The sequence below is a fragment of the Eupeodes corollae genome, chromosome 1 (assembly GCF_945859685.1).
Source record: "Eupeodes corollae chromosome 1, idEupCoro1.1, whole genome shotgun sequence".
Classification (NCBI taxonomy): Eukaryota; Metazoa; Arthropoda; class Insecta; order Diptera; family Syrphidae; genus Eupeodes; species Eupeodes corollae.
The window spans coordinates 263,365,271-263,492,546 of NC_079147.1; the positions used below are offsets into that span (position 1 = coordinate 263,365,271).

General features: G+C 32.0%; 1 protein-coding gene across 1 annotated transcript; it reads left to right on the forward strand.

The window, feature by feature from the left end:
- Nucleotides 1-66,908: 66,908 nt before the first annotated feature.
- Nucleotides 66,909-112,753, forward strand: LOC129950290 (uncharacterized). Its single transcript, XM_056062187.1, has 2 exons — nucleotides 66,909-69,999; nucleotides 112,344-112,753. Exons 1-2 carry the CDS (start codon nucleotides 66,909-66,911, stop codon nucleotides 112,751-112,753), a joined length of 3,501 nt encoding a protein of 1,166 aa, XP_055918162.1.
- The last annotated feature ends 14,523 nt before the right edge of the window (nucleotides 112,754-127,276 follow it).

Consider the following 127,276-nt stretch of genomic DNA (forward strand, 5'->3'; position numbering starts at 1 on the left):
TTTGTTTTTAAAGTGAACTAAAAAAGATTGATGGATTGTTGTAAAAAAATTTATAAGGGAAAGTAACTATAGGAGGAACAAAGTTTTTGATTGTTTCGAAATGCGACATCTGCCGCGCCGCGCCGTCTCTGCATCATCTTCAACTCCTCTTCACCACCTCACAACCCACACACCATCATTGACGCATGCCGCTGACCTTCAACACTTTGGATGAACATATAAAACAAAAAAGTTTGGTAAAAACTTCGTTTAGAAAAGTTTTAATGTTCAGATTTAATATTATATGTAAGGACATGTGTTTGAAAATGTATCTTACAGATTTAAAGCTAGATTACATTTAAGTAAGTGTTGCAGGAGTTTCCTTGCAGAAATATGTCGTATTGGACGGGTAGAGATGGAGGCTATGTAGAGATCCAAGCAGATTGGTTTTGAAGTTTTGTAACTTTCTGCATTTGAATTACAATAATTTTTTGAAAAACTTTAAATTAAATAAACAAAATTTTGTGTGGCTTCTTTTTTTTTACATTTTATGCGCTTAATTATCATCCAAAACATATTTGATTATTGACTTAGTAAAGAAGTAAAAATTAAATTAAATAAAGTGAAGTGAAATACTTGCAAGTGAAAGTGAAAGGAAACGAAGTCAAATGTAGTGAAGAGAAGTGACAAGATGTGATTAATCGTAAGTGAAGCGAATAATTGGAACTTGATTGAAAATTATTTAAGTGGAGTAAATAAAAAAAGATATGAATTACTAAGAAGTGGAGTGAATAAATAGCAATGAGGAAGATAAATAGAAGTGAAGAGAAAAATTTAAGTGAAGTCGATAACTGGATATGATATGAATATATGGAAGTGAAGCGGAAAATGTTTATGAACAGAATTTAAGTTAAGGAACAAATTCATGTGAAAAGAAAAATTAAGTTGAAGTGAATAAATGTCAGTAATATAATTAAATATAAGTGAAGCGAAAAGTGAGAGTTAAATAGAAGAAAAAAGAACGAAGAGTGAAAAGTGAAGAGTGACGTAAGGTGGAGCGGATGAGATGAAGTGAAATAAAGTGAATTGAAGTAAAGTGAAATAAAGTGAAGTTAAGTGTACTGAAGTAGATTGAAGTGAAGTGAAGTGAAGTGAAGCGAAGCAAATAAAAGTGAAGTTAAGAGTAGTGCAGTGAAGTGAAGAGTAGTGAAGTGAAGTGAAGTGAAGTGAAGTGAATTGAAGTGAAGTGAAGTGAAGTGAAGTGAAGTAAAGTGAAGTGAAGTGAAGTGAAGTGAAGTAAAGTAAAGTGAAATAAAGTGAAGTGAAGTGAAGTGAACAGCAGCAAAGTGAATAGCAGTAAAGTGAACTAAAGTAAAGTAAAATGAATTGAAGTGGAGTGAAGTGAACTCAAGTGAATTGAAGTGAAGTGAACTTAAGTGAAGTGAAAAGCAGTATAGTGAACTAAAGTAAAGTAAAATGAATTGAAGGGAAGTGAAGTTAAGTGAAGTGAAGTGAAGTGAAGTGAAGTGAAGTGAAGTGAAGTGAAGTGAAGTGAAGTGAAGTGAAGTGAAGTGAAGTAATGCGAAGTGAAATGAAGTGAAGTGAAATGAAGTAAAGTAAAATAAAGTAAAGTTAAAGTGAATAGAAGTGAAGTAAAGTGAAGTGAAGTGAAGTGAAGTGGAGTGAAGTGAAGTGAAGTGATGAGAATTGAAGTGAAGTGAAGTGGAGTGAAGTGAAGTGAAAAGCAGTAAAGTGAACTAAAGTAAAGTGAATTGAAGGGAAGTGAAGTTAAGTGAAGTGAAGTGAAGTAAAGTGAAGTGAAGTGAAGTGAAATGAACTGTAATAAAATGAAGTGAAATGAAGTTGTGTGAAGTGGAGTGAAGTGAAATGAAATGAAGGGAAGTGAAATCAAACAAAGTAAAGTGAAATGAAATAAAGGAATGTTTGAGTGAAGTGAAGTGTAGTGAAGTGTAGTGAAGTGATTTGAAGTGAAGTGAAGTAAAGTGTGATGAAGTTAATTAAAGTGTAAGAGTAAGTAGTAGTAAATGGGGAAAGCTGTAATACAAAAATGTATATCGTAATGTCAAAATTCAACAACTGGCAAAAGAAACTACTTGCTTTTATGGTTTGAAATAATGAGTTTAAAGTAATTCCAATTTTATTAAATAAAGTACGATAAAGTTTTAGAAAATGTTTAAATATACATTATGGAAGTCTTAAAATTACTTCAATTCAATCTGACATCAATTAAAGTCTGCATTATCTGCTCTGTTAATTTTAATTGAAGTGCATAACATACTCGTACCATTTAATCTATATTTCATAAATTAAAAATAAAAAAATAATCAGCTCAATTGTGATTATGTCCTCGTTCAAAAAAATTCTTCATTAAATTTCAAAAGTTGAAGAATACTCATTTTGGTATTAAACATCCCTTATGAAACTTCTTTGAACCAATCGTAAAGCGTTTTTCACAGAGAACATTTAATCAAAAGCACTTATTTCTTTTAAGCAATTCATATTTTGCTTTAAGTTAAAATAAAAAAAAAAAACAGAAGCTGCTCAATGTTTTCATAATTCCAAAAATTCACTTTCCTTACTAAACTCTCTTTATACATTTCTTACATCTTTTGAGTAAAAAAGATGAAAGAGCTCATGAATTTTACACCTTAATTTTTTCACAGAATTGCATATTCATACGTTTGTATGTATGTAAATTTTCAGGAGTTCTTATACCATTCTGAATCTACATACATTTACTCACTTATGGATACGTCTGGCACGTAACTGTGCAACACCTTATCCTGAAGGTCTACATATTTACTGATATACACATGTTATGGCGCAACATACGTATGTATATATTTATATGTTATAAATTTCTTTAAAAACTTATAACGAAGTACATAAGTTCCTTTTATACAAATTTTCACATTAAAAATGTATGCTCAGATTTTCCGTCAAATTAACGCTGTACTTTTAGTCTTTTTTTCAGCTGTTCTTTTTTATTTCTTAAAAAGACGGCTTTCGAGATACGACTGAATACTGAAATGGAAGTCTGGAAATTGATGTTATATCTTTCTGTTCCTCCAGTACACCAATGTCAATGTATCCCTGTAGTATTATTAATGTTTTGCTTGTGACACAAAATTATATATACACTCGAGTATATCTTTTAGGAAAAACTCCATATCTCAGGATTATTTAATTCCCTTTGAAGCTGTTTACAGTATAACGCTGTTTTTTTTTGTCTGTATTTTAAATGAATATTTGGTACACAGGAAAAAATCGTCAATATAAAAAAATTATCATTCTAAAAATATTTCGAAAAAAGAACAGTTATAAAAAAAACTTGAACACTGTTAAAGTATTGCAATTTCGTATACGAAACACCACGTCATCCTTAGTTTCAACGCTCGTCCACAATGACACTTCCGATGTAAGCTAGATTGATAAAGCCAATTTGCTTGAAGCACAGTTTGCTAGCGACGGTACCGGAAAGTGTCATGAGTCCTCCTCTTCTTGAGAGCGTAAATGATTCTATGGGACGAATCTTCTTTCGCACTCGTGCAGTCTCAAAATTACTGAAAAACCTTGACATTCACTCCAGTTTTTCTGAAGATGTGTTCTTTAACGCTGGCAAAACCACTGCGTAAACTTTACTATCTTTTCTACTCTACAGATCTCTTTCCGAGTGGATGGAAAATAGCATTTATCTAGTCCGCCCCTAAAAACCCGAATCCTCATTTTCCTATCGCCCAATAGCAATCAAGTCCCTTCTTTCCAAGGTCATGGAAATGCTGATAGATTATCAGCTAAAGAACTATCTTGAAGAACGGAAGCTTCGTAATGACAAACAGAATGGCTTTCGTTTGCAATAGATCCACTGGTGAACTCATGATTTATCTCACCGAACAAATATTTACATAGTTTCAGAGAAAGTAAGATTATTGCACTTGATATTTCAAAAACATATGATAGAGTGTGGCATCAAGCTCTCTTATCGTGCTTTTAGTATTGACGAATCCCTTTTTCGTTGGATTAGAGTTTACATTTCTACCCGTTCAATACAAGTTGGATTGGATGTTTTCAAGTCAGAAATTCATAAAATAAATGCTGGTGTCAACCAGGGCTCTGTTTTATGTCCGACTCTCTTCCTTATATTTAAAAATTTACTTTCGTCTATCACTTTTAATCCATTGAACTGTTTCGCTGACGACAGTACCCTCAGCTTTTGATATTCGTTGAAGTTCATTCAATTCTGATGTTGACGGCATTGTCCAATGGGGAATCAAAAACCGTGATCACATATTCGATATTGCACAAATTGTTGCCAGGTGCTTAAGATATCTCCAACGATGCAAGATATTTGTCACCCCTTCTAATCTGATTTACAAAGCCTGTATAAAAATACATACTTGCATTTCACACCTTAAAAGATTCCGCCGATTCGGTCGTACTGTCAAGTATAGAGATTCTTTCTTGAATCGCAAATCGAGAATTTGGAATGCTTTGGCCAACTCTATTTTTCCCTGCCATTTTGAAGTTCAGAACTTTAAGACCAATGTGCACCGGTATCTTCTCTTAACTCCGTTCCTATTTTCGTAATACTCGCACTGTGTTTAAATATAAACATATGAAGGGTACTAATAACCCCTTAAGTGCCTGTAAATTATAAAACAAAAATATCACTAGACTGGGAGAGTTTTAAGTTAAAATGAATAATCTGAAATCGTTTTCCCCTGTTGTAAAATGACTAAGACCACTTTAAGAGGTCTTAAAACTCAATTTTCTATTATTTTTTTTCAGTGTAGTTCGGCAAGTTCTTACAGAAGCATCAATCATTATCTACATGCTTTTTATTTAAATTTTAATAAATTCTTGTTAGAAGTTTTCTTTTTTTTAATCGCGTTCATGTTTGTGATCATCGCAGTTTGGGAATACTTTTACAATTGCGTGTCAAGTTTAGAATTGTCACAATATAATTTAAATCATTTTGCTTTCATACCAATCCTTGTCTAAAACTTTGCTGAGAAGAAAGTTATAAGAAGAAGCTCATAGCTATATGACTCTATTTATATGTTATATTTTGTATGTCTGAAAAGAGTTTTTTAACAATGTATAATTCAGTATTTCATCATATTTTTAACAAGGGACTTGGTGTCTAATGTCTTAGCTGACAAGTCCCTAAAATAATAAAATGTACTAAGAAACTAATATTGAACTTTGACTTTAGCTACTCAATTTCTAATGGTGAAGTTATGATCTCTAAATATATACTTAATTTATTTAAACTTTGTGACCCAAAATCCGAAAGCAAAATTAGATTAACATTTGAAAAAACCAAATAACCACTTATACGCCCGAGATCACTGCTTTAACATTGTTATTTAAATTTTATAAAATTACTCACCAGTTCTTAAACGAAGAATACACTTAATGATTTTGAACACAATTTTAAAAATTAAAGTGTAGTGTATTATATTGAAACTAATTTTATCCTTTAATAACTATTGTTTTCATCATTCAGTAAAATTTTGAGAAAAATCGAATCGTTAGTTTTTTTGTTACTAAAACTTGGTAAAAATTTAGTTTCAGCTTGAATATATTTTCCAAAAATTTTAAATTTTTGCTTTAAACTAATTTTATCTTACAGAAAATGATGTTTTCGACATTCGGTAAATTTCTTATAAAAATTAAACAGTCCATTTTTTTCATAAACAAATAAAATTTACAAAAAAAAACGAAAATTTGGTAAAAATTGATGTTCGGTTTTCGATATCTCTTGAACAATAATAATAATAATAACTATCTTTCATCTAATTTGTATTTGTTTATATAAGAAATACAAATTTTAAGAAAACGCCATTAAAATTGGTAAAAGTTGGTTTTCGACCAAAGCTCTCGTTAACAAAAATAGATTTTTAAATAAAACTATTACTTCATATCCAAAATATTGTTGGTAATTTAAAAATTTGTTTAAGATAATTCAACTTTCACATTTGGGTCGCATCCCAGCATTTTTTTTTTAAATTTAAGTAGGAATAATATGAATATAATAATATAATTCGGAAATCCAGCCCTTTCCAATCGCACAGTATAAATTCATGAACTTTTGACTAATGGATCTAGTGGGGGTCAAATGCGCCATGAAGCTTATACAGTTAATTTGTAAAAGAAGAAAGAACAAATATTCAAGGTCTTAAGAATAAACCTGGAAAGAACTTTAAAGAGATCTCCAATATATATATATATATATTTAGGCCTTTTTAATTCCCTGAAACACGTCTTTAATTCCATCTAATTGTTTTTGACGAATATAAATAATGTAAGGCTTTGTTTAAAGTTTTTTTTTCTTTTAAAATTGGTTTTCTATTAAATACAAAATCTCTTGATCTGAAAGAGATCTACTTTTTAAAGTGAATTTGCTTTGGATACTATAAAATTGATATTTAAACACGAGTTTCAATAATATTAACGTCCCAAAAACGCAAAATTGACACTTTCGATAAACTAATGTCTAATTGAAAAACATAATAAACGTTTCATATCTATTAATTGATTATAAAAGTTTTAAATCTCTCGAGAACTGAAGTGAAAAGAAATAATGCAAAGTGTAATTTTTTAGAGTGTCACTCTAAAATTTCTTCCTAACTCATTTCTCTGTCATAATTTGTTTTTATTTAATTTAAAAAAATTGCCTACTTAAATGCACCTATTTCCTTTAATTCAAGAACCAAAATTTTTGTCTCTACAATTTTTAAGTTTCATTGACTTCTTTAAATATTTTCAAAAGGTTCAAGCAATAATTTGCCCTCTAGCATCAGCTCCATTCTACGAGTAAGCAGACTGACAATGAAAGTAAATTATATGGTCCCGAAAATTTAATCCAAAAACAACAGTGTAAAAAAGCCGGAAAATTCGTTATATCAGATTCCGTTGTATTTTCTTATGAAAAAATATCACATTTTTCTTTAAAATTTTGTCATTTTCTGTTTTTTGCCTCTATATATCTGTAGCGTTTTTCGCATATATATAAATGCCAGAAAAAACGGAACATATTATTTTTGGAAAAAAAAACTAAACTATGTTACACGATTATAACGATTGAAATATTTGGTTCATTTTTTTTTTTGAGGTATGCTAACACATTATCTTAGGTCCATATTTTCAATGTCTTAATCAGGAGGTTTATATGCTATTCTTTTATCTGTAGCTCTTCTTGATATAAGGTTTATTATAGGTAAGTTCTTTGAGTCCGATAAATAGCCATGTGCGGAAACAAGAAAGCCTCGGGAGGTATAAATCGATTCGTAAGTGTGTTTTTGAAGTATTCGGGGTTAAAATAGAATTACCCAGAAACAACGTTTGCCGAATTCTCAAAATGATTCCTAACAAGGTTCAGAATGACGTTGGAAATTCCGCTTGCATCGGAAGCATCCAATAGTTACCAATAGAAAGATTGCAGCTAATCAAGTTTTCTTTGCAATTCAGTTTGAATATCCGCAATTCTTAATCTACTTGCCTAAAAACTGCTATTGTCAGCAATCGCTATCGAGTCATTGATTTCTCTCAATACGTCAAAAGCATATAACCTAAACAAGTGAGGTGCCAAAACAGTGTCCTGTGGCAAACCATTAGCGATATTAAAAACCGTAGTTGTAGTGTTTTAACTATCGGTTACAACCAATTTCTTATGTGAGACAACGATAGATGAAATTACTTTAACAAGATGAAGTGGAAATTTGTATCGTATTAGTTTGAGTACAAGCCCATTGATCCAAACCGTGTGTAAGGTTTTTCGATATCTACTAGGCAAGCAGCAGTACATCTTTTTTTGTGTTCAGATTCCAGTTTACATCTGAAATGAGTTTCGTTACTGCGTGCACTGTGATTTTTCAAATTGGTTTGGCGGTATTAACCCTTTTTCTTGCTAACTTGCTAAGAAGTATGAGAATGATCATTTTCTCTTATTTACTATTGGAAGTACTTTCAAAGTTTTCCAACAACTAAGGAATTAACAGTTATTTAGCAAGTTATTGAATATTGGAGTATAATTTCAATAGGAATGCATTTTAAGACAATCAGCCTTATCGGGAATTCCTTGGGAAATATTTTTCCATAGGAATGTTTCCCTTCCCGGGAACAAGTTCCTACTATCGGGAATTCCCCACGGAATTCGTTTTCCTTGGGAACAAATTTTGAAAACATGAAAATAATCAATTAATTTTCGAACATAGTTTTGGAATGATTTGACAGTCGGTTCTTAGTGAAAAAAATGTTTTGTTTTCGTCCTAGACCTAATCGTTAATTAAAATTGCAAAGAATATCCTATTTATTATTAATCTATGAAATACAACGAGAACAACGAAGAGAACAAAGGTCCATAAGACGAAGTTTAAGAGATCATTCAAATCCATTAGAATTGCCAAGAAACCAATAGCAATTCCTCCTATAGTCAAGCTAAGTGCATGCTTACGCTTTTTTGCCGAAGGTGGATACCAGACGATCGTAGGAAAAGATCATGAGGTTGGGCTGGCTCAATCTTCTTTTTCGGAAGTCCTGACAAATGTCTTGGGTTTTTTTGAGACCACAATTTGCCCCATATTTATCAAAACTGAAATGAGCGACGAAGAAAAGAGGCGAACAAAATTGAACTTTTACGAAAAACATAAAATACCTGGGGTAGTGGGCTGCATAGACGGCACTTACGTTAAAAAAATTGCAAACGAACAAACACTTATATTACAACAGGAAAGGATATTTTAGTTTGAACGTCTTACTGGTAAGATTTCTTTTTTGTTAGTTTTTCTCAATTTAATTTAATCTATGTTAAGGTTTGCGATGACGAAATGAAAATTAGATTTGTAGATGCTTCACACTCTGGAGCATCACACGGTTCATTTATTTGGAGAGTAAGAGAACTGCGATGGCTGGAAGAAATATATTTAAATGGTGACAGAAATTCTTGGCTATTGGGTAATAATCTTTTTAATAAAACAATTATTGTATTTGTTCAATAAAATTTTTAACAGGTGAAGCTGGATATCCCTTGGAACCCTGGTTACTGAAACCCCATCGAACAGTACAAGGTTCATCGGAAGATAATTTCAATGAAGCCCATACTCGATGCCGAAATATAATTAAAAGGACGAATGGGGTCCTTAAAGGAAGATGGAGGTCTCTGCTAGTTGCAAGAGAGCTTTACTAAATTCCAAAAAAAGCAATTAAAATAGTGAATGCTTGCTGCGCCTTACACAACATGTGCATCCATTTAAAAGCGATTTTCCAGTTAGTGTGAGTACTGAATACAAATAGGAAATAGACTTTAAACACATTTATTTTTGGTATTCATTTACTTATGGGTGTATTTCGTACTCAAGTGATAATAAAAACAAATAATATATATGACTTCATAAATAAAACTTAGCATAAAAAATAAGTCCAAAACAAAAAACAAAAAAACAAAAATAAAAATTCATCACAAGAAAAGGCACTTTTAAAATTAAAAAAATAAAATTATGTTCAACTTATAACTTCTTTAGTTTTTCTTCCTCGATTTCAAGTAATCGTTTCTGGAACTCGAGCTTTGCTTTAATTTCCTGCATTCTTATTGCTTCCATTTCAAGGTTGTGCCTTGAGGTTTCATCCAACATCTTCTTCTGAAACTCACTAATTTTGTCAATGGACCTGCATATTTTCTTGGAATGGTATTCCATTTCTTTTTGGTGTCGCTTCATAGCCTCATCTGCCTCTTCAACCTTATTCCAGAGTTGTTTTTGAATTTCGATTTCTCGTTTCAAAGCGACGTGAGAAGTTATTCTGTGTTCACTGTTCATATGGGAACCATTTGTTTTAATGTTCCGCTCCTCCGGTTCAGTTGCATTCGTTATCATAGCAAACATAACATTCTCGTCGAAGGATTTGTCCTTTAACACTTCAACAGAACGGGTGACTGATGATGAATTTGGACAATTTTCACTATCGACGATTTGATTTCGATTACCGTCTGTCTTTCTCTTTTTGCTACATGAAGGGAGACCAAAAGTAAGAAGAATCTGGGCAACCTTCCACCGATTCCTCTAAGGCAAAAATTCTAATTATTGTTTCCTCCAACGCACTGAATTTATACTCCTTGTTTGGGCCTCCACCGGTTTCTTTTTGTTGTCTCTTGTTTTCAGACATTTTATTCCTCACGTATTTTTTTTAATCAAGTCATACCTTAAATTATTTTTGTTATTAAGAAAAAAACCATGGTTATCAACTTATCACCTACTTTTTTCCATTCAGAAATAGATTTTGTTGGTGGGCCCAAACTGTTAAGTACTTTTTCAACTTCTTTCCAAAATGTTAATAGATCTTCCTTAGACCGATTTGTTGTAAATCCATTAGCAATATCTCGGTTTTTTTCCAATAAAACCGATTAAATCTTGAGCTTGGTGACTATTTGTTGAATTCGAGCTTAAAAAGATAAATTTTTATTAAAATTTTCATTTTTTTTGTTGAAAATTGCTTACATTGTTTGCTCCGCTTTAAATTCCGACAATTAAATAACGGGGAAATATTCAGACAGAAAAAACACAAGATTTCCTATGAAAAAATATTTGCCGATGGGTATTTTTCCATAGGAATTTTTTTCCCATTTTCGAAAAGTTCCCGATACCAATTTTTTGAATATGGGAACAAATCCATGGGAAAAGAAGTTCCCGATACCCCAAATATTGGGAATGTTATCTAAACCGCTTAAATTTGAATTCACAAGCTTACGGAATATTTGGTCACTTCGTCTTGAGTTATGAAGTAGTACATGGTCCATTCTAATGTAAGTTCATTGATGCTTTGATGCTAGAAAGTTAACTAGCATGAATTGACTTAATGAATGTTGAAGTCGAAGACTAGCATAGCAGCGTTGCAGTGACGAAGAATTCTGGACATTGGTTCAAAGTGCCTGTAATTAGTGCTGTGATGAGGGATATAGGGAGAGAAATTGCAAATAAAAGATTCATCGGTGTTTGGGCATTGTTGGCTATAAATTTCACTTTGAGATTATGTGTTTAAACATTATTTGATTGTTTGTAAATCAGTTTTATTTTCGGAAACGTGTCTCTTGATTCAGATTTCACAATACATTCAGTACGTTGCTTAAAATAATTGTTCATGCTATTCGAACTGTTGGCGTAACAAAACTTTTACATTTCCGAAGAGGGATTTTGATCTTACTAGCCCTGCACTTTGGACATTCTCTTGAAACTTGCGACGCATTCTATATACTGGAGTAACTTAAAAACTTTTAAGTTTTTGTAGTGTATTTGTAAGAAATTCTTCCATATGTAGCGACTCGTCTAAATTAAAAAAAATTGTAACTAAAGCTGTCACTTTAGCACATAAAATAATGTTAACATGTATTATGTAAGGTTAACGTACACATTACATTATTTTAATTTTGTCAGCCTCCTTTACAACTCATTAGAGAACATTTCTTAGTGCTGCCCAAAAAAATCGTCTTTATATTAAATGTGTGACCAATTGTGATAACATCGTTAAGAAAGAACAATGCTAATATATTTTTCTTCTTAAGTTGATATTGTTACGTTGTTTGAAAAGCACTTACTTCCGTTTTGTTGAAAATAAACCTCGTTCATAATTTCTTATTTCAGTAATCAATTTTTTTGATATTTAAAGGAAGAGCTATGGGAGCAATTTGTTTTTGAATGGCTCACACTGTTTTAATTCTTGACTTCACTGTCGTGTCCCAACAGCCCATAAATTGTCTGCCGGTTTAACTTTTACTGATCAAAATTGTGCTTTACAACGACCGAAAAGTGTTTTTCATTAGAAGTAAGGTTTTTCACATTGGGCGCCATTTTTAAGAAACAAAAAAGAACGAAAAGATCTTCCAATAGTGATTTTTTAACTTAGACAGATGATATCGGCAGTATTTTTAAAGCTTGATTACTTTATGAATATTGGTGATAGAAATCCGATTTAGTGGATTTCGCGTCGACCACGCATAAACTTCGACTTTTACCCAACCATTATTGTAGAACAAAACTGGCATTGCATTGAAATTTTTTTTGTGGGATTCCCTGAAGTCACAAGTTTAAGTTAATTAGCCATTAACCATATATGTAGCTCTCAATGCCACCATAGATAGAATCATAGACATTTCTCATGCGAACCACACTATAAGCACCGGTGCACAACGGATAGAACTTTCCAACAAAAAAGAAATGTCGATGATACCTGACAACCACTTTGTTTTATTTATATTTAAAAATAGAAATCGATTAATGAAAGACCTTGCAACAATAATCCAATTATCTGACAAAGAAATTAATTTAAATCCTTGGTATAAAAATTACGCCAAACAAATCAACCTTAAACAATAAAAGTTCATTTAATAGCCTTTCTCCAATTGGAATTTTTATACCTTCATTTCTTCAAAAAAACAATAAATAACCTCATAGCCATCAATAATGATTAATAAATCGATAAGATTCGAACTTGAATTCCCTAAAATTTCTTAATGTCTATTAGCCAGACAAATAAATAGCTACATATTAATCGATTGGTTATCGGACAAAGTATACAATTTAGTTTGAGTGATACTGATGAAATGATGACATTAGCACTGTGAGGACCGCTTTAAGCTTCGTGTTATGGACATGTATCTAATTAAGGTTGTTAACAAGTACCTTTAGGGTTGAATTCACGCTACATTTATGGTAGATCATGATTTGAATATAGCGATTAATACACTTGAGTAAAAACTAATTCGATGGATTGGCAATATTCATACTAATTTGTCTGGAGGTCGTAAATTAGATTCTCTTAGAACTATGACTATGAGAAATTATAATAAGGGTAATTGAATTTCCTAAATCTAAATTGTAAATTTGATATAAGGAAAGTTTTCCTATCAAAACAATTTTAAAATATGTCACCCTTTTTTTACAATAATCTTCACGATAAGATCATCATCAATAACCTTTGGTATGGATAGAATAGGCCTTCATTTGGTATATATCAGCCTAAGAAGGTTCTCATAAAAATTGTGTGGTCTTAGGAAACTCGTATGTGTGCTATAATCTATGATGGATAATAAAATGAAACCACCTGTAAAAAAAGGAAATTCTTAACCGGGTGTAAACATAATCAATGATGACGGTAACGGTGGCTCTGGCATCGTATGGCAAAATGGTGGTTAGGTGTGTAGGTAGGAGCTAGCTAGGACTTTCCCTTCTATTTTTTGCCATCATTATAATAAACATACATTTTTCTTTTTGTATTTTTATTATATTTGTTCATCCCTTTTGCCTTGGTTAAACAATCTCCATGATTTTATTTCACATTATGCAAATTTTTATTCATCATCATCACTATGTTTATACATATATTGAGAAAGATACAAGGATCTATACATGATACACTACACTATACAGTATACACACATCACACACCAACCAAAGACACGTCCGATGCCATTTTGAAGCCCATTCACGAAGCTTCTTCCGGCAGATGAAAGACCAAAGATTGCGCAGACATTTCCTAGGATTTGCGACATCTTTTCTATTTATACAGCTATGGCGAAAATAATAGGCACAAAACTTAATTTTGGTTATTATATATTTAACACTAGTGTGAGGCAACATATCTAAAATTCAAACCTTCAATTTTATTTGGATATATTTCGTTAATTTGTCTTAATTTGTGATTTGTCGAATGTTACAACATTTCATGTGAAGATTTTTGATTGAAAATAATTTGGACAACTTTATTTGAACTTAAAAAAGAAGCTGGATGCGACAAATTCTGATAACTTCCCATACAACATTTTTGTGTAAGACACAAAAGTTTGAAGTTAATAGTTTTATTTGTTTTAAGGTACTTGAATTAAATGGCAAATCTCCAGTAACTTTGAGTTTCTGTTTAATAAATTGTATTTATTTTATTATATCATACATTCCACCTGATTTGAATATAAGTATTTATCAGATGCATATTGACAATATTCGTAATGTTTTTAGTTTGCTTAAGCCTAATTCTAATATTGTTATTTTGGGGATTTTAATCTTCCTCATATAAAATGGATTTACTCTGAAACAGATCAATTTTTACTTCCTTTTAATGTCTCAAATGAACTTGAGTCGAGTTTTATTGATAATATGGTATCCTTTAATTTTAACCAACTTAATTATGTTGTAAACTTGTTAGGTCGAATCCTTGACTTAGGCTTTATTAACACTGAACTAGAAGCCAATTTAGTTAAGTCAGAAGCTCCTATTTTTAAAAATAGTATGCATCATTATGCTTTGCAATTGGATTCAAAGATCTTGAATTTTGATAAGTTAAATTTTGATAAGCGTGAGTTGAACTCAGTTCGCGATTTCAGTAAAGCTATTTATAATGGTATGAACTATTTCTTTAAAGCGATAGATTGGGACGAAGTTCTTTTCTCTCGTCACTTAAAGGAGTGTTACGATTTTTTTTATTGCTATAAGGTTGAGGAAGCATATAATATGTTTGTACCATTAAAGGAGAAAAAGCACATAAGCATATTAATAATAGTTTATGTAATCTTAAAAACAAACTTTCCAAAGTGCATACAAATTACAGACAGGATCCTAGCTTACGACTTCGTCTGTATATAATAGCTATATGCGCTCTATTGAGAGTAATATAAAAAATGACTCTCGCACCTTTTGGAAGTTCGTCAATTCTAAACGTAAGTCATATGGTATTCCAGCAAGTATGAATTAGCATAATCAATCGTCAAATAATGAGGACGTTGTATGCGATATGTTTACGTCTTATTTCCAATCTAACTATGTTCTTGATTCTCTTACGGCTTCACATGAAATTCAATGTTGTGAAACGATCACCTATTTAGGAAGCTTAAGTTTGTCAGTGGATCAGGTTTTACTTCAGCTTTCATCCTTGAAATCCGATTTTAAGCTTACCTCTGATAAATTTTGTTCAGCTTTACTTTAAATGTGTGCTCATAGTCTTGCAGTTCTACTTACTAAACTTTTCAACTTATCACTTTCTACGGCTGACTTTTTGGATGAGTGGAAACTATCGATGATTAGTCCAATATATAATTCAGGCTCAAAACAAGAGGTTATTAATTAAGACCCATTTCAAAACTGAAATTAATACCGAAAGTTTTTGAAGCGATAGTGAAGAAATGCATTTATGACGACGTTAGCTCGAGTATATCCGTAGATCAACATGGTTTCGTTAGTGGTAGATCGACGGTAACAAATCTAGCCTTGTTTGCGAATTTCTGTATTAAAAGTATTGCACGTGGAAACCAGGTGGATGCTATTTATACAGACTTCTCTAAAGCATTCGATAGAGTTCAACATGATAATCTGCTAATGAAATTGAAATGCTAAGTTTTTCACTCTAGCCTTCTTAAGTTGTTTGAAAATTACCTGACTAATCGGAACAGTGGTATCGAAGTAGATTCTTAATCATTCAATCGTTCCTCAGGGCAGCCATTTATGACCTCTCCTCTTCATACTATTTATCAATGATCTACCACCTATAATTCGGAATTCTGACTGTTCGCTTTTTGCAGATGATCTTAAGCTTTTTAAGAAAATTAAGTGTGAACTGGATTTACATAGAATTCAATATGATTTAGATGAAGTATCAGCTTGGTGTAGTGAAAATCGTGTGTTCTTGAATATAGCTAAATGTAAAAACATTATATTTACTAGGTCGCCTAATTTTATTAAACATTCTTACGTTATTTCTGACACACCGCTTGAGTCAGTGCATAGCCAAAAAGACTTAGGCGTTATATTCGATTCGAAATTATCCTTTGATTTGCGATTGAACTATATAATTTCTAAAGCAAATAAATTACTTGGATTCATAATTCGTAGCTCGAAACAGTGTTCGGATCCGTACACGATTAAATCTTTGTACATTTCACGTATTGAATCTGTTCAGAAAAAATCCTCAAGGTATTCGTTGCGTAAACTTAATTGGGTTGACAATATCTTGCCTAGGTATAGTGATAGATGGTTGTTAATTGGCTTAAAGTCTCTTGAAGCTAGAAGAAGGTATTATTTAATAATGCTTGCCAGAGATACTTTTTGTAATCGTATTGATTGTCCAAAATTTCTTTCTCTTTTTCCTTTGTATGCTCCCTCGAGGCAGTTAAGGATAGGCAGACACTCTTTTTTGTTCCCCGTTCTTTTACAAACTACGGTAGATCCGATTTGTAAATATGGTTTAGTCTAAGAGAGATTTTTTGTACTCGATAGATGATAATAAATAAATAAATAAATAAATATTATCAGTTGTTTTCAACAAGGTGTCGAACCAAACCTTTCGACGTTGGACCAAATGTTTGCCTTAACTACAGTGGCAAGGTATCTTTTAGACACAAAAAAATCCTTTATTTGAAGTTTTCATTGATTATAAGGCGGCACTTGACACTATAAACAGAGGGTCTTTATTATATAAACTCGCAGTAATCAGGGTGTTAACAAAGTTTATTAGGGTCTATGAGTATCTTGAAGTGGTATGTGATGGTAAAAATCAGTCAAATTCATTTTGCTAAGAAACTGGTGTCCCACAGGAATGTATTTTGAGTCCCTTAATGTTTGCCTTGTTGATTATTTGTAAAAATGTTAATATATGCTGATGATTTTGTGATTTTTGTTGATAACCTGGTGACACTTCAGCTTCAAATAAACAAGATCAAGGTGTTTTGTGGTTTATGGGGTCTACAAAATTTAAAATAATGACATTTAGTTAAAAAACTCTGACTGGCAGCAACTTGAGCAACCGGACATTAAAAGGCACCAGCATCGAAGTTGTCAATGAATTTAAATATCTAGGTTTCGTTATTTCAAGTAATTTGAGTATCAGTGCTCATATAAAAGAAAAACTGAGTGTAGCCAAGTCAGAATTTAATTCAATGAATTACAAATTATTACCAAAGTCTTTTGTAGACGAAATTTATAAATTCAAACAACAACAACTATGTTTTCAAACCACTATAGTTAACAAACCACCGACTAAGTATTTTTGAAAGTCCTTACTTCATCTTTTGATAATGATGATCTGTTAAAATAGATAGGCGCACAAATCCAGTGAAAAAAGTCACTCAAAATATGACAAAGTCTGTTTTTAGAAATAAAAAAGGGCTGGGATGCGTCCACACTGATAACTTTCTAACCCGTCTATCAATTTGTCTTGCTTAAAAGTTCGTAGATTTTTGTGTTTTGCTAAAAAAAAAATCCGTTGAATTATTCTTAAAAATTACCAACAATATTTTGCATGTAATGCAATTGTTTAATTTCAAAGTCTATTTTTGTTAAAGAGATCTTTAGTCGAAAACCAATTTTTACCAATTTAAGTAGCATTTCTTAAAAGTTTTTATTTCTTAAATACACAAATACAAATTGGATGAATGAAATTAATTTGAAGTCTACGTCTTCTATTGTTCAAGAGATATCGAGAACCGAACATCGATTTTACCAAAATTGAGTACTATTTGTTTTAGGTTTTTTTTTTTACAAAAAAACGGACTGTTGGATTTTTATAAAAAATTTACTGGATGTCAAAAACAATATTTACTTTGAGATAAAATAATTTTGAAGCTAATGGCTTTAATTTCTGAAGAGCTATTTGAGTAAGCTTTTTTTTAGGTTTTTATTTTTTGTTAAAAACTGTTAATTTGTTTTTTCTCAAAATTCTACCAAACATTGAAAACAAGATTTCTTATTTTTCGATAATTGAGTCGAAAATCAATTTTTAAAAACTTTGCGTAGTGGTGTTATTAGGTTTTTATTTTTTATAAAATAAATTGTCAATTCCATTTTTCTCAAAATTTGACCAGATCAAAAACATTTTTCTTCGTTACACACAATTATTTTCTAGATACAATCATTTTTCGTTCATAAAATTTTCAATTTCCGTAAATTGATTTTTTTTTCCAAAAATATGTTAGTTTTATCACGTTACAATATACTCCTATAATTTAAGATTTAATTCAATTTTGGGTAGCCAAAATGTTCACCTTTTTACTTGCGACGGTAAATAAGTCTAAAGAAGTGGGTCCGGCGATTCCGTCCGGTCTGTTTTGTCTGTCTGTCCACGCTCCTACAGCTTAAGCCATTGGGTCGATTGAGGTCAAACTTGGAAGTTAAGGTTTTGAGCAGATTTGTGTTAGGCATTTTTTTTAAAGATCAAAACTAACAGTAGCCCAGATACAATTTTTTTGGTCAAAAAACGAAAATTCGAATTTCTCAAAAACAAACCCATAGATTTTTTTAAGTTTTCTCTAAAATTTTATTTTTTATAACTCTGCTCAGCAACTTATGAACTGATTTCAATATTTTTTTTTCGACTAAGCTCTTATATTGCCTTAACAATATTTGATTATCAAAAGTGCAATTTTGTATTACTTGGATTCTTATAAAAATATTGAATTTTTATAAAACGGGTCAACATTTTCTAACTAAAGCCAAATGTAGAGCGTATATTTAAAATCACTTAACAATTCCATACCAAAAATTGTTTAGAACAGAATTGAAAAAATTTATATAAAAAAATTAATTTAAAAAAAACGCTCTAACGATTTTCGAAAAAAAAGTAAAAAAATCAAGGGTTTTTTGATTTATAAAATGACATTTAAATTTTTGAAGGAAAACTTATTTTTTAGGTAAAATTTTGAATCTTAAATAAGTGTACCCCCTCTTATCTCACTGTGCATGAGCCCGAAAAAGCGCATTATTTTGACAAAATTTTAATTATATTACTATCTTTTATCCAAACTTATGCATTTGGTACATTTTAATGCATTTTTATAACTATAAATATTGTACATACCAACGATGGCCGTGTGATGTGTAGCACCAATGCATTGGATAACCGAATATGATATGTTTAATCAACAATCTATTTTAAAGTGTCTATCAAATATTGTTCTTTAAGAATAAGATTGTTTCACACACATTTTACTTGCCTTTGCCTACACAACCAATAGGCGATTGCTTTACAATTTAAACAAACATGTTCTTTCTCTTTCTTATCTTCAGATAATTCATTTTCCATCCTGGTTCTTTTGATATGAAATTAAAATAAAGTTTTCCAAAGGAAAAAGCTTTAAACGAACTAGTTGAATACACAAACAATTGTTTTCGTTAAGTAGGCTTACAAGTATTTTTCATTTCCGGTTTGAATTGTCATAGGATGAGTTGTGTCTTGGGATGAAACTAGCTTACCGACAAAAAATGGTGTGCATTCGATAAGTTCATTCAAATACTAGAACCACTTCCCTTAATATAATATTTTCCGAGTATTTAATGTTTTTATTATAATAAAAAGTTAAGTTCTTTCAACTAATTATAAATTAATATTAAATAAAATACAATTTGCATAATCTACGAAAAATTTTCTTTGTTTTGACACCTTATTTGTTAAAATTAATTAAGTATGAGAGCCGAAATAGGAAGACATGCTTACAAAATATAGTACCGCTCATAGAACCGTAATTTTCTTTGTATAATTCTCAGGAACTAATGAACCGATTTCAATGATCAAAAGTGTATATATTTGGATTTTTGAAAAAAATATTGATTTTTTTTTAATCCGATATCTCGTAAAACGGTCCACATTTTTTTACGAAATTAAATCTTAAACGTATATTTACAATATTTTAAAGAAAAAATGAAAATTTTGTATACATAAACAAAATTATTTAAATAAAACCGGTCTGATGAATTTCAAAAAAAAATTTAAAAATGGAGGTTTTTGTGACAAATCAAATGGCAATTATTTCTTTGAAGACAAACTTATTTTACAGATATATTTTTAAATCTTATATAGGTACTTTTTTAAAGAGACTCTTTGAATAAAGGAGCAAGTTCGTGAGTTCCAGTCGTGCATTTTATTTAAATTGCTGTAGTAAAAAAAACCACTCACACAATATTTTTGAGAGTTCTTTCTACATCTTTCTGATTGTTATCTGTACTGGTTCTTGAGCTATGGAGGACTAAAACACGCACAGTCATCTCTCTAAAACAAATTTTATTTCGACTCTAGGGACCTTGAAACGTCGAGAAATGTCAATATTTCCAATTCGACAAATCGTACCGATTACAATAACTTCCTTTCGAAAGTATGTAAACCTACGCAGGTATTTAATAAAACTTATTTTTTCGGCTAATTTTAAGAAAAGACAAATTAAACGTTATTCTAAAACTATTTTTATTAAATTTTTTTTGTTGATTTTTGCAAGTTTAAATGTTGAAGTTCAAATAACCTACAGCTAATGCATCCAAATCAATATCATGTGTACCTGGGCTCATCGACATCATTAATTTAACATTGAGTGGGTATGATATGTTTTTAAACAGTTGACAAAAAAAATTACGTATACGCCAATGTGTTCCAATACTATTAAATGATTTTAGAATTTATAAAAGCCAAAAATGGTGCACCAACATCTTAAAACAACATTTTCTATGTAATTTAAAATCACTTCACCACAATACTAGAACGTAAACCCATGCCGCATGACAACAGTATTGATTTGAGTAATTGATTTATGACAGACTTTATATTTTTGGTATTTTTTAATTTTCATCTATGAATTGTAAAGAACCCTTAGAACTCGAATGCACTGCTTTTAACAAACCATTTAACTGACGATGACGCTGTTGTTAAAATAAAAGAGATATTGCTGCTTAAGATCTTCCCGACGGGGAATTGAACCCCGGTCTCCCGCGTGACAGGCGGGGATACTGACCACTATTTTTTTTTTTTTTTTTTTTAATTCATTTTTATTTATTCAATCTTAAACCTATCTTAAAGCTAGACAAAAATTCATAAAACTAGCCTAATTATCCATAACTTACAACTAACTTAATGGTCCCATACGGACACTCTAAGTTAAACTATAACACTTAAAACTAATGCCTTTCGGCCCTAAGATCTATTTTACTTTATTTAAATTTCATTTCATTTATTTTTGTATTTATTAGAAAATTTGAACAAAAAACTAATATCAATATCCTCTTTTTATTTATTTTTACTTACAAACTACTTAAAGTTAGGTCCTTAAATAAAACTTAAAGCTAACTTAAACTACCTATCCTACCTATAAACTACTTAAAACTAGAACAACCACAGCAGCAAATCTAACGTGTTTTGTTTTTATATTTTACTGTCTTTATTGTATGTTTTTTTTTTATTCCATGTTTTTTTTTTCCTTTGATTTTTTTTGTTTTTAATTTTTTTTTTTTTTTTTTTTTTCTTATTATTTTTTAATTTTTTTTTTGTATTTTTTTTTTTTGTGCCACCATGCCTATTCTACTTAAAACTAAACCCTAAAACTATAAAACAAGTATGTAAGCCGGCCAAGGCTTAAACCCCATCCCGACCTACCCATTATCAAGTGCCGATTGAAGCCACCAAAACTGGTTCTCCTGCTTCACCCTATCAGTTCGGTCCCGTTCGGACACAGCCCTACTGAACCGAAGGAGCTCCGCTCCACCTTGTGCCAAGACGTCCCGATTGTACGGGAGTCGCCTATCTACGGTTCTTCGTCTGACGTGGTAGATTAACGGGACTGCCAATCTATCCTGTATCAGACCGCATTTGTCTAAAAAGAGGAATGCCTCTGGTGGAATGAACCCGCTCAAGCGTGCACTTTCAAAATACTCGTCGTTCGGATAGAACGCCCCGAAAATTAAATTGTTGGTCGAAGACATAGCTCTTGCAATGTGACCTCGAACGAGTTTTATCACGAAATTGTCAATTCTGTTGATTCGAGCCCCGTTGTATAGGACCTCGTTGGAAAAATAATGCACATAAGAAGACTCGGCTGCTCGATATAAGCCGGTACAGCGTCTTAAACACTGCCGGTCGAACACCCGAAACTTCTCCATCTGGGAAGGGGCAACGTTGAACCACACAGGACAACCATAAACGATCATTGGCCGTATGAGGGCCATGTAGCAAATTACCTTCACTCTGGGGTCAAGCCGACTGCTAAAAAACAGCCGTTTCGTCAGAGCGAAGGCCCCTCTGGGCCTGGTCAGAGCAGCATTTATATGTCTGTCGAAATATAAATACTGATCTAACCAGATACCGAGGTACTTTACTACACTTTTGCTCGCTAATGGCTGCCCGTGAAGATCAACGATGACCATCTTGCGCCAATTTTTACACGTATCCCTCGTGGCCCCAGCCAACGGAGTCCGGAACAGAATTGTCTCTGACTTCTGGACATTTATTTTCAGTTTCCAGTCGTCGCAATATCGCAATTAGATCATCGGCGTACGCAATTGCCTTTGTAAGACTACCTATCAGATCGCTGGTGTAAATGCTGAAGAGAATCGGCGAATTCACCGCTCCCTGTTGAAGACCATTTTTAATTGAGAATGTTGTGGTAGAAGTTACATTGCCACTTTTGACAACAAACTTTCTACCGTTAAGCATATCATAAAGTATGTACAACAATGGCTTGCTTATGCCAAGCCTGCTCAGTTTTAGGTAAAGACCCTCTAACCATACGGTGTCAAAGGCCTTTTCCAAATCAACCAGAACAGCACCTGTGCATTGTTGTTTTGATTTATTCCATTGGATATCAGAAACGAGTTTAGACGCAGCATGAATTGTGTCATGACCCGCCTTGAACCCGAACTGTGTATCCGGAATTATTTTGTTGTCCGCAGCCCACTTAGTCAGAGCCCTATTAATGATCTTTTCGAAAACTTTGCTGATGCTCGGAAGAAGACTTATGGACCGAAGATTTGACGGGTTGGAGTTGTCCTTTCCCTTTTTCGGGAGAGGATGAACCACAGCGGTTTTCCAATGCACTGGATAATATGCATTATTCAGTGCATTATTAAAGAGCGTGGTGTATATGTCAATTGCTTCCATCGGTAAATGTCTTAGTACAACGTTGGATATACCATCGACACCTGCTGACTTTTTGTTTTTTATTGAATTGAAGATGAGCTGAAGCTCAACCTTCGTCACTAACAAGGGACTTGGTCCCGTTTGCTCGGCGATTATGGCATTTGCCAAGGAATCGTCATTGAACCGCATGAAACCGCGGTTCTCAGATCGCCATTGTGTCATATCATTTCGAAGGTAAAAGTGATTAAGTAGGGCTTTGTTTTCCAGGTCGTGGTTGGGGCGAATGCTAACATTCACCTTGTACACTTGCTGGAAAGCAGCTCCCACCGCCTCCACTTTTTCCTTCGGATCTTCAATTATATAAAAGTCATCGTCAAAGATGGCTTCTTCTGGATCTATTTGCGCTGTCATGAGTACGTCTCTGTTTTCTTCGGTTCTTTGGAGTTTCAGACTCGGAAGGTCATTGTCGTTCTTTTTTCTGAATATCTTGTTGATTTTAGGGAACATACTAGGGTCGCTCGAATTAACTGACCGGATCTTGCGGTCCCAGTACTTGTTAATTGATAGCCTGTAGTTCTCCTTAATCAACAGATTGACATTTTTTATTGACGACTTCAGTGTCCTAACCTCCAAGTCGTGTGGGTCTGTAAGTCGTCTGTACAAGTTTTTGAGTCTTGTCAGTAAGCCACTCTTGTGCTTTCGCAGTGCGTCAATTGTCGCGTTTCTGTAAGCGTCCATTTGGTCCCGTTCTCTGTACTTTGGAATTGTCCGTTCCATCGTTCGTTTTATTGTTTCGTCCATACTGACCACTATACTATCGAGGATGTTGAAAATTAAGTAATAATTTTTGCATTCAATTTTTCATAAATGTTCCTATTTTTTGACCATAGCTGTAGATAAAAATGTTAATATATTTCTACTTCCTTAGTATGTTTGTACATCTAGGAGATATCTATGCACACATTAAGTATGTAAAGGGAAAGCTGTAGTACGTAATCAATGTGCCATTTAAAGAAACGAAGAAGCCAAAAGAGCCTGCATTTTAGATCATGATATTTATAAATGTGTCTTAACTCTTCTTAAGGTATGAATCTAAGGAAAGCTTAAAAGATATTTAAATAAAGTACATAAATTTAAATGTTAAACAGAAAAAAACCAACAGACAACAGGAAAAATAACTTCACATAAAAATGTACATGTAAGTATTTTTAGATATAAACCAAAATAAAAACATCAGCATAAAATTGAAACAAATCCACTCCGAACTTTGCAATGGTATCAGAGTAGGAAGTACCCGTAGACTCGTAGAAGAAGACGTGAAATTCAAAAAGAAACAATTTTGATTTGTCTGAGAAATGCTTGTAAATCAGTTTTACGTAAAACGTAAATTAAATTACCGGAATTTGTATACCTCCGGAACGTAGGTAGTAGTCTTTTATAACGTCTAACCAAAAAGCCAGCCATCAACACGTGTGTGCTTTTTTAGATACAACCATTTTACCTAACCTAGGTAAATATCCTAAACAAGATCAAAGGTTATACACACAGGTATACTTATACCTATAGTCCTTGCTGAATTTTGATGAAATTCTTTACTTTTTTCGGTTGTTGTTGTTGTTGTTGTTGCTTTGGGAGGAAGCAACAGCAAGTGAGTTAATTAAATTTTGATATATCTACCTTACGTACGTATTTACATTAAAAACGAAAACGAAGCAGAAAATCGATTTTCAAAGAAAATCGTAATTTCCGTTTTATTTTATTTTTCAGCATGACTAAAAGAGCCCAAAATATTAATTCTTGTTCTTTTAAGAGGAATTCAATTAAATTAAAATGAAAATATTATTAGGAACGACAACAACAATAATAATGTATGGGAACATAAAATTGAGTAAGATATTTTAGCCTTAGGCCATTTTCATTCAAGAATTCTCATTATAGACTCGTATTACAATTGTTTGTAGCATTTAAGAATATTTTAAGAAGCTGTAAGCCTTCGAATGGCAAAATATTTAAAATTACTCATTTAATGTATATTTAAGTTATTGTTTAGTATATTTTATCGTACAAAATTAGAAAACTCTGCTTCAAAATAAAATACATGCTTTTTAATGTCGATTTGTTGTGAAGTGAAAAACCAAACTTTCTAAAAATATAAAGGTTAATTTGGGACTAGTAGAGAAATGCAAATAAAAAGTTTACTCCAAGCAATCAAGTCGAACTGCATTTCATTGAATTTGAAGCCTAAAACAGCACATTCTATCTAAACTAAAATTATAAAGAGGAAAGATTTGTATTTTTTGTATGTAACGAATAAACTCAAAAAGTACTGGACCGATTTTAACAATTCTTTTTAAAGTACGATTATCCAGAAGAAAAGCACTTGCAGTGGCATTGACAGGAATTGCTGCTTGATGGGTCCACTTTGCGAAAGCTCTTACAGGACACGCCGCTGATTATTAGAGATGAGTACAGCATGAGCCATAGAGCTCATGCAGAAGCAGTGGACTGCACATTCAAAGATATAAGAAACTCATGCAATATGATGGGTGACGTAACTTTTGTTTTCGCTGGAGACTTTCGTCAAACTCTACCAGTTGCAACAAAAGGTACACGTGCCGACGTTACTAAAGCGTGCCTCAAATCATCACCTTTGTGGCTCCCACGTACTGTTGGATAAATGAATTGGCTCAAACTGTTCACAGCCTATAAATTCATATAGACACAATCTATCCCGAGATCAACAATCTTCCATTAAGAAATTTCCATTGGCTCTGTTCGAGAGCGATATTGTGACCGAGAAACGACTCAGTTAATGAGATAAACAGAAGTATTATTGAAAAAGTACCAAGTGTTTTTAAATATTACAAAGCTCTTGACACTGTGAGCAACACAATATGTGTAATGGTACAAGACTTTTGATCAAAGAATTAAGAGATAATTTGATTCTATCAACTATCATTACGGGTCCCCCCGCCGGTCAGCTTGTACATGTTCCCCGGATTCTTATAATACCAACTGATTTGCCCATATCTTTTCAAAGGTAACAGCATCCTTTAAAAATATCCTTTGTTTTAACAATAAATAAATCCCAGAGACAAACTTTTTCCATAGTTGGTATCGACTTAAGGAAAGAGTGCTTTTCCTAAGGCCAAATTTGTCAAATTGAAAATGTTGACATTTCTCGACATTTCAAGGTCGAAAAATAAAGTTTTTTACACATGGTAAAATTTGGGAAAAATCGAATTGACAGTTTTTTATAAAAAAAACCTAAAAAAATATTACTTAAAGTTGGTAAAAAATGATTTTCGACTCTATCTTTTCAAAATATTGACATTATGACTTCCAACTAATTTTAACTTACAAGAAATATTATTGTCAAACCTCAGTAAAATTTTAAGGAAAATCTAATTGACAGCTTTTTTTACAAAAAATAAAAACCTAACAAAAAACAATATTAAAAGTTGGTAAGAACGTACTTTTGACTTTTCAAAAATTGAAAATATTGTCTTCAAACATTTTATTTCACAGAAAATATTGTTTTCGATATTCAGTCGTTTTTTTATAAAAATCCAACAGTTCGTTTTTTCAAAAAAAAAAAATTACAAGAAATAGTCGACAAAGCAAGACAAATAGACAGACGGGATGGGAAGTTATCAGTGTGCGTCGCATCCCACCCTCTTTTTTCCTATTTAATGATTAATGGTCGTTTTAATTAGTATGCTTATAACTTAAATATCTGTACTTTTTTATGTCTACAAGTGTGAAGCCGGGACGGGCCGCTAGTATTTTTTAAAAATAAGCACGAAAACAAGCGAGTTTATTAGAAGTCTTAAGCTGAAAGTACATTTTTCGAATAAGTTATGTAACGTATACAGCGTCTGGTTCTTAAAGCTTTCATTTAGAAGAAAGATAACACTTTGATCGTCCGTAGACTATTTTTTATGGTATTAAGATATTATCTTAAACTTCTCATTGAAGTTTTTGTAATCAGTCTAATGAATATTTTGACATTTCTCGATGGTCCCTAAAATCGAAATCAAAGGTTCCTAAAGAGACGTCTGTACTTTCGTAAGTCTGTACGTTTGCGACGTTTTTTTCGCCGTCCATAGCTCAAGAACTAGAAGAGATATCAACGAAGAGGCTCTGAAAGGGCTGTCAAGAAAATTGCGTGCTGTTTTTTTACCATAGCAGTTTAAAATAAAAGTGAGAATTTAGGTTAACAACAAATATCTCACGAACCAATGACGCTAGGGACTTGAATTAAATTTTATATTCTATATTTTAACGTGATACCAAACCAATATATTTTTGGAAAAAAAAATCGATTAACATTTTTTTTAAATCACAAAAACTGAAAAAGAACTTGTCACCTCGAAAATTTAACAAATAAAAATTATTTCATCTCCAAAAAACATTGTGTGCAACGAAAAATGAGTTTTTAACATCTGGTAAAATTTTAAGAAAATCGAATTGACAGCTTTTTAGAAAAAATAAAACCTAAACAAAACATTTGGTAAAAGTTGGTAAAAATTGATTTTCGACTCAAATATCTTTTCAAAACTTTTAGATATTGGCTTTAAACTAAACAGTAATTTTTTTTATAAAAATACAACAGTCCATTTTTTTCATAAAACTAATAGTACGCAAATTTGGTAAAAATTGATGTTCGCTTCTTGATTTCATTCATCCAATTTGTAAAAATGTATGAAATGCTACTAAGTCTCAAGGCCAAGCAATGTCTATTCGTGGTTTAGATTTGGAAAATCCATATATGTGTGCTGCAAGGTAACATGTTGGAAAACCTCATTGATTTGTATTGATTTAAGCTTTACATAAAAAGTACGAAAATGTTGGTCAACTGTGATCAAAGTCCTGACCTTCAAATCTCAAACCAGCAAAATTTAGAATATCAGTCATGAATTTCGTCATGTTTTTCCCAAATGGCATCTATGTTGAAAAGCATGATGGTGTCCATTTCGAATGTTCTCCTACCGTTCCCCACAGTTTACAACAATGTAATATAAAAAAAGCCATAGAAACGAGGGGCCGGGTCAGGTAGTGTTTTATATAAAATGAAATAATTTTAAAGTCAACTAGGGATTTTATCAGATTTTAAAAACGTCATTATGAGTTAATACTTTGTGTGATCCGGAAAATATTCCAGGTGACAAGTATTTGTTTTCACTTTTTTTTTAATTTCTATAGAAGAAGCTTTTGTTAATTGATTCGAGAGATATTTTAAGTCAATACTTTTGTCGGTGAATTTTCAAAGCATGTATGTCTTACTTACCTATTTATAAGAAAGAGTAAAACCGAAAACAATAATTACGTTGAATTTGCAACGTTTCCTGCAATGTTTTCATATAAATTGACATTTTGATCGGTCAATAGAATAGGTTCACCTGTATTCATTGGGAAAATGCAGAAAAATTGAATTAAAAATTAAAACAAAAACAATTCTTTTTAATATTTGTATTCATTTAGTAATGACTCGACCCTCCTTTATTCAGCGTTACCTCAAAAATTCTTTTTGGCATGGAATCATACATTTTTTTTAAATAATGTAATGAAATGTTTGTCCAAGCTTGTTTTACTGCTGTTGTTAGTGATTTGTGTTTTAAATTATTGCCCATACTTGTAGACTTCACGGACTACCCGTTCCCAAACATTCTCAATAATATTTATGTCTGGTGGGAAGGGAGGCCATTCCAACAATCTAACATTTTGTTGGTTTACCTAGGCTTTTACAGCTCTGGCGGTATGGATGGGGGCGTTATTCTGCTGAAAAGTCCATTTAATGGGTCGAAACATTTCACTGAATTTCGGAAAAGCCCTTTCAAGAACTTTTTTGTATAAGTTTGCCGTAATTCGTGATGATGGAAATTCCAGCTCAATAATTCTTAAATACGATATTGCACCCCAAACCATAATAACATCTTAACGGCTATGATGACGCAGCAAAAACTCGTAGATCATGGTAATAATAATTAAATCCGTCCGGGCCATCGAGATTAAATTTGTTTTCATCCGTGAAAACAACAAACTGCCCCTACTTTTTAATGACATGTTGCGCCTGCAGAATGTAAGCCAGTTTACATTTCTTTGTGGGTAAAGTGGAGGCTTCTTCTTCAGTTTCATGCGCTTGATGTTTGGGGCACTCTTAATCACTCTCTTAACCGTGGAAATGCTTGCTGTTGCTCCAGATGATGTCTTTATTTAAGGAGCTGACTGACAAGAATTGGATACCAGTCGAGCAATCAATCTTCTTTCAGCAGATGACGTAATTTTTGGGCGTCCTTTCATATTCTTCAGATAGTTTTCTTTATTTTTCTAAAACTGCTCAAAACATTTTGCGATCTTCCATTTTTTTTTCAATTAAACTCGAACTTAAACCTTGTTCTGCATACAGTTTTATTTTAATTTTTTTTCCGAATTAAGGCACTATACTTGTCCCATTTTTGCCTAAATTGTATTTTGAATAATTTAACTTCAGTTTATAAAAATTTCACGCACTGATCTTTACAAATTCTGAATCAGAACTAACTTTAAAGCAGATAAACCTATTCTATTGACCGATGGTAAATGCTCTTTTTTTAATTGCATTTCATAGTGTGCTTGCAATTTACCGTTAGGGCATATTTTAATTTGTCTCTTTCTTTTAAATAGATCGATAATGAGACATGATTTCAGAATACAAAAGAAAAAAGCTTTTTCAAAACTCTTTTCTGGAGAAAAAAGCCTTTCCCTTGTAGAAACTTTGAACTTATTCTATTGGCCGGCAGGGTTCTTAAAAAAAATGTTCATAAGAACTCATATCCTTCCCTTACTTTTTTTAATTTTGCTCTACCACTTAAGACTTATGTATTAGCTTTAGAATGTTCATAACATATTTTCTATGGAAAAAATCTAGAAAATGTAGTCTAGATATTCTGGTTTTAATCTTTTTTAAAAATAATCTGTTGTAGGTGTTGTTAACATTATGAAAATCAAACAAAAAACATGTATAGAAATTTGTATAGTTCATTATACAAAAATACCTGATTCATAGAATATGGATTCTTTTGGGTTCTATTATTTTGAATTCAGAGAAAATTACTGATACTACCAGGTATTTCATAATAGTATAATGTTGAATTTCCAGTAGGTATTATAAAATCATCATCTTTTTCAAGTTAAAACCAAAGTATTTAAAGATATTTTAATAACTCGGGTGGCGCGGCGGCCGGCCGGCCGGAAGCGGGCGTACAAACCGAGAGTAAACAAATTGCATATTTATTTAAACAAAACAAATATGAATTCTTGTTTAAGAGAAATCTACTCATTCATCCATTTATTTCCAAATAAACGTAAACGCATTTAGTACCTACACAGAATAAAAGCTCTGGATCTATATCTGAAAGAAAGTTATCGGATTGGGAAATATTAATTAGAAACATTCTCTGAATTATTATTCGGAATTATGCCTCCAATATCTCGATGCCAATTATTATTTTAGTTCGAGCTCTGAGTTGAGTAAAAGTATTGATGATATTCAAAATTATATTGAAGGTACCTACACTTTTATTTACTCCATGGTTGCCTTGGTCAATTGTATACCCACCCTCAGATAATAAGACTATATGAAGTACAAGGTTTCCTGCTGCAAAAACTCCTCTACTTCATTTGCTTGCTGCGTTTTCGAAGGGACGCGGATGAAAGACACAGGACGTATGTAGAATCCTTTTTCACAGGAAAAATAAATAAATGCTTCGGTAAATTGAATTGCAAAAACAAAACTAATTTCCTTGAAAAATAATCAAAAAAAATGAAAATTTGAGTCGTAGAGTCGCACGCTGTACTGGGTGTTTTCAAAAATTTCCCAGAAAAAGTTTTACAATCAAAAAGCAGTTTCTAGAATTTCAATTTGCTTCATTTTTGTAAATAAATAAAGATATGTATGAATGGATAAAAAATCAATTGGAAATTCGGTCCGTCTGCAATTTGCGGAAAAATTGATGAATTCAACCAATTTTAATGCAACTTTTAAAAACCTGATACATCAATGAAAGCTGTGTAAATGTTTCATTTAGCAAGTCATTTGAGTTTGGTTCGTACTCCACATAAAGTAAATTATGTGAAAATGAGTAGAATAGAATAGTTTTAAATTAAAATTCTTCAATTAACAACAAAAACAAAGAAAATTTTCTCGAAATTTTAAATTTTGAGGAAAATAAAGTAGACCATTATAAATTTGACAGTATTATAGTCACATTCAGGCATCAACTTCAAACTAGTTAGAAAAGTGACTGTTGCATATTTTTATTGTGACAGCTGTCATGTTACAAAACTATCGCTTCCAATTGGAATTGGTTTATTGCGAATGTCATTTATTGAAATTCGGTTAATTATCACATCCGACAAAAGTTTTTCATAGATTTTTCATATAATTGTACACAACTTACAGAGAACAATAATCTTTTGGATCGTATGCAAATTTTGACAGTTTTGTTTTTTTGTTGTTGATTTTAATGTCAGTTAATTATTCGGATAACTTCAGAACACGGTCATCATGCCATCATTTCAATGTATGTCATAAATAAATATAAAAAGGATTCAATGTGATTTCAAATAAAATTTGAAAGTACTAAGTTGTCTGTGTATTTACCTGTTAACTATACAAATTCTAGTTAATTCGAAAAAGGCACCGAATTAGCTGATTCATTTCAGTCCACCACTTCCTGTTTCTATCATACACAATTATTTGCATCGTTGAACAGCTCGTTTCGGTTTGAGTGATTATCGAGTAATAATATTGTTGCCAACTTTGATCACAATAGTCCAGTTAATAAAGGTTTTCACCTCAAACAAAAATCTAACAAATTTGAAACTTGGCACACTTACTAAGGGATGTCTGGACCCAAAAAAAAGTCCCCAAGAATCTGACGAAAGCTCTAGCGGCAGTTAAGAGAAACATGGAGATTGTTTCAGATTTTCATTTTTATCTCGAAAACTATTTATCATTGAATTTTATAAAAAGAAAGATTTCGTAATTTTGTTCGTATCGAATATCGTTTATAAAATTACTCTAGCGGCAGTAAAGAGTAACATAAGGTTTATCTTAAAAGCTATTTGTCGTATTAGATTCCATAAATGTAACTTTTAAAACAGTACAAATATCAAAAGTGTATTTATCATATAAAATAGAAGCTTATTAATCATTCATACTTATGTCTATCTACTTTTTCTGTAGGAAAAAACAAGATTATAATATTCAATTAACAATGAAGGAAGAGCTTAGTGGCGTTACAAACTGCTAATTCAGAGTTTTAATCAACTTAAATTGTACAAGGTTATAAAATAAAAGGTTCCAATTTGGTATTTAAACAACTATATTTTGTTTGAAGAAAATGCGGACCTCTAATTGATAGTTACTAACAATTGAAAATAATATTCAAATAAACACAAAACCTATGGTGGGAGCACCAAATTTTCTCTATAAATTATTTTCAATACAAACTTGTCGAATCGAATGAAAAAGATAAGTATATTCAATGCTTTCACGAGGCCCTAAAAAAAAGGTCTAAGGGTGTTAAATAACAAGAATTTAATTGGCAGCTATGAAAACCTCATGGAGAAATAATACGGTCAGGAAACTTTGATTCTTTGATTGCAATATTTAACCAAACAGTAACTAGTCAAGGTTGGGAGTCTTCTTAACGATTATTCAAAGGTTTTTAGATAATTTGGTGCATTCCAAAAGGTTAACTAGTCTTGATACGATTGAGATCATCCATTAATTGAATTTTAAAATATCTGAGTCATTATGGAAAATATGGCGTAACGTTGTTTTTGAAATACCTAATTCCAAAGATTGGCGAGAAGTCAACAAACCTGGATTTTCCTAGTTTCTCTTAAACGACGCACACGGTTTCGATTCTTTATTTCACTAAATTGTACCAACAGCTTAATTTTTTACAGAAGTATCACTATACTGACTTCTACTATGTGAGAGACATAGGTTATAGACGGAATGGAGCCGATGATAAATAGGCGTTAGTGCTATTGCAAAGTCTGAAACCTATTAGTTAATTTATCAAAGTCGAAAATAATGATATTTGGTAGCGGCGGGATATACTCTAAAAAGTAAAAATGGACTACTCAAGAAGAAGCCGTAAAAATAGTTGAGGAGTACAAGTATCTGGGCGTATTGATTACTTGGAACCTGAATCTCCATAGGGATACATGTCGTTCGATGCAGCATATAAGTTCTTCTGTTTTTTCATCAAAAGCACCTTTAGGCTGTCGAAAACGACACACAATTATATGCTGCACCAAGAAAAAGAAACAGGCCGCAATTTTTTTGGATACACTCAAATTACACTATAACTATGTGGCAAGAATTATTGAGATGGGAGAAAACAAGATTCCGAGGCTTGTGCTAAGTCACATTATAATTCTAGAGGACCATGCATATGTGAGTGGTATAAAATGGAGAACGATTGCTTAACAACTTTTTCAATACCAACTGGAGATAACCTTTCTTTGCTTAATTCGAAATTTGTTGATGAAAATCTTAACTTACTGTAGTAAAGTTAACCACTTTTTAGAAAAAAAACCTACTTTTATGGCCGATCACACCAAACACAAAATCAGTACAATCTTTAAAGTCAGAGGTAAATTTCTTACTTTAAAATATATTCCTCACCACCAAGATCGTCCTCTATGGTGTGGTCTATTCCATCGAAGAAAACGTCAAGAAGTGTTCCATTTTTTAAGAGTTTAGAGGAAACCATAAAACTGATGAATGGAGAACGAGGGTGGAAAGTCTTATACTAATATTGTTTGAGTGCTTTACGATACAGACAATTTTTATAATCAATGAAAGTTCTTAATGTTTACAAAATTATTTGCAAAATTGTTAAATTCTATTAAAAACTTAATATTGGATTTTCCTTCCCTTAAAACGTAAATATCAGTCTGGTAGATAGTCATCAGCCAAGCCATTTATAGACAAACTTACAAAAAAATTGTAAACGGTATTAAAATTTTGAAACCAATAAAACTAGAACTTAACTAAAATACTGACTTCACGAAGACTACCTAATAGGACTCTAGTTTTGCAAGTTACGATTTCAAATTGTTAACAATTTCAAAACTTTTTTTTTCAATTTCAAAGGGAGCATCGTTATTTTTTGGAAATACGTTCGCGAAATATTTTTCATCCTCCATAGCTCAAGAACCAGAAGAAATATCGACTTCAAACAAATTTTGTCATACAGATAATACTGCAAAAAGATGCAGATGCTCTCAGGAAAATTGAGTGGAGGGTTATTTAACCATATCAATTCAAGAAACTGGTGAAAATTTTGGTTTATACAAAATATCACATAGAAGATGTAATTCTAGCAACTTGGATTGAATTTTATATTATTTTTAACATCTGGTAAAATTTTGGGAAAATCGAATCGACAGTTTTTTTTATAAAAAATAAAAACCTAGAATATTTAATATAAGACAAAATTATTTTGAAGCCAATCTCAATTTTTTAAAAAGATATTCGAGTCGAAAATCAATTTTTACGTACTTTTAGTAATTTTTGTTTAAGATTTTTATTTTTTGTAAGAAAAATTCGATTTTTCTCAAAATGTTAATGAATCTTGAAAACAATTTTTCTTGTAACACAAAATTATTTTAAAGCCAAAATCTGAAATTTTTGAAAAAATAATTGAGTCGACAATCAATTTTGACCAATTTTTTGAGCAAAATCGAATTATTGAAAGTTTTCTTACAAAAAAATAAAAACCTAAAAAAAAACAATACGAAAACTTGGTAAAACTTAACTTTCAACTCAAATACCTTTTAAAAAATTAAAAATATTGGCTTCAAACTAATTCCATCTCATAGTTTTCGGCATTCAATAAATTTGTTATAAAAATTCAGCAGTCCGTTCTTTCATAAAAAAAGAGGCTTTGATGCGACCCACACTGATAACTTCCCATCCCGTTTGTCGATTTGTCTTGCTTAAAGGTTTGAATATATGTACTCGTATCAATTTTTACCAAATTTGCGTACTATTTTTTGTACATTTTATTTTTTATGAAAAAACGGACTGTTGGATTTTTATATAAAAACTACAGAATATCGAAAACAATATTTTCTGTGAAATGAAATAAGTTTGAAGCCAATATTTTTAATTTTTGAAAAGCTATTTGAGTCGAAAGTAAATTTTTACCAAGTTTTGGTATTGTTTTTGTTTTTGAGTTTTATTTTTTGTAAAAAAAACTGTAAATTCGATTTTTTTCAAAATTTTATCGAATGTTCAAAACAATATTTCTTATAAGATAAAATAAGTTCGAAGCCTAAATTTTAAGTTTTTGAAAAGATATTTGAATCGATATTCAATTTTTACCAACTTTGAGTAATGTTTTTTTTAGGTTTTTATTTTTTGTAAAAAAACTGTCAATTCGATTGTTCTCAAAATTTTATTAGATGTCAAAAACATTATTCTTCGTTGCACAAAATTATTTTAGAGATGAAATCATATTTCAGTCGTAAAATTTTAGAGGTGAACATTTTTTTTTTCAGTTCTATTCATTTATAACAAAACCGTTATATTGATTTTTTCAAAAAATATACCTGTTTGGTATCACGTTACAATATATTATATAATATTTAATTCAAGTCTCAAGCGTTTTTGGTTCGTAAGATATTTAGAGTTTTTTTAGAGCCCTTTCTGCATCTTTCTGCCTTATTGTCTGTATAACAAAATTAATTTGAAGTCGATATCTCTTCTGGTTCTTGAGCTATGGATGACGAAAAAAACGTCGCGAACGTACGGACGTACAAACGTACGTACACACGCACGCACAGACATCTTTCTAAAAATCTTTTATTTCAACTCTAGGGACCTTGAAACGTCGAGAAATACCAAAATTTTCAATTTGACAAATCGGACCCATTACAATAACTTCCTATGGGAAGTAAAAAATGGACTACTCTAGAAGAAGCCGTAAAAATTGATAACTTCGAACCTGAATCTCGATAAACACCTCCGAGATAAATCTCGATAAACACCTCCGCGAGAAAGTACTTGAAGCTAAGCGTTCAATATGTAACGTATGGAGAAGCTGTTTTTGGAAAAATGACATTTCACAGTGTTTCGAGCAACTGCAACTCTTTTTACGGAGCGCAAGTGTGGGGATACATTTCGTTTGATGCAGTGGATAAGTTCCTCCGTTTTGTCATCCAAAGCACCTTAAGTCTATCGAGTACGACACTCGACTATATGCTGTACCTAGAAACAAGAACAGGCCCCTTTCTTGGATACTCTCAAAATACACTTTAATTATGTGGCAAGAATTATGGAGATGGAAGAAAAAACTATATGAATTATGAACAGTATTACAATTTTGAAGTCAATAAAACTTAAACTAAACTAAACTACTGACTTCACGAAGACTACCTCTAGTTTTGCGAGTTGCGATTTCAAAATTTTCACAATTTCAAAACTTATTTTTTTTTTCAATTTCGAGTACAGTATCGTTATTTTTTGAAAATAACATAGCTTTTCCTTGTCAGTAAAAAAAACTGCACCTCCAAAAGTGACAGCTACCAAAAAACTAGTTACTTACTTTCCCATAGGAAGTTATTGTAATTGGTCCGATTTGTCGAATTGAATATGTTGACATATCTCGACGTTTCAAAGTCCCTAAAGTAAAAATAAAAAAAATTTGAGAGACATGTCTGTGCGTGCGTTTGTACGTTACGTACATTCCTACGTACGTCATCTGAACGATCCAGACTTTTTTTGCCACCCATAGCTCAAGAACCAGTAGAGATATGAACTTCAAACTAATTTTGTTATACAGATAATAAGGCAGAAAGGGCTCTCAAAAAAATTGCGTGGGTGGTGTTTTTTACCATAGCAGTTAAAAAAAAAGGTGAAAATTTTGGTTAACCTTAAATATGTCATGAACCAATGACGCTAGAGACGTGAATTAAATTTTATATTATATATTGTAATGTAATACAAAACAGGTATATTTTTGAAAAAAAATCCAATTAACGGTTTTTTTATAAATCGAAAAAAACTGAAAAAATATTGTCACCTCGAAAATTTTACCACCAAAATATAATTTCATCTCCAAAACAATTTTGTGCAACGAAAATCTGATAAAAATCTAATTAACAGTTTTAAACTAAAATTGGTAAAAATTTACTTCGACTCAAATAGCTTTTCAAAAACTAAAAATATTGCTCTCAAACTTATTTTATTTCACAGAAAATATTGTTTTCGATATTCAGTAATTTTTATATAAAAATCCAACAGTCCGTTTTTTAATAAAAAATAAAATCTACAAGAAATAGTTCGCAAGTTTTGTAAAAGTTAATTTTCGGTTCTCGATATCTAGTGAATAATAACAGATATTGACTTTAATCTGATCTGTATTTGTTTATATAAGGAATAAAAACTTTTAAGCAATGATACTAAAATTGGTAAAAATTTAAAAATAATTTCTAAACTCGTTAACAAAAATAGTTTTTGAAATCAAACTGTTTTATCATATACAAAATATTGTTACTAATTTTTAAATTTTTTAGAATAATTCAACTGACAACTTTTTCACAAAACACGAAAAATTTCAAGCCTTTTAAGCAAGAAACAATTTACCGACGGGATGGGAAGTTACCAATTTTAGTCTCATCTCAGCCTCTTTTTTAAAATTAATCTTATCATTGAAATACCCTTTATAAGATCTATCTGGCAGCATTTTTAAGAATTGAACTAAAAAGGTACCAAATGCGTATCAATACTTTTCAACACATGAGTATCTTTGATGTGGAAGGTTGTAGGCTATTTTATTGGAAAACTCTCTTATCGGCCGGCTTTCTAGAAAAATTACAACATAAACGACACTTAAAACCTAACACTGCTAAAAACTGCTTTGGTTGAATTTCTAATGAAAACACTTACCATAACGAAACAAAAAATGACCATATTTTGTTCATTCTGGTGTTTCTAGAGAACTGAGCCTTATTTGGTTCACCGTCCTTACAACTATGATTTTCAGTCAAAAAACCAAAGTTGGCAATGTTGGATATTTAAGTTTTTATCTATTGCAAAATTCCGCAACGGAAATTGCTGCCTTCGCAATTAGCTATGCTTCTCTGGAACAGGAATCGAAACACTCACCCTCACCTATTTATGCAACACAACACGAATCCTTCGATCCTTAAATATCTTCCCATCATATAGTTACCTATAAAGTTCATTGTTACCGATGGAATTTGCACGAGCTCACGATATAATGTGCCAATATAGCAAAGTGAGGTGAAGTGTGTACGATACGATTTCAGTTGGCTACGTAACTTATGGTACGGCCACCGCCGCCGGCCCGTGGCTTCGACTACGATATGGCTGTTGCGCTGCGCATTGAAATAAATTAATTGGCTGAGGTATTGTAAAACCTTTAATAGTTCCAAATTTGCTGCGAGTGAACTAATAGTAGATGATTACAAAGTTTGATTACTTTAACATGAAAACGCAACGACTTTTTGATGAATCCCAAAATTCCACCATACTACCTACCCCACCAACTGATTGTGCTGTGCCATTCCTTCCTCCATGATGTAGATAGATAGAGAAACCTTGTAGGGGGGTTTATAATAATAGCTCTGATGAGCTTCGTGTACCAACCTACACACATATGTATGTATAAATAGGTTCTCTGGAGTTGAAACTTTGTTCTGCTAATTGGTCAAATCGGTCGATGTAATTATACAATCAGCAAGGTAATCTGCCAAAAGCTTGGAATTGCGGCGTGCCAAGTAATGATGGATTGGTATTGGATTGAAGAGCGTTTCGTTTTTCGTTTCGCTACGTAAAAAGAGTGTAAAGTAATTAACTATTGCTATGTACACAAGTACGCAATGCAACATGACCTAAAGGAGTAAAATCCTGATGAAGAACCATCATTTTAGCCAGAAAATTGCAAATTGCAAAACACACATTTGTTTCACTGGAATAAAGCAGAGTTTATATTAATTTATACTTTAATCAATATTTTACGAATGTTTTTTTATTCCACGCAAACAAATTTAGATGAATTAAAAGATATGTCAAATATTTTTGTTTAGAGAATGAAAAAACAAAATTCTTTTAGAAGTTATAAAGTTCCAATATTATCAATAGTCATCAATAATGTCACTGATTGTTTTTGAAATAAAAACTTGTTATTTATGTAAGTTATTGAATGAAATTTCCAAAAATTATCATTTCTATGGAAATATTTTAATTCAAAGGTAAACTTTTCAAATTTGTTTTTTTTTTATAACTACACAAACCAATAAAGCAGAGGTCACATCTGCACTTTGATTTTGCAATCGACAGTCGTCGTCCCTCATCGTCATAGTTGACCTCACATCAAAATAAATTTCGAAAACAGATACAACCTAAATTAACTTTTAATGCTTTGTTTTTTGTTTGTTTTTGTCCAATGATGTCGATTAATTAAACTCTCCAGTAATCAAAGTTTTTTGATTATGTTTTTAAAAATAATTTCTATCATAACAAAAATCCAAACGAGCGAATAAAATATAAAGTAGATTTGTTGATATGGAAATAATTTAAAGCGACAAAAATAAAAAAAACATCAAGTTTAATATCAAAGTGATGATTTATTTTGATGTAAAATTATAATCCTACAGGGTGGATCATAAATATGTTTAAAGCAGGGACAAAATTAAGTCTTCTTTAACATTTTACGAAAAAAAGCAAAATGTACAAGGAATAAGGTTTTTAACAATTTTTTGTATAAAAAAATATAACTAAAAGTTTTCCGAAAAATAAAAACCTACAAAAGCTGAAACAAATCTATTCTTCACTCGAATATCTTGAAATGAAATAGAAATATCGTATTTCAAAATCTTTCAAAAATATTGTTGTTTCCATTTGTTTTTCCAATTCAATTCTTCTAAATTGGTTAAATGTTTTGAAGAATCAACTTAAGCATGTATCATTCTGTATTCAAAAGCTAAAATCTCGTTTTTGCGAGTTTTTGGTTGAACAAAATTAAGAAGGATTTTATTATTCAGTTTTCTAATAATTTTGGATTTATATAAATATATATGTAGTTATTTAAATAGTAAAATTGAATATTCATAAGTGGAGTATTTAAAACATTTTTTGACTTACTAAGTATTCTAAGATGTTCTTTGGTTTTTTAAACGTTATTGTGTTTTTATTTTAATTCTTTTTATTCTTTACCAAATAAAGTAAAATATTTTAAGTCAATATAAGAAATGCAGAAAAAGTTTTGCGGTAAAATATCTTAAGTTAAGATATATCTTGAAAACGAATCTCCAATACTTCGAGTATCGTGATTTTCGTAACATAAATGTCGAATCTTTATTAAGTGATTGCTCATCTATTGACTTGTACTCAATTTTTGCAACATCAAACGTTGATTATCAAATTGAATGTCTTACTGTTGCAATTACTTATCTTTTTAATAAACACGTCAAATTAGATCGTGTAGCTGTCCCTGGCTTTCTCTTGAGATCATTAATGTTATAAAAACAAGAGACGTTTCATACCGACGTTGGAAACGATTTGGTTGCCTTTAAATGCTTCGGCAATTCAAAACATCTCGGAACCTTGTAACTAAATTAATAAAATCAGCTAAATACAATTTTTATAACAACAGGTTCAACTCAAATCGTTATTCCAAGTATTTTTTTCCACCCATTTACTTGAAGTCAAGAGTATTGGTTTAAGAGGAGATTCTTCTATTTCCGATGACAACATTGATTTAGAGGAGTTGAATCGAAAGTTCTCCACTCCCCCAACCCAACTCGAAACTGGGCAATCTGGCGTTTCGGAAAACGATAGAGTCGATGCTTTTTCTGTTTATTCAGTAGATGAATATCAAGTAGGTAAAGCAATATTTTCTATTAAATCCAAAATCGACTGGACTTGACAACATACACCTAGACTTTTTAAAACCTTCTTCCTTTCATACTTCCTAAACATAACCCACACTTTCAACACCATCATAATCATCTCCATCTATCCCACCTCCTGGAAAAAATCTAAAGTTAAACCCATCCCTAAACGATTAAAGAAAATGGAATACAGACCAATAGCTATCCTTCCTTTTTTATCTAAGGCTTTTGAAACTATCTTAAATAACCAGATCAAAAATTATATTGAAGATACACGTCTTCTTAATCTTCTCCAATCGGGATTTAGATCTGGATACAGCTGCATCTCAGCCCTTTTAAAAATTTCTGAAGATATAAGACAAGATTTAGACTATAATTATACAACTGTGATAACCCTACTTGACTCTTAAAAAGCATTCGATTGCGTTAACTCTAGCTTTCTCTGTGACAAACTGACGACTTATTTCAATATTTCTGACACAACCAAAAATCTTATTTATTCGTACTCGACTAATCACATGCAAGCCGTATCGTGTAACGGTAAAATGTCTTCGTTTCTTCCTGTCAATACAGGTGTTCCTCAGGAGTCTATCCTTGGTCCTTTACTGTTCTCCATGTTTATTAATGATTTGTCATCTTTTTTATCTTACTGCCAGTTTCACATCCACGCTGATGATGTATAATTATATATAAGCTTTCCTATCGGTAAGATTGAAGATGCGATAGAAAAAATGAGCATTGATTTATGCTCAATATTCGATTGGTCAACTCGGAATAAACTTATACTTAATCCAGAAAAAACAAAACCTATTCCAATATGTAAAAATAAACACCACCTTGAAAATGTTCCACCCCTTTACTTGAACGCCTGCCAAATCGAATATGTCACAAATGCAAAATACCTAGGTATAACTTTCAACAGTAGGCTAACGTGGGAGACCCATATTGATACTGTTATCCCCAAAATGTATGCTTCACTCCGAGGACTATCTTCTTCCTCAAGTTAAATTAAAGCTGGTTAAATCACTTATCATACCAACAGAAACGTACGGGTTTGAGATATTTTTGCAGATCCTGACTTCTACTCGCTTCGTAAGCTAAAGGTAGCATTCAATGTCATTGCTCGGTTTGTTTTCAACCTCCGAAGATACGATCACGTTTCGTCAACTTTAAGATTGCAACTTGGAAGCTTTTTTTAAATAGCGGTGTTGTTTGCTTCTCTTCAAACTAATTTTTAACACAACTCCAAATTATTTGTTTAATAAGCTCGATGTTTGCTCTTCAAATCGTTTTACCTTGTTGCGCATCCCCAGGTTTACCTGTTTGACATCACGGAGGCAATTTTTCGTTTATGCTGTCAGACTTTGGAATAATCTTCCCAGTCACATGTGGTCTGGAATCGAACATACAAGGTTTCATCAACTTTGTTTTGAATTTTTCTCAAATTTGAACTGAGGTAACTTTTTTGTAATTAGGTAACTTATTTGTAATTATTGTAATTTCTTCTTCTTGCGACGTTAGTTTTTAATTTTGTTCTAAATTGATTGTTATCTAATACTTGCATTATCCTAAATAATTATTGTATTATATCCTGTACTATTTATAAGTCAATCTTGATATACAGCTGTTTTTTTAATCAATAAATATCAAAAAATATCATATTTAAAATAAGCGTTTTTGCTATTTCGATTAATATCCAACATAAAAACAACTTAAGATATTTTACCAAAATCATTTCTCTACTTAAGTTGTTTTACCTTTTACTAATAGCTACAAATTGAACGAAAGCTATTTTACAAAAGTTCACACTTTTCTTGGTTTTAAGAGATTTATCAGTAAAATGTTAGAATTGCGTGTGGAAAGAATATTTTCAAAAATAGGATAAATAGCTAAAACCACTTAAGTCGAAATAAGAGCATTTTTATTTATTAAGAGGACCAACGTTACACAAAAAAACATTCACTGAATTATTAAAGTGAACTTTCTTCATATTTAGATGTTTTTATTTGTAAAGGAGAATTTATTTAAAGTATACCTATACATATTTCTGCCCGTTCTTGAGATAAGCTTGGTCCTCAAACATCCCTTTTTAAAACGATCTACTTAGAATCTAGATCCTTTAAAACGTTTATTTCACAATAATTGTTAACATTTTGTTGATAAAAGAATTGTTAAGCTTGACACAAATTTTGCCCTCTGCCTACTTGACTTTTTTCGAGTTTTTAATAAAAGAAAGAAAAGGTTGAAGTTATAAATACATATAAAAAAATAGTACATTAACAAAAATATATAAGTATTATATTATTATATCAGATTTAAAAAATTTCAAATAAATAAAAAAAAAAAATGAAGAACATATTTTAACAGAAAAGAAATTTATTTTATTTACTCATCATTTAAATTAGTTTAAAATTCAATCGATAAAACTGTTACGGTAACCTAAGGCATGATTCATATAGAGACCAAGAATGTTCCAACTTGAGCAACCATTTAAAAGATCCTTTGTATCTTCAAGTGTAAGGGCACACAGCTAGAAAATGATAGAAGTACTGGGCTTCATTGCTATTGCACAAAATACATATTGGGTGGAGGTCAGTTCTATAAGGTCTATAATTTAAACAAAGCATTTCAGTCCTTGCTTTAAGGATAACACTCATATGATTAAGAGTGAGTTTTTGGCTACAATAATTTCGAATTAAAAGTGTATGTGGTTTAAGTCTTTATATATAAGCCTAGTTGAAGTTGTTTTCGCTCTATTCAGACATTGCAAATACAAGTAATCATCTATTTTAGCTATGCAGCTGTCGAATAAATCCTGCCAATTGAAATGGGCTGTATTATTGAGGTCGAAGTCTACGCAGTGTCTAAAAGCTAGATCATTCCATTCTTTGAAAGGCGATATTTGACGTCTAAGTGCATATTTTAATATATGTTTTTGAAGATTTGAGTCAGGCCTTTTCATAACTTTTACTATCAGCATTTGATTTAGATTCCTTAAAAATACTTGTGGCATACTGGATTCAGTATGGATTACATATGTAGATGTTGAGTTATCCAATTTAAAGATGCGCTGGAAAAATAAGCGTTGAATTACTTCAAACTCTGTTGATAGCCAACAACTTGATTTGCATAGCACAGGTATGTTATAATGGTTGCATCAAACACTCTAAATTTAGCCGTTGCATCCACATACTAGTTGCAGAAGAAATTACTCCACATATGATTTATCGTCGTTTTGGCTGCAGTGCATTTTCCTTTTACATGTGTGTGAAGTTGTTCTTCGATGAGTATTTTCAAAAACCATGATTTTCTACTTTGCAACATTTATACTTAAACCCCATAAATCACAAAAACACTTGAGCTTGTTCATTTGTCCCTGCAAAGCTATGGGATTATCAGCCAATAGTACAATGTCATCCGCGAATTAATTTATGTAACACTTAATTATGATAAAAAAAACTTTATTTAATTTATTCAAACTTAATCTTGTTATATAAATGGTCACAACGTCTTAAGGTTCTAAATTGACTTAAAAAATAGGTATGTGTTGTGAACTTATTCACTAACTTAAAAGAAGTGTCCTTTGGTTTGCTATGATATTCCTATTTATACTATTTGTCAAATAAAAACATCTTATCCAAGGATGTGTTCTTACTAATTGATATTTGATCGTTTGGCTTGTCTGGTATTTTTCCATTGGGGTATATTATATTTTGGAATATAAGTCACTTTCTAGGGCGTTGGTTCATTTTGATGATCTTAACGATTCTGGATTCTATTTTTATACGTTGAAAGTGATTCGGTATTAACTCGCGTATAGGAGCATTTTTATTAATGTTTGACCAACCTTTATACCACCAGGGAAATCTTTGGATACACCATCAATATATAGTGCAAACATTAACAGACTTAATCCACAACCTGGAACACCAGCACTTGTATTGAAGAAATTAGACATTCTACTTCCATTCCATACAGCAACAAAAGTATCGGTTAAAAGAAGCTTATATAAGTTGAGAAATTTTGTCTATAAGCCTAGGGTAGAAATTTTACAAATTATAAAACTCCTGTTAACCGTATCAAAAGCCGCTTTTAAATCGAGAAAACAAACTCACCTATCTTCTATGGTATAGAAGATGGGTGAATATTTTCCGTAGGCACGGTAAAATCGATATGCCCCTGTAGTTGTCTAGGCGCTGGGGATGACCTTCTTAAATATTGTGCAAATCCATGCTCTTAAAAATGATTTCGGAATCGGTTCTTCCCCAAGAAGCCTGTTAAAGAATAAATTAATATGAACAAGCAAATTTGTTTCTGATGAGATGAGAGAATACCGTCAAATCTAGAGGACTTATCCTTTTTCATGGTTTTCAAAGTATCTTGCAACTCTTTCATTGAAAATCAAGTTGGAAAGTACGGTAAAAATGCTAAGATTTAATTTGTAGAATAGAAGCTTCGATTTCTAGAAGGTCTCAAACAAGAATTCCACTTCTAGTCCAGTAAAATAAGCATTTAAGTGTACGAGTATATAATAATTCTGTAGTATCTTCGGAGATGGAAATGCTCATATTTAATTATCCTGTAGACAACTTCGAGACATTCCATTTTAATGAACTAAGTGAGGTTTATTTGGCCAATAAAAAGCTGTTTAATGACTCAATAAACGTTTATTGGCACAAACAATAGTTTACTGATTCAGTCAGTTTGTTGAATTAGAAAAATTATGAAAAAATAGTTCGTTGATTCAATAAACTTGTTTATTGAGCAAATGAAATAGTTTAGTAATTTAGAATAATTTGTTTGTTTATTTGGTTAATTCAAGATATCTAAAAAATAATTCTTTAATTTGGTAGGAACCACTTTCCTCTACTATTAAAAACGTCAAATAAGTTTTCTGGAATACTTCCAAATAGACATACATTAAAGCAAAAAATGAAATTTCAATAAATAATTTGTAAAATCAGTAAAAAGTTCTATTAATGCATTCAAAAGTTTATTGATTATTAATTTTAGATTTTTAATAAACCATTACACAACAGGTACTTCTTGTATTTACAATACTCGGTAAATTATTCACCTTTATATTTCTTTGTCGGTAATAGTTGACAGTTCTGCTAGTAAGTAAGTGAGTAAGTAATTAATTTCATTTACCATTATTTCAATATACTTTTTCTATAAACATAACGAATTTTAAAGCTATGTCAGCTAAGTTGGCAAAGTACATATTTTAAATAAACTTTAATTACTTAATAGTGAAATAAGTTTTAATTAGATTTCTATATTTAAAAGTTGACTTTAAAAAACTGTGTTTTCAATTCAAAAAATATTTAATAATTCTATTTTGTCTTGCATTCTAAGACTGTTTTTTATTTTGTCAAAAAAGCTGTCTTTGGTGTTTTAAAACTGGACAAATATTAATAAAATAAAAGCCATCTTCTTTTGCTCGAATGTTGCAGAGGACACCGAATTTCTGGAATTTTCCATTCCTTCCGTTTAAGAGCAGGAATTCCTATCTGCATTTGAATATAAGTGATATTCTTTATATTTGAGTGTGTCTCCAAAGTAATTATTGTTATTGCCTAAGACTGAGTTGCGAATAAACATTTCTTCTTTTTGACAGCTGAGTTTCTGTTAAAAACGTTTCTCGAACAAAGACTTCGTAATTTATATTGTATAGAAGATTTTTAAGTTGACCTTAGGTGTTTGGATCGAAATGAATACGTTTTTAATAATAATCGTAAATAGTCTACCACCTTATGGTATTTCTTATAGGAATTTGAGGCATTTTTTCGGATATAGTGTGCCTGGTGCTTGAGGGTGCTACTAAAGAATTTTGCAGGTCCCGCTTCTAAGTTAGCTGCGTAGTAAGGAGTTCTTTTTGGTAAATTAAAAAGGTTTTTTAATGAAATTTCTTTGGAGTTTCTTATTTCTTTCTCTAACTTGTTTTTTTTTTTATGTACTAATTCATTTTGGTTTAGAAAATACTTCTGCATGTCATATTGAGCAAATTTTGGGAAGGCTTTTCCTTTTCAATAAGACAATGTTTGAAATCGACGGGTTCAACTTGACTTTTAAATAAATATTGTCTTTAGTGAACTCAAGATGGTGACCATTGAAGAACCAACTGCTTCTACGAGTAACAACACCCTGAGATCTTTTGAATACCATGATTTTATATTTTTCGGCATTTATTGTAAATTTGTTGGTGTCTCTAAGAGAATTACAAGATCTAATGCCACGGCGAATATACTAACCGATTTAAACATATTATTTATAAACAATGCAAACAGCAAAGCACTCAGAAGGCAACCTTGTTCAAACAATTGTGAACAGAAGATGCATTTCATATCTCTTCTGTTGTACCAGTATACATCATTCTTCAAACATTTATAAAATGTTTAGAGATCCTGAGTTGAGAGAGTTTATACATTAGTTCGTTTCTATTAGCAAGGTCGAAAGCTTCCAACAACATTTGGATCAACATAAAAAGCGTAGATCTTTTTAACTTTCCATAGGAAGTTGTTGTCATTGGTCCGATTTGTCGAATTGAAAGAAATCTGAGCGTCGTGTGTATGTACGCGACGTTACTTTCGTCGTAAATAGCTCAAGAACCAGTAGAGATATCGACTTAAAATTGAGCGGATGGTTTTTTTAATAAAGCAGTTTAAAAAAATGCTGAAAATGTTGGTTAACCCTAAGTATCTCACGAACCAATAACGCTAGAGACTGTAACGTAACTGTAACGTGATACCAAACCTGTAAACTTTTGAAAAAAATCTGATTAATGTTTTTTTTATAAATTAAAAAAAATTAACAAAAAATATTCGTCAACTCAAAAATTTTACGAATAAAAAATGATTTCATCTCCAAAACAATTTTGTTCAACGAAAAATATCGTTTTTAATACCTGGTTAAATTTGCAGAAAAGTAAAATTGATAGTTTTTTTATAAAAAATAAGAACCTACAAAAACATTACTCAAAAAAATTGGTACAAATTGTATTTCGACTCAAATATCTTTTCAAAATCTTGCGATTACGGCCCAAAACTTAATTCATCCTATAAGAAATATTGTTTTTAACATTCGGAAAAACTTTGAAAAAAATCGAGTTGACAGTATTTTTTACAAAAAAAAAATAAAAAGCTAAACAAAAAAATAAATAAAAGTTATTAAAAATGATTTTCGACTCAAATATCTTTTCAAAACTTTGAAATATTGGCTTTAAACTACATTTATCTTTTAAAAAATATTGTTTTCTACATTCAGTAAAATTTTGAGAAAAATTTTACAAAACATAAAAACCTAAAAAAAAAAGAGGTTAGGATGCGACCCACACTGAAAGCTTGCCATCCCGTCTGTCGATTTGTCTTGCTTAAAAGTTTGTCTATATGTACTCGTATCAATTTTTACCGAATTTGCGTACTTTTTTTTGTAGAAAACAATATTTTCTGTAAAATAAAATAAGTCTGAAGCCAATATTCTTAGTTTTTGAATTTTATTTTACATTTTTACCAAGTTTTAGTATTGTTTTTTTTTTTAGAGTTTTATTTTTTGTAAGAAAACTGTCACTTAATTTTTTTTTAAAAATTTTACCGAATGTTGAAAACAATATTTTTTATAAGATACAATTAGTTTAAAGCCAATATCTACAATTTTTAAAAAGATATTTGAGTCGAAAATCAATTTTTACTAACTTTTATAAATTTTTTCTAAGGGTTTTATTTTTTGTAAAAAAACTGTCAATTCGATTTTCCTCAAAATTTGTCCCAATGTTTAAAACAATATTTCTTATAAATAAAAATTAGTTTGAAGCCACTATTTAAAATTTTTGAAAAGATATTTGAGTCGAAAATCATTTTTTAGCAATTTTTGTTAATTTTGTTTCGGTTTTTAATTTTTTAAAAAAACTGTCAGTTCGATATTTTTTTTTAAATTTTACTGAATGTTTAAAACAATATTTTTTAAAAGATAAAAGTAAATTTAAGTTTTGAAAAGATATTTGAGTCGAAAATCAATTTTTACCAACTTTTATTAATGTCAATTCGATTTTTCTCAACATTTTTCAGAATGTTGAAAACAATATCTTCGTTGCACAAAATTGTTTTGTAGATGAAATTTTTTAAGTGACAAATTTTTTGATTTATAAATTGGATATTTTTCAAAAAATATATTTCTTTGATATCACGTTACAATATATTATATAAAATTAATTTCAAGTCTCTAGCGTTTTTGGTTCGTAAGATATTTAGGGTTAACCAAAATTTTCACCTTTTTTTCAAACTACTATGGTAAAAAAAACCACCCTCGCAATTTTCTTCAGAGCCCTTTCCGCCTTTTTATTTGTAAAACAACATTTATTTGAAATCGATATCTCTTCTGGTTCTTGAACTATGGACGACGTACACACGTACGCACAGATATTTTTCTAAAAATCTTTTATTTCGACTCTAGGGACCTTGAAACGTCGAGAAATGTCAAAATTTTCAATTTGACAAATCGGACCCATTACAACTACTACTAAAACTTGGTAAAAATTTACTTTCTACTTAAATAGCTCTTCAAAAATTGAGAATATTGTCTTCAAACTTTTTTTATTTCACAGAAAATATTGTTTTCGATATTCGTAGTTTTTTTTTTATAAAAATCCAACAGTCTATTTTTTCATAAATTTTTTTGATATCTTTAAATTAATTTTATTCATCCAATTCGTAAATAAAGGGTGATTTTTTTTTGAGGTTAGGATTTTCATGCATTAGTATTTGACAGATCACGCGGGATTTCAGACATGGTGTCAAAGAGAAAGATGCTCAGTATGCTTTGACATTTCATCATGAATAGACTTACTAACGAGCAACGCTTGCAAATCATTGAATTTTATTACCAAAATCAGTGTTCGGTTCGAAATGTGTTTATCGACAAATTTTGTTCAGCGATGGGGCTCATTTCTGGTTGAATGGCTACGTAAATAAGCAAAATTGCCGCATTTGGAGTGAAGAACAACCAGAAGCCGTTCAAGAACTGCCCATGCATCCCGAAAAATGCACTGTTTGGTGTGGTTTGTACGCTGGTGGAATCATTGGACCGTATTTTTTCAAAGATGCTGTTGGACGCAACGTTACGGTGAATGGCGATCGCTATCGTTCAATGCTAACAAACTTTTTGTTGCCAAAAATGGAAGAACTGAACTTGGTTGACATGTGGTTTCAACAAGATGGCGCTACATTCCACACAACTCGAGATTCTATGGCTATTTTGAGGGAAAACTTCGGAGAACAATTCATCTCAAGGAATGGACCGGTAAGTTGGCCACCAAGATTATGCGATTTGACGCCTTTAGACTATTTTTTGTGGGGCTACGTCAAGTCTAAAGTCTACACAAATAAGCCAGCAACTATTCCAGCTTTGGAAGACAACATTTCCGAAGAAATTCGGGCTATTCCGGCCGAAATGTTCGAAAAAGTTACCCAAAATTGGACTTTCCGAATGGACCACCTAAGACGCAGCCGTGGTCAACATTTAAATGAAATTATCTTCAAAAAGTAAATGTCATGGACCAATCTAACGTTTCAAATAAAGAATCGATGAGATTTTGCAAATTTTATGCGTTTTTTTTTTAAAAATGTTCTCAAGCTCTTAAAAAATCACCGTTTATTAAAAAAATGCTCCTAAAATTGGTAAAAATTTGTTTTCCAATAAAAATATTAACAAGACTTGATTTTCAAACTAAACTATTTCTTTATATGAAAAATATTGTTGGTAATTTAAAAATTATTAAGAATAATGCAACTGACAACTTTTTTAACCCAACACGAAAACCTACAAGTTTTTCAAGCAAGACACATCCACAGATGGGATAGAAATTCCAGCATCTTTTTATAACTGGTTTGGAATGCTTCATAATCGACGCAAACGAAAATATCTGGTCCAAATTACTGTAATTTTTGCTGAATTCAGCTTTGAAGTCTTTTCCACTTTTCTAATCTATTTGTTTCATAAAATGTTATGGTTAAAACGTTAATAAATGAAATTCCCCGTTAATTTTCAGAATGCTTACTGATTATTTGAAGGACAAGGGTTATTAAAGTGCCAGTTGTTAAAAAGAAGTTTTAGCTTATTTCTATAAGTCGGTGTTGCGTTTTTTAAATACTCTCACGGAATTTGGTCTTCGGGTAGTGCTTCTCTATCTTTGGTTTTTTGAGAAAGCATTGATTCTGCATAGGCAAAGGATAAATTGGATTTATTGGAAGTACTCGTAGGTTTTGGAAATGATGTGATAGTTGATCTGAGTACACATTTGTACCACTTACATAATGGGATCTATTTGTATTTCAAGAAGTATTTTGAATTTTTCACCTGATTTATCATGGATATTTTCAAATTCTCTTCTTTTAAGTGACAAAATTGTTTGTACGTAGAGTTTTTGCTAATGTACCATATTCTAAGTTAACAGTTTCGTATAATGCTTTTAGAAGTACGAATGATTTTTTACGGCATTCAAATAATTTTTATCAAACCACTTATTATTGAATTTTGTAATAAAACTAAGGTGTTGAGTTTTTGGGGAATTTCTGATGCACGAAATTATATCCTTTGAAAAAACTCTATAAATTCTTTCGATAAAGAAGTTTCGGCTTATTAGATATCTTAATAACTTTGATAGTTAAGTTTCGGTAGGTAATAGCTTCAAATTTTGATGTTGAATTTTATATTTACTGTTCGTTTCGAATACTAGTAACATATGGCCAGAATATACTTTATACTTAACCACTAATTTTAAGACCAAGTTCATCCAGTGGTTATTTGCCATGCAGTTGTCGATAATAGATTTACCTTGTTTCAGAATTCTGCACAAAAATTGGTATTTTTAATGAAACTTTCAGATAAAAGCTTTTTACCTGTAAATTATTTTTTAAAAATCCATCAATTCCTCACTTATAACCCCAACTATCGTACCCAAGCTATTATCTGATAGTTATATTATATTAGCAACTTTTTGCATAATTCTAACAAAATTGCTTCAATAGACTCATAGCTCAACACTCACCCTGTACATGATTATGACTTTGTATTTGGCTTGAATATTATGTTATTTAAATTTTCTATTAAAGTCAGAAAAAGAATATATACATATATTTATCCATTTATAATAAATTCGTTATCCCCATGCGTGTATTTAATTTTAATGAGAGTATTTTAAATGAAACCACTTGCTAAACCAGAAGAGGATTTCAAATTTTGTGTTGCTTACATATTTAAGGATTATACTCATATCTATGTATATTTATTTTTCAGCTAAATTGTATGTTCATAATATAATTATTAATAAACTATCATCATCCATGAGAAAATCAACAAGTTTCGCTCAAAAAACTGAAGGTTTATAAATATTCAAAAGCATACATGTACTAGAATTTATTATTATTTGATATATCACATAAATTTACATAAAATTATGTATGTACGCAAATGTGTTTTGAAATAAATCAAAAAATTGTATACAAAATATATTGAAATTTTGTTAAAATTAACATGATTTGTTCAAAATAACCATTGTCAATAATAATTTTGTAAAAGGATTTAGGATTAAGTTAGGATGCGGAAAAGAATAGAGGAAATGATACTGTGACCAGTTTCTCATAACAATGGATTTCTAGTTGAATCCTTATAGGATACGCATCAGAGAGAGAGAGAGAGTGACTAAATTGGGGTGGTACATAATGAAAAGGAAAAATAGAAACCATAATGATTCTTCCTTAAACCATTTTGAATTCCAAATGAATTTTAATAGATGATCATAAGGGTTTATATGTAGGTAGGGTGCTTATCCATTACAGATTTTATTTGTATGGTGAAACATATCCCAAACATTATTGAGATTTTATGTTGGTGGCCTTTTTGAAGAAACACTTAAGAAGTATTATAGTAACGACCTTCGCATGGTTAAGTCAATTTTTATTCGTTCTTCCTAAACTTTTGTCAACATTCATACATTCCACAGTTTCGATGTTAAACTACTTTTACATCTTCAGACAATACCAGAAAGTACGTGCGGTGGCATACTTTAACCCTTAGTTTAAGAAACCCTTAACAACACCGTTCGTATGTCGTTCGGGTGATTTAATTTAATTCGATTTCAAAAGTGCGAATAATATATTTTCACCTTAACCATTCAATACTTTTCACAACTAGATCGCTTACATCAATTTGTTTTTCAAAGAACAACCATTTTCCCTTAACAAATAAGAGGAAACTATAGATACGAGGGTTATAGAATTCGTAGCGGTACTTTACCTTTAAACTTTGTTTTTTCTTTGATTGAATTCAATTGCCAATAATTTTTCACTTTCTGAATGTATAGGAAAAAGCAGGGGGTTTCCAGCTCCCCATAGATATAAAATTTCAAAGAAAGAGAAAAACTTCAATTCGCTATAGTTCTATAGACTTTATTCTTTTCATGATATACAGGATAGTTCTGTTTTATTCACGTACACCTACAGACATAGAAATAGGTACATGCATATACTCGTACATATATATATTTTGTTTATGTGAATAAATTCTATTTGCTTTATTTTCATTTCACATTTAAATAGTATCGTTGTCTGATTTAGCCAGACTAACACACCATTTTCGAGATATTTTATTTGATGCTTTTCATTCTATTTTTTTAGTCACCCCCATCCCCTGTTTCCATCTGTGCAAAGTATAAAATGACAATAACAATAAAAATAAAATTTCTCAGTAATTGGAGTTCTTCTTGGAAAAGTAAAATGTGAGCACAATCACGTTAAATTGTCTAACACAGCATGAAGTATGGCATACACAGGATATACATATACAACAGGAGAAGAGGAGAAGGAGCAGAAACAGGAGCAGAAGCAAAGGAGCAGCAAGTTAGTTGTTGTTAAAGATTGTATAATAGTACTCAAGTTCTATAAAGAGAGCTCCCATCTATATTCTACACCATCTCCATATAATATACCATACTCCATTTTCCAGGACCAAAAGCAGCAGTGGCAGTGGAAGCAGCAGTAGCAGCAGCAGGATCCAAACAAACTGTCTAGTTGAAGTGTTCTTAATGGGTGGCAATTTCAAGTCGTCTTATGCTCGTATACTTCTTCCAAAAGTGATAAATTTATGGTGCGCGTTTTCAACTTTGAACGCAAAAACACAACGCGCGCGATGACGATCACGATGGCTACGACCAAAAAGACAACGACTTCCAAGAAGATGCCGCCGTTCATTGTCGTTGTCGTTGTCGCTGTCGCCATCGGCGTCGTCCTTACCGCCTCACCAAATGGCGGCAAGGTTCTTTATTCATATATGGTGGCTGCTCGATGAAAAGAGGTGGTGTTCTTTTCTCATAAATTACTTAAAATATATTCAACATCAACGCATAAAGTGTTGTGTTTGTACTGGCTTTATGTACCTATACTACACATATACATACATACAACAACTTGAAAAACCAATTTGAATCCTTGACTGTTGTATAGTTCGACATCAAAAGGCAATATATTTTGATTTCAATAAAATGCTACGTATGAGGTACTGCCATTTATTAATATGCATCTTTCTGTGCATATTATGAAACATTTAACAGTTGAATATATTGAAATATATATTTATAGATGTCCATATATATTTATGAAACATGAATGTCATATTGGTTTGGTTGTTATGCATCATAGCAATTGAAATTAAATTATACAAAAATAGTTTATAGGTACGCATTACAACAACTAGGTTGCGCATTGAGTGTTGCCAATTTTATTACAATTTTGTAAGGACTCCATATAGGAAAATAAATGTTTTTAAGAATTCTTTTATTTATTAAAATGTGTTTGAAGATTTGGTAAATTGTTTTATGTTATCTTTATTAACTGAAATATGCCGAACTTTAGTAATTTTATCAGCCTTTTTAGCAAATAACTAAACAACACAAATTATTCATGCATTTTGAGAATATTGAGTAAGAAAACTTGTTTAAAAATTCTTCTACGTACAACAAAATTCGAACTCGTGGTTTTTATCAAAAATGACACAACGATGGTAAAGAAGTCGGAAAAAGTGGGTACCCGATTCCATGCGTTGGTCTGTCTTTCTGTCCTTACTCCTAGAGCTCGAACCCTTACTTCTAAAGAGAAGAAACTTTAAGGTTTTAAGCCGATTATCGTTTGATGCTTTTTTTAATTTTTTTTTAAGACTAAATAAATAAATAGGAAATGTTCTGGTCAAAAATCGTAAATTCGAATTTTCTCAAAAACGAACCGAAAATTTGTATACATTTTTTTTTCACTTGAGTTCTCTCAATAAAAAATATATGTTTTTGTATTGCTATAGAAGGATACCTTCAATAAAACCGTTATTAACATTCCATAGGAAGTTATTGTAATCGGTCCGAATTGTCGAATTGAAAATTTAGACATTTCTCGACGTTTCAAGGTTATATGAGTCACAATAAAAGATAAGTCGTTAAAACGTACTTCCGTCCGTATGTACGTTCGCGACGTTTTTTTTCGTCGCCCATAGCTCAAAAACCAGAAGAGATATCGACTTCACCCACGCAATTTTCTTGAGAGCCCTTTCTGCATCTTTCTGCCTTGTTATCTGTATAACAAAATTTATTTGAAATCGATATGTCTTCTAGTTCTTGAGCTATGGACGACGAAAAAAACGTCGCGAACGCACAGACATCTTTCTAAAAATCTTTTATTTCGACTCTAAGGACCTTGAAACGTCGAGAAATGTCAAAATTTTCAATTTGACAAATCGGACCCATTACAATAACTTCCTATGGGAAGTTAAAAATTACTCAAAGTTGGCAAAAATTGAATTTTGGCTCAAATATTTTCTCAAAAACGTGAGATTATGGCTTCCAACTAATTTTCACTTCTAAAAAAATTTTGTTTTCAACATTCTGTAAAATTTTGAGAGAAATCGAATTGATAGTTTTTTTACAAAAATAAAAACCTAACCAAAAAATTAACAAAAAAAGCTTTTAAAAAATTAATAATGTTGTCTTCAAGCTTTTTTATTTTACAGAAAATATTGTTTACACAGTCCGTTTTTCATAAAAAAAATAAAACCTACAAAAAATAGTACGAAAATTTGGTAAAAATAGTTTTTTCGGTTCTTGATATCTCTCAAATTAATTTCATTCATCCAATTTGTGAGAATATAAGAAATGCTACTAAAATTGGTAAAAATTAGTTTTCGACTAAAAATCTATTTAACAAACTATATTTTCAAACTAAACTATTTGTTTATATGAAAAATATTGTTGGTAATTTAAAAATTATTAAGAATATTGCAACTGACAACTTTTTTACAAACTTTTAAGCAAGACAAAACTACAGACAGGATGCGAAGTTATCAGTGTGGGTCACATCTCAGCCTCTATTTTGTTTTGAGACAGCTAAAACATTCGTGTAGTGCGGCTTAAGAAATAATCCCTATAATTAACAGAACATTTGAAATTGACATCAGGGGTAAGCTGATAAGCATTCCTAGAAGCACGGGAATTGTTTAAAGGGTTGAACGCAACTGGCTATTTTACTAAATCATTGTTAAAAAAATAACAATAAAACCATGAGGCATTGCTGTGGTTTTCAAGAGAAGAAAATGTCGTGGTAAGAGAACTATATCCTATCATTTTTAGAGCTCTCATTTCGATTCTATCCAAAAAAGACTCAAGCTCGCCTTAGCCCAAATACTTGAATCATACTCCGATTTTGGACTAAAAAAAGTTTTGCTAATTATAGCCTGATCAAAAGGGAGAAAAACTTCTTGCATCATGGGAGAAAAGCTAAACAACTATCAGCATTTTTGACACTTACGAATATTTGATCACTCCACAACAAGTTTTTTGTGATCCCAAAACTGAAAGAAGAGGTTTATCAATACCAAATGCAAGCATTTTCGATAAGAGAATTTAATGCTAAAATCTATTAAATAACTTTGAAATATTTAGTGCAATAAACTTACTTTCAAAAACGAAGTAAGGATTTTATAATTTTTGATGATCAAAAATGTCATTTTATTTTTAATTTTTAGGGAAATATTTAAAAATTTGTTTTTGAAATGCAATATCTCGGAAATGGGTCAAATTTTTTTTACAAAATTCTACTAAATATATATTAAAACTCATACATACATATACAAAATTAATTTAAAACAAAAACCGCTCAAACGATTTTCAAATAAAAATTTGGAAAAACTAAGATTAAAATAAAATTTGAATTTTTGAAAACAAACTTATCCTGCAAGTACATTTTTAATCTAAAAATACAGGAAATATTTATATATTAATTTATTATCTTTTGAGCAAGTTCGTGTGAAACAGTCGAGTATTTTATTTTATCTGTAGACAACTTTTGCTGACTGCGAAAATAAGAATTTCAAAGTTTAAACAAATCAGCTTGTATTCAGTTATCTCAGTAAAAACAAGTGGTTAACCTCAGAATCTTAAGGAAGAAGTTGATTTCTTGTAAAAACCTTTATTTTGGCACACAAAATGTTGTAATAAGAGCAATTATATTAATTAGTGATTGTTATTAGATATTCAAATTAAAAGGATATAAGTTAAAAAAAAAAACACTCTTAACGTAAAAGTTGTAAGGAATAAAATGTGTGCCATCTTTATATCAAAACCCAGATAACTTCCACTTTCATGTCTGCCTGTCGATATTTCTAAAAGTTTTACAAAATATAAACAAAAAATATTGTGTGAGTTAAAAAAAGTCTGAAGTCAATTTGTCTTCGTTTTCAAGATTTCTATCAGTTTTTGGTTGATTTTTTCAGGTTTTTGTAAGAAAACGGTGTCAACTGAATGAACTAAAAGTTAACAATTTTTGGAATATAATACTAAATGTTTGTACTATATTTTATAGTAACTTCCTATGGGAAATTAAAAACAAATATTGGTTATTTAGATTTTAAGGAACCCAAATGATTTGTTTGTAAAATAAAAGTATTTATTTTTTTTTCTTTTAAATCAATAGACTAAGAAAAAATACTGTAAGCCTTAAATTTCTAAAAATTCTTGACGAAATTCTAAATTAAAATAAATCTAGTAATTCGTAGTTTATCTATGGAACGCCATTTGAAAATATTTAGAACTTGAGCATTTCTTCACATCATATCATATCTCTGGAACTCGGTTAAAATCATTTTTGAGTTCTAAAACTTTTAAATCTCGGTTGAATGGAACTGAGTCTTAACGTGTTTTTCTTATTTTTTCGGAACCATGTTTGCAGTTCTGACTCAAGTTCTGACATTGTAAAAAAATCAGTTTTCGTTGAAACGGACCTTTTATTAAGGATTAGGTATTCTTACTTTTTTCAAAATGAAAATTGTGTTTTAGTTTTTTTTATTGTGTTTGAGATTGATGTTTTTAAATTATCATTTTTTGATAAATATACACATATTTGTGTTGCACTAAACATTTTTGCTCAAATTAAGATCAAAAGAAAGTTGTTTTTAGTCGTGCAATTTAAATAATATCATTCGAAGCATTCAATTTAAATGATAGAAAGTAAAAATATTTTTTGTCTAGACGAAAAAAGTAACAATATTGCTAAAAGTTTTCCACTAAACGGAGGTCTAAAACTTTATCTGGTTATCTTGTTTATAGAAAATGAATAAATAAATTAGGTGGTGCAACAATCTGTTGAAAACTATTGCCTAGAACTTACGACTCTCAACCATTCCATTGAACGAGTAATGTTGTCAAGAATGTAGGGGACCTACTGTTTTAATCCGAATCCGATCGGATAATTTGAGAAAGCACTTTTCATGACAAGAATTAGTCTTGGAGAATTTGTCAATTGCTCGCAAGAGGCAGTACCCGTGAAAAAGATGACAGAGTCAGGGATCAAACTCAAGACCTCTAGCATGGCAGTCCAACGCACTAAACTTCATGCCATGGGCACTCTATTCTATGTTAATGTTGATTATTTTAGATTGGATGTTATTTCTCGACATAATTTTAATAGCTCTTGTGTCTATTAGTGCAGTCTCAATAATTGTGGTCTTTATAAACGCTAATACGTGTAATAACCTCCCGTTCTTTGATGAAATATATATGTAAAACTTAAATAAAGCGCATTAAAAGTAAATAGTTTATTAAGATTAAATGCTTGTGTACACTTTACAGTATTTATTCTATTATGAATTTTTGCAAAACAGTCAAAAATATTTTATTACACGGAAAGAAGTGTATGGCATTTATGACAATATGCTAGTATGGCCTGGAGTCATATACTAAAAAAGTATCGGTGATATTCCTACATTGTATTGCTACAACTCCTATAAGTGTGGAATTATGTACCATACTGTATACCACAATCTTTGCTTGTAACACAAGGGCGCATAGTACGTTTGACGAGACGGTATTGCCTTGAGCCCCATACTATATGGGAGATGTCGCAATGCTACTAGTTTTTCCCGCAATAATTTATGGCGTGATAATCGATAACCTTATTGGATTGCTGTGAATAGTGTAAGTATAAGGGACATAACAATAATTTATAAACTTTTCTGCTAGGAGAAGTATGGGCCTGACTCCCATACTAGCATCGGCGTATCGGCTATAACTTTTGTCGACGTTACTATTCTCAGTATGGCCAAATTACCTACGCTTACAACTTTTTATCCAATGGAATGTTCTAAGCCATACAGTATTGCGTGCAAACTCATACTGTCATTGTCATATTCGCAATGTATTTCTTTGCGTCCATTACACATAAATTGTCCTTTTGTTCTGAAATTTAATCAAAACACGGAAGGAATCTAAAAATTAGGTCTTTGGAAGAAGTAAATATATTTTTGAACAGAGTTCTAATATTCTAGACCCTCAAATGTAAGGATCTTATAACAGGTAGTTCCATATAAAACTGAGATCTAAATCAGAGTTCAAACGGTTGAGAATTTGATGAAAAAATGAGTTAGAGGTGAGTTGAGTACTCATTTATCAATAAATCGAACTTAAGAGACTAGAACTTTGTCAAGAAATTGGCCGTAATATTTACTCAAAGATATTTTTTACTCCAAAAGATATTGTCATTTTATTTTTATGAAAGCTTACCTCATAGTAATACCCGTGGCATGATGGTTAGTGCGTTGGACTGTCATACGAAGGTCTTGGGTTCTATCCCTGCCTGTGCCACCATAAGTTTTATTCACGGGTATTGCCTCTTGCGAGGAATTGACAAATTTTCCAAGAGTAGTAGTAAGTAAACTGTAGGTCCCCTCCATCCCTGCAATAACTTGCACACAGAAATGGTTGAGAGTTGTAAGTCACTAGGCCCTGGTACTCTAAGGACTGTTGCGCCACCTAATTTAATACCCCATAAAATTCAAGATAAATAAAATAAAGATATTGATTTAAAACATATTTATAAAAAATATAGTTGCAATCATTTGATTAAATGGATAAATTAGAAAAAATCAGTTGGTATCTTAATTTTTGAGAAGAAAAGTATTAGTTGGATATTTCCAAACATTTTCCTAGATGCTAAAACAAATCTTTGCATAAGATGAAATACGTTTGAAGTCAATTGATTTATTTTTGTTCTCGTGATATTCGAGATTAAAATCAAAGTTTCTCAATTTAAAGTAATATTTTTCAAAAGTTATAATTCCATGAAAAAAACTGTCAATTGATTTTTTGTTCGTAAAATACTAGAGCAGATTTATACAATGTTCTTGTCTTTTTTTATTTCGATAACGTAAAAATGTATTCAACCAAAAAAAACATTAATGCAAATCCTTGGCAAATGTCGAATTATTCAAGTCGAAAAACGGTTCCGATTTTAAACGTTAATATATTGCTCATCACCAATGATATATTAGACACCGATATATCTTTGATTGAAATAGAAACAGTTTTACGAAAAGCTAAAAATAATAAAGCACCAGGTGAAGATGGTGTACCGTACGAATTTTTTAAGAATTCATCGCAAAGTTTTAAGCTGCAACTTGTTGTGCTTTTTAACAAAATTCTTACGAAAGCGGAAGTTCCTTCCTCGTACAAAAAATCGGTTATCTTCCCAATACATAAAAAACGTTCCTTAAATGACGTCTCAAACTACAGAGGTTTATCTTTAATGAATATTATAGCTAAGGTATTTTGCGGAGTTCTTGTCGATCGTTTGGAAAAGTGGGTAGAAGAGAAAAAGATATTATCTGACTTCCAGGCTGGATTTAGGAAAAATTACTCCACTGTTGACCAAATCTTTACTCCGTCATCGATAGTGAAAGCATTTGAGGCAAGAAATAAAAAGGCTTACTCGATGTTTGTTGACTTCAAAGCAGCGTTTGATTTGGTAAATCGCAATGCTTTAATATACAAACTTTCGCAGATCGGTGTTTCAACCAGATTTGTACATGTCATCAAAAATATGTATACAAACACAGAAGCTAACGTCTGGGATGGAACGCATTTTTCTGAATGGTTTAGTACTGATTCTGGTGTCAAACAAGGATGTCCGCTTTATTTTCACTATTCATTAATGACATAGTTAACGACTTACCTGGAGGAATTAGAATGGCCGGAATCCGGATAAATGCTTTACTTTATGCTGACGACATGGTCATACTATCGGAATCGAAAGAAAATCTTCAATTGATGATAAACCGACTGTCTGCATACTGCGATAAATGGGTATAAGAAATCAATACAGAAAAATCAAAAATAATGATCTTTTCGCGATCCAATCGGACTGAAATTGGAAGTAATTGGAAGTACAAAGGAAGAAGTTTGGAGGTGACAAACAAATATAGATATCTTGGAGTGAACCTCAACCCACGGCTGAATTTTAGTAAGCACCTTTACATTAAAGCCAAAACATCACAAAGTTTAATAAACTTAACATGGAGAAAGATCTTCTCAAACAACCTTGTATATTTGTCTACCAAATACCAAATTTTTAATTCAGTTGTGAAGACCACTTTATGTTATGCAGCTCAAGTTTGGGGAATGGAAGAGTATGAGGAAATTGAGAAATTTCAGAGGAGTTTCATCAAAAAAATTTTCAACCTACCAATCAACACGCCGAACTATGCGATCTACTTGGAAACTGGCTTACCAAAATTATTTACAAGCACATTAAAACTACAAGCGGATTATATTATTTAAGTCTTAGGTTTCCCAGATGAGCGACTGAGCAAAATAATGCTGCTTTACGAAATAAGGAACAAAGACTGGTGGTATGACAAATGGCAACGAATTGCTTCTTCATTTGGTGAAGATATGCAAATTAATACAAGTAATATTCTTGATGTTAAGGAAAAAATGTATACAATTATCCAGCTTAATGAAGACTCGGTTCGGAATCAATTTATAAAAACAGCTATTGAATCAGAAAGTCGAATATTATATAGCCAGTTACAATTTAATCTAAATAACAATAACTATTTTCATGAATCTTTAAGCTACAAAGATATTTCTTTGATTTTCAAAGCTAGATGCGAAGTCTTATGTCTCAACGGTAGACCATACAATGGGAGTTTCAACTAGTTCTGTACACTCTGCAATCATAAATCCAAAGAAGACTGCTTCCATTTTATGTGCGTATGTCCAATTTTCAGATACAAGAGATACATATTTTCAAAAATTCTCTCTCACTCTACAAGAGACAATTCTAATATTAAATGGACCAGATTGGAAAAATCTTGTCAACTATCTGAAGGAAGTTTGCAGATTTAGAAAATTGATTATGAGTGAATATGATTAAACTAGTAGATGTATATATGTATGTACATATGTAAAAATCAATATATAATTAAAACTGATATTTAAAACAAAGTTTACCAATGTCATACAAATTTAAGTTGCTAGTCGAGCTGACGGCAAAGCCAAAGCTTTTAAATTCAAAAACAAATGATTATGTATTTATTTTAAAAAACTGTTAATAAATGAATTACTTACTTACTTACTTACTTATTGCTGTTTGTGTGAAACCTTTTTTATAGGTGACATCAACGTGTACCGCTAAACCTCAATTATTTTAAATAGTGTCAGTATGGGATTTGTTTTTTTTAAATCAATACAATTTAACAACAAATGGAAGCACTGAAAAATATAAAATCACCCTAAGAACAATGATAACGCTGCACGAAGTAGAAAAAATGTATTAAATGCATCTTCAGTCGGTGTATTGCATATTTTTGCACCACATTCAATAACAATATTACATGACAACGTGATGATGGCAGAGCATACAATATGTTGGAATTCTATCCCACTACGAAAGTTATGCTGAGCTAGCTTTCTACATTATATCCTACGGTGTGTTCCATAGAATTTTTGTGGGTCTCTAAACACAAATCATACACAGCCCCACCCACCACCATGAATATTTCCATTCTTGTCATCATAACCATCACCATCATCATCATCATCATTGTTTGTGGTATAACCAAAACTTTGTAAATCCATCAGTCAAACGCCAAATACAAAATGTTGCGGCTATATAATATTTTAGATTAGATTATTCGAGCTTACATAAATGCATATGTACAGCACATAAAATTTAAATTTAATTTCTAAAAATATTTATCGTGATGCATATCTTAAAAATTCAATGCAATTTTCACACCAAAAACACTCGATTATAAAATTTCTAAAAGAACAATACACATAATTATGTATGTACTACAAAATATCATGTAACCACCACAAACAAAAACAAACCCATATAATCACAAACACATACAATACATGCTATAGATACATGTCTTCGTGGACGTGTGGACCCAAAAAACAGTCCTAAAAAGGATATTGGCATTTCAAAAACATAAAACGTAATGCACATGCACTGGGGCGTATGCGTGATATTTATTGCAATAAATTGTGTGATTGTAGATTGTGTCTAGGTATGCAACAATTCCCTAGGGTTGGGGTTGGGATTTTGGTCTTAGGGAGTTGTTCCGTGGATATGGACTATGGACTATAGACTAAGGACTATAGACTATGGATATAAACGAATTGAAATTTTATAGTCTATCAAACTAAAAAGAACTTGTAGATACATTTATAGTCCTCGTATAGTCGTCGTTCGTAGAGCTGCTGCTGGCAAATTGATTGACATGAACGATAGATAGGAATGGGGTTGGTTAAGAGGGTTTTATGGCATGATGGAATGATGGTATGTTGATATGGAATGGCCAAGTAGGATTTCATGGCGTATGGTAATTTGTCTTGTGTGTGATGTAACAGGTACCACATTAGCACATGAATCGAGTGATGAAGCGTATGTGGTGTCCATTTTTCATCGAGAGTGCTCGTGGGTATATATGTAACGTATACATAAATATAGGTATGTGGTCGTATCTTGAATGATTATAGGGTATATGCTAATGGAATTGAGTGGATATGGGAGTGCAGCCTTGCGATAATCTTAGCCTGTGGTGTGTGCAAAACGGAAAATGGTATAAATGTACAAGTACATATTATGTGGTATGTATATCCACTCCATCATTCTGACCTGATTGCCTTATTGCGTTTCAAGGCACCATATTCTCTGAATTTGAACCAATATTTGCTTAGTGATTGAACCGTACAATTTTCCCAGTCAATATTATTGAATTAATATACAATCTATGGTTTGTTTTTTGCTCAAGAAATTTCACTTTATCTGTATAAATATATAAAGTTGTTGGTTGGTTGAGTAGGTATTCGGTCGGTTTGTTAGTTGGTGTAGATTTGACGATTAAATTGTTGATTGGATTAAGTAAACAGATTTTAAGTGTTGCTTTTTAGAATATTGTAGGATTCTTCTTGAAAAAGAAGTTTAAAACCCGTCGACTCAGACGTCAACAGCTAGTTATAATAAGAGAATAGCAACAAAAAAGTTATTTAGAGAGTGTCATGTCTACTCTTTTCGATGGTTCAGTGTACCTATCCTTTTTTTATAAACTAATTTTAAATTAAATAAAGTGAACATTTCAATTAGTTAAAATATTTAAAAGATAATGCAATCAGCTAGTATTAAATTTTATTCCATTTTAAAGAATAAATATGAATTCAAAAACGAAAACAAAAAACATTCAAAGAAATATTCAGCTCGAAAATTTTAAGAAACAAAATTGTTAACAAAATTTAAAACAATTTTAAATTACGAAAATACGTATTACTAAATTATTAGCAAAATCCAAATAACAGTTTTTATTACAAAAACAAAAAGCCTACAAAAATTGGTCTTTGACCCGAACATCTAAAGAATAAGTTAAGACTTTTGACTTAAATCTTAATTTATTTTACAAATAATATATTGGTAGCATTATAAAATTCATTAGAATATCTCAACTGAATATTTTATTAACAACACAAAAAATCTTCAAAAATGCTACCAAAAAATGGTAAAAACTACACTGGGAGCTATTTGAAACTCAAAACAGTGTTTTTATATTTGTACGTTTGAGTGTTGGTATTTTTAACTTCACATAGGGAGTTATAGTAATTGGTCCGAATTTTCGAATTGAAAATTTTGACATTTCTCTAGAGTCTAAAAAAAAAAGATTTTTAGAAAGATGTCTGCTCGTGCCTGTGTACGCATGTTGGCGAAGTTTTTTTCGTCGTTCAAAACTCAAGAACCAGTCGAGATATCGACTTTAAATGAATTTTGTTATACAGATAATAATGCAGAAAGAAATGACTTTAAACAAAAATTACGTGCGTATTTTTTTTACAATAGCAATTTAAAAAAATTAACATTTTGGTTAACGCAAAATATCTCACGAACCAATAACGTTAGCGACTTGAATTAACTTTTATATTTTTTATTGTAACGTGATAAGTAACAAACAAATATATTTTTGGAAAAAAAAATCAATTATCAATTTTTTTATAAATCAAATAAAAAACTTAAAATATAAACGAACAAAATATGATTGTAACTCTTAAATAATTTTATGTAACGAGAAATAAAGTTTTTAATTCACAGCTTTTTTACAAAAAAAAAAACAAAAACCTAAAAAAATCATTACTAAAAGTTAGTAAAAATTTACTTTCGTATCAAATATCTTTTCAAAAATTTGAGACTATGGCTTTAAACTAATTTTATCTAATAAAAAAATGTTGTTTTCGACATTCATTAACAACAGTCCGTTTGTTCATAAAAAAAATATAATCTACAAAATTGTTAAAAATTGATGTTTGGTTCTCGATATCTCGAGAATAATAGAAGATGTTGACTCCAAATTAATTTAATTCATCCAATTTGAATTTGTGTATACTTATAAGAAGTACAAACTTTTATGAATGGTAAAAATTTATTTTCGACTAAAAATCTCGTTTACAAATTAGTTTTTGAAATTAAACTATTTCATTATACCTATGCAAAATATTGTTGGTAGTTTTAACTTTTGAGAATAATTGAACTGACAAATTTTTAACAAAACACGTACATTTTTCAAACCTTTTAAGCAAGACAAATTGACAGATGGGATGGGAAGTTATCAATGTGTGTCGCATCCCAGCCTCTTTTTATTTTTAAGATCCCTAGAACATAAATCAATAGTTATTAAAAGAAATTCTGTGTCTACGTGTGTACGTTTCTTCCTATAATATTTTAAGAACCAGCAAGGAATAACATCTTAATATTCAAAAAGTGCTTTAAGAAATATTTGCCTGGCTCCAAGTTAAATTAAATTCTAAAACAAATATTGTGACGTCATGTCTAATGAGCCCAAGAAATTAACTTACAGATTTCTTATAAATCTAATTAACTAAAAAAAAATATTTTAGGACCAAGAAACTTATAACCTCCTGTTATGTCTATATATATTATATTGTGCTATATGCATAACCCCTAGATCCGTACTATAAGAAGAATCACAAGAATACATGTAATAGGTTAAGTATGTAATTATGTTAAGATCAGTCTGGTTAGTCATCTCATTAAATAAAGATCATCTTAGCTCTCAATATAACTTCTTTTATTAAGCAAGTACTGTGAAGGTACATGACATTTTTGGCGACGAGGATTATGCGGTTATAAGCCGAAAAAAAATAGAAGAACCCGTATCAAAGATCATGTGATATGATCACGCCGTGTGTGAAACAGTTTGCATATAATTGTATTAATTGTGAAAAAAATTAAGAAAACTATAAAATGACAACAGACAATAAAACTTTATCTAGCATTGCTAGTAAAATGAGTGTTGGAAATTTCCGTGGAAATATTGATCCATTTATAATCGATAAAGACGATTTTGAACAATATGCAGATCGATTAAAGCATATTTTTGTATTAAATGCTATTGGCGAATCTGTGGCAGAGGAGAAGCAAAAAGTGTCAATTTTTGTGTCTTTTGTGGGAGCTGATTTATACAAAATCCTCCGGACATTGATTGCCCCAAAATCAGAATGGGATTTCTCCTATGACGAGCTAATTAAAATAATGAAGCAGTACTTTAAACCAAAATTGAACGTGAGAGCCGAGCGTTTCAAATTCATGTCTCGGAGACTAAAAGATGGTGAAACTTTGCAAGACTTTGTAGTGGAGCTGAAGTCTATTGCCGAAAACTGCGAATATGGTGCCTTTTTGGATCAGGCACTGTCTGACAAGTTCATTTGGTCTCAAAGAAGTTCCGATATCCAGCGAAAACTTCTCAATGAACCATTAAATAAAACATTTAATGAAATATTTGAGTCTGCACAAACAATGGAATCAACTCAGAAGGATGTGAAAGATATTCAGTCGACTCTTCCGTCTATGAATATACATGGTGACCAGAATTGGATTGGGAGAAGCAAATTTAGAATGGGAAATTCTAACCATCGACGCATCGCCTCGAGAAGCAAAGCAAGAAACCACGATCAAGATGGTAATCGTGCATCATCACGACCAAGAAGGTCCAACGAGAAAGTCACGTGCTTTCGATGTCAAAAAGAAGGGCATTACGCATATGACTGTGGTAACAATAGAGTAAGGCATTCAAATACTAACAATAGATATAGAAATAAAAATTATAAAAAAGTCAATCACGTTGATGGTGAACAACAAATGTTATCGAATTTAACTTTAGGTAATGTTACAATAAATTCCTTAAGTTCCGAATATTTAGAACCACTTATTATTTCATTAAAAGTAAACAATATTAATATAAATATGGAGGTTGATTCTGGTGCCTGTCTTTCTATACTCTCTGAACGCATGTACTTGAAGTTGTTTAAAAATTGCAGATTAAAGCCCTTTGATAAAACTCTTAATGTCATTACAGGTGAAAATGTTGTTGTTGTTGGAGCTGTTGAGGTTGCTGTAAATGGTTTGTGTGATGATAAAATATACTGCCTGGATTTGGTTGTGGTTAGAACCGAGAAGGATTTTACTCCTCTTTTGGGTAGAAATTGGCTAAACACCCTTTTTACAAAATGGAGGAATCATTTTAAGGTAAATAGCATTAGTCCATCTCGTGATGAGGTCAAAAACGAAATTTTGAAAGCTTTTCCACAAGTTTTCGATAACAATTATTATGGAATAATTAGGGATCACGTTGCAGAGATTGTGCTTGATGTTAATGCATCACCTATTTTTCATAAACCATATACGGTTCCATATGGATTACGTGAAAAGGTTGAGAAAGAGCTGGGAAGGCTTGTGGAAGTAGGCATCTTGAAACCAGTTAGGTTCAGCGAGTGGGCCACACCAATTGTGGTTGTAGAAAAAAAAGATGGAACCATACGAATCTGTATGGATTGTAAGTCGACCATAAACAGGTATGTTAGGGCTGATCATTACCCGATTCCGCGAATCGACGACATATTGTCTTGTTTTGGAGGTTGTTCCTTCTTTTGCATACTTGATTTAGCTGGGGCGTTCCAGCAAGTTGCACTATCAGAACAGTCGCAAAAGTATGTTACAATCAACACTGATAAGGGTTTGTTTCAATACACTAGGCTTCCATTTGGAATTAAAAGTGCACCCTCCATTTTTCAGTGTGTGATAGATGACATTTTAAAAGGTCTGAAATATGTGAGAGGGTATATCGATGACATCATCATAGGTGGTAGCACGCTAGATGATTGTAAGGCAAATCTGATTGAGGTTTTACGAAGGTTCAATCAGTTAAACGTTAAAGTGCGTATCGACAAGTGTCAATTTTTTAAATCATCGGTCGAGTATCTGGGCCATGAGATTAATGGCGATGGAATTCATCCAAAGGCTAATATGATGAAGGCAATAGTCAACGCTCCTGCTCCCGTTGATGTTTCTTCGTTAAAAGCATACTTGGGTTTGTTAAATTTTTATAATAAATTCATTCCGAATCTTTCTGCTCGATTAGCACCCTTGTATGATCTCTTAAAGAAAGAGAAATCTTTTGATTGGAATCAAGATTGCGAAAAGGTTTTTAACGAGAGTAAATGTTGGTTATATGATAATAATATGTTAGTGCACTACTCCCCAGATAAAGCTCTCGGTATTGTTTGTGACGCCAGCTCATATGGTGTTGGTGGGGTATTATTTCACATAGAGAAAAATGGTGAAGAACGTCCTATAATGTTCGTGTCTAGCACTTTATCGAATGCTGAGAAAAATTATTCTCAAATAGAGCGTGAAGCTCTCGCGGTGATTTTCAGTGTGAAACGTTTTCACAAATATATATACGGGCGTAAAATTACAATTTATAGTGACCATAAGCCCCTTGAGAACATTTTTGGTGACAAAAAGAATAATGCCATAGCTGCCGCAAGATTGCAACGATGGGCTCTGATACTATCACAGTACGATTATAAGATAGTTTATAGAAAAGGAAGCGCTATGAATAACGCTGATGCTTTATCACGTTTGCCCTTGAGCGAGCCAACTGATGTGTCTAGTTGCATGATAAATTTTTTTAATATAGCGGGTAATTTACCCTTGAATGCAAATGACATTGCAAAAGAAACATCGAAAGACGATACTTTGAGCAAAGTTATTTCTTTTATGAATTCAGAATGGCCAGCTTATTTTGAAAATAAATTGTTGCAAAAACTAAGTAGTAGAAAATTAGAATTTTCTATTTCGGATGAGGGATGTTTATTGTTAGGTTGTCGAGTAGTTATTCCAAATTCATTGAAAGGAAAAATGCTAGAACTCTTACATGAAGGACACTTGGGTGTTGTCCGCATGAAAGAGCTCTCCCGAGGTACAATGTGGTGGTTAAATTTAGATCGTGACATTGAGCACTATGTCCGAACGTGTGATGCGTGTCAGCAGGAAAGTAAAAGACCTGGATTTGTTCCGTTGTCATCTTGGCCAGTTACTTCATTTCCTTTCGAGAGAATACATATTGATTTTCTATATTTTAAAAACAAAACATTTTTACTAATGGTAGACACTTTTTCACGATGGATTGATGTCCATATTATGAACAAAACAACAGCAGTTAATGTGTTATCAGTGTTTAGAAAAGTTTTTTGTATTTTTGGCTTACCAAAGGAAATCGTATCTGACAATGGTCCACCATTTTCGTCGGTGGAACTTCAAAATTTTTGTAAGGCAAACAACATTATTTTGACTAAGACTCCACCATATAACCCTCAAACAAACGGCAGTGCTGAGAGAGCAGTTCAAACTTTGAAATCAAGTTTAAAAAAATATTTTCATGATCATAAGATCAAAAATTTACCTATAGAGAACCATGTTGAAAATTTTTTATTTAAATACCGAAATGTTCCTTCAACTACAACAAATAATACACCAGCTAATTTAATTTTTAGATATAATCCGCGAACTATTTTCGATGCTATCAAACCAATAAGTAGCCAAGTAAGCAAACAACCGTTAATTAAAAGTAATAGAGCCCAGTCTAACGAAAACCAAACCCAAAAATTAATTAAATATATAAGTAAGAAGCCACAAAAACAACAACAACAGAAACACAAAGTAACTCAGATCAAAAATAATGAATTCAGTAAAAATCAAACCGTTTGGTATCGATGTAGTTATAACAACTTTGTGCGATGGACACCAGCAATTATATATGACAAAATTTCAAAAGTTGTATATCTCGTAAGATTAAATGGTACTATTCGAAAAGCTCATGGTCACCAGTTGAGACCAAGAGTTTTAAGAAAGGTAACATTTGATTCTAGTAGAAATCAGAGTTATAATAATTCAGAAACTGATATCCTAAATCCACAATTAAAAAGGGAGGAAAGCTCGGTATATGAATATAATGCAGAGGATAATAGAAAGGACAGTAATCCGAATACACCTATAGCTTTGAGTAAAAGTGTAAGAACCAGAAAAAAACCCATAAGGTATCCTAACATTTAAGTTTGAATACTGTTGAATATTTGGAAGTTATGAAGTTGATTAAATTATATACAAATTAATAGAATGAGAATAATGTATTTGAAGTAAATTTAAAATTATAAGGAAGATATGTTAAAGTAAGAAATAATAAATAAAATAAGAATTTATTTGAAATAAAATGAAATATTTAAATTATTTTTAAATTAATTATTATTTTAAAAGAATTTAAAATTATTTATAAAATAATAAAGATCCTTTTAAATATTCTAATCTTATAACAACTGAATTTAATTATTATACAAACATTGTAACTAAGTAAATAAGAAACTTAAGGAGAAAGGAGTGTTATGTCTATATATATTATATTGTGCTATATGCATAACCCCTAGATCCGTACTATAAGAAGAATCACAAGAATACATGTAATAGGTTAAGTATGTAATTATGTTAAGATCAGTCTGGTTAGTCATCTCATTAAATAAAGATCATCTTAGCTCTCAATATAACTTCTTTTATTAAGCAAGTACTGTGAAGGTACATGACACCTCCAAGAAAATGTTTCGAAGACAAACGTTTTTAATATCTTGTGTGGTTTTAAGAAATATAGAATTGACAGATTTCTAACCAAAAACAAAGAACTATAAAAAAAGCTGTGATTCGACCCCACTGATAACTTCCCATGCCGTCTGTCGATTTGTCTTGCTTAAATTTTTACAAAATATATTGAAAACAATATTTTGTGTGAGATAAATAATTTGAAGTCAATATCTTTCTTCGTTCTTCTAATACTTGAGTCGAAAACCATTTGTTATCAGTTTTTTGTTGTTCTTGTAGCTTTTTGTGGTTTGTTAAAAAAAAAAAAGTTATCAGTTTAATTTTCTTAAAAATGGACATGAAATTCCAACAATATTTTGCCTATGTTAACGAGATTTTTAGTCGAAAACCAATTTTTCATAATTTTAGTATCATTTGTTAATGTTAATTTTTTTTAATTACTATGTTCGAAAAAATAAACTACTCAATTTGTATAAGTCTTTTCTGAACCTTTCCGTATTATTACCTGCATACAAATATTTATTTGAAGTCGATATATCTACTAGTTTTTGAGATATGGACGATGAAAAAAGCTTTTCGAACGTACTATAAGTACGCACACACAAAAACATCTTTTATTTGAATTCAAAGGACCTTGAAACGTTGATAAGTATCAATATTTGAAGTTGGGCACATCGGACAGACTACAATACCCGTGTTTTGTTGGAAAATCTATCCATAGTATAGTAGGATCTTGATGGCTGTGTTCGTTGAGTAGTTGTGCTTTCCATTGGGGAAAAAAATCAATCTGTTACTGTTGATATTATTTAGTTTTCCACCAAAGGCTTATCTCAGTTTAGATTAAATAAATGTTTTGGGTGTTTCCACCGCACAAGAAGATTTAAAAATGATTAAGTATGACAGCTTCTTCTAAAATGCAAATGATGTTTTCGATGTGTGATGCGCAAGTGACATAGTTTGATTCGTGTTAATTAATGATTAATGAAGAACTGATTAGTTCAGCACCATATAAAAATATGCTACCTACTCCATGTCCATTTTTTTTTTGTAATTTGATGAAAATTACACTATATTTTTTTTACAAACATGCAAATAAACAGACCATAATGCATTATCTATTAAACCAACTCCTCCACACAGGTTTTTCTTCTGAAATTTTGACTCTACTCCGATCTCGGTATATGTATAAAGAATTGAGGAGATCTTCAAGCTCGATACAACACCACATGTTATTGTAAAAGTCTACGAACAAACCCCCTCCATGAAGCAATTGTTAAAATAACTTTTTTTTGTAGAATCTCAATTTAAAAATGTTTTCTTACCATTTCTTCTTGAAAATTGTCGATTTTTTAGTTTTAGTTACTCTTTTTTGCTAAGTTAATTTTAACATTTGATTTTCACAAAACTTTCTTCTATTTGTGTGATTTACGACTGCAATGTTAGCACTACATTTTTCGATATTTAAAAAACTGAGTATGCAGTTAGTTGTAGCTTTTTTGTTGTAAATTGATTGTGGAAAGAATAAATTTCAAAAATGTTGTTTACTTTAATTTTTTTAAAAAGGGGCACTACATAAAATAAAGATATTCCAAAATCTAACGATGCAATTAATTGTAGCTTTTTTGTTTTAAATTAGTAGTGGAAAGACAAAAATTTTGTTTACTTTCATTTTAAAAAACACAACTAATTTACAACAAAAAAGCTTCAATTAACTGCATACTCAGTTTTTTAAACTACGAAAAATGTGGTACTAACTTGACAGTCGTGTGCGTTTTTTTGTTTATTATTCTGATAGATCTTCTTTTAGTTGTACAAATTTTTAAATTCAAACATTTGGCTACTGCGGTTGTTGTTAGCAATTTCTCACTATACTATATATGGAATACCAAAAAAAAAGAACTTAAAAACTTCCTGTGGAAGTTAAAAATAAAAATATTTTAGTTAAATTTCCGTGAAATTGAAAAAAAATGTCTCAAATATTTTGGCAAAAATAAACTTAAACTTCAAAAGTTGGTTCCATACTTTCCTAAAATTATAATTCTATGCAATCAAATATTTAAAATACACTTAACCAAGATCCACATGGATTGAAACGCATCCAACTTCGTTTCATTACAAAATGTCAAACAGACGTCAATGTATACCCATATGAAATTTCAAAACGGGCAATTGAATGTCAAATTTTGGTTTTTGGAAAGAATACAAAATAGTTTTCAAAAATTAATCAAATCTTATACATCAAATGAAAACCGGAGGCTTTTAAAATGTGCAGACTGGTTGTTTCAACGTTGCCTAGCTCTAAAATTACAAATAAATTTGTGCAACTATCTGCAAGCTTCAATACAAGACTCACACAAATTGATGAAGCTTTTCAAAAAAAAATATTTATATTATATTTTTGGTTAGGCGAAATCTTTTGTAAAAGGCCAGTTGACCGAGGCCAAAAAAACGTTAATTCCTATCGTAAATTTGTAGAGTTCAATCAATTCGAGAACCTCAACATCTATCAACTCCAAATTTAAAGTTTTAAGTTTTACTTTAATGTCAATCAAAAACAAGTTTTGCGATAAAAATTTATTGAAATGTCATCAAAGGCATAACCTTATAAATTTCATAAGTGCAACTTAAGGACATTATGCTCAACCATTTCTTCCCCATAAAATAAGTTCCACTTACTGACATTTATGAGGAACCTAAAATTCCGTTTAAACCATTAAATAGGACACAGTTACTTACATAGAACTTAATGAATAAAATTAAAACTAAAACTAAAGATGACCTAATATTTAATTTTAAATTTATGGATAATCCTAACGGTAAGTGTTTTTCAAAAGTCTATGTTAGCAAGTCTTCTTTTGAAGTGGAACAAAATGCACAATGGTCTTCTTCGTCAGAATTTTAGTTTTATCTAACATAGATTTTGAATTAAATACAGGTTTTAATTCCTCTATACCATATTCACTTTTTTAAGAAATACTCTATACCGTGCAAAAAAGTTTTGAAAATGTAGACTTTTTTTCCGATCATAATGGAATTTCAAAGTATTTTTAATTCTAGGCTTAATGCTCTGCTCTCTTTAACCGCTATATAATGTCATTTACCACTACCGTTTCAAAAGGAAGTCAATCCACATTTGCGTATATTGATTTTCAATCTTCATTTGTTAAAATAATTTTCCCCAAGTGTGAACCTTTGCCCAATTTTGTTATGAGGTAAGATTGTTCGAGCGTCGCTTGGCAATATAATTGTGGAATCAGCGTAATGAAAATATCTACATTATGATATGTTTCAACGTTTCTACATATTTCGGTCTTTTTCCGGTAAAAATATATTGAATATAAAGTAACTTTTCAGTTATTTCCTTTCTAGGAAAACAGCTTAACCTTTAGGTCGAAAGCTTAAAAGAATTTTGTTCTCGGAATCTAAAACTTAATCCTCATTACCTTAATTGAAAATAAACATTATACAAAAATAGACCATGATAATATGAAATTATGTTTTTCCATTTTTCTGTTATGAGTTTCTGAGTCTTCCAAGGAATATAATTTTCAACCCATTTCCATTTTTCATAAAAATGTCAATGTTCTTAAATGAAAACCAACTATGACTTATCTAACGAAGACTACCCATTCCACATTGTCTGACTAAAAAAATCAATTAATGTCACTGAGAATAGAAAAGGTGACGTAGGTGCATAGATTCTACCCCATTTGTTCTCACCTAACGTTATCTTAACCACTTACTATCATATTAAAAACCACCTGCCACCACATTATACACAACAAAAAATAACAAACTTAATTTCAAAACCATTCAAGGGATACCCTAATTATTTTAATTCAAACAATCACAGGCAATCAATCATTGTTGTCACATATGCTTTTAATGTGTTAATGTGGTTTTACTTCCCATCCCTCTTTCCCTCTCACTCAAAACCCAAATATGGTGACTAAATTATCCTTTTGAAGGATGTATTGTATACGAGCGATTGTCTCCTCTAGCTCCTTAATTAATTCTGCCTATTTAAAGAACAACGTAAACATTATTTTGGTTTATTTTCGTCGTGATAAATGAATTCTTATATTTACTGTGGTAATAATTTGTATGCTTCATTCATTTTCATACCACTTACCGTAAATTTTCAAACTTATTTTTTATAAATAGAAAACATTTTATTTTGAATTATAATCCATTAGTCAAAAAATCAGTTACTTACTGCTACTAAATAGATACATATACATAAACAAGAGTGAATTACTGTACCTATGTACATTTAATTTATGCAATAGTTTACTATAGTTTACAAAATATATCAGCTTTTCAAGAGTATTTTACAGAGAAATTGATTTATTTAAATTTTTTGAAGACAACAAAAGCATTCTGTGCTTTTCTGATCTACATAAATAAATATTTACATATGTATATGCAATGCATACAGTAATTTATGTACATACCATACATACATATGTAAACATATTTATGTCCATATAATTTATACTTAATGGAATGCATCTGCCTCTAGGAAGAATTTAAGGATATTTTTTTTTTCATTAAACATGATTAAAAAACATAAATTTAAAAATTAATTTCAACGAAGTCAAAAGACGTAGGCTATAAATATTCACAAATTTTAAAACTTTCATTAAGTAATTACATTAGACTGAACCAAACGAATTGACAATAACTTTTTTTTTAAAAGGTATTGAAATCCGAGTTCTTCAAGATTTTTTTAGAGGTTGCTACTTATGCTTTTTTATTTTACAGACTGGTATTTTTGGCAGGATTTTATTTTTTTTTTGTAAAGAAACTTTAAATTGTCTTTTCTTTTCAATTTTACTGAAAGTTAATAACAATTTTTTGAATAAGATGAAACTATTACATTATTTCTCAAGAGATCTGAGTCATAAAAAGCATTTTGTGTACGTTCTTTTTATATTTTTTACTTTCACTTGGACTTTTGTAAAAAATTTATCAAATGTAAACAACAAAATTAAATAAATACAAATTTTCGAGTCTAAAACCAGTTTTTACTGATTTGTAATAATATTTTGTTAGAGTTTAAATTTTTTTTCGAAATAAGTTCAACTTAAAGGTACGTTTCAATTAATATTAGAAAATAAGAAGTAATCAATATTTTGGTTCAATTGTTAACTGTAAACAAACCTTTTTTTATACCAATTTGATATAACATCACATGATATGTTAAATTAATAGTAATTAAAGTTATTGGTTTGAGAGGTAAACAAGGCGCATTTTCGTACACGCCTTGACGCTAATTATCAGTTAACCAATGTTTTTTTAAATTGCTAAAGTAAAATAACCACCACTGATCGTTTTGAAAGTCCTTGCCGTTTAACATGATAATACAATTTATTTAGGTCTGAAAAGATCACCACAATCGAATTTCGAAGTTTTAATGAAACGGGAGTTTAGGACTATTTTTGTGCTGATTATGTTTGTACAGATTTGTGGCGATCCCAACTTGAAGCCAAACGGAAAACACCACACTTAAAAATCTAAGTTTTTTTAAAAGTAATGATGGGCATTTTAGAGCTTTTTTGAGCTTCTAAGTTCGTGGAACTCCGGATCAGTTTTACAAGCACTTACCACTTGGAATAAATCACAAAGCTTACATTTTTGGAGACTTTCTAAACTTAATTTAATTTAAAAAAAAAAACAAGTCATTGTCTAATTTAGAACTATTTTTGGACTCCTTAATTCGCGGAACTAGATCCCATAGATTGGTATCTCAAGCTCTTACCACCAAACTAAAGTCAAAAAGCTGTAACTTTTGGAGACTATATAAACCAATTACAAATAAAAAAAAGAGGTTGGGATGCGACCCACACTAATAACTTCCCATCCCGTCTGTCAATTTGTCTTGCTTAAAAGTTTGTCTATATGTACTCGTATCAATTTCTACCAAATTTACGTACTATTTTTTTCATATTTTATTTTTTATAAAAAAACGGACTGTTGGATTTGTGTACACAAATTACTGACTATCGAAAACAATATTTTCTGTGAAATAAAATAATTTTGAAGCCAATATTTATAATTTTTGAAAAGCTATTTGAGTCGAAAGTAAATTTTAGTATTGTATTTTTTAAAGTTTTATTTTTTGTAAAAAAAAACTGTCTATTCGATTTTTTTCAAAAATGTTATCGAATGTTAAAAACAATGCATCCTATAAGATAAAATTAGTTCGAAGCCAATATTTCAAGTTTTTGAAAAGATATCTGAGTAGAAAATCAATTTTTAGTAACTTTTGTTAAATTTTTTTAGGTTTTTAATTTTTTGTACAAAAACTGTCAATTCGATTTTTTTCAAAATTTTACTGAATATTAACAACAATGTAGTTTAAAGCCAATATCTACAATTGTTGAAAAGATATTTGAGTCGAAAATCAATCTTTACCAACTTTTATACATTTTATTTTAGGTTTTTATTTTTTGTAAAAAAAAACTGTCAATTCGATTTTTCTCAAAATTTGTCATAATATTGAAAACAACATTTCTTATAAGTAAAAATTAGTAAGAAGCTATTACCTCAAATTTTTGAAAAGATATTTGAGTCGAAAATCATTTTTTACTAACTTTTGTTAATTTTTTTTGGGTTTTAATTTTTGTAAAAAATCTGTCAATTCAATTTTTTCAAAATTTTACTGCATGTTAAAAATAATACTTTTTGAAAGATAAAAGTAAATTAAAGAAAATATCTCAAAGTTTTGAAAAGATATTTGAGTCAAAAATCAATTTTTACCAACTTTTGTAAATTTTTTTCAGGTTTTTATTTTTTATAAAAAAACTGTCAATTCGATTTTTCTCAACATTTTTCAGAATGTTGAAAACAATATTTCTTATAAGATAAAATAAGTTTGAAGCCTAAAGTTCAAGTTTTTGAAAAGATATTTGAATCGATATTCAATTTTTACCAACTTTAAGTAATGTTTTTTTAGATTTTTATTTTTTATAAAAAAAAAACTGTCAATTCGATTTTTCTCAAAATTTTATCAGATATCAAAAACATTATTTTTCGTTGCACAAAATTGTTTTGGAGACGAAATCATATTTGAGTCGTAAAATTTTGGAGGTGATAAATTTTTTTTTTCAGTTTCTTTGATTTATAAAAAAAGCCGTTAGATGGAATTTTTAAATAAATTATACTTGTTACAGTTTATTATATAAAATTTAGTTCAAGTCTCTAGCGTTTTTGGTTCGTAAGATATTTAGGGTAACCCAAAATTGTCACCTTTTTTCAAACTGCTATGGTAAAAAACCACCCAAGTAATTTTCTTGAGAGCCCTTTCTGCATCTTTCTGCCTTATTATCTGTATAACTTAATTTATTTGAAGTCGATATCTATTCTGGTTCTTGAGCTACGGACGACGAAAAAACGTCCCGAACGTACGGACGTACTAACGTACGTACACACGCACGCACAGACATCTTTCTAAAAATCTTTTGTTTCGACCGTATGGACCTTGAAACGTCGAGAAATGTCAAAATTTTCAATTTGACAAATCGGACCCATTACAATAACTTCCTATGGGAAGTTAAAAATCAGGTCTGGTTTTGACTTCTCAAGCTATCTGATGGTTTCACTTCAACATTAAAATAGCACGATATGATATCAACCTTATTCCTCATCCAATCGTTCAGCAATCACCTTGAAGAACCTGACTATAGTTTTTTGATGACTTAAAACTTACCTCATGCACCTCCCTTACCCAAATCAAGATATGTGATGATTATATTGTCAGCAAAATTAAGTCTTCTTAAAGATGATTTTTCGTCTGATCCTAAAGCTTTGGAATGATTTCTTTATTGTTCCTGTTCATAAAAAAATTAGCAAAAATTATGTTATGAACAACTGTGAGCTATGAGCTTCATATCAAAACTTTCTTTAATTGAAAAGATTTTCGAACAACCAATCTTACTGAATTTGTGTCCAAAACTCTAAACGAATAAGAGAAAGGCAATGAAGTGGGCGTTATCACTACAGACTTAAGTAAAGCCTTTGATAAATTCAGTCACAAAATTTCGTTGAGAACCACCAATATAGAGTTGTTTTCATGTTTCTGCGATTGCCTCAAGGGAGCCTCTCTTTTCCTTTGTTATTTATCTTAAGTATAGTCAAATAATTGAATCTGTACAACTGAGATTTTTTTGGTTTGCACTCCGCTTTGAATCATTATCCATGCTTACCAACTTATGAAGATCGTTTAAAACTTAATAATCTGCAAAACTAACAAAATCGCCGCAAATTCGATGATATTCTCTTTCGACATCAGTTTTTGGCAAGTACCAAAGACTTACCACTTCTTCTAGAAAAAATTCCTATTCACGCTCATCCTAAGAAAGTCAGAAAGGCCCCTCTCTTTCGCTTTCCTTATCACCATACAAATTATGGCTTTTTTGAACTTACGAGTATTTCAAGAATGCTTCACTTAGCTATTAACGTCCATACCACCATATCAGTCCCCATTTTAAGTTTTTTGTTTATTAAAAACTAATATGTGGATCTTCGCGCCCAAACCTGTAAAATCGATTGAAGTCTAGCTCTAAGTGGTGTGATGGTTAGTGCGTTTGCATGTTATGCCAGAGGTCTTGGGCTCAATCCCTGCTTGTGCCACCAAAAGTTTTTTTTTTATGGATACTGCCTATTACGAGGAATTGACAAATCCGCCAAAACTTATCCTTGTCATTAAAAGTGCTTTCTTTTATTAGCCGTTTCGATCCGACTTTAAAAACAGTAGGTCCCCTCAATTCCTGACAACATTACTAGCACACAGGAACAAAATCGTAATAAATAAATAAAAGCGCAATTAATAAATAAAATTTAAAAAAGTTTAAATTTTTCTGCCTCTATAGGCTCACATACTCGTACATATGTATTACGAAAGTATATTTTGTAAAGAGACATTGTATCTATATTTATATCAAAGAAAAGGGCGCCAACAACTTGATCCAACCTTCAAAGTCATTCAAATGCGAAAAATTTTTAATATGCTTTGTATAAAGAAAAAAAAATGTCAAAACGTGTATTATCGGCCTAGGTGTAGAAGACGTCACAGACATAACTTCCCCAATTGTTTTACGAGATCGAGTAATTCCTAGAAAAACCTTATTTCGAATTGAAAATCTTGACATTTTTCGATGTTTCATTTAAGTGGATTAAAAATCCATACAAATGCTTTATAAACTTATAGCACGCAAGTGAGCCAAAATTCCAAGGAAGTGGTCGATAAGTTTATATTTTCTTTAAATAAAGCTTTTGAGCTAATGGCTCCCCAAAATCACACCAAAAATGTGTCAATAAGAATGCCAGAGATTAAATTAGAAGTTAATATACAAAATCAAAAAATATAAACCAAATCTCTACGTACAACTTTTTTTTCGTAAATCTGTACATTCGGAATGTCAAAATGGGAAGGAAACATGGTTAGCATTCCACATTCTTGATGTTCGGTTAAAATAAAAAATATGTACACTATACACTTGCATTACTGGAGGTGTTCGTATTACGACTGAATTGTTTGAAGGAGGAATGCAACATGCTAATGCTACAAAACAATATTTGTAAATATATCCTTAAAACAACGAACGACTTGAAAAAATGCAGTTGTTTTCAACCGATGTTAAATTTTCTTATATAGTTTTATCGGCTATTTGCACAAAATATTATAAGCAATATATAACTTTTTTTTCTTTAAAATTCTAAGTCTCACTTGCAGACTTCTAGTAAAATTAAAATTAGCCCCTGCAAAAATGTTTCCAGATAACTATACAAATTATAGAACTGAGCAGTATAACCCTCACCAGATAAAAAGATGCCTCCTTAAAGCTGATAGCAACCTCCGCGTTGAGACCTCGTCGTCGGTTTAAATGCAGACGGCGTTGTAAGAGCTCTTAACGAAAAAGACAGAACATTTCTGAATCAGTTTTTGGGAAAGGTTAAACTGGATACTCCTACAAACATACAACACCCAAACGACAATAACCCCATAACCATTAAGTAACATACTCGTAAGTCTGTCCGGTCTAGTCTTATAATGTAGCTGGTCTTGGTAATAAAACTATTTTATGTACATTATCATTTATCAGAGCATATAAGTCATTATGAAATTTATTTTAAAGAATTTAATCTATACTGGATTGTGGCAAAAAAAGCATCTAACTTTGGCAGAGCTAGTGGAAGATGCTTATACGGATTCCGAAAATCTATTGAATCGACATATAAACTGAAATTCTTCAATGTACATGATACTGTCTTCTTGCGATGCAACTTTTCAGGATCTTTTCTAAATTTGGTCGCAGGCTATTTAGCCTTCAACCATTGAATGCGTGATTTCGAAAAATTAAAGACCTTCTATGATAAATTTCAATCAAACCACTTTATACTTATGGGAGATCTTACCATCAGAACAAGAATCAAAGGAACAGTCGATTTACGGATATCACGGCTTGTCACTGAAGTGAAAATTTCAAAAGATACAGTAAGTGAGAGCAACAGCAATATGTTTTGTGAGCCCTTGGAACACATCGGTTCATTTATACTTAACGGGAGAGGTTTTGGCGATGAAACTGGCAAGTTTACTTTTGTGGCAACTAAAGGATCACCAGTTACTGACTACTGCTGCCCTTCATACAGTGCATTGGAAATAATTAAAAGTTTCTCAATTAATAGTACAACCCTTTTGGACCACATGCCGCTAGTTTTAGATCTTGAAGCTTTTGAAGATACGGAAAGTTCCCCCAGTTCATCGTTGCGTCCAAGACTTTAATGATTTAATAAAAGACGTGCTTAATACATGAATTGAATTATTGAAGTTGTTGTGCGAAAACTCTTGACTTTGGATATGTTGAAACACGACGCAACTCCTTAAGAGAATGTATATATGCAGCATGAGACAACCCTATTTATACCAATATCAAGTTTGAGCGAAGGAAACCATGGTTTGATATGGATTGTCATAGCTCGAAAATCTTCACTAAAGCTACTTAATATTTTGTAACGAATCCTATAGATTTCACCCTTCATCCTTTAAGTCCACAATATGAACTATAGTCTACAGGAAGCTATAGTCCAGTCCTGTAAGCAGGAATGAAGGGTGTTCCGGTATCTCTTTGGCTGGCATGCTTGCAATGGGCTTAGCTCGTCGGAAATGGCTCGGTTCTTGCCAAGGGATACCAAAACGTGTGTTACGTAAAATCATGCCGAGTTGTAGGTATAAAAACACTGATAATACAAATTAATTTGGATCTAAAAATAATTTTAGGACCCTAAATTCATCCTTAAGAAAAACAAAAGAATTACTATTCCAATTTTGCCAAATTGAAAGGATTGATCGAGAAAGAAATTTCAAGTAACAACCCTAGAGAAGGAAGGACTTGATGTTATGTCCATATGAGGTATATATATATATATCCCACCCACGCATCACTATAATGTGGTACGACCTTGGCTACTGCTACCTCGATGTCGTTTGCAGTAACCCCCTAACTTCGTATGTGGTGACTTACCGAAGGTTTTCTAAAATGGTCACATTTACCCTATGAATATTATTTAGCAATCCATGAAATTACTGACTCGTAAAATTCATCTTTTTATCAATTTAAAGTCATTAATTTTTTTAAAACGTTATAAATTTCATTTTATTTTACAAAAAAAGTAAATAAAATATGCATACATAAAGGAGAGAAAAAAAACTAGAATCTAAAGAATAAAAATGAGCTAAAAATAATAATGTGCAATTAGGATGAAAAGTCTATGTCTAAATTTTATGTTATTGTATGTGTTTTATAAAACTATTAATATAAATGTATTGTTTTTGTATTCGTTTTTAATTTCTTCTTTTTTTTTATATTTCGCTGTCTCTTTGTACTCTTTTATTCGTTTATTTTTAGGATTATTTTAAGCGCATTTATTTCTATTTTGATAACAAAAAGCCTACTTTTAGACAATATATTTTTTCTTTTATTTTCTTATTGCCTACTTTCAGGCAATTTTACTTGTAATTTCAGTTTTTTTGTTTTGTTTTCAAACTATGTATGTATTGAGTGTATATGTTTCAAAGCAATTTCCAACAATAAAATTCACGATCAAATTTAAATAAGTAAAAATCACTTACCGAGCTTTTCAAACTTATGGAATTATAAAAAATGTAACCTTGTTGATATTGTGGCGATCAATGGATTTTGTTTTCGTTGTTTCAGCCGTCGAGGTGGTGCACCGCTTCGAGGATAAGCATACAATCCAAAGTGATGATCGTTGAACGAATAATGTGTACCTATTTTTTGATAAGATTGAAATTTGATTGAATTGTATATTGAAAAATTGCTTTAAAATTTTGTTTGAATTTAATTTAATTACTTTAGTTTAATTGATTTTTTTTTTATATTTAAGTTTGATATTTTGTTTTAAAATTTAAATTTTTTTTTTACTTTAGTTTCTCTAATTCTTACATATTATGTAATGACATAAACACAAAAAAAATGCAATAATAAGATAAAAATAGATAACATAAAATAAGATAACCTGGTACTTAGCTTTTGAGTGGTTTTGATTGAATTCTGAACTTGGTTGGTAAATGAAGTATGGTATAGATGGTCGTATATACTTGCTGTTAGATGTTATGCGTGTGCGGATGGTTGTATATTGCTGCTGTTACAAATGGAGTGAATGTGGATGGTCGTATGATTTTGCTGTTTCTGTCGTGCACTTTTGCTGATGTGGTCGTATGATTTTGCTGATGTGGATGAATGGGATGTGTGGATGGTTGTATGATTTTGCTGGTTTTGGCGTGTATGCGGATTTTGGATAATGGATGTAGTGTTGTTTTTGTTGATACCTGGTTGGATGTTCTTGATGTTGCGGATGGATGGATGGTTATTTTGACCTCTTGGTTGTTGTTGGTGTCGAGTGATGGTAGATGGTCGACGTAGTTTCGACGATGATTTTCTTGGCTTTACGGGTTTTTCTTTGACTAAATGTTCTAGTGGCGTTTCTATTTTAACTGAATCCCGTCAGCCCTTAAAATTCTTGGTCCCTCGTGAGACTATGAGTCTTGTTGGATAATTTTTCTTTTTAAAAATAATATTAGAAAAGAATTATTTTTTTGTATTATTATTTCACATTTTTTTTTTTTTCTTTCACTGCATTATATATGTACCTTTTTATTTAAATGTGATGTTAATGATGTTATTAGCTTTACTTTTAATTTTTCTGCAGTTGTAGGTAAAACTTCACTTACAAATTTTTTTACTACTTTTTTCTTAAAGCTTACACTGTGATATTATCTCGTCGCGCACCAGGAACCAAATGAAAGATTTGTCCTGGCCTTTTTCAATTTTTCCATTGTCGAAATTATTTGACGAAACTGGGCATTTAAAGATGGAAGTGGATCCGGTCTTTGTTTCTTTGCTTTTTGAACCCGATATTTTATTTAGAAAAATCCGATTGCATTTCAAGATTGAATAATGGATTTTTCTTCACATAAGTGTGATATAATTTGATCATTTTGGTCAAAATTCTTGAAATTTAAGAAAACACGCAAGACCATCCGTAACCTATACTAATGCTTTTCTTTGTATTAGTTACCGATCACGATTCCTTTTTACTTTTTCTCTTTTGTTTTTCTTTTATTTCCTACATCCTTAAGGGTGCTCCTTCAAGTGTTTTGCCTTATACTTTCATTTTTTGATTTCCTTTCGATGTCCTTGACCATGGTCTAGTGGTCTCGACACTGGATCTCATCATCACTACTGGTCTCCTCGGGTTCAAAACCCACTTCTTCCATTTTTACATTTTTTCTTTTAACAATTCTTAAACCCATTTCTCATCCTTCATGTAACTTCTTTCCTTTTTTTTTTTATTGTGAATTGTGTTCGTCATGATCATTATCGTTATACGACAATCTTCAACTACAATATTTAAATGCATTTAAAAAAACAAAACAAGTCCGAAAAGATGTCACCCTGAAAGTATGCATCAACCTACTAGCTTCTACAAGAACCTTTTCATTCACATTTCCAAACTGTTATACACTCTCATACATTGCTTCATCATACCAAATTACAACAAATAATATTGGGACACGCTTGCGTATTCGCAATTTCAATTTTTAATTTTCTATGTATTTCATTTCTATTTAAAAATGTCATTTCTCACAATTTACAGAAAAAAAGAGGCTGGGATGCGACCCACACTGATAACTTCCCATCCCGTCTGTCGATTTGTCTTGCTTCAAAGTTTGTCTATATGTACTCGTACCAATTTTTACCAAATTTGCGTACTATTTTTTGTAGATTTTTTTTTTAATGAAAAAACGGACTGTTGGATTTTTATATACAAATTATTGAATATCGAAAACAATATTTTCTGTGAAATAAAATAAGTTTGAAGCCAAAATTTTTAATTTTTGAAAAGCTATTTAAATTGAAAGTAAATTTTTACCAAGTATTAGAATTGTTTTTTTTTTAGAGTTTTATTTTTTGTAAAAAAAAAACTGTCAATTCGATTTTTTTCAAAATTTTATCGAATATTGAAAACAATATTTCTTATAAGATAAAATTAGTTTGAAGAAAATAATTCAAGTTTTTGAAAAGATATTTGAGTCAAAAATCAATTTTCACCAACTTTTGGTAAATTTTTTTTTTAGGTTTTTATTTTTTGTAAAAAAACTGTCAATTCGATTTTTTCTCAAAATTTTTCAGAATGTTGAAAACAATATTCCTCATAAGATAAAATAAGTTTGAATCCTAAATTTTAAGTTTTTGAAAAGATATTTGAATCGATATTCAATTTTTACCAACTTTGAGTAATGTTTTTTTTAGATTTTTATTTTTTATAAAAAAAACTGTCAATTAGATTTTTCTCAAAATTTTATCAGATATCAAAAACATTATTATTCGTTGCACAAAATTGTTTTGGAGATGAAATCATATTTCAGTCGTAAAATTTTGGAGGTGACAAATTTTTGTCAGTTTTATTGATTTATAAAAAAAAACCGTTATATTGATTTTTTTTTTAAAATATACTTGTTTGGTATCACGTTACAATATATTATATAAAATTTAATTCAAGTCTCTAGCGTTTTTGGTTCGTAAGATATTTAGGGTTAACCAAAATTTTCACCTTTTTTTCAAACTGCTTTGGTAAAAAAACCACCCACGCAATTTTCTTGAGAGCCCTTTCTGCATCTTTTTGCCTTTTTATCTGTATAACAAAATTTATTTGAAATCGATATCTCTTCTGGTTCTTGAGCTATGGACGACGAAAAAAACGTCGCGAACGTACGAACGTACGTACACACGCACGCACAGACATTTTTCTAAAAATCTTTTATTTCGACTCTAGGGACCTTGAAACGTCGAGAAATGTCAAAATTTTCAATTTGACAAATCGGACCCATTACAATAACTTCCTATGGGAAGTTAATATAATCTCGACGCAAGCAGAAAAAACTATTGTAAAGCAAATAAAAAGTATAAGGCCCTATGTAAGGAAAACCAACATTCGTACTACCAATGCATTTCCAGCCAACTTTCAAGTATTACCACGGCAAAAGATTGGTAGAAACTGGCCAAAGAGGTACTCGGTAATCCTACGAATACTGGAACCCAAATAACTGCTTTCGAATTCATGTCGTATTTTGAAAACTCCCTTAATTCAGATCGATTTAGCTGCGGAGAAAATTCTTGTGTAACAAATCTACTTGAAAGACCTGAACTTGATCTGAAATGATTTGAATGAAGTAAAGATTGCGATTGAATTTTCAAAAGAAAACAAAGCTCCAGATATAGACGGCATCACAAACTGAGTTTTATAAAAATGCGAGTAATTCTTTTATTGGGAAGGTTCATACTTTGCTGAAAAGAATCTTCGAAACAGGAACAATCATTCAAAAAATCAATTCAAAAAATCAATTATCTTTCCACTCTTCAAAAAAGGTTACGCTAGTCTTGTATCTTATTATAGTGGGCTTTCCTTTTTAGATACCATCTACAAATTATTCACCTAAGTTATCCTAAAACACCTCACAATACACTCAATGAATACCAAGCTGCATATCGAAAAGATTATATAGTAACATTAATCAGATTTTTAATCTTTCATTTAGCTGCAACTAAGTCAGAAAATTCTGTTTGGTTCATAGACTTAAAAGCTTCTTTCTAAAATAAACTCTTATTCACAAACTTACTACATTGGCATCTCGACGAAAATGGTTGAAAATTATTTATACCAAGATATAGTTGTCGCCGTCTGGGATGGAAGCAGTACCTCTAATTTCTTTGGAATGAGCAAAGGCGTTAAACAAGGTTGCGTTTAAATCGCTCTGCTTTTTGTCTTGTTCTTAAATGGCCTACATTCTTAACTCCCCATCGGATTAAATGTGGAAGGAATAGGTATAAATGTTCCTTTGTATGCTGATGATAATTTAAATTTGGCTGAGAGGCCAGCTTTACTTCAAACAATCATAAACAAGTCAGCAGCTATTGCCATAAATGGAATCTTGAAGTTAATGTTGAGAAATCTGAAATTGTTATTTTTAGGAATGGAGGCCGAGGAGCATTAAGTGAAAAATGGAATTTCAAAGGTGTAGAAGTAAAAATAACAAACCAGTATAAATACCTTGGCGTCGTCTGTACATATAATATGTCTTGGTCTGACTGTCTGAACATCTGACAAAGAGGCTTGCAACATACAAAAATTCAATCAACGCAACCTAGTCTAGGTTCCTGAAAAATAAGTTAGTTCCACATTTAGCAAAGCTTAAAGTCCATGACTCAGCCGCTAGATGAATTACGTATTACTGTGCTCAAGTATGTGGGTACAAAGAGTACATATACAATGTGAAAAGGTTCAAAGGCTTTTCGTCAAAAGAAGTTATAACCTAAACCTATCAGTTAATACACCAAACTACGTTATAAACATCGAAACCGGTCTTTCAAGAGCGTTTCTTACTACCCTTTAAATACATTTGAAATATTTTCGAAAAGTTTTCAGTATAACCAGCTCTAGATTACCACTGATACTTTCATCCGCAGTACTTCGCACAAATATTTATTGGGCCCAGAAATGGTCAGGCCTTTTCCGCATGACTGGCATCGTTGTCAACAAACAAGCAACTAAAAAAAACTTTTCACTTCCAATTATCATGGAAATTTATGAGTGGATAATACTTCAAAAGTTTCTTTATAACATTGAATACTAAACAAAATTCTTAAAACGATTGACTGTTTCCCAGTGAACTCATTGTTCCTAACATTTTTTTAGCTTATAATTACCAAACTACAAACATAAAATTTTCAGAAAACCTAAACTAATTCGAATCATTTTCGACTTAAATTTGTTGTAGAAATTATGAGCAACTGAAAAACTAGTCTTATTTCTAGCTAACAAAAATATGATAGGTTGTGTTCTTAGCAAAATTGTATAACATCACTTTTTCCAAGAATTCCTTTTAAGTACAAACTCTGATATAAATTTAAATACATTTATCTACCAATTAAACGAAATGCTATACATAATTTTTCGAAACTAAAAAAAAATCTTAATAAACTTATTTTTAACAATTCAACCCGTTAAACCATTTCAGAGCAGTTTTTCAGCATTTTTTGGTTTCAATTCATGGAATAAGAAACCTTGCAGTTGAAGCAGACAAAAATAAAAAACAACAATACAAAATATGCAGACTAGTATATATTTCCGTCATTTCAAAATTGTTGTACATTAAATTAAGATTTTTAAGCTATGAATATTTTTGTATGCTGTAAAAGAAAAAAAAAAACAAAAAACACATCGCTTCGTTGCATGATGAGGCCAAAAACAAGAAAAACAAAATAGCAACTATACAAAAAGAACTTTTAATCAACTCAACTTATTTATTTAAATTCAAACTGCAAACTCTCATAATCAACCTCAAGTAGAGTGTTGCCAGAGTCAAGTTAAAAAAAAATAAAGGATCAAATTAAAAACACCAACAATGCAAAACAAAAACTCTTCTCATTCAAAACTTGTACATCTACTCGTGGGTACAACGAACGAAAAGGATCTCAACAAAAAAATTTAAAAGAAACAAAAACAAAATAAGGACTCAGCGAGAGTCACATATTTTACAATTTTATTCATGTTTCTTCATTTGCGGAACTGAGTGCTACTTAAATGAGACAGAAATGGGTTGACTCCTGGTTTAGGTCCTGGTACTGGTCCTGGTTTTTGGTCTTGGTTTGGTTGCAAGGATAAAGGACACATGCACAGGAAGAAAAAAATCCATACGACGTATATAAGCTGAAAGCATTTAACTAAATGAAAATTAAGCCAAACAAATGAACTCTGATTTTGGTATTTTTGCTACCATCTGGTACTGGGACACTGTGCTTTTCCGTTCATGTCTGATATGTCCAAGGATATGAGGTGATGGTGGTGGTGGTCATCCGAAATAGTAGAGCTTTATCTTTTTTAAAAATTCCCGGAAAGAAAACGCTGCAGGATCCATAACCCAGGACCAGGCCAGGACACATGTGTTATATGGCTAAAAATCAAGCTAACTAAGTTGGTTTACTATAAACTGAGAATGAGACTGCCACTGAGACTGAGACTGACCAAACCAAATAGCTTCTGTGTTCGTTTCGTTTATGGGATGCGCGCATATTATCCGCAATTCCGAAGCCAACAGCTTCACCCACAGCACAGCAATCCAACGACCCAAACATAATTTGCTGCGCTAAATTATAATACAGCTTTTTTCTGTTTAATTTTTTTTTGTTTTTTACCGCCCATCGTGTGTTGAAAATTTTATAATTTACCATTTTTTTTTTTAGTTTTTTTTTTTAATCAAGCCCAAAACACCCATTTCATACTTCTTTGCTCTCAACCCCATCAACTCAGTTCACTAACTCATTTCATCATATGGTTGGCTAAAAGGCGCCACCGGAATAGTGTAGCACTTAACCAACGAAACGGTGAGGATGAAATTTGGTGACCAGATGATCATTTTTTGTTTTTTAATGAGAGGGTTATTTTATGAATTTTCTTATTGGGAAGGTGGGGAAACATGTAATGAATATGGTAAATGCGATGAATGTGGGATATAGCAAGCATGAATGTGGAACATATAATTTATGTAAAAGATGACAAGAATTTAGAATATGACACGAGTGTGAAACCTTTTATGATTGTGGAACATAATATTTATGTAGAACACAATATGAATATGACACATGACATGAATGTAAAAAACAGAATGAATGTGGAACAAACATTAAATGTAACACATACCATAAATGAAGATTTAGTCATAATTGTAGAACTTGGATTGATTGTATAACCATTTTTTTTTTATTTTAAAACGCAATGTTATCCATGAATATGGAATATGACATGAATGCAAAACACAGAATGAATGTGGATCATATTATAGAAATGTAAAATATTTTATAAATATCATAAAATGTCATTAATGTATAACCACTTAAAATTTTGAAACATCGTGAATGTGGAACATACCATGACTATGTAACATGGTTTTTATGAAAAACACGACCTGGATATGGTACATGACATGAATGCGAAAAAAACTTGATGAATGTGGGACGTAGTATAAATTTAATGCATGACATAAATGAAAAACTAGTCACTAGTTTAAAAAAAACATGAATATGAAATATGACATAAATGCAGAACATAGCATGGATGTGGAACATGGTAAAGGAATGTAAAATTTTGCAGGAATATTGAAAAATGTTATTAATATGTAACTCTTATAATTTTGAAAAACCCGGTGAATGTGGAACACACCATCAATGTGGAACATATGGTATTCATTTGGAAAACGGCATGAATTTATAAAATGGCATTAATATGGAGTATGACTTGTGGAACATGAAATAAATTTGAAACTTATCAAAACTTTATAAAAGATTTTGAGAATGAATAAAAAATATTTTGAGTTTCGAAACAATTGCGATATTTACATTTATCTACATTATAACTTGTAAAAATTGTTTCGAATTCATTTGTGACAATAAAAACTTAATTCTAGTAGAAATTGATGAATTCTTGCGTTTTTCAACTCAACTTAAACGGAAAGTTTTTCCCATTTCTTTTCTTATATATTTTTAAATTACGACAACAGAATTCGTAAAAAGGGTTAAGTGAAAAGTTACAAAACTTAAGTTCATATATCACACTTTTCACATTTAATTCAAACTGAACTTATTCTCACTTAATAACAAAAAAAAAACAAAAAAAGTAAAACTGGACAGCTTCAACCAATAAAAGAACCAAAGCATCGCATACTATAATGCGAAAGCAAGCAAGGAAGGATATGCACAAGGTTTTTCCTCAAAAACCACACCACAAAATGTAACCATTTTTTCGGAAGCGTGATGGTCTGATGGTATACGAAAAACGAGTATAAAGCACAGCAGCAGAGCGTGTAGTAGCTAGTAGCTTATAGATGTAGATACTCGTAGTAGTGTTGTTGTCTTCTTTATATTATAGTCCTTTCCAGTTGATATAAATTATTATTTTTAAATGCATATCCTTTAAAAATGTAGACCATTTTTGTTGTTGTTCTTGAATTTTCTGCGTAACCTCTTTTTTTTTTTAAATGGTATTTAAAATGTACGAGGATATACACTAGGATATAGGAAGGTACTTTCATGCATAGGTTAAAAATTAGTAGAGAATCAACGAAACAAAAAAAAAGAAAGCATACTTTGGTTGAAATATATAATTTGAAGCTCGTTCAACGTCCTTTTCTGGCATAACAACTTATAGTCTTTTGTATTTAAAATAGATATTGTATTAATTTCTGTTAAGTATATTCAAGCAAGAGTTGAGAGTTGCCATTGACAAGTACCTAAGATGGAAATTAATATTTTCGTTATTTTGGAAAATTGAAAATTTAATGAAAAATTGACTATTTTTGATATTCAATTCGATCGAAACTTCCGATTTACGTGGATCTTTTAAACGCTTTTTTAATAAGAGCATTTATTTTTAAGAGAACGCTGTTTCAGCAGTTGTCACTTTTGAAGCTGTAATTTTTTGACATTTGGCAAGTAAAACTACGCCATTATTAAAATTCTAACAATCAACGCTTTAGAAATTCACTATCAAACTGGTTCACGTATTAAAGCCACATTTTTCAAACATAACAATTTAAGGTAATCGTGAAACAACTTTTCGGCAGACAGTAATGAAACTATTGGAATGTTTATGTGTTGAGGCCCATTTCCACACCTTAGAGGCTGGAAAGATTGAATTGCGGTACAGAAATATGATGAATGATTTGTTGTGTGTTTGGAATGGGATTTTAGTAATGTAGACAAAATCGCAATTTTGAAAGAAAAGTTTCATGACGCGTGTTATTTTTGTAACACATTCTCACAATTGGCCAATGAAACCTTGTGATTGAACATTGAATTTAAAATTTTTTATTTAGGACTTCGTGAAGTTAAAGTTATGTGCAAATGCTCTATAACCGGTTCAACCTATTGAAGATGGATTTACTCAAATTATTGGAGATGCGCTGATAGTTTCCCATTTTAAAAATATCGTTTATTGTTAATGTGTCGAAATGAAAACCCTTTTTTATTCGAATGATATATTAGAAGCTTTATTATGCCTATATTTAAATATAATAAAGCGTGTGCCATAAAATTTTAAATTCGTCTAAAAGTCTTAACGTGCCCTACGTACAGTTGAACTTTCCGCCGAGGTTTCCATGTGTGGTTTATGGCTTGTTCAAATGCGCAGACCTGATTCTTCGAAAAACCAATCAATATGAAGTCTAAAGCACTGATGAAACAACTTGGCTTGATGGTTCCAGTCCATAAGGTCCAAAGTACTTTTTCCATTGAACTATACGAAACTTCCATTGTGGCAAAAGTGGTTTTCAAAGAAATATGGACCGCTTATGAAGTAAGCCACCAGCATCGTTGGGAATTCTGCCATTTAAAGTTAGGGACTGCTTACAATCTTTCCAGGGACCAAAACACATCGTTTTCCAAGATAGATTACCTTGACCTTTGAATTGGTTTTTTTTCAAGGTCTACTAAAACTTGGTTATCGTGAGCGACGTAAAATACTTTTCTTTTGCTAACTCTAAAGCTGATCCTGTGTTTCGACGTCCATTTTGGCAAATGTAGTTTTCAAAAAATACGGTCCGCTGATGAAGGAAACGACTCCACCAGGGAAAAACCTATTCACACAGTAACTTTTCGTGACACTCTTGATTTTTATGTGAATACGAATTGTTCCGAATTCTACCATTTAAAGTTAGGGGCCGCTTACAATCTTTCCATAGACCAAAACACATCGTTGTCCAAGATCGCTTGTCTTGAGCTTTATATTGAATTTTCTTTTCAAGGCCTGCTAAAGACTTGGTTCTTGTGAGCGACGTGAAATCCTCTTCTTTTACAAACTCTAAGTTTGATCATGTGTTTCGACTTCTGATATAAGTCATGGAAAGAAATGGAAATATGCCAAGTCCGTCAAACATTGTTGCAAGAGAACACTCAATGTAAGTTAATCATTTTCTAATTTAAAGATTTGTTTAGCACTACATTTATATCCTTGGTAATGTGACAAAACAGGCAACTTAAATGAAAATCAAACTTTAAGATTAACTTTAGCACTATTTCCGTTTCTAGCCGTTAGGATTTAACTTAAAAGTGTAGGTAACCTCCATTCCTGATAACATTAATCGTACACAGGAATTGTTGGGAGTTACAAGTCAATAGGCCTAAGTTATTAAAGGACTTTTTAATATTTCCGTTTCAATCTAGAATTCAATCCATAATTGAATGCTTGAGATTTCTGAAATGATTTTTGTTCTCTTTAAAATATTATATGATAATCTACATACATAAATAAAATATAAACTCTATTAAGGCATTTAGAGTCATTATCCAGGAGCACCTGGGTATTAACCCAAATAAACAAAAGACAATCAAAGTTTTATCAAAGCTTCATAGCTCAATTTATTTTAATGGAAAATAGCCATAAAATTTTGTTTTCTAACTCCCGTTCTCACACACGCACACACACACACACACACATACAACTAATTAAATATTTGTATAAAACCTCAAAAAGCAGTAAACCTAGCATCCTAAATAATAATATTAATGTATTTCAATTTTATGTTAATAAATCACTTAGTCAAATATTCATCAATCAAACATTGACCAAAAAATCCACAACGGCAACCATGATTGAACCGTACATCCGGAAAAACACTTTTCGACGGGACCCAAATAAAAACCGCATTCAAAAACCAAAGCGTATAAAATATACTCTCTCTATAAATTACAATATAATACATGCACATATTATAGATAAATACATGTACAGTCATATATATCTTGATGTACAGTTATGGTCATAAAATTAAGCCACAAAACGAAAACAAAATTTGTTTACATCTCCATCAGCTTAAATAAATTTTCTTCAATGACCATTAACTATTTTTATCCTTTTAAGAAAAGCACATACGAGTATCTATTTATTACTGCACATTGAAAGACTGAAAGTGGGTAAGGCATTTCACATTAACGTAGTACGACGAATGAGCGAATCTCTGTACTTGACAGTGCGGCTGAAGTTAGGCTCCAGGGTATACTGATGAGTACTCCTAAAAGCGTGAATATTAGGCTCGTTTCACACTATATGGTTTTGATCGTACGGCACTGTAATGGCAGTAGACGATGGCTACACGGTGCAGCGCCGGCATTTTACCGTGACCGTATAATATGAAAACGTATATGCTCTTCTTCGCGTCCTAACAAAATGTCGCCGTCTGGTTTTTGCCGCACGGTCAAAATCGTGTAGTGTGAAACGAGCCTTACGGTTGAACTGTTTGAATTGAGAAATGCAGCCAGATCAGAGGGGACAAAAACTTCTTGCATCGCCTTAGACATTTTCCTGTGACATTTTTGACGATATCACGGATGTGATCGTTCCCCAAGACGTGGTGATACATATACCGAGAGTAAGAATATAATGTTCAGCCTCATTTATGCAAGTGACATCAAAACCATCTAGTTTTAACGATACAAGACAGCATTGGGTTTTCGAAGAACTTACTTCCACGCTGGTTTTTTATTCACCTTGCTGCTTAGGCCGGAATTTAATGAGCTCTTCATATTTTGTAGTTGCAATTCCACATTAAAAAAAGGGACGTTCGTTCGAAAACTAATATGACAAGCTAAGCTATTAAAGATGAGATAGTGTTGGAGATAGATCAAAGCCCTGGACACACCACCATTTATCATGTGAGTTTCAGACTTCAACCAATCCAATACTACTTGTATTGAACGATCCGAAAGGCAATTATCAAACCAATGAAGGAGAGATTCATGAAAACCGAAAGCACGCATTTTCAATAAAAGAGCCTGATGCCACACCTTATCAAATGCTTTTGAAATATCAAGTGACATAATCTTACTTCCTCCAAAATGATAAACAAATTTCCTCCACACTTCTGTGAGATGAATAATGAGATCACCAGTGGACCTATTGTTGCGTAAGCTGTACTGTCGGTTATTAAGAAACTTTCGGTCTTTGGGATATTTCTTGAGCTGATAATTAAACAACGTCTCCATGACCTTGGAAAGAAGGACATTAGTGCAATAGATCGATATTTAGAGGGGGATGAGTAAACGTAGATTTTTTAAGAGCTTGAGAACTTTTTAAAAAAAAAAAAAACGCATACAATTTGCAAAATCTCATCGATTCTTTATTTCAAACGTTAGATTGGTCCATGACATTTACTTTTTGAAGATAATTTCATTTAAATGTTGACCGCGGCAGCGTCTTAGGTGGTCCATTCGGAAAGTCCAATTTTGGGTAACTTTTTCGAGCATTTCGGCCGGAATAGCCGAATTTCTTCGGAAATGTTGTCTTCCAAAGCTGGAATAGTTGCTGGCTTGTTTGTGTAGACTTTAGACTTGACGTAGCCCCACAAAAAATAATCTAAAGGCGTCAAATCGCATGATCTTGGTGGCCAACTTACCGGTCCATTCCTTGAGATGAATTGTTCTCCGAAGTTTTCCCTCAAAATGGCCATAGAATCGCGAGCTGTGTGGCATGTAGCGCCATCTTGTTGAAACCACATGTCAACCAAGTTCAGTTCTTCCATTTTTGGCAACAAAAAGTTTGTTAGCATTGAACGATAGCGATCGCCATTCACCGTAACGAACGTTGCGTCCAATAGCATCTTTGAAAAAATACGGTCCAATGATTCCCCCAGCGTACAAACCACACCAAACAGTGCATTTTTCGGGATGCATGGGCAGTTCTTGAACGGCTTCTGGTTGCTCTTCACTTCAAATGCGGCAATTTTGCTTATTTACGTAGCCATTCAACCAGAAATGAGCCTCATCGATTAAAAAAATTTGTCGACAAAAAAGCGGATTTTCTGCCAACTTTTCTAGGGCCCATTCACTGATGGCAGATCGTTCGGCTTCAGTTCGTGCACGAGCTGTATTTTATACGGTTTTACACCAAGATCTTTGCGTAAAATCTTCCATGTGGTCGAATAACACAAACCCAATTGCTGCGAACGGCGACGAATCGACATTTCACGGTCTTCAGCAACACTCTCAGAAACAGACGCAATATTCTCTTCTGTACGCACTGTACGCATTCGTGTGGTTGGTTTAATGTCCAATAAAGTAAACTGAGTGCGAAACTTGGTCACAATCGCATTAATTGTTTGCTCACTTGGTCGATTATGTAGACCATAAATCGGACGTAAAGCGCGAAACACATTTCGAACCGAACACTGATTTTGGTAAAAAAATTCAATGATTTGCAAGCGTTGCTCTTTAGTAAGTCTATTCATGATGAAATGTCAAAGCATACTGAGCATCTTTCTCTTTGACACCATGTCTGAAATCCCGCGTGATCTGTCAAATACTAATGCATGAAAATCCTAACCTCAAAAAAATCACCCTTTATAAGTAATTTTTTTTTTTGAGGATGGGCTGCACAAATTCTGTTTTCCATCCACTCGGAACGAGACCTGAGGAGTAGGACCGATGAAAATGCTGGTTTTGTCAGCGTTAGAGAACACGTCTTCAGAATAATAACGGGGAAACCATGTGGACCAGAGGATTTGTGTGTAATAAGATCTTTAAGGACTCTTGCCACAGTACGGGTGCGAAAAAAAGGTCCTATAGAATTACTAGTTCGCTCAAGTTCAGGCGAAGTCACTTTCTGGCAGTGTTGAGTTGAGCAAATAATATCAACGTTTATCTTGAGTGATCTCTAGTGTTTTCTTTGTTGGACATCATTCTACGATCACAACCATCAAGTGTCAAACGAACCAATGTCTAAGATTTAATACCTCAAAAATAGCTTTGTATGCTCCAATAACATTCAAATCTCTATCCGCAGCAGGATTCCACTTTAACTTTTGTCAATTGTAATTGTAGTACCCATGCCATAATGGTTATTACGTTGGACTGTCTTGCTAGAGGTCTTGAATTCGATTCCTAGCCTGTGTCACCTAAAGTTTTCATTCACGGGTACTGTTATGAAAAAGTGTTTTCTTAAATTAGCCATTCGGATTAGGCATATAAACTGTAGAGACCTACAAATACTCGCACACAGGAATTGTTGAGAGTTGTAAGTCTCTAGGCCCTGGTTTTCTACGAACTGTTGCGCCACCTAATTTATTTATTATTTAATTGTACTGTGATGTCGTTTTTGTTTTCATGGTCATTTTATTTCGGTGACATCTGCCAAATCTTTTGTTTATTATTCAGTTGTTTATGCCAAATCATCGTAGCAAGTTACACGATTGAACAGCACGTACAAATGATAAAACTTTTTTATCAAAATGTGTGTTCGTTATCAATGGGCGCATATCGCCCATTTTACGATAGATGTAGTGGCCCTTCATAGTCGAAGCTTCAACGTTTGGTGGCCAAATTTAAGACGATTAGAGACGCCGCAATATCGGCCGAGAACCAAGGCTGTCTATTCCTCACAGTGCACAAGAACTCGGCCTTTCGCAGACTTTTAAACTTAGCGAATTTCGCGTCGAGACTTGGGCCTACATCCATACAAGATCCAACTGACCCAGGAGCTCAGAGATCATGTCCATAGACAACGCTGTTTGTTTGCTGACTAGGCTTCGAATAGTTTGGAAGAGGACCCCAATTCGGGCCGAAAGATAATCTTTATCTAAGAAGCGCATTTTCGGATGGGACAACAATGACAACAACCCACGCAAGGTTCACCAGGTGATAATGCATCCTCAAAAAGTTACCATTTGATAAGAATTTTGGGCCGGCGGCGCAGCGTAACAACGAGCGCTACATAACGATGATATCTTATTTCTTATGGCCCAAATAGAACCATTGACTTAGACGACAGGACAGTGCTTCGTGTTACACAGCAAACTCTACGACATCTACACACAATACGGATTGCGAATCCAAAAAAAACACGGACCAGGTTTGGAATCCAATTGAAAAAGTGATATTTGATTTTTTTATGAAATCCGGTTTTAGACAAGGCGACGATGCACTGTCATGCGACTTCTTCAAAATCGTTTTGGGAAGAATTGTGCAAAACTCAACCGTCAACACTAGAGGCACAATCGTCCATATAATTACTCGGCTACGCTAATGATATTGACAAAATTGGAAGATCAAAACGTGATGTCAGTGGAGCGTTTTTGAGCATTGTGACGGAAGCGAAGAAGATGGGTTTAGTGGTCAATGAGGGCAAGACCAAGTATATGCTGTCATTAAAAAAGTACACTGAACAACGACGTCTTGGACAAAACGTCACCATGGTCAGCTATAACTTCGAGGTAGTTAAGGACTTTGTCTACATAGGTACCGCTATTAACACAGACAACGACACCACCGCCAGCGCTGAAATCAAACGAAGAATAACTCTTGCAAATCGCTGCTTCTTTGGACTTAGAAAGCATTTGAGAAGTAAAGTTCTCTCTCGCGCATCTAAAATCACCATCTATAAGACACTCATCATCCCGGTTCTCATTTATGGTGCTGAGGCTTAAACCCTGACAAAGAAAGATGAGAGCGTCTTAGGATGCTTCGAGAAAAAAATACTTAGGGAAATGTTTGGTCCCGTATGCATAGATGGAGAATGGAGGAGAGGATATAACGACTAACTGTACGGGCTGTAGAGCAATACTGACCTAGTTAACAGAATTAAAGTCCAACGGCTTAGATGGCTCATGTAGAGCGAATAGACATCAAAGCTTCAGCCCGGAAGGCCTTCGAATCCAATACCGAGGGACGGCGCAGTAGAGAAAGACAACGACTCAGGTGGCGCACGCAGGAGGGTAAAGACCTCAACCAACTTGGCGTGTGAAACTGGAGACATCTAGTTAGGGACCGAACTGGCTGGAGACGCATGTTGGTTGAGGCCCAAGTCCGCCGAATTGTACAGTCCAATTCTTAAAAAGCTCTATTTAAATGTTAATTTAATTTTTTTTCCAATAAATAAGTTATATTGAACAAAAAAGAAAAGATACCTTCAAGAACAAGGTCTTAATTTTATGACCACAACTGTATGTATAAAATGAAATGGAATGAATACTATATTAAATCATTTGGTCACGTTTTTGAATTATGCAAAAGCACACTACATACAGCAATAGGTAGGAAACTTGCTATAGTCATACCATTTCCTAGAACGTTTGGCTAACTGCGGGTTATGGTATTGCAACTATTTTTGTAATTTTCGCTAGTGCCGTGGTTTTTTTGGTACACAAATAATAATTTACATTTTTGCGTTTTGATAAAGTACAAGTTGAAAATACACACTAAAAAATAAAAATAAAAAAAAAAACTCTGACAAAAAAAATGTAAAATAAATAAATAAATAAAGCAATCTAGCAAAATTTTAATGAAGCACTTCCGCTGGGATGAACGATGAAGCTGCAACGTTATAATAGCCTTGGGATATAGAAGATACAAACTTTAGGTACAGTCAAATTAAAAATACAAAAAAAAACTATTTACGAACCCTGACCTTTTTAGTCAAAAGGCCAATCGACAAAATTAAAAAACAAAAATAAAAATAAACACAACTTACTGGCGTTCGTTGGTAACCTATAAATATATGATACGACCGACCAACCAACCGACCGACCGACCTAGAGAGTTGGTACTTTCCTAAATTTAAATCGCTTACATATATGTAGGGACGACTATTTATTGTTTGGAAGGAAAATTATTATTTAACGAATATTTCATATGAATTCGTTTGTATTTCGAAGGAAAAATGTTTATTATATTAAAGTATAGTTTTCTACAGATATACGAGTATTCCCGGAGAGATTTAAATTTGTAATTGCACATTTAATTGCAGAATTAAATATGTGTATAGCTACATAGTTTATTCGAATTTGAATTTTATATTATGGTTGGTGTAAAAGACCAATGGACGGATGTAATTTTATATGCAAATAGAGTAGAGCTCATATTTTTACTAACTTATTTAAGGGAAAATAGAGATGAAGTGTTGCTAAATGGTAACATATGCATATTCAAAGTGAAATGTTATTTAGAACATAGAATAGTTAAATGATTACTTTTTTACGTCTCTGTTGTTTTTTTACTACAATTAGGTATAAATCACACCAAAATCATAAATGTCAAAAAAAGAAGTTAGATTCGCTTGTACACATTAGGATAATAAGTCTGTCTTGAAATCAATAAGACCTAAGAATATGCATAGTTCCAAAATAACGAAGATTTATCATTGACACTAGACGTTCACGACATTCACGAGCAGAATAATTCTCAGAAGGAAAACGAGAAAGTATGAAAAGCATGAGTTCGTAAATATCAGAAGCGGAAATAAGCTTTGAAGGTTCTATTGAACCAAAATTTACAATTGCATAAACCTCAAATCAAATCGATCACTCCATATTATACAGCAGAAATGGAGGAAGTCAATGTGCGATGTTCGTAACGAAAGAAAGGCTTTGCATTTAGTGACCATCTCTTGCTACTGGGTTTGCTTCGCTTACGAACAGCTGCTGTACAGCGTCGCTCAGAGGGTATAGCAAGGAGACCAAGATTTAACACAAGCGTTCTAAATGACCCTAATGTACGTCTTAATTTCGTCACTACACTCGGCGACAAAGCATCGAAAATAAAAAATGCTGGCTTATCAGTAGATACTTTGTGGAGCCAAATTAATAGCGCTTACATTTAAGCTGAAACTGAAACTATGTATAACCAGACAGACAAGAGTTAGAGATTATTGGATATCCCAAGCCACCTGGGACAAAATCACATATCGAAGAACACTTAAAATTAGAATCAATTCAGAAAGTGATGCTTAGCGGAAATTGATTCTACGAAACGAGTATAAAGCATCTTATAAGACAGTGCAGTGGTGTGTGAGACGTGACAAGAGTGAAAGGGTGGACAAACTTGAGGAAAATGCGCAACATTCTGCAGGAAGAGATGAGGGGACGCAAGGGAGCTGTATAAAATCACTAAATACATTTTCGGACAGCGTAGTAGCACTAACACTAACCATCCCGTGTTAGATTTGAATTGCAACCTTTTAGTGACGATAAGAGATCAGCTACAAAGATGGAAGGACCACTTTTGTGAGCTGTTAAACGATGACCACAATGCAGTTGGGGGAATTGACATCAGTCCCCCAACAAGTGCAGAGATAAGTAATCTTCTAAAGAAATACAAAGCAGCTGGGCTTGATGGTATTCCCGCAGAATTCCTAAAAGCAGACGCTGAGGCAGCTTCCCGTATTTTGCTCGTGCAGGCTTTCGGGAAGAGTTAAACTTACCCAAAGGACTGGCAGGATGGAGTTATTGTAAAGCTACCAAAGAAAGGAAACCTCAAAATCTGCCGATCGTGCGTCGATCAAATCAACACCTTGCGAAACATACTTCAACAATCATCTGAGTACCAATCACTGCTGCACCTAATGTTTGTAGATTTTGAGAAGGCGTTTGATCGGGTCAATCGTGAATGCATCTGGAGATCGCTTACTGTGCGAGGAATCCCTGAGAAAACTGACGCTGTTATTAAAGACTCGTACAACAATGCAAGGTGTTTTGTGTTGCACAATGGACAACTTACCGACTTCGTCGATGTGCGTCAAGGAGTGAGACAAGGAGATGTCCTGTCACCAATTCTGTTTTTGCCGGCGATTGACGATGTAATGTGTGTCCCGTTGGGTACAAATGACCGACACGGTATCCAATGGATTCTGTTTGACAAGCCACTAGATTATGCTGACGATATATGTCTCATGGCAAACAACACGGCAGGCTTAAATCAGATGTGTCATTTGCTGCAATTGAATGGAGAGGTGGCTGCATTAACACAAATAAGACCAAAGTAACGACCACGGGCCAAAGCACACAAGCTATTCTAAGGCAGGGAACCATGGAAGTAGGTCGAGCAGTTTAATTATCTGGGAAGTTTTATAGCTCTCGATGAACGACCTAGATGTTAACAGTATAATAAAAAAAAAGCTCGTTGTGCATTTGGAATCCTTTCGCCTGTGTGGAACTCTAGAAAAATAATGCTACGCACCAACTTGAAGCTCTTCGAATCCATAGTCAGATCAGCGCTGTTATATGGTTCTGAAACATGAAAATGCTCTGCCAATATCTCGAGCAGACTACAAGCTTTAGTTAACCGTCGCCTGCGCTCTATTCTGAACATCCAGTGGCCGCAAACCATATCTAACGTTGAGCTGTGAAATAGGACTGGACAGAAAAAATTGGACATCATGCAACGGAAATGGCGTTGGATAGGCCATACACTGAGGAAACCGGACGACAATTTAGCGAAAAATTCCGTCTAATTTAAAACCTAGGGTAATAGACGCGATGGAAGACCAAATACAACTTGGAGGAACATCAGTTTTGAAGGAGGCTCGTTCTTAAGGTATTCAATCTTGGCTGCAGCTGAGGTTAATTACGGTGAATCGGGATAGGTGGAACTATCTTGTTGCTGCCCTATGCTCCAGGAGGCGTTAAAGCGCTGCTGTGCTTGCAGCCGGACAACATATATAAACCTCAAACCGAAGGCTGCAAAAATCAAAGTGGAAACATGATAATAGAACTGCAGTCAATGCTGAGAATATGGAACAACTACCTCAACAGACTGTCTACAGACAAAATTCCGTTGACGGGTAGAATGGTCCAATGAATATAGACGATGAAAACCAATAATCCTATTTTCTAAAATAAGGCGACGTAAAAATTGCCATATCTAAGCTGAAGTCCAACAAGGCCGCTGAAGCAGAAACCTTTCATGCCGAGTTTCATAAGCATAAACGTCTTAAAAACATTGTCAATCTTGTCGAGGCCTTGGTCGTCACCATCAACAGGCGTAATTTTGAGGTAGTTAAGCCACTCTATCGAGAAATCCTCGTCTTCTTATACGGTGCAGAAGTATGGGCTATGACAAAAGTAGAGAAAAGCACTTTGGGTCGTTTGAAGAGAAAAGTTGCGTGCGTATGCAATCTTTTCAGCGACTCAGACTTAGCAAGAATGGTAAAAGTCCAACGACTACGATTGATGGGTCACGTAGAGCGCATAGAAACCAGTGCTCCGGCCAGGAAAGTCTTCAAATCTACAGCCACAATACAGCGCAATAGAGGAAGACCGCGAATCAGCTGGCGCGCACATGTGGAAAGTGACCTCACCCAACTTGGTGCGCGAAACTGGTGACATCTAGCTAGGGACCGAGAAAGATATAGAAGTTTGTTGGGTGAAGCCCTAGTTCACACAGGACTGTAGCGCCACCTTAAGTAAGTAGTAATACCCGTGGCTTGAAAGTGAATAGAACTGTCATGTTAGAGGTCTTGGGTTCAATCCCTATCTGTGCCATCAAGAGTTTAATTCGCGGTCAATGCATCTTGCTTCGAATTGACGAATCCTCCAAGTAAAAATTATTGTCATGAAAAGTGCTTTTTCAAATTAGCCGTTTGGATTCGTTTTAAAACTGTAGTTCTCCTACATCCCTAATAACATTTCTCGCACACAGAAATAGTTGATAGTTGTAAGTCGCTAGGCCCTAATCCTCAACGAACTATTGCGCTAACTAATTTATTTATAAACAGTATTTTGAACTGGACATTTAATTAGTATACCTTTTTTTTAAGAACTAATTGAATACGACCCCTCAATCGAAAAAGTGAAAAATTAAAAAAAAAATATCAGCAAGGTCTGCATCTCAGAAAATTTTTATATCTAATAGAATTGATATTTGGTAAGTTAAATTTCCTTGTTATCTTAGTAAGTATTGCAAATTTTAACATTGCAGTATTTTTTTGCCGTAATTTTTAGTCCTTAGAATATGGGCGTTGCAGGATTTCCTCAGCGGGTTTTCCTTTATAGCAAGGGAAATTTACTTCCTTGGCCCTAATATCCTCTTTACAGCTCGCATAAAACCATGAATTTTCCTTAGGTCTGATGCTTTTAACCCCGTTTGGGATATAAGTTCTCATTCCCAGGAGAATCAAACTTGTGATTATATCAGCGCTGATGTCACTATCGAGGAACCATAATGACCAGTTAAAGATCCTGAAATAATTATTGACACCGTCTCAGTTGTCTTTCTCATATTGCAAAACGGTTCTTTTAGGATTTTTTTCTTTAACTGGACAGTTTTGACACGAGAAATTTGCCAATATAACACACATCGACAGATGCCCCTTGAAAATATAGAACAATAACAGTGTAACATCAAGGTCGGAGGCAGCGTTTCCACTTTACTTCAATTGATGTAGATCTACTTCTTTTTTTCAAATAAATTTAAAATCTACTTCCTACTTCGCACAATCATCAAAATATTAAAATCTGTTTCATTTTTAAGGCCTATGTTTCTGCCTACTTCAATTATATAAAAATAGGCTCAATCTTGTCCTTTTTTTTTCTTATCATTCTTGTATCTAGTTTTAAAATTTTCTTGAAAATCAAAAATAGCTTGAGTGTTTGCATTTGCGGTGAGGTTCCATTTTATCTAATGTATTCTAGTTTAACCTTCAAAAAAATCGTGTCCCCCAATTTCGTCGGTTTGTCTTTCCTGTTTTTTTTTTAACTAAAAATATCAGTAGTCCTAATAAAAATTCGTATGGTCAAAAACCGATAATTCAAATTTTCTCAAAAACAGACCGATAGATTTTGCTTAAATGTTTGTTCTTAGTTTGGCTCCTTTCAATATAAAAATATTGAATTTTTATTAACTTCCCATAGGAAGTTATTGTAATGGGTCCGATTTGTCAATTTGAAAATTTTGACATTTCTCGACGTTTCAAGGTCCCTAGAGTCGAAATAAAAGATTTTTAGAAAGATGTCTGTGCGTGCGTGTGTACGTACGTTCGTACGTCCGTACGTCCGTACGTCTGTTCGTCCGTACGTCCGTACATTCGCGACGTTTTTTTCGTCGTCCATAGCTCAAGAACCAGAAGAGATATCGACTTCAAATAAATTTTGTTATACAGATAATAAGGCAGAAAGATGCAGAAAGGGCTCTCAAGAAAATTGCGTTTGTGGTTTTTTTACCATAGCAGTTTAAAAAAAGGTGAAAATTTTGGTTAACCCTAAATATCTTACGAACCAAAAACGCTAGAGACTTGAATTAAATTTTATATAATAAACTGTAACGTGATCTAAAAGAAGTATATTTTTTGAAAAAAATCTATCTAACGGTTTTTTTTTAAATCAAAAAAACTGAAAAAAAAAATTTGTCACCTCCTAAATTTAACGACTGAAATATGATTTCATCTCCAAAACAATTTTGAACAACGGAAAATAATGTTTTTGAAATCTGATAAAATTTTGAGAAAAATCGAATTGATAGTTTTTTTTTATAAAAAATAAAAATCTAAAAAAAACATTACTCAAAGTTCGTAAAAATTAAATATCGATTAAAATATCTTTTCAAATTTGCGTACTATTTTTTATAGATTTTGTTTTTTTATGAAAAACGGACTGTTGGATTTTTATATAAAAATCACTGAATATCGAAAACAATATTTTCTGTAAAATAAAATAAGTTTGAAGCCAATATTTTTAATTTTTGAAAAGCTATTTGAGTCGAAAGTAAATTTTTACCAAGTTTTAGTATTGTTTTTTTTTAGAGTTTTATTTTTTGTAAAAAAACCGTCAATTCGATTTTCTTCAAAATTCTATCGAATGTTGAAAACAATATTTTCTATAAGATAAAATTAGTTTGAAGCCAATATTTTATAGTTTTGAAAAGATATTTGAGTCGAAAATCAATTTTTACCAACTTTTGTTAAATTTTTTTTTAGGTATTTAATTTTTTGTACAAAAACTATCAATTCGATTTTTTTCAAAATTTTACTAAATGTTAACAACAATATTTTTTGAAAGATAAAAGTAGTTAAAAGCCAATATCTACAATTTTTGAAAAGATATTTGAGTCGAAAATCAATTTTTACCAACTTTTATAAATTTTTTGTAAAAAACTGTCAATTCGATTTTTTTCAACATCTTTCAGAATGCTTAAAACAATATTTCTTATAAGATAAAATAAGTTTGAAGTCTAACTTTCAAGTTTTTGAAAAGATATTTGAATCCATATTCAATGTTTACCAACTTTTGTTAATTTTTGTTCGGTTTTTATTTTTTTATAAAAAAAACTGTCAATTCGATTTTGTTCAAAATTTTATTGAATGTTGACAACAATATTTTTTGAAAGATAAAAGTAAATTAAAGCCAATATCTCAAAGTTTTGAAAAGATATTTGAGTCGAAAATCAATTTTTACCAACTTTTATTAATTTTTTTTTTAGGTTTTTATTTTTTGTAAAAAAAACTGTCAATTCGATTTTCTTCAAAATTTTACTGAATATTGAAAACAATATTTCTTATAAAATAAAATAAGTTTGAAGCCTAAATTTTAAGTTTTTGAAAAGATATTTGAATCGATATTTAATTTTTACGAACTTTGAGTAATGTTTTTTTTAGATTTTTATTCTTTATAAAAAAACTGTCAATTCGATTTTTCTCAAAATTTTATCAGATGTAAAAAACATTATTCTTCGTTGCACAAAATTGTTTTAGAGATAAAATCGTATTTCAGTCGTAAAATTTTAGAGGTGACATTTTTTTTTCAGTTTTATTGATTTATAAAAAAATCGTTATATTGATTTTTTTCAAAAAATATACGTGTTTGGTATCACGTTACAATATTATATAAAGTTTAATTCAAGTCTCTAGCGTTTTTGGTTCGTAAGATATTTAGGGTTAACCAAAATTTTCACCTTTTTTTAAACTGCTATGGTAAAAAAACCACCCACGCAATTTTCTTGAAAGCCCTTTCTGCATCTTTCTGCCTTATTATCTGTATAACAAAATTTATTTGAAGTCGATATTTCTTCTGGTTCTTGAGCTATGGACGACGAAAAAAAACGTCGCGAACGTACGGACGTACGGACGAACAGACGTACGGACGTACGGACGTACGGACGTACGGACACACGCACGCACAGACATCTTTCCAAAAATCTTTTATTTCGACTCTAGGGACCTTGAAACGTCGAGAAATGTCAAAATTTTCATTCTGACAAATCGGACCCATTACAATAACTTCCTATGGGAAGTTAATAAAGGCATTTTTGAGAAATCAAATGGTATTTAAATTAAAAACAAACTTTTTTTGAAGGTAAATTTTAATTCTTAAAATACAGGTAAAAGTTTTAATCAGACTTTTCATGCGAGTTCATGCGAACCAGTCGAGCAATTTATTTATTTTCTGTTTGTTAATGTTATTTGTGTTTAGTTGTGCTCTTTGTGTTTTTTTGGATTTAATTTTTTGTTTTGAATTTAAAAAGATATGTTTTCAAGATGTTCAAAAAAAAAGATAAAAGGTTTGTTCATATACTAAAATTGTATAATGATTATAATAACTATTTCTTGTAGAACTCGTACTTTGCAATCCTTTAGTCATTTCATTTGACCAAAACAGGCCCAATCTTTGCGTTTTCGATGCAAAAAACCAAAATTAATTTAAGAAATATAACATTGACATATTGAATTATATGATATGAAAGCTTAAATAATTCTATTTCTATTTTTTTTTTTCATTGAAATAATGTAATCTACAAATATATAGAATAATAGGAAAAATTTCATTTTTGAAATCTACTTCCATTTTTTCTCAATCTACTTCGCTTTTTTCCTAAAATCTACTTCCACTCTTTTCTAACTAACTAAATTAGTGTTGCTGTACAGCCCGTACAGTTTGTCGTTGTATCTTCTGCTGCATTCTCCATCTATGCATACGGGACCAAAAATCACTCGAAGAATTTTTCTCTCGAAGCATCCTAAGAAGCTCTCATCCTTCTTTGGTCCAAGCCTCAGTGCCATAAATGAGAACCGAGATAATGAGTGTCTTATAGATGGTGATTTAAGATGATCAAAAGAGAACTTTACTACTCAATTGCCTTCTAAGTCCAAAGAAGCAGCAATTTGCAAGAGTTATTCTTCGTTTGATATCAGAGCTGGTGTCGTTGTCTGTGCCTAGGCAGACAAAGTCCTTAACTACCTCGAAGTTATAGCTGTCCATAGTGACGTTTTATCCAAGACGTCATATGTATAGCATACTTGGTCTTCCCTCATTGACCAATACACCCATTTTCTTCGCTTCCGTCGCAATGCTCAAAAACGCTCCATTGACATCAAGCTTTGATCTTCCCATTATGTCAATATCATCTGCGTATACGAATAATTGGTTGGACCTTTAGAAGATTGTGCCTCTAGTGCTGACGGTTGAGTTTTGCACAATTCTTTCCAGAACGATATTGAAGAAGTTGGTCTGCAAAAACGGATAAGTTTTACAGGGATCTTTTATCATAATGATCAAAATATAGTAAAAGTGTTCGGGGTCCTCGCTCTTAAGAGTATAGTCTAAGATTTTAATTTATTGTATACATTAGCTGCTTCCACTCTGCTCCAAATTTCGTTTCTACAGAAATCAGAAGAAAAAGTATAAAATCTGACTGCTTACTTTTGTTTTGTTTAAATATATCAACCTTTACTTAACTTAATTGCTCTTCAGCCCTTTGAATGTATGCTTTTTATGAGAACAAGTTAATTGAATTGATTTTTTTTTCCTTTCTTTTTACGCACATGATGTACCTTTGGATTAAATTTTAAGATTCAAAGCCTATATATCAAGAATTTATATACAAATTTTGCAATTTTTCACATGCTGAATCTTAGAAATGACTATTTATTTAAATTGGTCAACAATTCGTCTAAATTTTTTCCTTAAAGGTTCTTTGTTCCCCAAATATGAACTTCCAAACTTCGATAAAGGCCATATTGCTGAATCCGCATGTGGCAAATATATAATCATTTATTCTGCCTTTTTTTAACCATCTTGGCTTAGATATAAAGTTGTACAATACGTGAAACTCGTAATAATTTCCTATAAAAATGCATGTGGTCAAAGTTTACCTGCTTCACCACTTTCAGGATGGCATTCACATTGAGAACTATGCTTTTTGCAAACATCCGTTTGGCAAATATTACGTCATGTCTTGGGTCTTCAAATGAATCAGTAACGTATTTATTAACGTTGTTTTTTAGCAAAAGCTGAACTTTTGAATTAACAATTAAATGTTCAAGTTGCCAAGTTCAAATATAAAGAACTCTTCATTTCATTGTTTTAAATAAGTTTTTTTACTCGTAAAATTTATGAAAAATGACGTAAATTTCAAATTTAAAGTTTATTTTTCCAAATCTATTAATTTAAAACAAAACATATGTTCTTGACAGCTTGTTAAACAAACAAAATCTATTCATACATTTTTATTTAAATGCTAGTTTACATTTAGGATTTTGTTAAAATTTAGTCGTTTTTTCATTTCAATTTTTTGTTTGAAATATGTAACAAAATGTTTCGAATTCAATTTACAGAAGTTTTTACTTATGTATAGAAAAAACATATTATTTCATGCAGAGTAAAATCCATCAAAACAAAAAGTTCACAACTAATTAAACATTAAATTATTCACAACAATTAACCTTTAACATTTCTAATTTTATAAATTCATCCTGTACAATACCTATGTACGTAAAAAAGGTAAAATAACAAAAATAAAACCAATTCAAAATTATTGGTATGGATGTTTTAAATACAAAAAAAATAGATGGATAGTAATTTAATCCATGAGAAATATTGTTTTTTTTTTGTGATTTATTTATGCAAAGAATTTAAACAAAAAAAACATGGTAAACCAAAAAATTGAAGCACATTGAACTGGACAAAATATCACACAAACTTTACACAAAATAACAATAACAACAACAATAACAACTATTAATCCTTTGTATATACAATAATTATAATAACATAAACCCAGAAACTAAATATTGCGTGTTGATAATCCAGTCCAGTCAACTAAGTAAAAATACTGATTCTAACTAAATTGGCATTTTTTTTAATACCCAATATGTTTGTATTGTATTTTTATACACAATGCACACAATATAACGTCATCGAAAATCCTCTTTTAATTAAAGGTTTATACTCGAAATAAATATTTTTAAATTTTTATATTTTTAAATACCTTTAATATTTAATGCTTTACTTGGTAAATTGATTTTAATTCCAAATGCGATAACCGCTTTAAAGAAATGATCATACCTATGCACTTGGTGTTACATGAATAGGGACAAACCTTTTTATTTTTTTATTTCAAAATATTTTTGAAACCCTTAGGTTTTTCGGAAATGTAGAATGAATGAGGTATTTATTAAATCTATATTGGAAATAACTTAGATTAAGTTTATAAATATAATATTTATGGCGGTTTTTCTGAAAAGGGTCATAAAATGTATGTACCTGTTTTTTGTGTCTCATGAATATGAACAAGACCTAAATTGACCTATAAGCGTGTTTTGAATTAGACTAAAGGATACGCTAATTTTTTAGGAGCTTAATACGAGTAATAATTTCATAAAATCAAGTAGTATGGAATGGATAGAGTTAAGGGTCTCGCCAAGAAGGAAATAAGCTCGGTGAAATCATCCGTTTTATATCGAGCAAAATTAGAAGAAGTTAAAATGTTGTATACTTAAAATGTTGTATAGAAAGGTATGGAAAAAATCAAAAAGGACGAGGTCAAGAAGAGTCACATAATTTTAGGAAAGGAAAGGAAAGGAAAGGAAAGGAAAGGAAAGGAAAGGAAAGGAAAGGAAAGGAAAGGAAAGGAAAGGAAAGGAAAGGAAAGGAAAGGAAAGGAAAGGAAAGGAAAGGAAAGGAAAGGAAAGGAAAGGAAAGGAAAAGGAAAGGAAAGGAAAGGAAAGGAAAGGAAAGGAAAGGAGCGATGCGATTCTAGGCCTTGCATCAGTAGAATGAAGGCCGAAGCTGGGGTAAATTTTGGCGCCCGTGAAGGCTATTTTGTCATTTTGTTTTGATGACATCTGTCAAATCTTTTGTTTATTATTCAGATTTGCATGCCAAATAATCATGGCTAGTTAGAACTGGTTTTGACCGAGGAGGAGGTGTTATTATTGCAGTAAGAAATACTATTGTTTGTAGTCAAGTTGAACTAATTTCCGATAACAATCCATCAGATTTCGATGTTTATCAGTTGATTAATTTAAATAGAAACTTAAACCAGTTCCCGTGGTATGATGGTTACAAGTTAATAACTTCCATAATGATCTAAATCGTATATAACACGTTATTAACACGTTCATTACACGTCGGGAATTTGGCAGTTGACGATCTAAGATTATTAATTCAATCTTCCGTGTCGTCGCTTCTTGATGATAAACTGAAAAACATGTCAACGAAGGCGGACATGGAGGGTATTAGCACTGAATTGTATCAGCTTCAACAAAGTAACAAATCGCTGCAAAACAGCTGGAAAACTGAGGACACGATATTCGACCTTGGATCAGCAGGTGGAGATGCTCGAAAAAAAAAGTCCAAGGAGCAGAATGTAATTGTTCACTTGCCAAAACAAAATGGTGTTAGCGCCATTGAAAAAACGAAATCTCTTTGTCTTGAAATGTTACGGGCTGATAAAGTTGACAAAATCCGAAGTGTACGCGAGCACCACTCGAATGGAAATGTTGCAAATATTATTGACGAGTTGCAAGACAGAAATGATACAATTAAATTGTAAAGGACTGGGCAAATTCTGTCGGCACTGGTATTTTTATGCACAAGGACTTTCTCAATGGCAGCAAGAGAACGTCGGAAAAGAATAATCAACCTGAGAAACAACATAACAGTTAAAAACAAGGATTTAAAACCACTTATTAAAATTAAATGAAATCACATTTTACTTTGATAAAAGCAACAATCTTGCGAATGATAGTTCTGATGGATTGACGGTCCTTCAACAACTGATCGGGGATGGTACAGAGGTTCTTGCTTTCACCGCAGCTAATACTTATGCGGGAAACATAATGGAGTCGAATAGTAGCCGTTCTTTTAATAACCCTAGTAGCTCAAATTGTAATTTTTATTAAAAATGCCGTAATAAATGTTATCGTAAGCTATCAACAAGAAAAGAGATTACTTGACCTATGTGACACCTTTGGACTGCAAAGTGGAATCCTAATTACCTAGCTTCCTATCAGAGTAGCCTCAATTCTTTATTGATGAATGTGGATTCCGAAATAGCATCGATCACGAATTCCATAAGATTTGCATATCCAGCCTTTAGAACCAACCATAGGAAGACATTGCCAATAAAACCTGGGTTTAATAGTCAGTGTACGTGTGCTAGACAGAGATCTTTTACGTGGCTGCAGACCCTTCGAGTTTACAATAATGAATACAGCAAAGATAAATACTTAGAAGCCAATAAGATATACAAAGACCTTTGTAAACAAAAACGAAACCAATATTTTATAGAAGAGTCTAGGAGGTTGTCACACTGTAAGAATGCTACAGATTTTTGGAGTCTTTGGAGTCTGGTAAAGCTCTTGAATGGAAATAAGTTTAAGATTCACCGAAATCTAACATCGACTGCGCTCTGTCAACATTTCAAAGAACTCTTAAATCCCCCGTCAAGCTTCGTAAATATAGCGTATGCTGAGCCTAAATTCGACAATATTCTCCAACCAATAACAACCAATTCTGCGCCAATAACACAAGAGGAGATAAGACGCACTTGAAAAACCTTAAAAAGCGGCAGGCACCGACAGAATACCGACTGATTTTTATAAATACGGAACATCGAAACTTATTGAAAAACTTTACATTTCATTCAACCAAATTGTGGAACATGGCCTTAATTTTTCCGATTCACAAAAAAGGAAGTACACAAAAAAAAGAGAACTACCGTGGGATAAGCTTTCTTAATGCATCATATAAAATATTTTCGTCAATTTTGCATCAACGACTCAATGAGTGGATAAACTAGAACGGGTTATTAAAAGAATTTCAAGCTGGTTTTAGGCCTGGTTACTCTACGATCCATTGAATCTTTGTGCTAAAAAGTATCGTCGAAACTTTACTTCAAAACGGGAATGAATTGTACAGCCTTTTCGTAGATTTTAAAGCAGCTTTTGACGCTGTGGATAGGCGAGCGCTTATCTACAAACTCTATGAACTGGGGATGTCTTCAAAGTTTGGAAAAGTCTTACAAAATCTGTATAACGAAACAAAGGCAGCTGTTTGGAATGGAGAGGAATTTTCGGAATGGATTCAAACGGAATCAGGTGTTCGACAGCGCTGTACGCGGAGCCCTCTTCTATTCGCACTTTTTATGGAAGATTTAACAGATTATTTTTCTGGAGGAGTTGTGTTTGCGGGGACCACTATAAAAGCTCTTTTCTACGCTGACGACATAGCACTTCTATCAGCAGCACCGCAAACGCTTGAGTTGATGATCAACCAACTATATAGGTACTGTACTACGTGGAAGTTCCAAGTGAACCTTAACAAATCGAAAATACTGGTCTTCAGAAATGGAGGTGGAAGAAATAGTCAGAATGAAATATGGTTCTTTATTTCAATACCTATTGAGGTCGTAAATGAGTTTTAAATAAAAAAACATCTTAATGAAAAACTCTCTAAGGCCAAGAGTGCGATTGGGGCTACATGGAAAAATGTTTTGCCAACAAAAGTATTGCGCATAGCTGTAAGTTTCGTGTATTTGAAGCAGTGTCGGAATCAGTACTATTTTATGCATCGCAAGTATGGGGTTACAAACAATAAGATTGCGTAGAAAAGTTTGCTGAGATTTTGTATCAAAAGGATATTTCACCTGCGTAGTTGCATTAGAAACTGGTATCTCACAACTATTTATTCAGATGCTGAAAAGTCAGGTAGACCATGTTATAAAAGTTCTACATATGAATAATGATAGACTTCCAAAGAAAGCAGCTTTGCACGTAATCAACCGAAGTCTCAGTTGGTATGAGGAATGGAAGGAGCTCGCGCAATGGTGTGGTATCAAACTGAACCTGCATGTTGGACATCGCAATGAATCGAGGGGTAAACTTTACTAGCTTATTGCCTTCGTCGACGAGAAGCTTAGGGAGAAGTACATTGAAGATGCAGTCAGCTCTAACCACAGAGTAATCTACACTCAACTTTGTCATAATCTAGTTCCATAAAACTACTTTAGAGATGAGAATTGTGTGGAAGAAATTTCAACGATGTTAAGCCTACGTGCTGAACTTCTTCAACTGAATTATATGCCACACAGAGAGGATCTAGGGAAATGTCCGGTTTTAATAAGCACAAGCTTATAGAAACAGAATTCTCAATGAAATCTTTTGAACAAATTTATATTAATACAATTTTTGATAATTAAAAAGCTAAGACACAGTGTGATTATGTTATAGTAATTCAATTAAAATGTTAATCTGGCAGACGGCATTGCCATGCTATACTTGATTATTTAATCTTTATACTGTACGTTATTTTAATTTTAAAATAAAATCACTTTACTTTAAAATAAAATCACTTTACTTTATAACTTAATTTTTGTGGATAAGGAGTTCGAAGCTTATATCGATAAGACTGATTTTCCTGCTATAAAAAAATCAATTCACCATATATGCCTTACTGTAGAGTGTACATTTTAACTAATATAAAAGATACAAGTGATGTACCAGCATTTTATTTTAATTATAAACATGCAAACTTTGTTTCAATCAATAACTTTTTGTTGTCAATTAATAGGGATAATTCCTTAATTAATTTGAGCATCATGCTTTTAAAAAATGTGCAATGTAAAAATATAGGTAAACCCAATTCAAACCCACCCTGGTTTAAGTAAGTATAGACTTAACTGTGTCTGATGTTTTTCAAGTTCTAGCTAGTCTTGATGCAAATAAAAGTGCTGGGCCAGATATCATAGCCCTTGTTGCACTAAGAAAACTGCGCTGATTCTTTGGCATTACAGCTCAGCTTGATTTTCAATCAGTCTTTAAAAAGTGGCCAGTTTTTCCACTGTTGGAAGATCTCCTATGTAACTCCAATATTTAAGTCTGGCTCGACGCAAAATGTGAGAAATTATCTACAAATTATCAGTGATTCCAAAAATTTTCGAAATGCTTGTCTGTAAAAAATCAAATTTTTCTGTTAAGGATTTTATATCTGAATACTAACATGGTTTTGTTTCTGGAAGATCTACTGCTACAAACCTTTTATTGCTAAGCGATTCTGTATTTGCGAGTTCGAAAATGGTTTACAGACTGATACCATCTTTATAGATTTTGCAAAAGCTACTGATAGAGTAAATCATAGTATACTAATTTGTAAGCTTTCAAAACTTGGTTTTCATTCTAATTTCATAAAATTGTTTTCTTCCTATTTAAAAACCGGGTTCAATTTGTAAAATTGGGAAAGTTTATTGATGTAACTTCAGGTGTTCCGCAAGGAAGTCAAATTGGCCCCTTGATATTTATTCTTTTTATAAATGACATTCCGGTAATGATGTCAAGATTTTCCGGCTCATAAAATCTTTTACAGACTGTCTGTTTCTCCAAGAAGATATCCAAAAACTGGCTTAATGGTATCAATCTTACTAGATGTTCCTGAATGTTGCCAAATGTCAGAACCTTACATGCCATAGAAAAAAAACACCTATCATATTTGATTATACTATCAACAATAAGATTTTATATAGGGTTGCGACAAAAAGGATTTGGGAGTTATATTGGATGAAAACCTTTCGTTTAGTAAGCACATTGACTGGGAATAGTCAATAAAGGTAATGGGACGCTAGGGTTAATCAGAAGAAAGAAAGCATTATATATTGCCCTTGTTGGATCGGTACTGGAATATTGCAGCATAGTTTGGAACCCCTATTATATCACTCATTCTTCTAGAATAGAAAAATTTCAGAAAAGAAAAATTTCAAAAAAGTTTTACTAAATGTGCTTTCTATAAATTAAATTGGAATATGAAAGTACCGTATTATCCTTCTAGATGACTGCTTATTGACATTCAAAAGTTTGAAGTAAGGAAAAAATGTTTGTCAGTAATGTTTGTAAAAGATTTAATGAGTAATCGTATCAAATGTTCTTTTTTGTAAGAACGAATACTTTTTTACTTTTCATCAAGGACTCTAATCCGCTCTGATTTTCATTTGCGAAAGACTTTCCATAGAATAAATTATAGCGAAACGAACCGTTTGCACATTGCACAAGAGAAACGTATTCTGTTGTTGAGCTTATAGATATTTTTTCTAATATTTCAAGAGATGTTTTTAAAAAAGCTAAAAACTCAAGATCGGACGAGAACATCGCTGTGGTCTGTGAAAGTGTACAGCAGATCCCGAGGCATTCAAATCGTTTAGAAGAGGATCCCAATTTTGGCCGAAAAATCATGCTTAGTGACGAGACACATTTTGGATGAATGGCTGTGTTAATTATTTAACACTTTTAAATTAACATTCATTTTGCAATAAATCACATCAAGTGGAATCAAGTTGGGCATATCGTCGTCTTTTCGGATAAAACAAAATTAATTTGGATGGGCTTGAGCGATATAGCTGCTATTTCCATGATTTAAGAAAGGAAGACTTTGATCTGGAACTTGCTTTTCCCCAGTTTTCTACTTTAGTTGGTACACTTCGATGGACTTACCAACAAGATAAAAATGCATCAATACATACCGCACGGAGCACAAAAGCCTGAATTCAGGGAAAAATGTGAACCTATTTCCATGGCTCCCATATTCCCTTGACCTGATCATAATAGAACACGTTTGGGGACGGCTTAAAAGAAAAGTCTACGAAGGAGAACGGAACTACCAAAGAAATTATTGAAGCCACAAACAGTCATGGGACCAAATTTCGCTCAATTATCTGACAGCACTCTATGAATCCATACACCACAGGTTACTTTAATTTATTCAGAAATTAGGAGCCAGCACACATTATTAAAAATTATTTGAATTCATTCAATAAAACCAGTATTTACCTAAACCATAAGATTTGTTGTTATTATCTTTACCTTTAAGTGTCTTACTGGTAAATTAAAATCATGTCCCTATTCATGTGAAGCAAAACAATGGTACTTTTCATGACCATCTTCAAACATTTCGTCTGCAATATAAATTCATTAATTCCACATTTAGGTTTTTCCAAAAAAAAAAGGGTTTCAAAAATATCGTCAAATAAAAAACCAAAAATTGATTGTCCCTACTCATGTGACACGAAATGTACGTACCAAAATGTTCAATATTAATCGAACATTTTGATTACTAGCTGACTTAAAAGACGTTCCTCCGCAAATACACCAATTAAACAAACAAAAATGTAGAAAAAAATCAAACAGTCAAAAAAGTATGTATACGCCCAGTGTGCCATTTTTGAATTTCTGTGCTTGTTCGTCCATGGCAACCCTAATTTATATCAAAATTGATTGAAGTCACTACTTCTTGACCATTTAAAGATATATACCTAAAAGTTGTTCCTCTATTGTTGTTCTTATAACTTATTTGAACTCATTTAAAAAAATCAAAAAAAGAATTAAATGTTTGATTATACGTATGTTATTTTCGGGATCACGTTTTCTATTGCATTAGTATTCAAAGACATGCTTTTTTCTCAAAAGCCACCAAACACCCTTATAAACCCCTGCCTGATTGGAATTAATACAAAAGAAAAAAGAAATACGACAAAAACAATTACATACCATGAGTTTTCTTTTTCCGCAGGATTTAAAACTTTATTTCAACTCGATTTTTTTTGTATTTTTGTATTTTTATTTTCATCTTTGCCGCACTCATTTTTGGCAATGGCCCCAATTTAGGGGATAAGACCTTTTTTTTTCTTCTATGAATGGCATTCGCTTTCTTTTAGAATCAATTCAATTTTCCATATACCGTACCGGGTTCGGTTTTCAGTTAGGTTCGGATTGGAACGGATGGCTATGACTGTGATGCCGGTGCTGTTGTTGGTGCCGCATCCATAAATGGAAATCGGTTCAAATGAATTTTTATTTCATTGTTGCGTTGCGTATAGAAAAGTTTTGTGTAGCTCCATTTCCATTGCCCGCTGCCGATGCTAACGCCTTCACCGTCACCGTCGTCGTCGCCATCGTACCGCTCTACCATCACACCACTCAAAACATTGTTAGAGCAACAGAAGCAGCAGCTTGGCTGGGGGCTGTACACAATAACTTGACCCTATTTTCTTTTTTATTCATGTTCCAGTTGTATTGAAAGTGTCATAAAGGAACAAGGGAGGCTAAATAAAAATCCATTTAATCTTCCCCGACGATACTCTTTTTTATTATTTTTCTGTTTCTTTCTTTTTTTTTCTATATTGGTACAATTCACATTAATTTTGTCGATTTTCCGGAAAACGTGCAGCGGTGACGGAAAAGCGCCGAACCAAATGCAAGACTTTGCCGTTGTAGATATTTTGTTAGAGTTGTTGTTGTTGTTTTCCATTTTGTCATACAATTTCCTTGTTTTATTTTTTCTTCTACTTTTTAGTACTCTTAAAATCGAAATTGTGAAATGAAAAGCGTCCAACTGAACGAAGGATAAACATGAAAAACCCATATATAGATAGAATAAGAGCGATAGAGAAAGAGAAAAAGAAGAAAAAAGTTTGCAATTGATTAGTCTGGTGACCTTTTTCCGAAACAGGACGCAGGACGTTAAGGACGACTAGAACAAAAAAGAAAATATAATTCCATGATTATGAAAACTTTATCCTCCTCGATGAGCAAAAGAGCTACCAAGTTGGAAGAACATAGCGCTTATACCTTAAACGCTAATTTTATGTGTGAACGAATAAGACATTGAGCACTTGTGTTGGGGCGTGTGAACTTGCTCTTTATGGCCAAAATATGTCTATATTCTAACTATTAAGTCTTAACCATATTAACACACCATAAGGTTTTTATTTTGAATTATAAACGATTTAATTTTTTAATTTAAATAGGAAAATGTTAAAAGAATTATAAAGGGTCTTACAAGAGAAAAGGTTTTATTTTGAATAGCTTAATATTAGGGCAGCTTTCACTCTTAAGTTTGGATCCCATTGATTTGTAGCTGGAGAGAAGATGGGTTATCCGCTAAAATAACCAAGTCATCCGCGTAAAGAAGTACTTTTATACGAATAACATAACAAAAATTCCATCGAGTAAATTATTTGAATTATCATCAATGTAAAGAGCAAACAAGATTCGGCTAAGGATACATCCTTGGGGAACACCTGCAGTTATTTGACAGCAATTTGAAAAACCGGCCCATCCCAAACTGTAGCATTACTTTGCATAAAAAATGTTTGTAGGTATTTATACATTTTCTAGATATACCAAGTGAGGCCATTTTGTAAATGAGATCTTGTCGATTGACGGTAATTAATGCAGCTTTTAAGTCGATATAGCAAACATACATATTCTTTTTCTTTTAAAGCAAAAATATGGTTAACCGTTGAAAAGCTTTCACAAAAACCAGCTTGAAACATACTTAAGCGATTGTTTGATTCTTCCCAACTGATAAGTCTTATGTATAGGATTCTAGCAAATACTTTTTTAATGGAATTTAATATTGAAATACCTCTGTAATTCTCAGGTAAACAAGCATCACCTTTCTTAAATATTGAAAATATAACAGCTTAACAGCGAGGAAACGCAAGCGGAATCGTACAAGTTATATGAAAAAAAAATGAGATATTGCTCGTAGATGAGTTTTTTTAAAAATTCAACGGGAATGCCATCAATTCCTGGGGACTTATTGTTTTCATATTTAAACTAGCAAGTTCCAGTTCATGAAAGACTATTACAGAATTAAGCAAATCATTAGATGTGTCTTGGCAAGCATAATAGAACGAGTGCAAGTCATTTTAACATGTCAACAAGGATCGGGAATGTGATTCCAGAACTTCAGCTTGTAATACACTTGAAGACATACAATTGTTTCCACCCAATTCCCGTACTATACCAAACATGTTTTGAATTCTTACACCTTTCTTAGCTGAACGCTAAATTTAGTAAGTAATTTAACTTTTTAGCCTCGCAGTCCTGTTTGTATATTTCGTAAGCTTCCAAATATGCAGATTTAAAGTGGTCTAAATTAAATCTTCTAAATAACTTAAGGAAAGCAATAGATTTTTTTCTGAGCCTCGTACATTCGGAATCAAACCATTTATTTTTGGGAAGCAGGGGTGGAATCGGCTAAGGTGATTGTTGACTATCAATTTTTTGATAGTCAAATTGACTTCATTTTCCTTCCGTCTGTGTAAGATGATTCAACTCAATTTAATTCGATTGAACAATTTCAGATTCAAATTTTCAAAATTCGTTGTTGCCTTGGTGAAATTTTAAATTGATTTTTATAAAATATCTAAATAAAAGTTTCAAATTGGCTGATTTTGAATAAAATTCTTACTTTTCTTGCTTTTTTTCGAATGTCGTAAGCTTTGTCGGTCACAGGAATGTGTTTTTTAAAAGAAACAAAGTGAACTAAGAAAATTTTCCAGTCGTTTGTGTAGACGTCTGGTAGCTCTATTCGGAATAAACAAATTTGTTTGAAAACGACTATCACATTCTTTTTTGATAGCTTTTTAGGTATCAATTTGACTATCACCTTATGTAGATCAAATTCGATCATTTTGATTGTCATTTTTCAACAATCACCTTAGCCGATTCCTGACCAGATGATCTAACAATTTCGCTCATTTATTCTCCTAATTGGTCAATTGTAAAGGGGCTTGGGGGTGTGAACAAGCGTGAAGTTTTAATCAGTCTCGGAATCTCTCTCCGTCCTGAGGTATCCATTTAAGTCTTGGAGTTTTTTCTAAGCTTAGACGATATGTCTCATGCAAGAAGTTTGCATTCGCCACAATGGGTAAAAGATACGGAAAAGTTGCTAATAATACTTCAAAATCAATAACAGAATACAATTACTTCATTATTGCGCTGGTCAATACAAAAACAACTTTCAAAATATACATTTATTTTTCTAAACTTCCTAAAATTGTGCATATATTTTTTTTAGAAAACCTCTTGCTTTTAATCACTTCAGCACATCTTCGGGGCATGGAGCTAATTTAATTGTTATTATGATGTTGATATCCGTGGACTGCTCTATGCATTGTAACACATAAATCTGGTTTTCTTGAAACCACGTCTTAACCGTATTAGACGTGTGCTTTGGGTCGTTGTAATGCTGAAATATCCATTTTGCAACATTACATTTTGCAAAATGTCACGGTACATAAAACGATCCCTTGCACCATCTTTTTGGTGAATCAATCCCAGTCCATGTTCTGTAAACATCCCCACGCTATTACCTTACCTCCTCCGTCTTTCAAAGTAGCTTTGGTCTGGATTTATAACCTCTTGGCTGATCTGCGAACACGACGGAAACCATAGCAACCCTTCAAATTGAATTTGGACTCGCCCGAAAATAACGGTCCCATTGATGTGGTCATGAGAAAATTTTAATCTCACAAGCTTGTTTTTGGTTGAAATAAAAACCTTTTTACAGATTTCAAAGATTTTAGTACACCATTAACATCTCGTCTCTGAATTGTTCTCGCGCTTACATTTAGGTCGACTTGGATTCTTATTTCTCCAGACGTAAGTAAAGGGTTTTTAATCGACTTTGTCCTCTCGTTTTTGTTGTTTTTCTTAGTCTGCCACTTATATGAACTGTTTGGAATGACTTTTTGAATTTGTAAAACTTTATTAATTGGCAAATCACTGATTTTGGAATGGAATATTGTTCCGATATTTTAATTTGACTCATTCTACTTTTATATCCTCTGATCGTAGTTTGACGCTTACTACTTTTTGAAAATTCTGAAGTGTATAAAAACAAAAAATTCTGAAGTGTAAATATTCTCTAATAATTTTTTCTTTTATTTTACTAGAATATTTGTTTTCGACTATTTAACAAAAGTTAGCTAAACACCTTATAAAAAGATTCAACTGAACTGTATGCATTTCGAAGTGGGATCACAATGGACCATGAAAGATAAGTTCCTGATGAAATTCGTGAAGTTGTCAAGGACATACGACAGCAGTTGTGGGAACTGGCTATAAATGGTTGGCCTGCAACTGCTTTTTACTCGGTAACAAACAACTTTAATATACTTGAGATTTTGTAAGGTACTTAAATTACTCAATTTATACTTACAATATTTAAAAGTTCTTGAAAAGTACTTCAAGTATTTGAAATGTACTCCAAGTATATCAGAAACTATGCTTCCTCGATAGTGACGTTGACGCCAGCGCTGATATGATCACAAGTTTGATTCTCTTGGGAATGAGAACTTTTATCCCGAATAGGGTTAAAAGCATAAGACCTAAGGAAAACGCATGGTTCGATGCGAACTGTAAAGAGGTTATTATGGCCAAGAAGGTAAGTTTCCGTTTTTTTAAAGCCAATCCAACTGAGGAAAACCGGAATAAGTTCAAGCAAGCCAGGAAGGCCTGCAACGCCCATATTCGACGGACCAAATTTTTACATGACCAAAAATTACGTCAAAAAATACTGCAATGTCCCAAAGGCAGTAAAAATTTTTGGTCATTTGTAAAAAATATGAGGAATTCTTCCTCTTCCTCGGTTCCTACGCTCGTTGTGAATGACACTCCATTTGTTAGCTCCTTAGAGAAAGCAAATCTCTTTGCTAGGCAGTTCGCCGCCAATTCAACGCTGCCAGTGAGTGTTATGATTCCACCTGTACTTGAGCGAGTTAATGATTCTATGGGGCAAATCTTTTTTCGCACTCGTACTGCAGCGAGAGTCCTAAAAGATCTTAACAAAACACAAATCTGCTGGTCCGGATGGTATCCCCGCTATTGTTCTGAAGAGGTGTTCTTCATCGCTGGAAAAACAACTGCGTAAGCTTTTTCATCTGTCCTACTCCTCAGGTCTCGTTCCGAGCGGATGGAAAACCGCATTTGTCCAGCCTATTCCCAAAAAAGGCGAATCTTCCTTGCCGTCTAATTATCGACCGATTGCACTTAAATCCCTTCTTTCCAAGGTTATGGAAACGCTGATTAATTATCAGCTAAAGAAATATCTTGAAGAAAGGAAGCTTCTTAATGACCGGCAGTATGGCTTTCGTAGCAATAGGTCCACTGGTGATCTCATGGTTCATCTCACCGAACAGTGGAACAAATCTTTACATAGTTTTGGAGAAAGTAAGATTATTGCACTAGATATTTTAAAAGCATTTGATAGGGTTTGGCATCAGGCTCTCTTATCGAAAATGCGTGCTTTCGGTTTGCATGAATCCCTCCTTCATTGGATTACTAATTACCTTTCGAATCGTACAATACAAGTTGTATTGGATGGATTCAAGTCTGAAAACCACAAAATAAATGCTGGTGTGCCCCAGGGCTCTGTTCTATCTCCAACACTCTTTCTCATTTTTATTAATGATCTCCTGTCTGCAACATCTAATCCAATACATTGTTTCGCTGACGATAGTACTCTTAGCTTTTCATATTCGTTTTCAGATTCACACCCCTCTTCTTTGGATGTGGAACTGCAACGACAAAATATGATAAGCTCATTAAATTTCGACCTAAAAATCATTGTACAATGGGGAATAAGAAACCGCGTGGAATTTAATGCTTCGAAAACGCAATGCTGTCTTGTATCGTTAAAGCGTTATCGTTATTACTTCATGTATTTCAGCAATACACCAAGTACTCTTGAAGTACTATAATTACTTCAACAGTACTCCAAGTACTTATACATCACTTGTATATTTGAACATCAATTTAAAAACGACATTGTGTTGTTTCTTTTTCACTAGAAAAAAGTAAATTTTTAGTATTTGAAAGAATTTATCAAGTAACTTAAGATACTTGCTAATACTTGAATGCTATACTTGTAATAAAGTACTTAAGTACCAAAAATTCGTTCTTCTTGAAGTACTTAATTTAAAAATAAAATACAGTTCTTGATAATTCCAAGTTCAAAAATTATATTTCGAAAAAACAAGCCTTGATTCTTCTACTGATATTTACCCTTGAAATTTCACTGCATTACCATAAAACAAAAAACAAAAATGATGACCTGTATGGATACACAAATTTAACGAACCCAAGACAAGAGCCCTTGCAAGTAAAGCAAAAAATTCAGACAGCCTTTTAGTTCAATAATCAAGAAAAAAATAAGAAATTAAGAGTACGGTACTGAACGAAATGATTAAGGCTTAAGTTGAGGGCAGATGGTATGGTGACGTGAAGGTAGTCTTCATCTTCGTCGTCGGGTAAATTGGTCTCAACAATTTTACGCTATGTTTGCTCATACACCACTTCCCCGCCTATATTGACCCCAATAAACGATAAACACTTTTTGAACTTTTTTTAATTTCGTTTTTAATACCGTCAACCGGACCATACCCGACCGGACTTTTGGAATATATATATATATATGGTTCGGATACAAAATATGCAACCGAAAAAAAAAACTAAACTGATGTTCCCGTCGTCATCGTTGTTCGGTCGTAGGCGGTCTTTATCCGAGGATTTTATACCGAACTCAAATTTAAACTTTGATAATTTGCCTCCGAATGACGATTATATAAGAGAATGAATAATTCTTTTTCTTCTTCTTCTTCTTTTTTCTCCTCGGTTTTTCTCAACTTGAATCTTTTATCATCCTTAAAAAAAAGAGTCCTGCTGCGATGTTTCGTCTTCCATGTCTATCTATGTTGATTGTCAAATAAATGCTAATTACACTTTGAAATCAGACCAAATTTATATAATATACAGAGAGAAGCTTTTTTGTCAGTAAAGATACTTAAAAAGAGGGTTCAGATTGTGATTAATTTGGTTAAGTTATCATTTTGGTCCATTGAGTGCTCAAGAAGATGACCCTTAAAAATAAAATTATCACAATTTTTTGTTGCTTTGCTTTATTTAAAGCTGTTAAGAAAAATCTCTTATATTTGAAAGACCGATTAGAAGTTTTAAACTTAAACTCTTTGAATTTAAGTAGATAGGTTTTTTTTCATGTAGGTGTATTAAATTTTGTCCTTGATGGAAAATAATTTAACTGTTGAACTTGTGGGAAACAAATTTAGTGTGTCTTAGGTGCATAGTTATAAATTCTCAACCTAGCTGCTTTAACTTAAATTGGGGTATTTTATGAGACTATTCTTAATTTATAGCAGAAATAAAACAGCCTAGAGGTGTAAATTAAAATTTTGTTTTGTATAAAGTTGTATTTTTATTATTTTTATCATATAACTAATTAACTAAAAACAACTCATTAGCTTTACTCATGATTGATAACTTAAGTTTTATACTTTGGTTTACAAGCTAATGAGATGATTAACCTATTGATTATACTATTAAACATGGATTAAAGTAAGACTTCTATGAAAAAGTTGAAAATCGAAAAATGTTCTGATTTCTTAACAAAAGTTATCACCAAATTCTTTCGTTATTAGAATTTGTATGATCTTTTTCAGTACCTTTTTCATGCCGTCAGTTATTTGGCGTTACTTCAAGGCCAAGTAAAAACAAAGCCAATTTATTTCAGTATATAAAACCATTTCGGTACCGTGTAATTAAGCTAAGTAAAATAAAGCTAAATTTCAAGAATTGGCCTTATTTCACTTTTGTAAAGTGTAATAAAACCAATTTTCAACAAATTTTCATCAAATTGGTTTTATTTCACTTTCAACTATGTGTTTCCTTATTAATACAAAGAAACTTTTCATACACTCAACCTCGCTTCTACCTTAAACCCTACATAAAGTTGAAGGGGGTGGCATGTCCCCTTTGATGCCTTACCGTAAAAGTAAGTTGGTTTTATTTCTCAAATATGTTTGGTCTTATTTCACTTTTTCAGAGTATTTTACTTTATAAAGTGCAATAGGGCCAAGCTTTAAAGTTTTTTCATGGCACTTCCATTTTTGATATCTTTCCATCAGCAGTGTTTATCATACTTAAACCTGGCCTTTTTTCTACTTTGTTAAAGTGCAATATTACCATCTGCTTAAAATTGCCTTATTTCACATTGGTAAAGGCAATAAGATCAATTTTTGAAAGTTGGTCTTATTTCACTTGGCTTTTTGATTAGGATTTTTAAACATTCATAGTGCTGCCGTCGGGGTGTTCGCCGCCAATTCTACGCTGCCAGTGAGTGTTATGACTCCGCCTGTACTTGAGGGAGTTAGTGATTCTATGGGACCAATCTTTTTTCGCACTCGTACTGTGGCAAGAGATCTAAACACACATAAATCCGCTGGTGC

What these genes read in the sequence shown, in the direction of transcription:
- LOC129950290 (XM_056062187.1), top strand. Translation starts at nt 66,909, where the DNA reads ATGACAACAGACAATAAAACTTTATCTAGCATTGCTAGTAAAATGAGT. An exon ending in TGATGCGTGTCAGCAGGAAA is followed by an intron (nt 70,000 to 112,343) that starts GTAAAAGACCTG and finishes GGAATTTGGCAG; the next exon opens with TTGACGATCTAAGATTATTA.